The following is a 144,179-nucleotide window of genomic DNA, read 5'->3' on the forward strand; positions in this document are numbered from 1 at the left end:
GACATCTATCCAAACATGGAAACAGACATTTCTACCTTGGCAAGAATTGCAGTGAAAGAAAGGCATTACTTTGTACACTGTGAGGACTTGAAAATGCCAAGTTTGTTTGGAAATCTGTGTTTTTTTGCATCGGCTGAAACACTTCAGTGCACTTGTTGTACGTTCTCTCACTATAACACATGTGCTTGCCTGAAGGTGGCTTGTAGCTAAGGATGCAACGATACCAATTTTTTCAAACCGATACAATACCGATACTTGGATCTGAGTACTTGCCGATACAGAGTTCAAAAACCGATACTTCTACCACACACACACAAATGCAATGAATTGGAAGACAGGTTTTATTTTATTCTCTGCCGATAATAAATATCTTAATAAAAATGACCAAAAAAAATTTTCAAGTGAAAAATAAGCACTTCTGTTAAATTATTGCAATTGGTAAATGGCCTGCATTTGTATAGCGCTTTTCTAGTCCATAGGACCCCAAAGCGCTTTACACTACATTCAGTCATTCACCCATTCACACACACATTCACACACTGGCGATAGCAAGCTACATTGTAGCCACAGCTGCCCTGGGGCGCACTGACAGAGGCGAGGCTGCCGGACACAGGACTAAAATGAGTCAGAGCCTCTGTTATTTTAACTGCGCGTGGATTTTCTCTTGACATTTTTCATCGCTTTTCCAAAACCTGAGTTAAAGTTGACTGTTCCGGTCCACTGCTGACATTTTGTTTAGCCTAGCTACAGCAGCCTCCAGTTTCTCTTTTTTTTTTATCTGGAGCTGCCAGTCTGACTCGTCTAACCCTGTACCTGTTTAGCGCGGGATGTCCCCTAGTGGCCAATCTAAAAAACTTCTACAAAAATGACAAGCCACCCTCTGATTAATGAAATAAGTTAGTATCGGTTCATAACTTTTACGAGTATGAGTACACACACATTTTACAGTATCGGCCCCGATACCAGTATCGGTATCGGTGCATCCCTACTTGTAGCCATTTTAAACAAATGAAAAACGTCCTTTATCAACTTTGAATGACACTCCTGTAGTTGAAAGCACAGACAAAAAATGCACAGAAGATGCGGTAGGAAAACTAAATGCTGTTTTAGACACAGTTAAACAGTGGGCATTCATTCCAGAGGGCATTACTGCAATGATAGATGAACTGCATACAAATGTCTTAAAAACAAAACAAGAAGTAGGCAAAGGTATATGTCAGTACGAAATAAAGACGACAGATAATGCACGCAAAATTAGGCCATTGCATTCTTGCAAGAAACGTTTGGCCAGCATCGATATTCCAACAGTCTGTGAAAATGAATGTGAACAGTCGATAACCACTGACAGAGAGACATCCTCTGGAGAAAATGAAAACATTTTGGAATACAAAACAAAAAAGAGAAGAGTTAAAGTTAAGTATATGCACAAGTAGACTTTTGTGTAAACATTTCAAAGGGACTGCATCCATTACTTCTGTTTATTGAAACCTAAAGCTGAATAGCTGTCTTAACTTTCTGCCAAGGAACAGATGAAAAGAAATTGTTTGGTCTCTCTCAAGCAGTTGTTTTTTATGTGTGTTATTCATTACTTTGGCTTGGTTGCTGTTTTTGATACAAATTCATCTGTGCCCATTGTAATATTTTCATATGTTACTATTTTTATATTGCTATGTATTATAAATAAAGGATTACTTATTACTATTAAAGGTCTGCATTTGTAATTGTTGGTATTATTTATAAAATATGCGCTCTTAAGTTTTTTGCTCCATAAAACGGTACCTGTCACTTTTTGGACATAGAGTATCAGCTTTTGAGGACCCCTGGCTCATACAAAATAGAAGTAAAAGGTTTCAACATCCAGCCTTTTTATGATTAAATACAAAGTGTAATAACAGAGTTATCAGGGTGTGATTTTGTTAATAGGTAATCATCCTTAATTGTAATTTAGAGTATGACTAAGTATAAGTTTAATAGTAATGATGAGTAAGAAAATATAGCCAGAGTAATGGAATGAGACTAATACCTGACCTCACACTGAGATTTGGTATGAAGTGGCATGTTTGTGCTAATGCTGACATTGGGGCTCAGAGTTCCTCTGTGTGTATATATTTGTGAACGTTAACTTGGCTAATGTCCAAGGGTCTAACTGCTTTCCTGTTGGATTGTATCACACAGCAAAAATGTAAACATTACTTATATAGGTTAAAGCTATAGTTTTCAGTACCATTATGACATGCACTCCACATGAGTTCCCATCCTGTTGATGTGGGTGGCTCACATGTGACAAAGTCCACTCTCCAGTGCAGCCTCTTGCTGAAGCAAATGAGCTGAGAGATCGCAGTTATTACAAATAAAAAGCATATAGAGAAATCAATAACCACGTTTGGTAATGATTTCAATTAAATTAAATATGTTAAATATGTTTAATTGCCTCCAGTTTTTCAACACCGCACTTTTTCTGACCTCCGACTCTCCAAATGAATTCATATAGACTATGGTCCTCTTGGGTATGTCACAAAACTGTTTTGTAAAAAGATGGATATGGTAGGCTTGTGCCTTGAGCTTTCCTAATGAGGGACACTGAAAAGTATCATGCACTAGAGAGAGTGCAAAATCTGTGCAACTTACAAACAAGGTCCAGTGGCTGTCGTTTTCCAGACAGGCTCCAATCAATTTCTCATACATCTGAAAGATGTTTTTCTGGAAATAAAAAGAATGTGACAAGTATGTTTTTCTGTCAAGAATGACACTGCAAAATTGCGAAAGCTTGTCAGGTGAGACTTGTAATTAATTCCGCAGATACACAAACATATAGAAAGTGTCATTTTTTTGTTTACATTAATTAAGGTCTATAGTGTGCATGAAACAAATCAAGACCACAGACTCAAAACGCACCACTCAATTTTTGGTGTTCTTTATCAGATGGCCAAGACAGAAATGTTTTAATCTGTGTGCATTGCTTTTGAGTAAATCTTTACACAGAAAAGGTTTCAGAAAGGTATTTTTCAGATTCTTCTGACAAGGCTTCAATTTTGGAAAATGCTGTTTGTTTATAGTGACAACTTATAAACCCTTTGTGATAAGAACATAGTTACCACAGTCCAAGTCATACCTTCAAAAAGTATGCACTTTGTGCTCTTGTGGACCCATCCAGCACACAACCATTAGCCTAGGACTTTTAGTTCAAATTCTCTTCACTTATGTTTGTAAAATGATCAGGGAAGCTACTGCAATTTGGCCTGACCCAACCCCCGGGCCACGAAACACCAAAAAAGTTGGGGAACGCTGGTCTAGAGAACACTGGTTAGCTAATGCTGTCGTCAAGTAGCCTATCACTAGCAAACAAACAGCAAGCCAAGTGAGGAACATATGTATAATGCTTACCGTTTATTAAAGAAAAGTATCCTAAAAGGACTTCAAATTCGGCGGACAGTTTCTCGCAAGTGAAGAAAATTTGTTTTGAGGCGGGTATTTCGAAGTCGCAGAAGTATGACGTCACAAGAAGGTGATTGGTCACTTGCAATGTTGAACCTGGAACAACATTAATTATGATGATGTGGGAACAACGCCAACACGAGGATATCAGATCGTCCCTCCTAGGAGACACATTAATAACTAAATATTTAATATTTCCAGATTGTAGTGGGGTAGAAGAAGAATTATGGAAGGAGCAATTAATTGGAAGAACTGTAAATTTTGAACAGTTAATTGAATAATCTGAAACCTCTTGAAAACGAGTTTATCAGTGTAATTACATTGTTGTAGCCTGTCTAATTGCTGCTGCTAGTGGTTCGTTAAGAAATTGCAAACAGTGAAGGGAAGAGAGGGGGCGTCCCTGCCATGGTGCCCCTCAGGAGACAGAAGCTGGAGGATGTCTGGTTATTTTTTCTGACACAAGCTGTTGGGGAATTATATAATATTTTTAGCCAGTTTATGAAAGAGGATCCAAAAACAAATTTGTGTAAAGTTGCAAATAAAAAATTCCAATTAACTCTGTCAAACGCTTCTTCTGCATCTAGAGACAATATTGTGGTTTCAATGTTTTTACTGTATGAGTAGTCTATTAAATTAGGTAATCTACTTGTATTTGTTGATGAGTGCCTACCTTTTATGAAACCAGTTTGGTCAGGATGAATTAGATGGGGGGGGGGTATCTTCTCTAATCTTTTTGAGAGAGCTTTGCAGATTAATTATTTTGCGGTCTACATTTATAAGGGATATTAGACGATAGCTTGAGGGAAATACAGGGTCTTCCTGGTTTTAGCAGGAGACTAATGTTGGCATTATCGCCAGCATTCATAATCTGCCATTTTCCTTGATGTCCTTAAACATTCTGTGGAATACTGGTGCCAAAAATGTCCATATTTCTTTGTAGAATTCTGCAGGAAAGCCACCTGGACCTGGAGCCTTATTATTGGGCTACTTATCAGGGTTTCCTGTAGTTTACCTGGCGTCAGTGGCGAATCCAGTAACATTGCCTGACTGTCTAGTAATTTTGGAAGAGTTACGTTGTCAAGAAACTGATCAATTTCATTTTTAGACGGGTTTATTTGTGGTGAATATAAAGTTTCATAGTAATCCTTAAAAATGTTAATTCTTTCAGGGTCATATATTGTGTTCCCAGACAGCACATATAGTTGTTTTTTCTTCACTTATTTTTAACTGTTTAGCTAGAAATCGACTGGATTTGTTACTGTGTTCAAAATTCTGCAAGTGAAGTCTTTGTACAAGGAATTGAGGTTTTTTTTATTAATAAATTCATTTCATTCTAATTTTGTTTTGCATATTTTGACTTGGTCCATAAGGATTTTATGTTTTTTTCTAGTTCCTGAATATTTTTGTTTTCTTCTATCTTTTTATTTGATGAGAAAGAAATTATTTTGCCTCTCATCACAGCTTTCCCTGCTTCCCAGAGAACAGATGCTGATGTTCCAGGAGTGTCATTATAGTCTAAACATAAAGTCCACTCTTTTTTACAGGAAAACGCTGGCAGCTGGGGTTACCAGGGACTTCCTGTAAAAAATATAGTAGATAAGATAAGATAAGATAAGATAACCTTTATTAGTCCCACACGTGGGAAATTTGTTTTGTCACAGCAGGAAGTGGACAGTGCAAAAGTTATGACGCAAAAATTAGAATACGATAAGAATAAATACAGTACACAACTGTACAGAATAGAATAAAATAATATACTATATACAGTAGAATAAAATAGAATAAAAATATACAATAAGATAAAAATAGAATACAAATGCTATATACAACTGAGTAAAAATACAACGATGCCAGAAAAGATTATTGCACTTAGTATTATTGCATATGTATGGATGTGTGTGTTTGCTCAGTTAAAGTCTTTGTTGTGGAGTCTGACAGCAGTGGGGAGGAAAGACCTGCGAAATCTCTCCGTCCCACACCGTGGGTGCCGCAGTCTACCACTGAAGGAGCTGCTCAGTGCTGTCACAGTCTGCTGCATGGGGTGGGAGATGTTGTCCATCAGGGATGACAGCTTAGCCGCCATTCTCCTGTCACTCACCACCTCCACTGGGTCCAGAGGGCATCCTAGAACAGAGCTGGCCCTTCGGATCACCCTGTTCAGTCTCTTCCTGTCCCCAGCAGAGATGCTGCCGCCCCAGCAGACCACACCATAAAAGATAGCAGAAGCCACCACAGAGTCATAGAAGGTCTTCAGGAGTGGGCCCTCCACTCCAAATGACCTGAGTCTCCGCAGCAGGTACAGCCTGCTCTGCCCTTTCCTGTAGAGGGCGTCTGAGTTATGAGTCCAGTCCAGTCTATTGTTCAGATGAACACCAAGGTACCTGTAGCTGTCCACAGCCTCAATGTCCATACCTTGGATGTTCAGTGGTTGCAGTGGAGGATGCTTGTGCCTGCGGAAGTCTACCACCAGCTCCTTGGTTTTACTGGCATTGATCTGGAGGTAGTTCAGCTGGCACCAGTCCACAAAGTCTTGAGTCAGTCCTCTGTACTCTTTGTCGTCCCCATCAGTGATGAGGCCGACTATTGCAGAGTCATCAGAGAACTTCTGCAGGAAGCACTGGGTGGAGTTGTGGGAGAAGTCTGCAGTGTAGATGGTGAAGAGGAACGGAGCCAGAACCGTTCCCTGTGGGGCCCCCGTACTGCAGACGACCCTGTCCGACACACAGCCCTGAGTCCTCACATACTGTGGTCGGTCGGTGAGGTAGTCCAGGATCCAGGTAGTGAGGTGATGGTCCACTCCAGAGTTCTCCAGCTTGTCCTTCAGAACCGAGGGAAGAATGGTGTTGAAGGCACTGGAGAAATCAAAGAACATGATTCTCACAGTGCTTCCAGCGGTCTCCAGGTGAGCGAGGGAACGATGTAGGAGGTGAATGATGGCATCATCCGCTCCAATGCCAGGCCGGTAGGCAAACTGAAGTGGGTCTAGTGATGAGCTTGTTAGGCGCCGAAGCTGAGCCAGGATAGCTTTACATACAAAATATGTAAACTGGTTTACAGTGAATGAAACTCACAACTGTTAAATCTACAAAAAAGAAGTTAATTTCACACAACAATTGTTGTATATTCATAGAATATTTCCTGTATTTTTTTTTACATGTAATAATTGCTTATTGTGGATCCATAAATTGTAAAATTAACAGGGAAATATCAACCAAAAAACAAATTTGAACTGATAAAACAACTGTGAAACTGTGCATTTTAAGTGGAGCTGCTCTGTATATTATACATAAAATCTATTACTATGCTGTATTTTTATGTTTTAATGTAAAAGTTTAAATCATAAACCTGCAAACTTCTTACTGCTATGCCTACACCTAAACATGCAAAAATACATCTTCAGAAAAGACAAGTGAGGAAAATATCACTTTTGGGAAATTTATTTTGCAGCCATCATCAATAAAACAATTGACAACAATTGGATGCATTTTTTTCAACTTGCACAACAGTCACACAATTCAATCAAAATGCTATAAAACTGTGGAACATTCCCGCAAAGCAACAACCATCTTCATTAAACAAGCATGTGGCAGACCCTCTACCAGAAAAAGTTACATAGCAACCTGTTAAAACAAAAATGACATATTGTGCGAAAATTACTGTAATCACCATCCCGCGCAACACGCACTCTGCTGTCACCACAACCATGGCCCTGGTCATAGAAAACACATGTGTAGTTACCGTACCAAAACATCAGGAAACCACCTGTGGGGAAACAAACCTATGAACACTGCAGTAACAGAACTATAGAAAAACAAACAAACAAACAAACAAAAAACTGTGGAACATTCCTTCAAAGCAAGGACATCTTCATGAAAAAAGCAGGTGGCGGACTCTTGACCAGAAAAAGTTTCAAAGTACACATTGTGGACAGTACAAAGTACAGATTGTAACAATGTAAAAGCTACCAGTCCATGAAGTGAGTCAATATTCAGGCTTAACGCCACTCGTGGTCGGAGAGATCCTGAATCAGGGTGAGGACTCGAGGGTTCTTGTTGGAAAGATGCTTCAAGTTTTTGTTCTCTTTTTTGGTTCCTTTTTCTGGGTTTATGGAGAAGAAACAACTGTAGAATAAAATCATATAGGAGCATATTAAGCATTTTAATTGGTCAGTTAAAAAATAGTTACAACCATATAAGTACACATACACAGTCATGGCCAAACTGCAACAACAGTTGGTTTCCCCAAATTCAAGACAAAATATAACCAAAATGCTTTGGGAAGTGAACACTGCATGGTCAAAAGTATTGGCACCCTTCACAACATGTGTCTTTTGCAGTGATAAATCACACTTTAGCATTTTAAAAATCCAGCCCAAAGGTTATAGGTAGTCAGAAGTCAGCTGAGTCTTGGTCTGGCCCCGAGTCTTAGCCAGGCTTGTACCCAGATTCAGATCCCAGACTCTCAACCACAATTGTTGTAACGCAAGAGTCTCAGGTCTGAGAAATAAGAAAGACATATTTGCTCACCTTTGAAGAACTTCCAGAGTGGAAGCCAACTCAGATAATGGATGTTAAAATTGTAGTAGCTCCCGAACATGATGCACAATGCAGAAATAAATGAGGATATGTTTGTGCTGATGAGGTTCCGATCAAGACTCAGCATGTATCTTCTTAAGGAATAGCAGGACTGTCCTGTGAACAAATTATTTAACAAGTTATATTAATAAGCACTGCAGTACATGACATTCTATAAACAGTGCAATAAAAAGAGAGAGAGAGAGCTATAAAACAGACTTACCAAAGACAATAATAGTGGGTGTCAGAGACACTTGCTCCAGTTGCACCTCATCTGCCAGACATGTATCTTCTACATGGAAAAGCATGAACTCCTCCTCCTCTTCAAAGTAGCTGAACAGAAGCAGGACCACCTCTTTCACATCATCTGAGCAGCCACTCTGCGGTCCCCGTATCCTCTTAAGCCTTGCATCAGTCTGAAGGAACGTCTTGCTTTTGCTGACACCAACTGTGGTCATGCAGTCCAGAAGACCTTTTCCCCTTCAAATCCAAGTAGTCTGTATAAGCAGTTAGCAGCTGTCCTTGCAGTTTAAGGTAAAAGAGACACATGTTTCTGAGATAAGGCTGACTATCACTGGCTGAACTAGCAGATGACCCGCGCGGGAGCTTGGGATTGTTTACCTAAACGGCCCTAAACCGTTTCCCATTCATTCTCTATAGTAGTGCTAAACAACTACGGATGTAATCTATTTTTGGCCACTACGGTCTTCCGGCGCTGTTGCGAGTTTGAGATGCTGCAATTTTTAAAAATCTCCACTTTTAAATTCCGGGAGACAAAACAAGTAACGCACCGCTTGCAACACATCTCAACGATCCTCGTTCATTGATCAAAGGTAAGAAACGTCGTTTGCAATAAGAGTAAACCAACAGAATACATTTACAGGTGTATATTACAGGTAATAGACGTGTTGCGATTGCATTTACGAAGCATCCATCGCTCGGTTAAAGACAGTGGGAGTTTATCCGGTGTTGTAAAGTGGCACGGTAAAAAATGAATGAACCTGCTCCTTAAATAAATCGCGTGTTCCATTCACGTGTTTTACTGTTGAATAAACTTGGTAGGTTTCTGACTGCTGTGACACTGACATTACAATAATGTGGTATAATTAATGCTAAATGACTTAACCTGCATTTTTTTTAATTGGTATTGCATTCATGTTGTAATGGTCAGTAATGTTATCTATACGATAGTCTTGATATCTCACTAACATGAGCAATGCCCTCTAGTGTACGAATAAACACGATAGCTTAAATAGGTATGTCAATAATCTGCCTGCAGTTCTTATGTGCCATGACTACTAAGCAGTTGGCACAAATTTTGCATTAAACCATGAAAGGTTTTTATTTACAGACAGAACAGTTTGTAATGCCTGGAGAAAAAACACTTATATCGCAAATGTTTATTCAGATTTTGTCTCTTTATTGTTCTCCTGCATCCTGCTTGTCTAAACCCAGCCACAATGTGCAGCAAGATTATAACCTGAAATGTCTTTGTTTCTGTTTGGAATCAATTTTGTTTAATATAATTGTTTATTTTTTCACTGCATGTTAAGATGCACAAGAAAGTTGCGCCATATCCAGGGAAAATCTCTGTGGTGTTCCGCAAGGGGCCACTTGGATACCTTCTCCAGGACCTGTCAAAAGAAGCTCGACGGATTAAAAATGACCCCAAACGTCAGCACAAGTCTGCACCTGTGAGGGAGGACGTTGTACGTCAGAATGCTCTGACTGTCGTCTATCAGAGAGGAGGGGATGCGTCTGACATGAAGGAAGTGCAGGGACAGTACATCCTGCAGTTTGGAAAGTATAAAGGGAAATCTTTCTGGTGGCTTCTGGGGAATGATGTCGGATACACCATGTGCCTGATCAAAGATCTCCAGAAGCAAGAGGCTGCAGGGACCTCTGTGGAAGAAGGGCATAGCAAGGAGAGCTTGCATTCATTTGTACAGTATGCCCTCAGCTTTGCAGAGATAAAGACTCTTCTGAACTACGAGGCCAGCAGAGTGAGTGTTGCTGCAGAAGCCTCTGAGGATGATCAGCTGGTTGGCGTTGGCTCACGAGCCAAGAGCACCTGGAAGGAGATTTGGGACGGCAGAGGTGACAGCTATGCAGACTTTATCATGAGGAAGAGCTGCAGTCAAGGCACAGATGCATAAGCTGCAGCAGTACCTGCGGAAGAAGCAGCTTATGCATCTGCTTCCACAAATGCTCCAACTAAACCCCTGGGTAAGTTGTTTTAAGAATATTTTAATAATGTTGTTGATGTGACATAAGTTCAGTATATATTTATCTAATTGTTGCCTGCATCATAAGGATGGATGAGGATAAAGACCTGGAGGACGCAATGCTGAGCATCTCACCTGTAAAACTACAAATGCAGAGCTGTAAGTACTGCGTTATTACTAAATGTCAGAAGTCTGTTTCTGTCTCATATGCCTCTGTCCTCTGTCTCTGCATAACTAGTCACTGTGCCAGCAGCAGCAGGGTCCACACCCAGAGGATCTTCAGGAGCAAACACAGGTTTTCAAATGAAAGGTTTCAGAACTGGAGTACAATAGTTTTCCATGAATTGCTCTGCAAACTGAGCCTGAACTTGAACTTTTATATATTGTCTTGTTCTTGTTTTGTGTGTTCTGGCCAGAGGTGTGGACTCGAGTCACATGACTTGGACTCGAGTCAGACTCGAGTCATTAATTTTATGACTTTAGACTTGACTTGAAAAAATGTTCTAAGACTTGTGACTTGACTTGGACTTTTACACCAATGACTTGGGACTTGAATTGGACTTGAACCGGTTTACTTGAAAAGACTTGATATTTTACCCCAAATATAAAATTTAACATGCATATTATATAGAGATTGAAAATGTGACGTCATTCACGGGTAGAACCGCAAAGGATTCTGGGAACTCGTGGCAAGCGGTACTAGCGCACGCAGGCTTTCAATTAAAATCAGTTATACAGCGATAAAAAGAAACACAAAAATGTCAAGAAGCTGTTGTATTATTAACTGCAATAGCCGGTCGCATGACAGCCACGGGAAGCCGACGGGTAAAGAGATCGGTTGTTATCGGATTACGTCGTTGAAGAGAAATTGTTCAAGCCATGTTTCCGAAGTGACAAAGACGTGACGGATGGCCTGGATTGCTGCCATTCAAAGATCAAATATAACGTCCCAGAACACTCCAGCTCACAGGTTAGTCTGCTCCAAGCATTTACACGAAGGTCAGTGTTTTTTAGTAGTTAATACGTCATTTTCATAACATAATTAGTGATATAGGTTACAAGCAAGTCTGGCGCTGAACAGAAATTGTCGCGCTATGCTCCTTTATTTATTGTAAATAGTGAATTGTCCTGACACAATATTGCGTTTCGCTTCTGTTATTATGGTACATTGACAAAAACATATACTTTTATTCACAGGATAAAACAGGTTTTTTGTATCACTAATTGCCCAGTGCGATTACAGCATACAGTATTATTGTCACTGCTACATTTCTGTGATGCGTACCAGAAATTATTTCCACTACTAATTAATTACCGTTGAGCTCAAAGGTCCTATTAATAAACGGTTAACGAATGTGTATTTATGACGACGATTTGTGAGACTGGTAAACTTATGATACGTACTTTCGTTCTACACGGTGCATTTCAAGGTCCTGCACCCATCCGTCGGTAAACTGTACCTGGGCTTGTTGCAGTGACCTGAAGTTACTAAACTTCATGAGTGTGTGCACTCACTCCAAGAACCGTATGATTATAAATATGCATATAAATATGCTAAGATGAGATAGCTGACTTCATCTAACTAGCAAATGTTGTCCAGGCTACGTTGGTGATACAGTTTTTTTTTATGTGTATGATATTTTTGTCATGCGATTTTAAAGCTGGTCCTACAACCGCATCCAAGATTAACATGCAGCGTATCTCAGAACTGTCGGTGAAAATTATTCTTGGAGCTAAGTTTAATTGAGCTGCATTTTAAAGAGGTGCAATTTCACAATTTGTGTATATTTTCTAAGTTCACTATTTTGTCATGTGTTGAGAAAAACACAGATTTTAAAATTACATGGTCTAATATTTACATTTAGCATATAACTGCAACATGCCTTTTTTCGTTTTTTTTTTTTTTTTTAAAGACTCGAAAGGACTTGAAATTCAAAGTTTCAGACTTGTGACTTGACTCGGACTTTTACACCAGTGACTTGAGACTCGACTCTGACTTGCCTGACATTACTTGAGACTTGACTTGAGACTTGAGGATAAAGACTTGAGACTTACTTGAGACTTGCAAAACAATGACTTGGTCCCATCTCTGGTTCTGGCCATGTTCCTCTAATAGTATGGTTGTATGCTGGCATTATGCTAACTGTCCAAAGGACTATGAATTGATACCAACCACAAAGAGTATGTGTTCTTGTTCTCTATGAATGTGTTAAAAACAAATTAAGTAGCAGTAGTTACTAACACCTGAATGCATGTTGTTCACTGACTTATACCGCTCCTCCTGCTTTGATGTGAAGAGGTTAAAATGATTTGGTTTGGCATTTCTGTTGCATATAAATATATTACATTTGTTTTTCAATGAGAAACAGGAGTATGGATGTGTGAGTTCCTACTAACAGCAACACTCATATACAGTGTAAATTATGAAGTTGCTGACAAGTTTTCTTGTTGTAGTTCCATCTGCGGCGCTGTCCATACCACCGTCCAGTACAACTGCTGAACTTTAGGCCTCATCAGCCGATGGTACAAAACAACTATAATGTTTTTCACATAATTAAATGTTCTTTTTATTGTGTCTAGAGTAAAAAAAAAGTTTTTTCTATTACTATACCTGTAGGTGCAGCCTCAGGTGTGAAGAGGAAGTCACCTGTGCCCCTCCCACAGGAGCTGGCATTTCTACTAAAGGAGACCACAGGTCAGTCAAACAGAAAGGCCTGAGTCAAATCCTGGTCCCTCTCTATTTTCATTTATAGTTGATGTTCAGTTAAACATCTGCTTAAAGCATAGATCATTAATGATAGCATATTATTCACGCTCACGTTACATTTTGTCATCTTGCTCATAATTTGCACAAATGAATTACAGAATGACTGCATTAATTTGTTTCAGGACCGAGTACAGATGCTGCTTCCACATCTGTGCGCAAAGTGCTGACTTTTGAAGACAGCAGCGAAGATGGTGAGCGTATACAGCATGTCTTTTTTTTTCTGTGTATTCCAACAGCAACAATATAAGAGTAACACTGTTTTGTCAAATATTTATGTTTCAATCCCAGCTCCTTCAGCTCAGCCAGCTGTTCCAGTTCCAGTAAAGTAAAAGTAAAGTGTGCGTGTTAGTCCCCATAGGGAAATAGTTCCTCTGCATTTAACCCATTCACCCAGTGAAGCAGTGGGCAGCCACCAGTGCAGCGCCCGGGGAGCAGTGTGTAGGGACGGTACCTTGCTCAGGGGTACCTCAGGGTAGCCGTTCAGTGGAGTCGAACCCCCGACCTTCCGATCATGGGGACATCACTCTACCTACTGAGCTATCCCTGCCCAGTGGCTGGTTATGAGTATGACCTCAGGAGCTGGAATTGTTCTCCGCACCAGAAGCTGTGGATGAAGACTGAGCTTCAGGACGTTGGACTGTGGCCTGGGTCTCGACCAGTGCGTCACACAGGGAACGCGATTTCACTCTGGCGTCTCCCTCCACAGCCTGAGATCATAGATACAGTGGCTGACCTACCATTGCCAAATTTCTTCCAGCTCCACCCCTTCTTTATTTGGAAACCTGAGAGTGCTATCATGGTCAGGTTAAGAAACAATTATATCTTGCCATGTCTCCATGGTTGCTTTCGTTCACAAGTGGTCTCTGCTGGTGTGGGCAGGCCACGAGTAATTGTTTGCACCAGTGGTGAGTATTACATCCTGTCCTCACGACTCTGCTGCAGGGCTTGTCAGAGGAACTGGTTTGCTGACAATCCACGATGGCTGGAGAAACTGCCCAAAAGGTTTACCAATATTCTCCCTGCTTTACTTACATACAAAAAGGCCATCTGCAAGACTGTTAGGAATGAGCTCAGGAAGACTGGCAAATCTCCAGCAGACATGGCAAACCAAATAAATGAACTCATGCACCTCAAGTACGAGCAAGCTCACCTGGCGTACCTCCATGCCACAGATTCGGTCTGAGATTCTGAGGCAGGAGCACGTGGACAGAGGACCATTGGGCAGTTCCTGAGGAAGGAAAATAAGCCACAGGAGTTCAGGTCTTATGAAGACCCACATGCCTGGTGTGGCGTCTCTGTGTCCAGCCATTACCTGACTGACTGCCTGCTCAATGAATTCCGATGTCAACATCCAGCCATATCTAAGGAGCTCGGAAAGAAAAGCGTCTGGACTTCTTTGAGTTGCTTGAAGATGTTTCACCTCTCATCCGAGAAGCTTCTTCAGTTCTAAGGTCAAATGGTGGAGAGTCCCAGATTTAAACCCAGTGGGAGTTTCCCCCCAAAGAGGGACAAAGGACCCCCTGATGATCCTCTACCTAATCACATGAGCCCAGGTGTGAAAGCGGGTGTGGGTCACAATCAGCCAGGGTTTCGGGGGAGCTCATTGTGAAACCTGGCCCCACCCTATCATGTGATTTCCTGAGGTCAGATGGCCCAGGAAGCCATTTACGTCCACTGTGAGTGACCATCTTTGAACAGAGGCGGTGGTTTACGGCACCAACTGTATGCCATCTATAATCCAGTTTTGAGATCCCTTCCCAGACGCCTTAACACCCACTCACATCCTGGGCCATCTGACCTCAGGAAATCACATGATAGGGTGGAAAATCTATCGTGGGATGCCTGGAAAACTACTTCTGCTGTTGTTGCTGCGGCCACATCTGGACCAGTGGCAAACAGCTGTGCCTCTCAAACCCACTAAAATGAGAACGTTATTGTAAAACTGGACCTGTTCCACTGCCTGAGGTGATTTTCGCGGGAGTGCACCTCTGAGCATCATCCTCTGTTCAGCACTTTCTGCCAGCTTCTCTCTGCTGCATTCTCAGTGGTTGATCAGGCGGACCGGAAGAGGCTCCAGGAAGCTTATAAGTTCTGTGGCATCCATCCTGCTAATCCCACAAAGCAACACATACGGGAGCACTGCAGGATCCAAATACCACAACCCACTGAGCTGCTGAACAGAGTGGAAAAGGTCCTGAACCATTTTCACCTGGCCACACACCCCAACAACGTCCCACTCTTCAAGCCATCCATGCTGAAGGTGTGGCACATTCAAAGAGTGCACATTCTGCGTGGCTGCCTCAGTGACCCTGGATTCCTGTCCGAGGCACTTCACAGCAGGAGGGTTATCATTTCCACCAGGCCCAGTGGATTACCAGGACTCATGTATCCACTGAACTATTCCAGGCCCAGGGCATGACAGGGGTGGCACAATGGAACTACCAAAGACTGGTGGACCTTGAGCAGCCAGGTGTCAGTCTCCCTTCTGTTTTTGAGTCAGCTCTAGTGGTGGAGTTGAATGCAGCCTCCAGAAGAGTGACTGGTCAGGAGAAGTGCCCTGCACTTCACCTCTGACAGAGACACTGGAGAGCGATTTGGGCTTGAACACAGAGAGCCAGGCTGCCGTCCAGTCCCTCTGAACTGGGACAAACACAAAACCCTGAGAAAAGATGAACCGGCTGCCCTTTAGCCCCCATCCTCTGTTCCAAAACCTGTGGCTGCCCAACTTCAGGTTCCAGCAGCGGGACCCTCCTCCAGCCTGGCACCGCTAGGTGTGGCATCCCCTGCACCAGCACCACCTGTCACCCACCCTTTCTCTGGTGCACTTTTAAAGCAGGAGTTAGCATCAGAAGACACCCAGCAACCTACAACAGTCATGGGTAAGTTAACATAATGGTATTGTCAAACTGTAATTACTAGTATTATTATTATTAATATATACGTTATTATTATTAGTTCATTGCATGATATATGAGTAACTATTACTATTGTTTCCCAGAAATCTCTGAAGCTCTACCTCTGCCGATGCGGGCCTCACCAAGGAGTGCTCGCACTGGACCTATAAAGACAGGTGGACAGGTTTTTGTGCTGGACCACACACGCTGGACACGACCCATGAAAGAGGCAATAGATGATCTGTTGGAAAAGTACCATGGGAAGAAGGACAACCTGAAGCTTGTGGATCAAGATTATGCAGACATGGTCCATCGCTCGGCTACAGATCCCAACAGCCTGCTGCATCCCACATCCAAGGTGCACATATCCCCTGTATGTGAAGCACTTGGCTAAACTTCTCAACTAGGGCTGGGCCATATTATACCGTACGGTAATACCGGTATAATGTTAGGCAACGATAGGAAAATGAAATATCGCGATAGAATATGAGTAAAACGCGTGCCTTTTTTTTCATACGCACATGGCCGATTGTTGAGTGAAACAGATAAACCAGAATTGGTTTGTAAAAATGGTGCAACTTCAGTGATGTGGTTTGGTGTTTGTCCGTCAGATACACAACAAAGCACATTTTTTTGCAGAACATGCAAGCGGCCGTTGTTATTGTCGTATTTGTCGGACTAAGATGCTCTTAAATCTGGGAGTAATCTGGGTCCTAAACTCCGTATACTTCAGGTCAAACAACACTGCAGCATCACTGAGAGTTAAAAACTGTCTAAATTCTTTCATCTTTAATAAAACGATCAGCATTGCTGCTTTACCAGGTGTAACTATGAAGTTTAACTTCCAGGCATCCATGAAAACAAAATTTATTATATTTAACGGAGTTAGAAGTTAGCAGGAAGCTAGCGGAAGTTAGCTCGCTAGTTTCGCTAGTTACCTAAGCATGATATTGCATGTTCTGACTGAGAGATTTCTGAAAAAAATCAAACGTACAGCTCTGCTATCACTTCCAACATAAATGAAGACAGGAAACTAAACAGCAGTGACGTTTGTAGGGTTACTGAAGTTGGGCTAGCTGGTATATAATGATGTGCTACGTGATCGCTAGCGACACAGCTATGTTAGCATAACATAAACAGTGAAGCTGGAGGACGAACACTAACACTTTTCTACTTATAAAAGTTAACGTGAAGGTTCCTCATGGTTAGAGACAAATGCAATCGCTTGGCAGGATGCTGTAAACGGACCACACTTCAGTCAGGAGAACAACTGAGATAATCCATCCACAATACGAGGTTAGTCATTAATATACTGCAACAACATGGGAATAGATCAGCTGCCAGAGAATTCAACATTAATGAATCAATGGTACAGAAGTGGAGGAAGCAAGAAGAATGAGTTTAATAAAGTTTGATTTATCTGACTGCTTTGTTTTGCTTAATGTGCCTTATAATCCTGTGCACCTTATGGTCCGAAAAATACGTACTGCACACTGCAGTTTAATGTTGCAAAGCACCTCTTTTTAACTTCAGTGGATATTATACATAGTTATGCTCAGGATATGTCAGCCCATTTCTACTGGAAATGCCTTTTGGTTAAACTCTCAGCAAGGAATTTGCATTTGCACTGTTACATTTTATAAAGCTTTAATGTACATAAAAACCAGCTTCTTGCTTAAGTGAAAATAAATAGAAGGTTGTCTTTTTGCGCTAGTAATGTTGTGGAGTTGTATTTTGTCTCGCATCAATTATATCGTCAGTTATATCGTTACCGCAAATTTTCAAATATATATCGTGATAAATATTTTTGGCCATAAATCCAGAGGAACTAAACTTTGTTGTTGTTTCTTTGGGCTCAATTTTGCCTGAGGCTGAAATTGATCTGATTTCTGACAAGGACACAAAATGTTTTCTTCTTTCAGAAGAAAACATTTTGCCAATAATCAGATAAAAAGATTGTTGAACCAGGTGGTATTCTCTGGAGTTTAAGACCAAAACTGAACTCAGTGAATTGACATTAGACTGGAATTCATAAGATGAATAGAAATACTGCTGAAGCTGAATGATATATATATGTGCGTGTGTGTGTGTGATCTTTGTTTTCTCCAATTCACCAGGTCTGTATAGTTCAGTATGACTGTGGTACATGATACAAAAGAATAAATACAGAAGAATAAAAACTTTATGTGAATAACTTTACTCTTCTTAAAAATAACTCATAAAACAAGTAAAAGTACAAATGTGTACAAGTTAGAGACTTCCTCAGTAAGTTTACACTCTTTTGGAGTGATTTTAATTGTGTGTTAAAGAAGAAAGAGATTAGAGGTAAAGTAGAGGATGAAAGAGTCCATCACTGAGGCCGTCTCTCCTGCATGAAGTCCAGGTGCTGGTTTTCCAGTGTGTGCGTCTGATGGCCCAAAGCTACCTCGGAGCTGTAACAACATCTTTCTCCAGTTTTACTTCTCATCGTGGTAACACAAGTGGTGTTCCTGTTTAAATTTAAAACATCTTTAAAAAGTAATCACATACTTTTTCGGTGGTTTGATTTTTTTTTTCTACTTATATTGTCTGCTAAAGATTGTTGTGACTGTTAGTTAGGATTAGGGTTTTTCTTTAAATAGCTTGGGGTCCCTCTAATCGGGAAGGACCCCCAGCTGTTGGGGGAGATCAAAAGATACTAGAAATGCACAGCATGGGTTATGGAACCAGTTTCCTGCAGTCATAACTGTATTTCAGTCAAAATGCTTTTCAAAAATGCATGTGGTTATTTTAATAAAATAAAATAAATGAGATTATTATATGAATAAAACAGTTAAAATAAGGCTGGCAGGACCATGTCCTTTTCTGCATCAGAAGGGAATTTAATTTATTCATTTAACTATTTATTTATTATTTATTTCTGTTATTCATTTGGCAGGGATAATGTCAAACACATTTATTGTATACAAAAAAACAAAACAAAAAAACCCACTGAAAATCAAACCAACCAGCTTCCAACCAGAATATAATAAACATTTAATTAATGCAGTAGAATTGCAACTGGAGGTGACACATTCATTATTGTGCTTAATAACTGCATACCTGAGAACCTTTCAGCCATGTTTTTAAACTATAATTAAAACTCTCCAAAAGTATTTGTGTAAAAAGTTCTAAATTTCCACTGACCGTGCTGAAACACAAATAATTAACTAAATTAATATAAAAAAAACGTTGAATGAAATTTAACACAACAGCCCTCTGCAAATGAAGCTCTTGTTAAGCCTAACCATTGAACCAGCACTACAAGTTGATAAATGTTATTCATAAAAAAAGGATCTACAGACAATAAACCAACTTTAGCCATAGTGGATTTAGCTTAGATTTGATTGGATTTCTATAAGCTGGATACCTATCCTCAGTAGAATAACTCTAAAAATGTAAAAACAAAACAAAAACACAAAAAAACAAACAACAATGGTTGCTCAATTTGCAAAATATGTACACATATCTTCGTGTTTCTTATGACATTTTTTCACAGACCCAATGCAGAGAAGCTCCACATGAACGATCATTCCACAAAGTGTTAGCAGGAGTTCTGATATGAGCACAGTCCTCTTCACCCCACCGTGTGTCTCCAGCACCATTATCAGGTTGATTACTTTCCCAATATCTGGAAGGTCCGTAAACAACACATTTAGTATTGCTGAGAAAAGAAATGAATTAGATTAGAAAAATGTATACAAGCACAAAAGCCCGGAAGAAAAACACCTTTTAGATCAGGGAAGTGCCAAAAGTAGTGTCTATTTTTGTTACTTGTTTAGTTTCTACTGGTGTTGAGTAAAATGTTTAGGTGATAATATGCCATACAAAAATGCCACAACTCAATCTTTAAAATTATTTTTATTATTATTATTCAGTGATATCTTAAGTCCGTTAATGAGGTCATTTCTACATGTGCAGAAAATATGCTGCATGAGTGAAGACTTACTTTAGAGTCAGAGGAGTTCCGTCTATCCATTTCCACTTTCCTTCTTCTTCTTTGTCATTTAAACCAATCCAGGCTGGGTTCTGAGTGAGTGTAATGAGGTAGTTCTATTCAACAATAAGAAATTCTATTTAAATGACAATATAGTTCAGTATGTGGGTGGGGTTTTTCAGTTTTATCTGAGCACATAGAAAATGATCAAAGATTTCACTTGATACAACTTAAGCTTTTAATATATCATTTACAATGGTGTTATTACAACTTATACATCATTGCTAGGCTGCATTTTTATTTGCTTTCCCCTCCCAAGGGCAGGCTGTTGCCATCATGAAATGTTCACAAATTCTAACTCTGTTGCTCCACATTACATTAAACTTATTTTAGCAGGAAGTAATCTTCAAAGCAGCAGTTTTCTACGTAGTTATTTTGAAATCTAAATAATCACACAGATAGTAGTCCATATAATTGTTATAATCTGCTGATATATCCACATGGACATATCATGGGATTCCAGCAAACAAAGATTCTAAATATTTCAGATTACTCGGTGTACACCTCTATGTTATGCGTGTGAGTTTTCTTGTTTGCCTTCAGCTTAGTTCTGTTGGTATTTTGACCTCATTAGTTGGTGTCCCTTGTGTCTTCTTATTACTTTTAATTCTTGTCTGGTGATTGTCTTGATGTTGTTCAGCTGTGTCTCATTCCCTTTTGATTTCAACTTCCTTAGTTTGCCCTGAAGAATATATGATCCTGTCTCGCTTTCTCCCCTGTGTGCTGTCTGTTTGTTTTGGTTTGGTTTTAAATTTGCTTCATATTTTACATTTTTGTATCTTGGACCTTTACATTCAGCGTAAAAAATGTATTTATTTATTTAATTTTAATTTGGGTCTACTTTCTGCATAGACTGACACACATTTATAAATATGAAAGAAAAAACACCCACATGCACACAGACATTTTACCTGTTCTTCAGGGCTCTCTATCACCACTAGATCTGCTCCTTTGTTTCTGCAGTCCTTTCTACCTTCATCCCAGGAACCAGACCTTTCAGAGAGGAGATAACAGCTGCAGCTGAACATGCTCCATCTTGAAGGACACGTTTTCTCTGAAAGAAAGATTGAGCACAAAATACAGCACCAATTTACTCATACTAATAATGAAAGTAACCAAAATTTGTGTCACTCAACACACAACAACACAACAAAATGTTGGTCATCGTTATAAACTGCTTGTTTTAGATACCTGGAACATCACTTCTCTGGTAGGGAAGGAGTCTGAGCATTTGCAGGAGGTTTACAAATACTTCCTGCAAATACACAGCACGGGTTATAATCAGTCTCTGGCAGAGACAGTCAGAACCTGTAGCTTGAGGTTTTCCCAAGCTTTAAAGTAGACTTTGACCTTAAGGCTGGGGAATGGATCCTTGCTACTGGTGAAGCTTATGAACCAAGCAGCAGCTCAGAGTCCTCAACTGTCTTGGAGTCCCTTGATGGGGTGCTCGAAGGACCATTTTCAGAAACTCCTTTGCAGGCAGCACCAACCTGCGACAGGAATGTGGTCATTTTCTTTTGTTGCGACAACCCCCAAACCAAAAGGTTTGCACATGAGGCCTGGGAAATTGTCACCCAAAGACTTGGGTGTGTGATGGCCTCATGGGAAAAAAAAATCTCTTTTTGGAAGTCTAAGAGAGAGGAAGCCATCTACCACTACCACGTGTGGGGGTGAGGGGAAGAGGAGAAGAGAAAGAGACTCAATAACTAAATATTAACAGCACATACAAAGACTTACTCTGTTTAGACATCATCTGAAGCCTTTCAAGTTCCTTGGTTTTCTCAGTGAGGTTTGCCTGGAGCAGGTCTCTCTCCTCAGTCACGAAGGAAAGGTTGTTACTGATGGCAGAGAACGCTGCTGCTGAATCACGTAAGGAGTTGCAGTCTGAAACAGATTGAGATGGATGCTTCTGAAACACAAAACATTGCTTCCTTCCATCATTCATTCATACTTACTGTGTCTGTAATTATGTGAATTAAAGTCAAAATATTTAAACTTTTTTAAAGTTGTTTCAGGATAGGCTGATAGAGTTTTGAGTCTCTTCAAATGAAGAACCAGACTCACAGCTGACACCAAGGATGATGAGTCCAATCAGCAGGAAAAAACTCAGCAGGCCCAGAGAAAGAATAATAACTAAATTGAAACCCCTCTTAGAGCTCCTTGGACCTGAAAAAAAGAAAAGATCAGTGAAGCAGTGCACTGTACAAAAGATTAAAGACCATCACAAATGATAAAATACATCCGTTTTGTTTTCTGCCACTTCTTTCTTACCTGTGTAATTTGTTGAATGTGTTGGGTAGGAAAGTTTGGCACAATCCACATTAGCGTAAATCTCCTCCATCGTTCCGAAGGCTGCAGACTGTTTCTGTCAGCTCTGCCGCACTGGTCATGTAAATTGTGAAAGTAATACTGATTTCAATCACTTGTTTTTCATCATTAGAGGAAGTGAAATGTTTCAGATGTTATTAATATCGTTACAAAACCATTGAAACTAGCTGTGATCCAGAGGTGTGGACTCGAGTCACATGACTTGGACTCGAGTCAGACTCGAGTCATTAATTTTATGACTTTAGACTTGACTTGAAAAAATGTTCTAAGACTTGTGACTTGACTTGGACTTTTACACCAATGACCTGGGACTTGAATTGGACTTGAACCGGTTTACTTGAAAAGACTTGATATTTCACCCCAAATATAAAATTTAACATGCATATTATATAGAGATTGAAAATGTGACGTCATTCAGGGGTAAACCGCAAAGGATTCTGGGAACTCATGGCAAGAGGTACTAGCGCACGCAGGCTTTCAATTGAAATCAGTCACACAGCGATAAAAAGAAACACAAAAATGTCAAGAAGCCGTTGTATTATTAACTGCAATAGCCGGTCGCATGACAGCCACGGGAAGCCGACGGGTAAAGAGATCGGTTGTTATCGGATTACGTCGTTGAAGAGAAATTGTTCGAGCCATGTTTCCGAAGTAACAAAGACGCGATGGATGGCCTGGATTGCAGCCATTCAAAGATCAAATATAACGTCCTAGAACACTCCAGCTCACAGGTTAGTCTGCTCCAAGCATTTACACGAAGGTCAGTGTTTTTTAGTAGTTAATACGTCATTTTCATAACATAATTGGTGATATAGGTTACAAGCAAGTCTGGCGCTGAACAGAAATTGTCGCGCTATGCTCCTTTATTTATTGTGCATAAATAGTGAATTGTCCTGACACAATATTGCGTTTCGCCTCTGTTATTATGGTACATTGACAAAAACATATACTTTTATTCACAGGATAAAACAGGTTTTATGTATCACTAATTGCCCAGTACGATTACAGCATACAATATTGTTGTCACTGCTACATTTCTGTAACGCGTACCAGAAATTATTTCCACTACTAATTAATTACCGTTGAGCTCAAAGGTCCTATTAATAAACTGTTAAGGAATGTGTATTTATGAAGACGATTTGTGAGACTGGTAAACTTATGATAGGTACGATGGTCTTTCGTTCTACACGGTGCATTTCAAGGTCCTGCACCCATCCGTCGGTAAACTGTACCTGGGCTTGTTGCAGTGACCTGAAGTTACTAAACTTCATGAGTGTATGCACTCACTCCAAGAACCGTATAATTATAAATATGCATATAAATATGCTACGATGAGATAGCTGACTTCATCTAACTAGCAAATGTTGTCCAGGCTACGTTGGTGATACAGTTTTTTTTAATGTGTATGATATTTTTGTCATGCGATTTTAAAGCTGGTCCTACAACCGCATCCAAGAATAACATGCAGCTTATCTCAGAACTGTCGGTGAAAACTATTCTTGGAGCTAGGTTTAATTGAGCTGCATTTTATAGAGGTGCAATTTCACAATTTGTGTATATTTTCTAAGTTCACTATTTTGTCATGTGTTGAGAAAAACACAGATTTTAAAATTACATGGTCTAATATTTACATTTAGCATAACTGCAACATTCTTTTTTCTTTTCTTTTTTTTTAAAGACTCGAAAGGACTTGAAATTCAAAGTTTCAGACTTGTGACTTGACTCGGACTTTTACACCAGTGACTTGAGACTCGACTCTGACTTGCCTGACATTACTTGAGACTTGACTTGAGACTTGAGGATAAAGACTTGAGACTTACTTGAGACTTGCAAAACAATGACTTGGTCCCACCTCTGCTGTGATCTTCAAAAGAAAAACAAAAGGAATTTAAACTTTCTTTCTGTTCATAGTTCTCTGAAAAACTTCCTTAATCAAAGAAATCACATAAAAGATCTGAACCTCAGTCAAAGACCTTTCACTTATCGAAAGTATCCATGCTAATAGAATTTGTCAGGATATTTTAGAGGTTACTGACTCAAAATGATTTATAGACATTCATTTTGTATACTGAAACTGTTCAACTGTTGTTTTTGCAACCGTAACTCGAACCTCTCTTTCTCTATAGATATAATGACAAGGCACGAACACATATACACAATAAAAAAACAAAACAAAACGACACCTCAACATTAAAAGTGCTCCTATAGGAAAAAGTCAGGACCACTAGATGGAGCCACTGGAACTTGTAATGCTGTAAACTGTGTGTCCATTGCAAAGAATAGGAAAGGTTTGTTTAATCAGCAGTGCCCTATGTCACCCTGTATCTTGCTTGTGTCACATTAGGTTTTTTGTGCTTTCTTGTTGTTTTAAATATCTCTGCTTAATTGTGTTCTTGTTGTCTGTTCAGATCAGATCAGGCTTTTTTTGTACCCTGTTTTATTTGTATTTGTGTTTTTCTACTTTCTTTTGTGTGTGTGGTGTTTGTGAGGCTGTGTGTGTGCAGACAGGTGTATTTCGTGGCCCTTGTGGACCCTTGACATGATTAGGTGTCCAGCAGGAGTCTTGGAGCAGGGAGCAGCAGCACAGAGGAGCTGATGGAGTCCTGAGCCCAGAGCTGGTTTCTATTGTCCCCAGTAATTGGATTTGGTCTGGGAGGAGAGATGGCAACCAGTGAGAGGCTGCGATCATTAGGTGTGAATGAGACATGTGGTTCGAGGGCTGAACACACAACCCCACGCAAATATGCGTACACACAGACACACATTGGTATTGTATGTGTGTGATACACGTGCCCGCTAATCCAGATTAGTCAGAAATCGTCAGCCCTCATGTGTTTTAAGATCATTTTGTAAAAGATCTCTACAGCAGTGAAATATAAAAAACAAATAGCAGAACAGCATTTCTATATTACATTGCTGCCATCTTCCATCATAATATTACTGTCAGTACACAGTGAAGAGGGATGTTTCATGGTCACCAGGTAGGACAGGCCTCACTCTAGAAAATCAGTGTTTGTGGCAGCAAACTCAGATAAATCCCTCCTGTGCTGCAAAGAAGGTATTCACATAAAACATCCTGGTTAGTTTTCAGGCTTAGCTTCACCAGGACAACCAATCGATATACAGAGATATACACTCACCTGTTGCTCACCCACTGTGACAGCTCTGTTTATGGGTGTCTTTGTCCTCTTATGGGGAAAATGTAATTAGTAAACTAAATTAGAATAAATGTATCTGAGAGGTTCCTCTGTAGTTAATCTCTGCTTCAGCCTAACAACTCAAAGCACTAGTATTATGCATAACTACATCTCTGACTAAACCGCCAGATACCCTGTTGCATTATGGTTAATGTGGTCGTTTGGCTTTGACAAGTGAATGGTAAATAGACTGGTACTTCTATAGCACTTTTCTGCTCTAAACAGAGCACTTATTAACCCAATTACACACACTTTCACAAACATTCACACAAACACACACACACACACACACACACACACACACACACACATGGATGCACATCAAGGACACCTGTTGTTCACTATCTTGCCCAAGGATACTTCAGCACACAGGCAGAGTAACCACTAACCTTCCAACAGATAACCCACTCTACCTCCTGAGCAACTAAGAGAACAAATTATTGTTACCTTAAAAAAGAAAAAAAGTTTTTGTTTTTTTTAAAAAACACTTGTAAGCTTCCCATTTGCTTAGTTTAATATAAAAATAATTATTCAGTTGGTTTCTGAAAAAATAGTGGTTGGCTCAAAATATAGGCAAGTAAAAATTAAACACAAGCAGACATTCTTCAGTTTGACAACAAGCATCAGTGTCAAAGTGTCCAGCTTCTCATGCAAAAAATACACATTTAATGAAGAGCTGATTTGAAAATATTTTACAGGTGTACGGGACTGCGTTAATGAGGGAGATGTCTTTTTGTGTTCCCACAGTGAGATGGAGCAGATGATGCTGGCAGAGAGACAGAGTGGCTGCGTCCGAGGCGGGTCCCAAAAAACCCCCGCAGATTATTGTCAAAATAAAAAGACACTAAGCATAACCCGTGTGTGTGAGGGTCCTGTGTCACAGCCATTTTTGGGGGCAGGGATAGCTCAGTAGGTAAAGTGGTCGCCCCATGATCGGAAGGTCGGCGGTTCGAATCCACTTAACGGCTACCCTGAGGTACCCCTGAGCAAGGTACCGTCCCTACACACTGCTCCCCGGGCGCCTGCTTAGTGGGCTGCCCACTGCTTCACTGAGTGAATGGGTCAAATGCAGAGAAAAACAAGTAATTTCCCCATGGGGATCAATAAAGTATCCATTATTATTTTTATTAGGATGCTGTTGAAGCTGTTTCCAGTGCAAAGACAGTGAGTGAGTTTTATTCGAAAACACAGGACACTTTGCACATTTGCTGCTTTGATGTCATTCTACTTTGCTACTTGAATTATTCTTGAGATCATGCGAATTTCAGGAATTCCTATATTCATATTCAGAATTCCTGAAATTCGCATGGTAAGGTGGGGCCAGGTTTCACAATGAGCTCACCCGAAACTCTGGCTGATTGGGACCCACACCCAGTTTCACACCTTGGCTCAGGCGATTAGAGGATCATCAGGGGGTCCTTTTGTCCCTCTGTGGGGGGAAACTCCCACTAGGTTTATATCTGGGACTCCCCACCATTTGACCTTAGAACTGAAGAAGCTTCTCGGATGAGAGGTGAAACGTCTTCAAGCAACTTAAAGAAGTCCAGACGCTTTTCTTTGCAAGCTCCTTTGACTACGATGACCTGGATGACTGAGAACCTTCACAGACATATTCTTGAGATTGAGCTTCCTTTTTTTTCACCACTGAAACATACACTTGTTGCTCTTTCTTACAGACCAGCACGTGTGCAGCATATTGCTCAACTCGCCTGAAGTCTTTCAGGTGATCTGACCAACAAACCTCTCACTAAAATGAGACCAGTGCAGTGTGCTGCTTATGGATTATTTGCATAGAAAATTTGTCCTATGTTTGTTGAGAGTGCATGTTCAGCTTACTCTCAACGAGGGAAAAACATTACCTCAAAACACATACGCACACAGTGTTTCCATGGGGACCAATCAGCCACTCTTCTTTTCAATAGCGCGCGAGTGAGTCGAGGTAGACGTCTATTGTGTTGTGTGTGTTTGGGGGGTCAGGGTGGTGGTTCGAGAGGGGTTAGGGGGAGCAGTATTAAACAACACACTAGACAGATGAAAGCGCTGCACATCCTTAAATCTAATCATAATTTAGTCATCAGTACAAGATGGTATGCTCGAAAGAAAGAAAATAGGCAAGACTGACAGGACGGCAAGAGACAAGAGTCCATAAGTCAAGGGAAGGGAGACGGGAGATTGCTCTCAGATGGAAAATGATGGACAGAGACGGTCTTATTCCTAAAGATGATGCTTAATTGTTGCTTCAGTCCACATATTCAGCAACAAACACTTAGCCTAAAAGGATTTCTGATGCTCAGATACACTGCAGCAAACACAGATGACTTAGGTGTGAATAACGATGCCTAATCATCCATTTAGGAAATGCAAAATTATTACTATTATCTTATTACTATAATTATATTACTATTATTGGTATTACAAATGGAATTACAGCTGCTCAGTTGAAATATAGCAAAAGCAGAAGTGTCATATTCACATCTGAATTATTAGTGTTGACATTTAAGGCAGAAAACGATCTGTCCATGAAGAGGCTTCTAAACCAGAATGTCAAAAACTTTAATTAAAACTTGAGATGAAGGTTTTTTGTTTGTTTGTTTGTTTGTTTTGTTTTTGCAATAATTTCTAGAATAGACCATTCCTAGTCCTGATCCCCTTCCTCACAACTTATACAGGAAGCATTTTGGAGCAAAAATGAAGAGAAGCAGTCTGACTGGGTTTTTTTCTCAAATGGGAAATTTGAAAGCTTGCCTTATGTCCATAATAGTGTTTAACACAACTGCAGCTGTATTAAATATTAACATCCTATTTTCATTATTTTACATTTTGCACAAGCTCAGTAGAGTGTCTAAGATAAAGTACTTGCATTAGGAGAACTTTACTAAACCTGCTGACCACTCAAAGAACTTTAGAGTGCAAGTCTCATTTCAGCAATAGTTGTTTATTCCATGCACATCAATCACTTTATCGACCTCACATCCACGGTCAGTATAGAATCACCATTTAACCCTGCATGTCTTTGGACTGTGTGAGGAAACCTGAGTACCCTGAGTAAACCTGCCCTCCCCCATCTAGAACCAAATAACTTCCTTTTATGAGTTTTTAATAGAAGTGTGTCTACTGACTATTTTGAAGGTGAAAAAAGATTTTAGAAAGATTGTGACTGTTTCTGCAAAATAATTATTTAAGTTCCAGAGTTACCTATAAACATTCATGATGAAATTCAAAACAATTTTGAACACTAGAACCTGTAGTTTATTTATCTGATGGGGCCATAATTTCAATAATATGTTCCAGAAGCAAATCAGAAATTCTGCAAAAAGTTTTGGTGTAAACTTGTTGAGATGTTGATGTTACACAAGCAGAAACATGACTGATAAAAGTAAATATTTGGTTGATAGAATCCTTTGATTACTGATGTAAATTTAAATAAATGTGTTATAGGTTTTAACTATTGGTGCTGCCCAAGTGTGACTGGGTTTTGCAATGTATTAGAAACAGCTTTCCATCTAACAGCTGAATATATGTTTGAAACATGCTTAAAAAACCCCAACACAATTTCTTTTTAGCATGTATGTTTTCCCCTTCCCTTCGGATGTTATCATCCAGTGGATGTTATTAGAGGTAATAAAGTCCATTGAGTGGACTGATAACATCTGAAGAGGGTGGTTCCTTCCACATTCTAAACAAACAGAAGTAGGAAAATGGCATAATAAAAACACGATATCAGTTTTTTATGCAGCTAAACTTATTATGCACCAGCATTAGGATACACTGTATGTAATATTCATTGGTGATAAAAAAAATTTTTCAACAGATATCAAAGTAACACTGTGAAGAAAGTAACCAATGAAAATGCAGAAACACACTCAGCTGAGTCAATTGCCCCAGAGCATGCTGGGTTCTTTCCTTATGACAACCAGTATTAAACCAGTCATACGGATACTAAACATGGTTTATTAACTCCACATATTTCATACTGTTCGCCTTTATTTCAAAATAAGAGCCCAAACTTATTCAAGGTAATTTAATTTAGGTTAACAAACAAATCATCAACCAGCACTGAAAAGGCAAAATTAACAAATTTTTTACCTGCATAACCCAAAGGTCCCTGAATCCTTGTACAGTTATGATTCTGTCTGTCGCTCTATAAGCATTTATTTGAACCTCTTACCTATCTTTGTGTTTTACACACCATTAGTCAAAGTATTCATATAGCCAGAGTGTCAGTTATTCCCCCAAACAATATACATGAAACTACATGTCAATGGTTTTGGAAAGGGACAATATTAATTCAATGTGTCTGTAATAAAGCATCTTGTGTTGGCCCCATACATCAATTCAGCCCCTGTGAAACATGGGTTGGAGGAGAATTACTGTGCTTCTCTCTGTTGGACTGACACTTTGGGTGCTGGGTCAGCTTCAAGCACCCCATTAGCTGGAAACCATTCTCCACCTCTTCTTTGTCCTGTTCTCTTTGGTCCTCTCCCCATCTTGGTCAGATTTGTGTGTGTAGACGCATGTCATGAACTTTTCTTTGTAAGACTAAGTAAATGCATTACCTTCTGCTACTAAGTGTGGTATTGATCACACCTATTATGGATTTTTATCCCATTTCATGATAATGAAAATAATGGAAGTGCCCTGTGTGCAACAGAATTGGTTTAATGCAGAACACGTCACTGAAAGATGGAGAATGGCTGCTGGGGAAATCTCAAAAACCTACAAATAGCAACGAAATGAGGAAAAGAGTTTTTTTTTTTTAAAGAAATGTTATGAAACTTTTATGTTAGAAAATGCAAAGTAATTCTAGTGTTTTAATCCGGTCGTTAAGCGATGACGTGACGAATCCTACTTCCGGGCCTAAAGTAGTAATAATAATAATAATAATAATACATTTTATTTAAAAATAGCGCCTTTCAAAGCACCCAAGGACACTGTACAACAGGTAGTCTGCGTTTAATATGGCTTTTGTGTTGTTAACATGTTTAATGTTTTGTATTTTCTTCTATTTAATCTCAAAAAGCTCCTAAAACAGTCAGTGATCACTGTTAACCTCCCTCGGCTTTTATTACCGCTAATCATTTATTTAAGCTCAGTTTTTAAAACCTTAGCATGTAACTACAGCCCAGCCCATGCAGCAGTATATGAATGACTAACCTCATATTGTGGATGGATTATCTCAGTTCTCCTGGCTGAAGTTTGGTCCTTTTACAGCATCCTGCCATGCATCCTGCCACCTGGTAGAGCAGAACGCTGATCATTTTATTAAAGATCAAAGAGTTTAGACAGTTTTTCAACTCTCAGTAATGCCATAGTGATCGTTTGATATATGGACCTGCAGCGGAGTTTAGGCCCAGGCACGGCTAGTGACGTCAGACTTAACGACCGGATGATGACGATGATCGTGATTATTATGGTTTTAATCTTCAGCATTGTCTTCTTCTTCTGGACGCTCCTTTTAGGGGTCACCATACAGGATCATCTGCCTCCGTCTGACCTTCTTCCAATCATCCTCCTCTGTCACACCAGCACTTTGCATGTCCTTCTTCGCTACATCTTCTCTGAGGTCTTCCTCTTTTCCACCATCCCTCCTCTACACATGGCCAAACCATCTCAGCCTTTCCTCTCAAACTTTGTCTCCAAACTGCTTAATCAGAGCTGTCCCTCTGATGAACTCCTTTCTGATCTTGTGCATCTTGGTCACTCCCAATGAAAAGCTTAACATCTTCAGCTCTGTTACCTCCAGCTCCACTTCCTGTCTTCTTGTCACCATCATCATACATCACAGCAGGTCTCACTACCATCTTGTAAACCTTCAATTTGATGTTATCTTTCATATGCTATCTTTCACCCCTGCCACTCATCTCCACCCACTCCATCCTGCCTCCGTTCTCTTTTTTACCTCTCTTGTGCACTGTCCAAATTTTGGAAGGTTGACCTCAGATACTTAAACTCATCTGTGTTCACTGTCACTGCTCCTTGCAGTGTTACACCTGTGTCCCTCTCATTCAAACACGTTTTGTTTTGCTTCTACTGACTTTCATTCCTCTTCTCTCCAGAGCATACCTCCACCTCTCTGGGCGCTCTTCTTCTCCTTTCCTCTTCCTTTGCCCTCAGCCAACAGTAGCGTAGATTCCACTTGCAACCCGTTAGCCAATGGCACTAACGTAGGCCCACATTTTTTTCCCCCTGTTTATTATCTGCATGTTCTGTTTAGCAAAGATTGTATACCTTTTGCTTTTCCTGACACAACCCTACTCATTTATCCGGGCTTGGGACGAACAGGAGTACACTGCCTTGTGGCTTCTTCTTCTTTCTTTTTTTTAGCACATCTTTGTAATATATTTCTGTGCTTTTTCTTCTTTCTTTGTTCTGTCGATGGTGTTATCTGGTTAAATAAATGTCAAAATAATGGGAAAAAGGAAAAATATGTCTGTGAAGGTTCTCATTCATCCAGGTCATAGTCTAAGGAGCTTGGAAAGAAAAGTGTCTGGACTTCTTTAAGGTGCTTGAAGACTTTTCACCTCTCGTCCGAGAAGTTTCTTCAGTTCTAAGCTCCACTCTAAGGTGGAGTGTCCCCCCAAGAGGGACATGGACCCCCTATTGATCCTCTACCCAATCACGCAAGCCAAGGTGTGAAAAAGTAAAAAGGAAAGCATTTGGAAATATTGTTCATATTGTTCGGTTTGAAATTGCTGCTCAGAGCCTTTTGCAATTCATAGCACTTATTGTTGTTGTTGCTGAAGTTGTTTTTGGTGTATGTGTATATTTTTTCAGGGAAATGTTTTTAAAATATGTATTTGCTTTTTTATTCTACTTACTATGAAGAAGTTTCTGTTTATTGGTTTGCTTGTTTTTCAGGGTTTAAATAAATGTTGATCAAAAGAGACACTTACCTGGTTTTGCATATAACTTATAACTTAATAGTAAGAGGTTGGATTTAAATTTGTTGCTGATTTCACTATGTAATAAATTCTTCAAATTCTTTCAATAATTTTTTTTTCATATTATATTTTCACTAATGTTTACATTGTGTATCTGTATGTGTGTATTTGTGGCGCATGCTGCGTACAATAGTCAAATATTACACGGAACCTTTATCCCGCTAACCCGAGTTGCACCCAGAGGAGTGTTTCGTTGACGGACTGTCAGATGACATAATGGTAAACACAGTAAGGTGAGTCAAGAATTATGTGATATAGCTTGTGCAGGGCACCAGTTCCTCCATCTGAAAACACCAGTAAAGCACTAGCGCCATGCGATGGTGCACATTTGAAAAAGTGAGCCGTTTTATCTCGTTTTTAAATGACATTGATCAAGGATGGAGAGAGGCTAGCGTTAGCTGGGAGCTAACTAGCCCCGGCTCACATCACTTTAGCTGGGGATGAGCACGGGCCTTTTTCAGTCAGCTTTAGGAGTGTTCCATCGACTTTCTGCATACATTTATTTCGAAAGAATTTAGACGATGAACTAGACGCGTTAGGGGAGCTGACATGGGCAGCAAATTCATGTAAGTGTCGGAATGTCTAACTGTGGCTTCACCTTTGTCAGTGTTTCCAGCTGAGTGATGCTGACTGTGTGTTTGTGAACTGAAGTGCACAGGGCTGAGGCTGATAGTTTTTCATCTGTACCTGCTATCCCAGTTAAATGTCAGCATAATTATTGTCGAAAGCTGCTTAAAACGAGGAGCTAATATCCTTATAGATGTGATGCATTCAAGCATCTATGAAATGCTTTGCGTTTTTTTTAAATTAAAAAGTTAAATATGCTGGTGTGTTCAAGTCCGTTGGTCTAAAATATGGATATGGGAGTTCTATATAAAATAATTTAGAACTCGTATATGAAATCTTGAGAGGAAGGATTGACACTCAGCAATAAAGCAGTCATTCACACAGTACTCATGTTTTTGTGTAATTGGATCCCTAGGTTGGTTCTACAGTTGTGAATGTTTAAATCTGCAGCCTCAATCGAAATAAAAGCTCAGTATAACATTAAAGATGTGACAAAAGTGAGCCCAGGGGAACCTGATGTGCACCTCATCTCTGGCAGATATGAAAATGTAACCGCTTGCCAGTTTAAAAAAGTACGATTTTCATTTTTGTTTCTGTGCAAACGGCTTTGCACACTCATGGCTGTTTCTCCGTCAGGTTCATGATGTTTTCATCTGGAAACGATCCAGCTGTCTTAAAGGAGGTGCCACAGAGAGTGCTTTTTCCACACTCTGCAGTGTAACATATCCCAAACCGCCTCAGCTGGGTTGAGGTCAGGTGATTGTTGATGTGAGGCCATGTGCTGCAGCACTCCATCAGTTTGTATCTCGGTGAGACAACTCTTACAGAGCCTGGAGGTGTGTTTTTAGATTTTTATCCTCCCGTAAAGCAGATGGTGTTCCCCCAACTGAACTCGAACCTGAAGGGATGTTGGGTCACTGAAGAATTATGTTACTCTGCTGATTCGAATTCATCATACATCTCCAACAGTGTCACTACCAAAGTCCGTCCACCATTAAAGAAAGGTTGGTTTTTACTTTTTGCTTTCTTGGCATTGTACTAAGCTGATTGTAGGGCTATGTCAGCATGTGTGAGTCAACAGGAGTTCAGTGGGAAGCTCGATGAGTAATCAACCTTGATGACGATGCAGTATTAGCTCACAGCTATATCTGCAAGCAGATGATGTCATGGTAAATATGTTCATAAGAGATGATACATAGTGTTGCCAATTAAATGGATTACAAGGTGGTCAGTGCTCGCTAGATGTACACAGCAGTGAATTCTTGGTGCAATCCAACTTCGATCATTAAATTCTATCTATCCATTTTTTGTTGTTGTTGTTTTTTTTTATAGCTTTTTTTCTTTCAAAAACACAACCTAAACAGATTGTCATAGCATTTGCTATGGGTAGTTCTTTATTTACTGTGCTTGGGTTTGCTTGAATCAACTGGGTGTTGTGTTTGTGGCGTTTCAAACGTTGCAGAGAGCCCTCTGATGGACAAAATAGGCAAAGCCAACACTTGTAGGATGGAGGAAGGATGTTTCTCCCATTTCTTTTTAAATTGTTACTTATTTGCAGTTATAAATGCCAACACTGATAAATCAGCAAATAGCTAATATTGCCCCACCAATAAATCAGTGAGACTCATATTTCGAGCTTCTCTGATTAGATTTTTGACCACCTTTTTCTTCCAGTGAAATTGTTCACTGAAAGTTGGTTAACTGTGTTCACTTTGCCACCCATAGTCTTAAAATTATGATGATTTCAAATGTGTTGGAGAATTGGTTTAGAGCGACTACACGTTTTATTACAAATATGAATGTTTGATCCCAGTGTGTTTATCACTGCATCGCAAGGAATATTAATGGTGATTTTGACATTACCTCACCTAAAGGCAAAATGTCATCAACTTATTAATGTAGTTTTTTAAAGCATTTTCTCTTTCTTGTGAGAAAACTTTTAAGTCAGATTAGATAGTTAATAATAATTTTTAAAAGTAATCAAGAAAATCCAGGGCTCAGCCATTTCTGTGCAATGTAGTGTTTACCAGCAGCAAATGTTCTAGGACTTTGTGATAGTCGACTGTATAGTCTCGCTTACATGTGCTACATATAATAAATCTTACGTAAAAATGCAAAGCTAAGAAAATCCCTGACATTTTCCCTCCCATGATAATGTTCTGGGTTTTTTTTATTTTCAACAAATTATCACCGGCAAATTGCTCCATGAAAATGAGTTTCAATGATGCAATGGCCATTAAATAATTCATAAGTGGACAAAAGTAAAAGAGGCTGAGCTGTGGAGGAGGGGAAAATCAATGAGAGTGAGAGAGCACAAACGAGAAAGAAAGAAGTGTGTATATATGGAGAGAGAGGGAGCGAGAGACAGAGGAGTGGAGACAATCAGAAGAGACAAGCAGTCAAGCAGATGGATGGGAACCCCACCCAGGTCTGTTTCCTCTCTGTCCGCTCAGTCCAGAGATAATCTGCTGAGGAGGAAGTCAAGTATTATTCCAGTACGAGGAATGATGATTGTTTCTGTTTGCCGAGACGGAATCTGAAGTTGGGTTTTTTTTTTGGCCTAAGTGTGATGAAGATCCTGTAGGTGGGTAGGTGGTTTGATGTTTAAACTGTAACTAGATGCTTTATTACCCTCTTTCATAATTTTAGTCTTGACAGAGACTCTATTTAAATTTCACAAAAGCACCTGGAATGAGCAGCAAGTTTTCTTACTGTCAGCTGTCTTTCCAGTCTTCGTGCTTATTTTGCATACTTCCTCTTTTACAAGTTCCTCTTTCTTTCTTCCCTTCTGTTACAGTCAAGCCACAAACACCATCCAGCTGATGCCCCAGCCGTCACCCGATTGGCCGGAAGAGTGTAAATCAGCTGATGTATGATTTTGACTCTAGTCCCTCAGCAATTGAGACAAAGGAGAAGGACTTTGCTGCTTTTTGCGCCCAAATGTGAGTGTATCTGGCTGCGTAAGGTAGTTTGCCACCCAGATTGGATTGGAAAGTCCCAGCTCCTGCCAGTCCTGGCATGAAACTGCAGTAGCTCCCCGGAGAATATACTGACTCACCTAGCAGAGCTAGTGGAGCATCATTAAAAAATAGAAGACTGTAGCCTGGATGAGGGTACTGTCTTCATGCAGAGGGCAGATCGCAGCTTAAGGCAGCAGTTTTTGAAGTTTGTGAACTGCGTGGGATTTGTTTTGTTACTAGCTTGTCAGCATACCTAAAACACCTGCGTTTGTCCAACTGACAGCTGATTTTTGTTTATTGGCCATGCAGATTCTGCTAACAGGGATTTTAAACCCTTTTTGGATAGCTGTCTAGTTGTAAGATTTCCAGCTCAGGGAAAGCCTGTCCTGGTACAGACATGGAGGGTCTTGAGCAGCTGGACATGGTGGGTGATATCAGCCCAGCTTTGGAGGCCACAGAGGATTTCATCCACTGCATGGATAGGATACAAGGCCAAGGTACAAGCCAGGCTCAAACAGGGAACCTTCAGCCTGCCAGACAGTCGAAGCAGCTGCAGGAGGTATCTAATGCAGCGCTGGGCAAGCTGAGCTCCAGTGGCGTGTGGAACCTGCTAGCTGGAGAGCAGCCGGAGGTGGGGCCTCTAGGCCTAGCTTGGGCCGATAACGTCAGTGTTTTGGGGCTAGGAGTGGGTTTGAGGCACGGCAAGAGAAGCCGAGCGCGTTCCACCAATGACTTGGCTGCCCATACCAACGAGTGTACCAACAACACCACCAACTCCTCATCTAACTCTGCGTTTAAGAAGGGACACAGCCGGTCCAGGTCAGATGTCCACTACCGTCCGTCTGCCTGCACCGACAATGGTCTGCCCACAGTGGACTGCAACACCCTGAAGAACATGATCCTCAACCACCAGCAGGAGGGTGAGTTCATGTTCACACTGTGGATAATATAATATATATGCTAATGTGAACAGCTTAGTCCAGCTCCATGGCAGAGCTGAAAAGGTGAGTCACTGCTCATAAGTTAATTGACAGAATGGATTTTGAACAGCAATTTAAAAAAATATTTGCTACATATTACATAAAATAATAATAATGGATTGGATTTTATATAGCGCTTTACAATGCCACTATTCATTCACTCTCACATTCACACACTGGTGGAGGCAGCTACAGTTGTAGCCACAGCTGCCCTGGGGCAGACTGACAGAAGCGAGGCTGCCATAACGCGCCATCGACCTCTCTGGCCATCACCAGTAGGGTAAAGTGTGTTGCCCAAGAACACAACGACCAGGACAGAGAGCCCGGGGAAAGAATCCAGGAAAAGGTCACCAACATGTAGCCACACATCTGAAAGCATATTGATTTGCTCTCCTGATATTTAGATTGTAGTATTGATATTTTAACCTTTGCCTTATGTAAAAATATGTAGCAAATATTTTTGTTAATATTTGCAAAAATATTTGCAAAGTTTACTTGTTAATATTATAACAAGTAAACTTTTTAAATGTGTCTTTCACGTGCAAATGAAGTTTATTCATAATCTGGTACATGTTGATATGCATGATCTGATATCATGATTGTTCAGGGGTTGGTGCTTTCTTTAACTATGTGGTGGATTAGTGGAAAAGTTCCAGGTGAACCCAAACTTTAAACTGTAGTTCTACAGTTCAGTGTGACGTACTTGTACATGAAGTGTTGGAGCCAACAGGTATATGCTTTCCTATTAAATCACCAGTAGTTTTTACATCACCAACCAATGTAAGATTTATGCCACAGCTGACCTAAAATAACTAAAATATAATATAAAATATAATTAGTGTTATCCATCCATGAATTTTTAAACGTACTGTTTAAAAAAAAAATTAGAAAAAAGTAGTAAAATACATTTTTATTTTTGGATTAAGATGCCAAATTACAGTTATTTACTAGCATTCCTAAACAGAAATTCCACTGTGATGGTTCAATAATTTTTAGTTTTAAACAACTTTTTTGACAGATTTCTAAATACATGTTTTCTTGTTTTTATGAAACCTAATAAATTTGATACGCAAAGTTATTTATTTCGCTTCATGTGTTACCAAGGTCACAGATTTTCAAAAGCATTTTTCCTATGGTGGATATAACTTAACCATGTCTTTAGAATCAAGAATACGTTTTGACACAGACTTGAGACTTGAGACTGTATTCATCAAGAGTAAACATGGACACAGGTTGGAAGAGCATTACGAGTTGTGCAGAATAACAAGGACATTCTTTCTGGAAAGACTATAGTTCAGATTTCTAAATGTACATTTTACTGATTTTCAGCAGCATAAATAAATAGATCCGCCTTTACTGTGTTGAGGAGATCATCTGAAAAGTCATACCATCACTTACATCCAGAAATTAACTTCATGCTATTGAGTCAAGCTGACGTAAGTGAGGAGATGTGTAGCTGCAAGTGAAAACGTTACAAACACTCTTGCCTAATACAGTGTTGACCCTTTGCATGCCTCGCCCTGCTGAGGAGTAGCTTCTAAACCACCTCGTGTCAGAGAGGTTAGCAGAAATGATAAAGTTGTGAGTTGAAACTGTCGCAGGTACCTGAAAACCCAGCTTTCGTTATTTATCTGTGCTCGTGCCACTCGCCATGAAACTCGAGCTGTCAGATTCTCTGACCCAGACGTCTGCCCATAATTGTTACGAGGTAATCAATATTATTCACTTCAGTCAGTGGTTACACCGTTTTTCTCATCTGTGTGTGTTTTCTAATTTGAGTTAACTGACCCTTTAATCAGATTGAATTTGCCTAATTGGGCGTTTGTGGCATGGAGAGTTGCTTTGACTCATTGAAGATGATGTCATGGCCTCTGGTGACCAACTCATTGAACCTGCCAGAAATATGCACACCTCCTCCTCCTCTGCTCCTATCGACCGTCCATTCACTGAAAAGCTTTCTCAGCCTTTGAGAGGCTTTGGGAGGACAGAAGTCCTGCACTATTTGTGCTGCGGATCGGGGCGTGTGCTGTACTTAGGCTGAAGCATCCTCAGAGAAAGCAATAATGACAGAAGATGATGATAACTTGAAATGACACAGCTGTGCTATGACAGTCCTTACTCAGGCAGAGAGCCCAACACACACACACACACACACACACACACACACACACACACACAGCATTTGTTTGTGTGTTTTGGCTATCTAAAGGACTAAGGAGATCCTAAGGGATCCTGAGGGATAATAGCCTGTAATCCTGTCAGCAAATGGACTCAAATGAGGCAAGAGAAGAGGCAACCCAATTACCCAGGCCCTGATACTGGCAGGATTATTTAGTATTAGCATATGTGTGAAAAGACATCAGGCTATTTAGTTTGGCTCGATGTGTATTGAAAAGAGAGGAGGAGGAAAAGGACGGTAATAAGCACAAGGCACAGTGATTTAGCTCGCCTTGCTATGTGTCTTCATTCACATTAAAAAAGAAAAGTAGCCTGTTGGCTTTTCCATTAGTGACAGCTGGGGATGTTTAGGTGCTAAATGGATATGATTATCGCCTTTTTATGTACACAATATACATGCATATGTAACCACATAGGCTTTGCTTCTATTTAAGTTCTATTGTGTTTAACTAGAAAAGCTGCATTGATTAAAAAAAACAAAAACAAACAAACATTGGCAACAGGTGTATTTTTTATGCTGTATGCTTTTTAAAATAATAAACACATTCATACTAAGTCACCAATATTTAACAGGAAATGCAGCAGTAATAGTAAAAAAAAACAACCACGCAAAAGAGCTTTAGAAATGGGTAAGACCTTGAGTTACCCCGGCCTGTACACCTAACATGTCAGGGGTACTTAAGGTTGCTTACGGTGCAGCACGCCTAGGCCGCTGGGAGTGTTTCTTCTTCACTCACCTCTTTTCACTAACTCTGTGTTAATACGTTGCTCTGCATTTAATCATTAGTTATTATTCATCCCTGGCTCTCTTGCACAGCATGTCTTTGTCCTGACTTTCTCCCCTCTTCCTATTAAAAGGGAGTTTTTCTTTCCCACTGTTGCCAATTGCTTGCTCATATGGGGTCTTCTAATTGTTGGGGTTTTCTCTCTAACAGGGTCTTAAACTTAGAATATAAGATACATATGTGAGGTGACTGTTGTTGTGATTTGGTGCTAAATAAATAAAACTGAACTTTCCCTGTTTATGGCAGCTTACTATGAGTGCACTTCTATATACACACACAAACAGTGGAGCTGACAGGACTCAAGCACTGAAACAACAGAGACTGTATTGTCTTAGGAGCCCCTTTTGGTTGTGTTAGTTTCTTTGGAAACGGATTCCTCCATGCTATGTTGACTCTCCCCCCCCTAGCAGCCTGTGCAGTGCTTCTGACGTGTGGCATTGTAAAAACAGATCAACATAGAACTGAGTTAAATAGACTGGCTGATTGTTGCTGATACCTGATCCAGCTTTTAGAGTCAACCCTGGACTGTTGTCCGTTATCTATTATTATGGATTGGTGCATCTCTAGTGGTAACTCATTGGCACAAACAAATGATTCACACTCAAATGTCTGCACAAAGTCATGGCAGACTTGTGACATGCTAGGTTTACCCTGCAGAGTTTGCAGCAGACCTCATTTTTGTTTTTGTTTTTTTAATCCTTTCTACTTTAAGGACTATTAGAGTACTGAGAAATTATGACAATCCCTACAGATTACAAGATTGGCCATTTGAGCCACAGCCTTTGGATTCCTACTTGTGTTTACTTTTAGTTGGGCCTTCTGCTGACTGTGTACATTCATGCTTTCTGTGTTTCAGTTCCTGTTATAAATGTCAATTAGTTTTGACACACGAGTGAAATTCTGCCCTTTCTCAATCTAGGGAGTTTGAACTTGAACGTCCAAGAAAAGCGTTAAATCCAGGTTAAAGGAAGAGGCTAACGATAGCTGAAGTGCTCTCCAGGCTAGTACTGGCTCAATGAGGATAAGCTCTATGATCTAGAAAATAGGTCAAGGGTGTATACCTTTGTACATTTGTAGGATAGGTCTTCACTTATAGCCGGAAACTTGGAAACAGCACGTAGTTTTAAGCAGGAGTTTGTACCTCGATGAACATAAAGGCAGTAGTGTTACTTAACAACAGAGTGAAATGTTAATTATGGTTGAAGGCTTGAATGTGTACGCTAGACTATTATTGTGTGTGATGTCAAAACCCACCAGGTAGAGATGAAGGCTAATTGAACAGAGCAGCTTTCCTCACCACAATGCCTAATTCTCATCTCGAGCCTCCCAAGCGTGAAGACTGCCAATCAGCCAGACCTGATTTCATTTGCATATTCATTTGTTCCCTTAGCAAAAAAGGTTTGTTAACATGCAAAGTCAGAGACCTAGAGTGACACTGTCAGCTGCTGTTTTGATAAGATTGATGAGGCACTGGACTTGCCACCCTTAAGTTAACAGGGGCTCTAAGAGAATTGGCTTTTTTTCAACCAAAATGCAGTATGCACCAATTAGACTGCTTGTGGCGGGGGTTAGCAATTAAATCAATTTGTCAGATTTATTTAGAAAACTTGTCTTTCACACTTTACCGAGTTAAAGTGTGTCAGGTCAAAAAGCATGAGTACATCAATGTTTAAATTGAGTTTTCAGCATGTTCCACTTGGAAAATAGTCAGTTTTAACGTGTGTAAGTAACCATTGTTGCAAGAGTGTAATTAATTTTGATGTGAAGCAGGTCCCAACCACATCTTAATGGCTAAGGACAAGAAGTACTTTCTATGCAAATGTAACCAAGGTAAATGGACTGGTTTTCATATAGTACTTTTGTAATCCACTTGAGCACTCAAAATACTTTATACAACATGACTTATTCACACAAGCACTTTTTCTACATTTATACTGCAATGAACGCATTGGGAGCAACTTGGAGTTCAGTATCTTGCCCAATCACACTTTGACACGCAGACTGGAGCACCCAGGGATTAAACCACGAACCTTCTAATTAGTGGATAACCTGCTTCAGTTCCTGAGGCACAGCCAGTATGGATTTTGTAATAATATATCAAATAATCACAGGTGCAGTATAAAATCATTGTTTTTTCAGTCCTCAATCTTTTCTGCCTCATTGAAAGTTCACCTCTTTGTCACCAGTTTCGGTATAGCAAGTGGTTCTTTCTGTTCCTCTTTTAGTGGAGGACAAGTGGGTGTAGGTTTAAAAAAACTAAATATATATGCTTTTTTTTCCACCTTGATGTTGGCTTCTTTTAATGATGTGAAAGGATTGGAGTTTGTTTTTATAGTGTAGATGCCAGTTTGCAGCACTTTGCTTAAAGTCTAGTTTAGTTTTAACACTGGGTTATAAACAGTTAGAGAAATGAAATTGGATATAAGGGCAAAGTCTGGACAAGAACATTATTGTCACTACAGCGCTCCATATATCTGCTGTAAGTCCCTACAATTGTGGTCAAGTGCATTTTCCAAGCAGATGTTGTGGTCCCTGAAATCTGCCTTAATCTGAACCCTCCTTAATCAATGAGAAAGTTAACGATAATCACAGGGCAAGACTGAAAGAGAAAAAAGAGAAAAGGAAAACGAGTGTGAAACCAACTTTCTGAGGAACAGACAGTGGATTATCTGAGAGAAAATGTGGGCTCCAGCCTTCAGATTAGGAAAGTGGGGCAGACTGCCCACTGGCCTCTTTAACAATACTGTTTCTTCCTGCCTTCGTTACAAGAAACGTTTCCAGAGGAGCACCCGTGGATAGCTATCTCTGACCAAAATACAAAAGCTCAGGTCTGAGCAGTCAGGCTATGATAAGCGACCTCCTTCAGGAAACTGACCGGCCCTGATTATATGTCCAGTGGTCAATTAGACTTGTAACAAATGTGGCAGGAAAAAGCTGCATAAGCAAGTCAAGGTAGGAGGTAGGTCATTGGCTTGGAATTAGGCTTGGAGTTTTCACGTCTCTTTAAGTGCTTTGAAGACTCCCGGGTCTTTTATCAGTATGAGTTCACACTATAGATGCTGTCCATAAAAGGAAAACACCACAAAGAATTGTCTTGATGCATTCTCAATCATCCAGGAAAGTAAATCTCCAAAAAGTTGATTCTGTTCATCTGGACGTAGCGTTTCACCATCCCCACTGACACAGCGGCAAGGGAGGCAGAAGAACGGCACATCAAGAAGGCCCTGAGTAAATGTGGTTATCCCAGCTGGACTTTTGACAAAGTTGGAAAGGCACCTAAAGAAAGCTCCAGCCGATCCAGGAGAGAAGGACAACCACTGCCCAAGCGAAAACCTGTAGTGATCCCATATGTGTCAGGAGTATCGGAGCAGCTGAGACACATTTTTTCTAAACACCGGGTCTCTGTGGCTTTTAAACCCCAAAACACGCTGCGCCAAAAACTGGTCCACCCCAAGGATCGGGTCCCCCGACACAAACAGAGTAATGTTGTGTGCGCTGTTAAGTGGCAGGAGGATTGCCAGGATTTATACATCGGGGAAACCAAACAACCTCTGGCAAAGCGGATGGCACAACACAGAAGAGCTACCTCGTCAGGCCAGGACTCTGCAGTCTATTTACACCTACAGGCCAGTGGACACTCTTTCAATGTGGAGGATGTAACATCCTGGACAGGGAGGAACGCTGGTTTGAGCGCGAAGTCAAGGAGGCCATTTACGTAAAAAGGGAAAGACCATCTCTGAATCGAGGAGGGGGCCTAAGGGGGTACATCTGTCACCATCTTACAATGCTGTGATTGCAGCCATTCCCCAACTCTCTGTGAATGGTACTCATGACCATTGATCAGTGGTCTTTGATCAGTGGGTTTTGATCAGTGGTTGTTGATCAATGGTCATGAGAATTTGCATAATTAAGATTAAGGAACTGACCTCCCAGTCCATTGTTCCTTTAGTGGGCTGGTTTCAGTCATTGCAAATGTACTGTTTATAAGATTGAAACCTGCAGTCAGCTGAGACTGAAGAAGTCACTTGGATGAGTGATGAAATGTTTCTCCCACAAAACGCTACGTCCAGATGAACAGAATCAACTTTTTGGAGAACCACAAAGAATCCACTTTCAGTATCTCTCCCAACCTTTAGTCTTTAAAGTGTGCATGTAGCTGACTTCATAGCAGTTACAGTGGACTCAATTGCCTCCTCTGGCGTCGATCCATATGTTCCCGCCACTCACTTTCTCAACAGCACGCCTCAACACACTATTTCTGTGATCACCTTGTCATGCTGTGTTAGAGATAGCATTGTTGAGCTCTGTTTTATTAATTAGTCCTAAACATGATCAAATGTCAGTGGATTATCAAAAGATTATCAAATGGTATTGAAACACACATTACAGAATTTTTTTTGCAAAACTTTATTGTAGTTTAAGTAGCTTATTGCATGAGATGTTTCCCATGTAAATAATTTTCACTTGACTGGTTTTAACCAGTGTCGAATTGGGTAGTTAAAAAGTAACTAAGGAACATAACGTGAACATAAAAGAAAATATTAGAAACTAAATTACTAATCTTGAAGTAGGGCATGAAAAATGTTAAGTTTTTATGTGCATGAAAAGCTAAACTTGAACCATGCAAACAATACTGCTGCCAACACCCACAAAAGGAACTCTTGACAGCCAGATGTTAAGTATCTATACTTAACATCTGGCTGTCAAGAGTTCCTTGACAGCCAGGAACCTCTAGGTTGATGTTTACTTCTTAAAGTCACATGCCTCAGATGGTGAGGGGATTGTTAAAAACATACATTTTTGATCCCCATTTAAAACTTGGATGGTTATGGTTGTAAATTGCCAACTGCTTGTTCTGAACATATATATTATTCATTTGTTTCATTTCTACCTTTTTCCCCTGCTCTTCTTCTGTGCCTGTCCAGCTGATAAAAGCAGCAGTAGCAGTGTGGTGAAGCAGTGTGAGATGGAGCAGCGTGAGGGGCCGCGAGGCCGCTGGACACCCTGCCATGTTGAGCTGACGCCTTGCGAGCTCCGCCTGTACGCTCTGGACAGCAGTGCCAACCGCCAGCTGGGCACTGCCTACTCACTGTCACACTGCCAGAGCGTCATCTCTCCAGCACCCTGCAGCCAGCCCGGCCAGATCACCCAGCCCGCAGACCAACGCACGATCCAGGCTGTCTTCTTCAACAGCACACGTCTTCAGCTGAGGACGGCCAGCCAATGGGAAGCCATGGAGTGGAGACGGCTGATTTGGGAGAAGGTGCAGGCAGCCAGACCCATGAGGCAGGAGAATCGTCAGCATAAAAGCGGAGTAGAAAATCATCATGTCGTGAAGTTTCCTGCACCCATGTCACCTTCGTCTTCGCCTTCTCCTTCTGGGCTCGACACCAGGCCTGATGGCGAAAGCGACACCCCGACTTCAGCAGAGGCATCGCTCTGTCTTCCACCTAATTCTGTTGTCCTGAGCAGACCCACCACCCTGCCTTTGTTCACGCAGTCGTGCCAGGACGTTCTCAGAGTCGGTCTACTGTACCAGCTGACGGATCAGAACAACTGGCGGGCTTTCACTTTTGTCCTCACCAGATCTGTTCTCCAGGCCTTCCCTACAGAAGGCCGTGGGTCTGTGTCCCAACCTGTTCTCCAGTACTCGCTGGCGTCCTGCATTGCTGTTCATCATGATCATGAGTTAGAGAATGGAGAGCCATGGACGGGGAAAGGGGAATTTTTTCAGGCTGTTTTCCCAACAGAGGTACTCAAACTTCGTGCTGATGGTCACCTCAAGGCCCAGGAGTGGGTGGAGACCTTGCGGGAGGCAGTTAGAACACAGAGGCCTGCACAAGAAGGGACAGAACCAGGAGTAGGACCTCCTGGTCTCCAAGGGGTGCTATTGAGATCAAATCCATCCAGGGACAGGAGGCACAGGGACGCACAGAGAGCAAAGCGACAGTCGGTCACCACCAGTTTCCTCAGTATTCTCACCTGTCTGGCTGTGGAGAAGGGGCTCACTGCTCAGAGCTTCAGGTGTGCAGGTGAGTGGTTTTTACAAACACAGACAAGTTGAAGAAAATTACCATCCTGAAGGCTGAGTTTTCTGTGTCTTAAAAGTGGCTCTTTATTTTACCTGGTTAAATCACTGTGGCATCTTAGGCTAAACACATAACCTGGTCTGGAGCAGGTTATGTGCAGAGTTTTGGTGTTAAGTCATTTGCAAGTGCCACATTTTGACCATTTTTGTATTTACGGCATGTGTTTTAAGTATAAATTATTTTCTGGGGAACATATGAGCTAGCTCTTAAGCTGGATCATTAAATTTTTATTTCCTGTATCGTAATTAGAGGTGAAATCACCAAATTAATATACACTTTCCTGTGATGATGCAAAGCACAGGAAAGTGTATATTAATTTGGTGATTAATATACACTGTTAGTTAATCACAACTGTTAGTTGTGATTTTGTGACTTTCTTTATTTTTCATTTCTTGTTTAATTAGGCTTTTTGCACATTTTCCTCTTCAGTCCCAACAACAATCTCTACAATTACAAGTAACTTTGCCTAATTGGCTCCCAAGACATTATTGTAGGTATACAGAAATATCTTCCCTTCACCCTTTCACCCCCATTGGCCTGCTTTCAGCCTTGTTCTTATTCACGGCCTGCTTGTTTAGTCTTCTCATCAACAAAGTGTGACTGATTATTGCAGTTCTCAGGAAACTCGACTGGACCCGGCTTTAATGTAAACAGAAGAGGCAAGAAAGGTACACGGTCAGCTGGGGCTCTTGAAGTTGAAAATGCATATGATGCCCACTGACCCAATATATGCTCATTAGAGAATAAAATGATATAATACAGAGACGTAAATCATTTTAAATGGCGCACTTATTACTGAATAAAATATGAACAGTGGGTCAGGTAGAAAAGGGCTTGTTGTTACGTTATTTGCAGGACAGTCATATAAAAAAGATCCATTAGGATGGCTCGAAAAACTTTTTGGTCTTGTTTTTGATTGTTTTGTATAAATAGTTTAACACTGTTGCAGATGTATGTTAGCACTATCTTCTAGGTATCTGTATGGATGCCTATAAATGCACCTTATTATGCCAGCTGGTATTAGCTGATGGTTTCAAAACTACAAAATGCGATTTTTTATTTTATTTTTATTATTATTTTTTTTTAAGTGGCTTAAAACTCCATGTTCATCATGTAGGCTGTGAGCTGCAGATGTCCGGCTCGGATTAACTGTTTGCTTGTAGCTATCTGCTGTGACCTTCATATAGCTACATGTTCATCATTCATTCTTATTTTTTCCCAAGCTGGTGTTCATAGTAGTTTATTTTCTTTAGCTGCACTGTAGATGATGTCTTCTGTGATGATTCTAACTCTTCTGTCAGGATCACCGGATGTTTTTCAGTATTTAGCAGGAATGATTTTTCATTTCCAGGTCTATCGCAGCCTTCTTCTCCTTTATTGTTATTTTTTTTATCACTCTTCATACCAATTCATATAAATTGCATTTACTCACCCTAGGTGTAAAACATGGGCTTTCGCTCTCTCTCTTTCTTTCTGTCTCTTAGCAGGGCTTTGAATAATCACCGCTCACCTCCCTTTTTATTTGTAACAACTGGCTTATTAATGCAGAGCTGTTTGAAAAGCCAGCTGAAACAGGAACAAGGACAGAGGCCGTCTGGGGGCAACTGATGATAATTGGTAGGCTTAAAGCACCGGAGGAGAGGAAAAATGGATGAATGAATGAATGAATGAGAGGGAATAAAAGCAGCCTGGGGATGCTACAGTGGTCAGCCCTGATTGTAGTTGTTTGTTTGAAGGGTTTTTGGGTAGGACGGGACAGCTGGATACGTCCATTTTTCTATACAGAGCACACCTCTGCTCTCTCGATCCATTCACTTCCCTCCTGTCCTCCCTTTCTTTACTTTTCCGCTCACCAGTTCTTTCACACTCGTAGCCTTTCCCTCTTTTTGTCTCCCTTTTCTCCTGCTGTCACCGCCTCATTTATTTGACTGTATCCCTTCTTGGTCTCCTACAGTGTTAGAAGCCCTGAAGTCTTTTACAACCATTGAATTCAAGGCCTTGTTATAGAGGTCTTATGTCTTCTCACAGGTTTTTAGCTTTCATTTTCAAGATTTTCTTTTGTGGAAATTGGTCTTAAAATTTCCCTCCCTTCCCTTAAAGTGGAAATCCTGATTTCTATGGATGTAAATGTTTTCAGTCTTCACTTCTTCTTCGTCTTCTTCGTCTTCTTCCCTATACAGTCAATTATCGAAGTAGGTTTTGGGATGTTATACAGGTTTCAGTTTGACATTTTCTCTGTTAATACCATACCACCTTTATTTATAAGGCACTTTAAAATAAACCAGGGTTCACGCTAGAGCAGGGCAATATGACCAAAAGTATTTATCACGATATACATTTGAAAATTTGCGATAACGATATAATTGACACTAGACAAAATACTTTACAACTCCACAACTTTATTAGTGCAAAAAAAAAAAAATCAATGTATTTTTACTTAAACAAGCGGCTGTTTTTTGCATTAAAGTTATATAAAAATTTAACAGTGCAAATGCAAATTCCTTGCTGACAGTTTAACCAAAAGGCATTTCCAGTGGAAATTGGCCGACATATCCTCAGCATGACCATGTAGAATATCCACAAAACTTAAAAAGAGGTTAAGCACACACAATACGGTAATATTATGTTGAAGCACAGTACGTATCACTCCGCCTACGATAGCTGTAATGCTCCGACAATCCATCAAGCGGTGCGGCTTCGTAGCTTAGCAAAGTCATACTGAAACATTTGACAGATTTTCGAGTGCCGTGTACATAAAATCGTTTCGAGGTCAGTAAACACAACCAGAGTTCATACATAAGGCACACGGGATTATAAGGGGCACTGTTGATTTTCAGAAAAATCAAAGGATTGATTTTAAGTGTGCCGTATTTTCCAAACAACACGGTAATAACGACGGCCCGCTAGCATGCTCTACCAAAAATGTGCTTTGTTGTGTATCTGAGGGACGAAAGCTAAACCAGTTCCACACCACTGAAGTTGCAGCAAACCAGTTCTGGTTCATCCGTTTCATTCAACGATCCACTTTCGCCCTTCTTATTCTCCGTCGCCGCCATGCTTTTTCCGCCATGTGCGTATGTAAACAAAGGCACTGCGCGTGCGCGTTTTACCCATATTCTATCGCAATATTTCATTTTCTTATCGTTGCCCAACATTATACCGGTATTACTGTGAATGGTGTGATATGGCCCAGCCCTAGTTCACACAGTGCTGTACATATACAAATACCATAAACAGAAAATAAAATCAAACATGTTAAAAATAGAGAATTAGGAAAAAGTAGAGTCATTAAGAGATTTAAAAACAAATAAAATAACTTCAAAATTATCCTAAAATGTACAGGTAGCCGGTGGAGTGAAATAAAATGGGGATAATGTGCTCAGACTTTTTTGTGCCAGTTAAAAGACGCTCTGCAGCATTTTGCACAACCTGCAGATGCCTAATGGACACATCACTAACACCCCAATAAAGTGCGTTACAGTAATCCAGCCTAGATGTAACAAAGGCATGGATTACCGTGTCAAAAAGCAGCCTTGATAAAATAGGTTTTATTTTGGCTAACTGCCTCAAATGAAAAAGGCTACATCTTACAACAGCCCTGACCTGGCTTTCAAGTTTAAGATCCGCATCAATTTTAACTCCCAGATTAGTAATGTTCAGTTGAACGTACTGCGCCAAAGAACCAAGATCCATAGTAGTGTCTCAGAAGTGTCACCGAAAATCCTCACTTCTATTTTTTGCTCATCAAAGCCACCCAGACCTTTATTTCACCAAGACATCTGAACAGGGAGTCTGCTGTTAAACCATTTATCTTTTTAAGAGGAAAATAAATCTGGGACTCATTGGCATAACAATGGAAAGAAATCCCATGTTTCCTGAAGATAGATCCAAGGGGGGCGTAAAACTGAACCCTGTGGACGCCACATTGAAGAGAAGCAGCAGAGGATAGAAAGTTACAAATCAACAAACGTTGGCGTGAGCTGGATAGATTTCCAACACTCTCCATCACCATCAAACTCCAAATAGTGGTATAGCTTTGAGAAGAAAGCTGCTCACTGCTCCAGCAGACATCCAGCGAAGTTGTTCCCCTGGCACATGATCAGACGTCACCAAAGATCTTATACTCTGGGCCTCTTTTGTTTACATTTTAAGTTTGACTTGTTTTATTAGATATGACGCTGTCAAGGGAAAACAAGGAAAGCGATAAGACAATAACAAGGAACACAGTTCATCAGCTGGTGGTTTCAAGTGTGGGTCCTCATTATCAAGCTTCTTCCTGGCAGCGTCACTCTTTCACTCAAAACAGTATTTGTCCATTCATTCGTCCATCCATCTTCTGTCAAACACCCTGTTAGCAAGTTCTTCCTTTTCACTGTGGCTAAGCACTTGCTCATAGTATCTTCAGATGATACTTGTATATATGGATCAAAAGCAGACAACAATTGGATGCATGCATTTGCACTTTAGGTGCAAATAGAACATTTATTTATTAATGAATCCAGCCATCCGCTGTGCAAATGTGCATCAAACCTCCATCTTTTCAAAAGACATTGACCTTTACATTTTTAGCTGAAAGTAGGTTTGGAGAATCGTTTAGCGTGCGACTACAAGACTGTAATAAGTACCTCATGTTCGGTATGCTACCTCAGCTTTCACCGTTTTCCCTTTGAACTTGTTTCAAGTCTTCTCTTTGCATATGCAGGCTGCTTCCTTATAAACATATCGAGTGAATCGTTGTTTAAAATGTAAAATATATTCAGCTAATTACATATGGGAACTGCTGCATTTTAGATTCCTTTTGAAGGAAATGGTTAGTGTTCGTTTGAAGGCTGTGACTCTCCATCACCCCATAACCCCTCGCCGCACACGCATGAGTGTGCAGACGCACACACACATTGTGCAGAGTGTGCTCTCAGGTTAGATGACCCCTGTTTTTGCGCTGGAGCACATTCTCAGGCCCCCACAGACCATGTGAATCTGTGGGACAGGGGGGCTTTGGGTGAAGTGGGAATCAGTAGATATGAGAGAAGTGAGGAAGTAGGAGGTGGGTTCACATCAAAAGACAAACAGTTTCTCTCTCTTGCGCTCTCTCTCTCTCTCATACACGCACACACACACGCCATCTTACTCATAGTACTCTCCATTTGTCCACATTTTCATTGGAGTGTTTGGTTGGTGTGAATGGGACACATCAAAGCTCAGGCTTCTCTCGTCTTTTGAGTTTTAATTCACACATGTACATAACACACACACACACACACACACACACACACACACACACACACACACACACACACACACACACACACACACACGGGTGTCCTGTCAGAGGTGTGGTTGTTTGAACCACTGGCGGGCAGATGAAAGCATGAGCCCCCTTTTTTCCCTGATGTCATCGCTCTCTCTCTCGCTCTCTCTGTAGCTCTGTGTCTCTTCCTCTCTCTCTCTCTCACTGCTAGCAGGTCAAAGTGACCCTCTCTCACTACAGAGAGCCGCAGTACAATCGGTAGACCTTTGAGCTATGTTTGAATTCCCATTCATCTTTCCCTCTGTCTCTCATTCTCTGCATCCCAAAAAGACGCATAAAAGATCAGAGACGCGAATAAAACGAGGTTGTTGCTCTGCTGATAATGAAGGAAGTAGTTAGCAGCTGAAACTATTAATAGTTACTCTGGACATTTTTTTAAAAGTAGCCTTTGAGAGGATTACAGTATTTCTGCTATTGTGGAAAAGAAATAGGCTAAACAGCTGAGAAATGTAACGTCTAGCATAATATGCTTAATAGTTTTTTGTATGATCTTATCAGTCTCTCACATTATTGTGGAGGGACTTTTGAATTGCTTTTAGATTTGGTAATGCGCATGGGATCATTGGCCTCTTTGATGACCCAGTTTGGGCCAGGCTGTAGCTGTCAGGCAGATTACCTCACATCTGTCCAATGAGGTTTTTGTGATGCTATGCTTTGTTTGGTTTTTACCAGATATTGTGCTGTGCATTATGGTCAAACTTTGGTCTCATCTTTCCAAAGGGCATTGTTCCAGAAGTGGTTTGTTCAGATGTAACTTTGCAAGCCTAAGCGGTGCTGCCATGCTCTTCCTTTCTTTTTTTTCTTTTTTTTTTTTTTTTTTAGAGAGAAGAGGCTTCCTCCTGGCAACTCTTCCAAACAAGCCATACTTGTTTGGTCTTTTGGTCTTATTATGCTGTCATGAACTTTAACATACATCTTAGACTCTACAGGCCTCAGTTAGTATCTGTTGGGGTTTTTTTCCAGTTTCTCTGAGCATTGCACAGTCTGAACATGGGGTGAATTTGCTTCTACTCCTGGGAAAATTGTGGGTTAACACACACTTGTATGCCTGAATGCCAAATCAGCAAACTAATAAAACCTCTGCTTTTATTAGAGGTGTGCACAATTTCTACTTCCATAGGAATTAAGTTGGTAAGTAAATGTAAATCATCAGCAACAGCCTTTTTCACATGATTTCACTTTCTTTTTCACATGATTATGATTTTTTTCTTGTACCTTCAAATAATAAAATATAGAATATTTGCCAATGTCATTTTTTTTGTTTATTTTTAATAGACCTATAAGATAAATTCAGTATAAATGGGTGGTTGTGATGTTAAATGCATCTGAAACAACGGTATTTGTTGAACTTATAAAAGTTAGTGGATGCAACTCTGTTTCTGTGAGTATAGGTTGTGCGGGGTGGGTCGGAGGGGACCACTAATTGGCTACACCCCTGCTATGAGCCCAGACTGTTGTTTCGCCTATTGCCTATTTTGTTCAACAGCACCTATAAATGGATTAAATTTGTAATAATACAAGAGAGGAAAGATGCAAATCCCCATGCTAGAGAGGCTAATTAAAACCTCAAATCAATATGAATTTTATTTTTTACTAAGTAATCAGTTATTCCACTAGAGATTTTGTTTTTTAATACTTCAGTTAAAATAAGCATAATTAGTGTCTTTTCATCTGCCACCTGCTAGCTACACCACCTGGTTCTCAAACTGTGAGCCGGACCCGGCTGGTGGGCATAGAGCCACTGCCAGAGGAAAAATATAGAGTGAAACTAAGCTGGATGAACGCTATTAATGTAGAGAAAGTAAACAAACAAGTTTGCAGATGGAGTCATGCGGACCTTTATTTCACTAAATGCTTTTTTCCATTAAGGATGGATAAAAGTTGCAGGTTTTTAACACATACACTCGCTGCAGGTATTTTAACAAATTTCTATTTCTAAGTGAAATAGAAACACACTTACCTACACCGGTTGGATGATTGTAAAGTCTTTCAAACTGTTATCGCTCTGGTCTACATGAAACTCTTCCACATAACCATCCTAGGTGGACAGTTTGTTTGGGATCACCCTTCTTTCTTCTTCATAATAACCAAAAAGTACAAATGTACTTTGTAGTTTGGGTGGAAATTAGCTGAGATTTTGCAGCTTTGTAATGTACAAACACTTCAAACACACACAAACAGTAGCTATAAAAAGAAGCTGCAGTTGTGCCGCTGGGTGGTATTCGTTCGGCCTGGATTTAGATGCTTCACAGTGATGAAAATATGCATCCTTGTTAAAGATATTGACCACAATCATGCTCCAATCTGCCCACTGAAACTGCTGACAAAAGTGCCTAATGGGAGAATGAGTTGACTGTCAAGGATGAAATAGTGCTGCTATTTCTATGTATTGAAATTGTAATTTATATAATTACTTTTATAAAGTCCTTACATATTTATGTATAGTCACTAGTGTGTTATTACAGTTTATTTACATGATATATACTTCTAAACCCACAGTGTCTATACTTTACATTCACTAAGTGTCCACTTTGTATTGGCTTGGATAAGAATCGCAGGTATATCTATATATAAATACTTGCTTAGACTTGATTTACTTTTTATGACAGTAAATATTCTTAAAAACACAACTTCCTAAAAGTCCAACCTTAGTTTGAGTGAGTAATGTGACGTAAAGCATACATATTTCTCATTGCTCCCAGAACACAGAAGTGCCACCTGTCCTTACTTTGATCTCTCTGCTCTTTGGTAAGAATTCCTGCAGTGTGTATGTTTTGCAGTTGTCTTGCTGCAGTTTCGAGGTTTGGAAGAGGCACAGATCAGCATCAGATTTATACGGATGGTGTTATTTGATATTTGTCATCTTCTGTAGTCCACATTGCCTTTGCTGTTGACTTTGCTTTTTGTTTAATTGAGCAAAGGACACTACAGAGTGCCCCCGCTGCTGTAGAGGTCCTTTCGCCACCGTGTGACCAGTCAGCGTGGGTGTGTTCTCTTCTTTTACTCATGATATAGAATTTGAGGTTAGGTTAAAGGTTGTTATTCGGTTTGCAAATGTTTTCAGGCTACATACATATCTGTCTTTGTTCCTCTGGTCCCAACAGCAGCACACCAAATTTGAGACCACAGTTGGCCAGAAAGCTGATCTGGTGGTCAGCCGTTTCCTCGAAGTGACATAGTGTTTCTCTGATTGTTAACCATCCCCTCAGCCTGCTGGCTGCCAACCAGCGGATTGTGGTTTTTTGGAAAGAGCATTGACCAAAACAGCAGCATGAGCTCATTGCTGTAATAAGCCTAACTAGAAGTGAGTTACACATATGTATTCAATTGTTGGCCCTTCAGTAAGATAAGACTTTATCGTTGTCTTTTGTCGAGGATTGTATCCTTGCACAGTGGTTTTGATTAAAGAAAAACAAATGCACATTGTTTAAACTTTATAAATTCTTAAAAATGGATGCTGATTTAGAATTAGAGATATGAATTAGAGACACAGCGGACAGGAAGTAAGACAGGCAAATCACGTCTGACGGTGCTTTGACTCATGTTGAGGTCATACATGTGACAGATGGAAAATCACTTTGTAAGGTTTACTCACATTTTTAATTAAAGGCAAAAGGATTGACATCCAGGGACTGCACTGGCCACTCGCTTATAGGCTCACTTATAGGAAGCTTTTCTTCCGTAGTTCAGATCTTTGTGAGCTTTGGTACATCGTCCCACAGGATACAGCGTTGTACAGAGTTGTTCACGATTCTCTTTTATCCGTTACTAATCTCTTTGATTCACAGTGACAAAGTTTAGCATTTCATCACATTCAAAGCATAAAAAAATTAAGAATTTGAAAATGTTAGAACTTTCCACCTACCGTCAGGCCGCATTATTCTTCTTATCTGTCATATATACACTTACATATTACATATGGCAAGAATTTTTAAATATTGAGGTCGGCATATGTGTAATTAATCCCACTGAGCAATAACCCAGGTCTCAGACTTGCTCTAAACACTGGGTTTCAGACGGTTTTGTTTTTTTATGTTTGGCTATGTGTGATGTCAGAGAGAGTGGATATCCTCTTCTCTGACTTGCTCTTTAAATAATAGCCAATCAGAAGAAAGCTGGCTTAAAGGTAGGGAGAAGAAAACTTAAGCAATAAATGAACTGAATAGTAAAATATATTTTAAAAAAAAGATTATTTTGATCTCAGAATCAAAGCTTCTAGTGGAGTACTAGCTGGGCCTGGTTTTCCATTCTTTTTGTGAGTGAAGCTCCCAAATTAATGTTTTTTATTTTGGTTAGATAAAGAAGGAGCTCAGCTCTGAATGCTGATTGAACCATTGTCTGCCTTTTTTCAGATTATTGTCTGTGATAGTTGTCTTTATTGTCTGCCATCATCTGCGCTTGTTTGATCTTACTCTTCTCTTTCACGCAGTCCCTTCTTTCCTCTCATCTCTCAATAGCTTTTTACTTATTATGTCTTTGTTTTCCTGTTTTCCTCTCATTCAGCCTGCGCTTCTTGTGTTAAAGCAGAGCTGACAAACACGCTGACACATGTCCCTCTTCCACTGTTTTTCCTTTTCTTTTTTCCGTAGCTTCCTAAGCCTGTGTTTTCCTAGATAACAATCTTCAGGATCTTTTCTTCTGTGCCTCTCCTCATTTGCTGTTTTCCTCCAGGCTCTGTGTCCGCTAAGATGGTGCGATAAGAGACACCTGTTGAACTGCTTCAGCGCTCAACTGTTTGGGTGCGCGTGATCAGAGAGCAGGGCCGGGTGTTTGGGTGAAGAATGAACTTTAAAGAGCCTGGAAGACAAAGCAGAGTGTGGAAGCTATCAGGCTGAATAGAGCAGAGAATCTGTTGGTCTTTTAGGTCTGCAGAGCTCCTTGTAAATGGAGTCTGCTGTGTTGTGGCTACTGGGAGAACCAGGATTCTGTTATCTAGGGATTACCTCAAATCAGTGAGGTGAAGATTTTGGATAGAAGATGCACTAAATGGGAACTATCAGGATCATCTTTCTGAAGAATGCATGTGTGGTTTCAGGAGTTTCTGTGTTGCAGTGGAGATCAGCACAGGCTCCCTCAGCCAAAAACAAGAGGGATATTGTTGCTGTAGTGCATACTACATTAGGCTCTGTGGATACGCTTAAAGATATTTCACTACAACGTAAATATAGTTTAAAATACCAAATGTATTAAACGTTTCAAGATGAAATTCTTCTATTAAAAGCAGTAAAAGGCACAGGAACCAAACTAGTGTGTATGAAGTTTTTACAAAGCTGAGCAAACATACAGAGAAGAAGTTTTCATCATCATTCCACACACATTTGTGAACACCATCAGTGGCTTTATACTTGTTTTGAAAAGTCACTGGAAAGCATGATAAAAAGCACCCATTATACCCACTGTGGCATAAATATGGAGGCAGTCTCTCTGGAAGCTGCTCGCAGTGTTTATTCAAAATGTGACAAACGGTTGTGTAATGAGTGAAAGAGTGAAAGTCTGGCTCAAGAGCTTGTTTATTTGCGTACCTCCAAACACAGGCACTGCATGAACTTTGCATGAACAACTATTTCAGTTTTGCTAGCCCCACCCTACAATGTCTGTCCACACACACAGCTACACACACACACCCACTTTGTTATGCCCTAGTCACACTAAAGAAAACGGTGGTTGTGGACCACAGCACGACCCAAGTTATAATGACGGTGTGCAATCAGCTTCTGATCTGGATGCCTTTTGAACGATTGGTTTGAAGCCGAGGGCCAGGTCTGCGATCACTCGCAGGCAGCTGTTGTCTTCAGAGTGGCTTTGGTTTGTCAAGATAACACAACCTCAAAACATCACAACATCAAAATGTCAGAATAAAAAACATAAAAAAGGAACGACAAGTTCATGAACTGTGTCTAAGGTCCACTTCACTGTGACATCATATTATTTATTATTTTGCAAGAAAAACATTTGACCATTATGTAACCATAATTCAGGGATGGATAAGAGATTGTGACCATATTTCACATTTGGTTAAACCGAGTGACACTGATCTTTGGTCCTCACCCATTAATTGCTTTCAAGGTATTCACTACATATACTATGAGTGAACAGGCATGGATATAAGCCTGCCTGGTTGTCAGAGGTATAAAACCTGCAAGGTGATAATTTAAGTTTGATTATCTGTGTTTCCTGATCCAATGGATTACCTTATCGGGGTCAGAGCATCTTGTCAAATAGAGGCTATCTTGTTTATTATCTACAGGTTTACTTGGCTGGATTAGCATGGCATTTAGTGTGGGGCAATAAACCGATACATATTAACACCAACCAATTTGCATTACAGCCTTTGTGCTCTCTCTCAGGGCTCGTCTTTGTCTGCTTCAGTGCACTTTTAACACCAAGTGTGTGCAATACTAATTAGCCCATGATAACAAATACAGCTACAGATATGGATCTCTTTAGTGAAGCTGCAATTTGATGATATGTGAGTCAGAGACAATAAAAAAACACTTTTGGATTAAAATGTTTTGGGACTGAAAAGCAAATTGTGTGACTTTGAGTTGTCCTGATAGCATTCAGACACACTAAAGTACCAAATTTGAAGGCACACATATACTCATCAATGACTTCCTCCTCAGGTTGTCAGCGTCCCATTGGTCTGTCCAGAGGAAAGGCGAAGGTTTGTTACTATAGTGGCTGGTACTACTGCCAAAGCTGCCATCAGGACAACTCTTTCCTCATCCCAGCACGCCTGCTGCACAACTGGGACACCAGCAAGCACAAGGTATGAAAGCATACACACAGAAATATGAAAGAAAAAACAAATTTTTAATGCAGAATCATTAGAGGAGGGGCTTTGGGGCTTAAAAAGCCTTGTCATGTTTTAGCTTATAGTATACTGTAAGACTACTGTTAAAGATCTGCAGGTTTCCAGTAAGTACTGGAGAAAAATTGATCCTATCACATCTGTACGCTAAATATTAAGCTACTGCCAGAAAGCGTGGTCTTAGATTTGTGTTCAATATGGGATTATTTTTCAACTAGCCAACCATACTTCTTTTACTGACTCCAGCCCCCCACATTATTAGCAATTAATAGAAAAAGCAGAAAATGGCTACTGTAGCTCTGGGCGGGGGGTAAATAAAATTAGCCACCCAGGTTTTATCTTGTTCTATCTTGTCAAGCATTAAAGTCTGAGCTCAGGATTATCCCTCATATGTCAGTGGTCTTTGATGCAGTCATTTTAATGTAAACTTTTCCAGGTGTCCAAACAGGCCAAGGAGTTCCTGGAGTTTGTGTATGAAGAGCCACTGCTGGACATCCAGCAGCTTAACCCCTGTCTGTATGAACACTGTGAGCCTCTGAGCACAGTCCTGCGTCTCCGTCAGCAGCTCCAGTCACTGCGGGCCTACCTGTTCAGCTGCCGAGCAACCGTTGCTGAGGACCTCAGACGAAGGTATGAACACTGTGGGACTGAGATGCATTTCTGTAGCCCAGCAGTTATTTACTTTATGTGAGCAGTAATGAGGAGGTACGCAAATATTTTACAAATTGAAATGTCTCGTGCTGATTGACCTGAAGAATTTTGCAAGAAAATTAAATTCATGTAATGTCTCTTAAATGCAAGTACAAGCCGATACCCCGACCCAGCCTTAACTCTTCACCCCTTGAAAGCCGACTAAGAGAAAGCCTTGAAGCCTTTTTCTGAACTGAGTGGTTTCTGTCATTTTTAAGGCCAGCTTATAGAAAAAAATGACTGGCTGTGAATCAGAAGTTAGTGAGGGTGGTCTCTCCCCGGAAAAGCCTGGAAACTACTCTAATGTAATATATCCTGAGTTGTCAAAACTCATCATTATGAGAACTGGGGAGGTGGTCAAATGTCATGTTTATGGAGGAAAGAGCTAAGTTGTTTGAACTAACCGAGAAGCTTATCAAGTTATATGGCTAAATGTAAAGGAAGGAGGAAAACATGAGACAAAACACGATCCTTTAAGGAAGCTCTGCTCAGATGAATATGCAGAGATTATTTAAAAATAAATGTTCCACATCAGAAACCTTAATAATGCTTTATGACTGACTGTTATTTTCTCCTTGCGTGACGTGCACATGCTCATATGTGTGTGTCTGAGTCCATATGTATATATTATCATAACTTTTATCTGCATGCATTCCTTTGTGTGTGTATAGACTGTTTATACATTAAAGACATGTGTCTGTGTGTGTATATGTCGATGTGTGTGATGGTCAGGGGGGACGACTGTTTATGTGAGTGGGATCACACACTGAAAGCCTTGTCTGTGCAGTGATGGATGCTCCTTGCCCCGGTCTGGTTCACTAACAGAGCATTCCTAATGGAGAAGCAGCACATAGATTTGTCATACTTTAATGTTGGCAACAAATAAGATGAAAGTCTATAAAAATATTTACATGTGGAGATGAAATGCATGATTCATCAGTTGGTTAGTGGGCAGAAAAACACTGAAATATGCATTCGGATCATTGATTAAGTGAGCTATAAATAGTTTTGCATTTAAAATCAAGAGGAAATTGTAATATGACTTATATTTTAATAGGGCAATTTAAATAGTGATCAACCCAAGTCTGCGTTTTCTTATAGTTTCCTAGCTGATTATTTAGAGCAGAAACTAGATTTGATGGATGCTACAGTCACCATAATGCAATGTAAGCCTAACATTCATATAAATCTGTTTCTAACATTTTAAAATAGGAAATCGGGATCACAAACTCAACTTCCAAAAAAAAAAAAAAAAAAAAAAGCATTTCAGTCATGCCGTAGTAGTCAAGCCGAGCAGCATCGTGGCGCTCTGTGTTTACTTCTGTCCCATTAGCTTGTGCCGGCCAGTGCCCCGTCACTTCCAAACACTGCAGGATTGATGAGGGCCATGGCGCTAAAACCTTTCCGTAGTCATTAGTTTATTTCAGGGGATCTGAAGAGATATGCTATGGAAACACAATCACACAAGGAACCACACGGGGCCCTCAAAGCTGTGTTTGTGGCCCTGTGCAGTGGTTCTCGGACACTATGAGAGGTTTGCACAGGAATCTTTGGCCCATGTCTGTTAAGGTTCTCAGTCATCCAGGTCATTGTAGTCAAAGGAGCTTGGAAAGAAAAGCCATCTATGTCCACTGTGAGCGACCATCTTTGAACAAAGGCGATGGTTTACGACCCCAACTCTCTGCCATCTATAATCCAGTTTTGAGTTCCCTCCCCAGACGCCTTAACGCCCACTCACATCCTGGGCCATCTGACCTCAGGAATTCGCATGATAAGGTGGGGCCAGGTTTCACAATGAACACACCCGAAACTCTGGCTGATTGGGACCCACACCCAGTTTCACACCTTGGCTCAGGCAATTAGAGGATCACCAGGGGGTCCTTTTGTCCCTCTGTGGGGGGTTACTCCCACTAGGTTTATATCTGGGACTCTCCACCATTTGACCTTAGAACTGAAGAAGCTTCTCGGATGAGAGGTGAAACGTCTTCAAGCAACTTAAAGAAGTCCAGAATCTTTGGCCCACTTAATTTCCTCTTTATAGCGTTGCCTTGAGTATATTGAGTTGCCGGTTCATTTGTTTATGCACAATCCTCTTAAGAGCCCAACACAGCATTTAAGTCAGGTAAAGATCTAACTAAGGACTTTGACTGGACCACTGGGACTCTTCAATTTGTATTTTTTTTTAATTTTTTTATTTCTGAGATTCTGTTGAAGATTTGCGTCTGTGCTTTGGATTATTGTCTTGTTGTAGGACCCAGTTTGGCCAAGCTTTAACTGTCAGACAGATGGCCTCACATTTGACTCTAGACCAGCGGTCCCCAACCTTTTTTGTGCCACCGACCGGTTTATGCCCGACAATAATTTTACGGACTGGCCTTTAATTAAGGTGTCGCGGATAAATACAACAAAATACAACTAGTACCGGTACCGAAAAAAGAAGATTTATTAATAACACACGTGAAAAGACCCAGGAAAACAGAGTTAACGATAAAAACGATAACAAAATAACGCTGAAAACCGATAAAAACCCTGAAAACCATACATTTCACACCTGAGCCTCAACTACTTACCAAACGACTCACGGACCGGTACCGGTCTGAGGCCCGGGGGTTGGGGACCGCTGCTCTAGACTACGTTGGTATACAGAGGTATTCATGGTGGAATCCATGACTGCAAGGTGCCCAGGTCCTGTGGCTTCAAAACAAGCCCAAATCATCACCCCTTCACCACAGTACTTGACAGTTGGTATGAGTTGTTTGTGCTCATATGCTGTGTTTGATTTTCACTAAATGTGGTGCTGTGCATTATGAGCAAACATCTCCACTTTGCTTTCATCTCTTCAGATGCAAGTTTGCGATCCAAAGCAAAGCTTTCCGAGAGCAGCTCTCTTCTGGCAACCCTTCCAAACAGTCTTTTTTTTAAATTGTTGGTCATGTCTGCCCCTCCCTTCTTGCTCTGCCAGAAGTTTCTTCCTATTAAAAGGGTTTTTTTTTCCTTACCACTGTCACCATGTACTTGCTCATGGGGGGGATCTGATTGTTGGGTTTTGCTGTATTGTTATAGGGTCTGTGGTTTACTAACATAAAGTGACTTCCGACTGCTGTTATGATTTGGCACAGTATATTAATAAAACTGAATAGAATTAATTTTATTAATTCTGAGATGTAGCTTGCTTTTGTATTTTCTCTGAGCGTTGCCTGATCTTACCCTGGGGTGAATTTGTTAGGACGTCCACTCCTGAGAAGATTGTGGGATTGAACACACTTGAATGCTCCAGACCGGCAAACTGCCAAAACTACTTTTATAGAGATCATCACACTTTCTGATGATCAGTTAATGAAATGCATTTGATTAGCACCACTTGGCTGCTACGTATTCTTTTGATAATAATACATTTTATTTATAGGCGCCTTTCAGACCCTCAAGGTCACCTTACAGTAACACGTAAACAATACCATAAAAAACATAAGAAAAATGTATATATAACAAACATGGTAGATAAAATTTAGACATAAACAGTCATAAAAGTATAAAGTATGCAAGCAGTAAGGGTGTGCTTACTTTTTCCACAGGACTGCATGTGGACATGACAGTGTGTTCTTTTTCCAATGTCTGTACACGATTAGGAAAACTAATGGTATTGTTTGCTCTTAAAATATGTTAATCATTGAAATAAACTCAAAATGGCAGAACACGTATAGATTTGATGTTCCAGTCACTATTTCATGATTCCTTGTGCTGCCACTTATCAGTGAAGAGTGATGTAAAGTTAAACAAGTTGTGGTGAAGAAGAAGAAACTCACAGGGGTAAAATGCAGACCACAGGTGAAAGCTTATGCTTATCTTTGGTTACACAGATAATTTTCCTTCATTGTATCAAGTAACATAGAATCTCTGTATCCTAATGCCTGGCATTATCGTATCAACATATCGATAGTACGCTTGTCTGAGAAGTGCTTTAATTCCCGTCTGTACATACAACATTGTGATGTCCTTCCTGACTTCAGTGGGGATGTCATGGAGTTACGTGCAGGTTGCTGTTCTTGCGTTAGTAACTCAGGAGGCTGTGTGATGGACAAAAATGTAAAGCTTCACGTAAGTTGTATCAGCACTTCCCTGACACTTTGTCAACATAAAAAGACATCCAGAGGTTTAAAAGATAAGCTTGTTTTTGCCTCGAGATGCTGCTTTGTTTGCTCCATGTTGTAATTTGTTGGTTTGTCCACTACTTACACATAGGAACATACTCGTTTGCACAACTTCTTCCTACATCTGTACACAGACCTACTCAGGTCAGACCCACCTTCAGTACACAATAATAATCACTGAGGGATAACAGAATTTAATAAAAGGTGTGTCAGTCGGAGTGGAAATAGCCCAGAGGATATCGAAATAAAATATAGAATTAGATCCTATCAGGTCTTGCACAAATACTGTCAGTTGTTGGCATGTGTGTACATATGTGTACATGAATTGGTGTGTGCTCTTGCTAATCTAAAACATATTAGTTCTCAAGTCTTTTTATCAAGATCAGCACACACTTTGAGGGTGTGTTCATCCGCACATGGACGACACAATCTGTGTGTGTGTGTGTGTGTGTGTGTGTGTGTGTGTGTGTGTGTGAGAGAGAGAGAGAGAGAGTTTCTATGAATGCTGATGTGGTAACCATTGGTAATGTTCCAAACAGAGCAGTTTATCAGTGGTGCCTATCACCATGAGGCGTCTACTTCACCCATGCACTCAACCTTATGTTTTAATGACACTCAGCACAGCTTTAGACATGATTTAAGGTGGTGCCATCCTTCTTAGAGGTCTGAGAGGAGGCCTCATAGCACACTCGTGTGTTTTTCCTGATTCGTGAGGACATTTGTTGGCATAATCCCTCTGTAGCCCCCCACAGTAACCTTGAACATTGCAGCTAAATGTCTTATGTTCTCACTAAACACAACCTAATTCTAATCTTAAAGATTTCACATTTCCTCATCCAGCAACTTTAAACTAAAACAAACCAAAATAAATTGTTGGACCAAAAACACACACACACACACACACACACACACACACACCACACCTCTGCCGTCTGTTTCGTCAAACACTACTGAAGGAAATGAGAAAGCTTTTGCCTCTAGATTAATATTATTACTTTGTTTAGCAATCACTGCACTGAATGGCTGGTGGTTAAACATTAAATGTGCTCATAATGGGCCCACAGAGCTTGATCATTCTGTTCTTATTTATACACTTAGATGACTGAGTGTATTGCAGTAAAACTCCCTCGCATGGTTTTATTAGAAGCCAGTTTAAGATTTAACTTGAATTCAGTTTGTGTGCAGTAATGCTAGTAATTGTTGCCATGACATAAACAATAGTTGGTTAATGTCATGGCAGTGGCTTTTTTATGATGCTGCAGGATTCTAAGTGTCTCCAGTGCAAAGCATACTGTGTGTTTTATTCATGCATCTTATAATTCATCAAAATGCTACATGACTAATATTAAATACTTTGAAGGGTCAGCAGTATAATCGCCGGTACCCCGTCTCAGTTTTGTATATTGTAGCATGTAAGTATCATAAATCTCTCATGCACGGTGTAAACAACATCAGGCTCTACCTTGCTGTGGGATGATCTTTGTGAGATTCATCACAAAGCAAACATTTTTTTAAATCCAGATTTTCTCTTTTTTCCGTGGTCAAAAGAGAAGAGTTGGAGTATCAGCATCACTGTTTAAACCTGATAAACTGTTTGTATAGAAAGTGACGGACAAATGGTTTTTTGTTGTTGTTCTTTCAACAGGATTTTCCCCCGGGAATACCTCCTACAGCACATCCACCTGTACTCCCTGGCTGACCTGCAGCAGGTACATGCACACATCCAGAGCTACATGCACACAGAATAGGATGCATAAACTGTGACTCTGTGTGACAGCATTGCTCTTTGACTTGGATCAGTCCTGTTTCTGTGTCAAGTATCTCTAATAATAATCAAAAAAAGCTACCACTCATGTGCCATCTGTGGAAATGCACGCAGCTCTCCTGCTTGCCGATAGATTCTGCTGCTGCAGATATATGATAAACTCAGAATGTGTTCTTGAAGCTGGAAGCTACAAAATCATTTCAGCACCCATTAATATTTTGTTAAAACTCTGGATTGTGTTCAATAGTGGTATATTTGACTAAACCACAATGTTTGTAATAGACTTAAAATTGAGTAGAAGAAAGCATACAGTCCATCAACAGGCCACCTAAAATGTCAGCGCTGAACTGAGCTGCTTGCCACATTTTTAAATTATGTATTTTCGTGTTTGAATACAAATTGAAGGTTTAACGTAGAATAAGGCATAAAGCATAGATTATAGGCTTGAATAAACTTAAATAAACAAGTAAAGCAGCATTTGGTTTATCAGTGTCTGTTAGAGAAACAGATTATGATGCTAAAAATGACATTTTCAGTCTGTGTCAATCGTAATATGGTGACCAGTGTTTGAAAAAACTATTTTTTTATGCTTCATTCATTGTTTCATTAGTCATTGGAAGGTATGTTCCTTTATTATCAAGAGCACACAAACATTTGCAAATTTTAATGTCATAGCAGATAGAAGCTGTGAAAAGGAGCTCATTTAGCGATCAAGTCTGCACATGTTCACCGCTCATACGACTCGGCTCAGAGATGGGTTTCATTCATTACCAAAGTCATACACTGAATTCCCAACGCAGGAGCTATTTACTAAAGCAGCAAATATGTATTAATCCACTACTAAAAATAGACCTCAGCAAGAGTCGATGAACTGCAGCTGAGAGCAGCAAACAGGGACGTGACTAACACATTGGTGTTTTCCTCTTTTCGTCTGATTTGCCAAAAGGTTGTGTTGCGTTTAAGTAAACACAACCTTTCCTTTGTTTCTTTGGCGAGTGTCCGTGTCATAACAGTGATAAGAAAGGGTGATATCCTCCAGCAGCCTCATTTGGAGACTTTAAGTATCCAGATTGAGAAAACAATGGTCTGGCATCTTATCCTCATGACTCTGCATTATTACTCTGCAGTAACAAAGAGACTTTGGCATTTTAGTGAATCACCAGATTTTCTCATTAAATTACAAACGCTTATATCTGTGAATGAGTTTAAAAGTCGTCATGTCTTTTTGAAATTATCAATGAGGAGATTTTAAAGAGATTTGCATAGATTCTTATTTTTTTCTTTATTGCGGCCTTTTTTAGCACAGAGTTGCCGGACTGAGTTGGGGGGGGGGTCAGAGGAAAGCGACCACAAATGACTGAAAAGTTCTTTTGTTTGTCATTATGTTCATTATGTTGTACCCTGCCCCATTTTTTTTCTTTCATCCTGCTCTACTCAGAGCTTGGCCACAGACTCTCACGGTGAAAGAGATTGGAGCCCCCCCTCCGCCTCCACCTCCATCTCCACCACCTCCTCCTCCACTCCCACACTCTGTGTCTCTCTGCTTCACTAATTGGTCACATTCAGAATCAACAGGCAGAAAAACAAAGCGTGACATCCTTCCATTCTTCTAAACATCGCCTTGGCCTCACACACGCTCAGCACACATGTGTTGAGTGTGTGTGTGTCTGTGTGTCTTTTTCCTGCTTAAACTCTGATTTTCTGTCATAAACTCTAAACTGGGGATTTTGAATTAATTTCAACAATGTGTGTCTTTGGGAGAGAGTGCACTGCTCCCTCTCCCCCTCTCTCACCCTTCCTCCCACAGATTCTTGAGCACTCTGCCTCTTAATTGGTTTTCCATATTAACAAGCTTGTTTCTTTTGATTCGCCTCCTGAATAAAATGACACTCTTAATCAACGTGGCTTTTTTTGTTCCACCCCAGAGGTCAGTGAAGGCTCAACTCCCCTGGCTAAAGCCCGGGACACACCAGTCTTTTTTTTTTTTTTAAACCTCCCAACAAATAGCCTCCACCCATATCCCCTATTAGAGGCCCATTGGTTTTGTAGAAGCCATATGTGTTTGTCTAAGGATGCTCTGCACCATCCCTCTGCTTGCTTTAAGGATGGTTTCTAGGAAAGAAAAATGCTTGTGTGTACGCAGACAGCAGGCTTCCCACAGTGACACCCTGGCATTCCCTGTATGCCAGGCATGCCTCTCCACTCACACTTGTCCAGGCACACAGAGGCCTCTTGAGGAAGTGCTATATGTTCTCCGGAAGATTTCTCCTCATGCCTTTAATTGTAAGGGGAGCTTTAACCTCAAATATTCAAGCAATCCACATAATAAGAGCTATTTTTGTTAAGAGATTGCACAATGCTAATACTGGTCGCTATACAGTTTCTTAGACTATATGTGACGATTTATGATGTCTGTGGAGGTTTTTGAGTGGCAATGCCATGGGGCAGGTTGATAAAATGTATGTAATTAAAACACAGCTGCTATCTAGCTGTTCCTTGTGAGATTAAAATGTCAATCAAAGCCTATTTCATAGAGACCTGCAGTTGTATTAATCCCTTGTCATGGTAAATCTGGCTTTTGTTGTCCCAAACACTCCTAATAAAAAAGGTTAGCGGTAATTTAGAAACTGTGATCCATTACAATTTCTACAAATGTAGATTTTTAAAGGCTTCTGTTGTCTCTGTTGCGATTTCCCTTTAACAATCATCACTTATGGTGTGCATACGTTTGAAGATGCAGTATGTAAAACTGTTGGTTTTTAAGCCATGATTGATTGCCATGATGTTTGTTACTTCATTAGACGTCTGTGTGTTGTGTAGCAGAAATATAACCTGTAGCTAATGCTGGCCTGCACATCAACATTGGGGAAGTCTTTGTATTTATTTTTTTCGTATAGTCCATGGTTACTGTCAGTCATGTCAAGTAAGGGGGTGTCTGTCTCGGTGCGAGTGGCACTCTAGAGCCACACTAGAGTAAAATTAGGACAGCAACCTCCTTGCAACTAGAATTGGTAGCTGCCACATGATCACAACTATCAATGCAATCACGGGGGGGACAGACCGACAGCAAGTAGCTGAGGGTGCTGCCTGCTCAACCAACTGGTTGCCCAGATTGCAAGGCAGTTCACAGTTAGGAGGCAACCTGTCACAAACAATAATGGTCTTGCTTGGCTGACTGCAGTCACGCTTAGTTTTAGATTTGTGAGTAATTGTCATCTAGCTTATAAACGCAGACAGATTGAATGCAACATGTTGGCAATCTGTGTGAGTCTGCACTCATGAGGTCTCTTTGGAGCAATGAGGTCCAATCTCACTTGGTTGTCCACTGTTTGTATTGTGGTCATATTCCTATTTAAAAGCAAAGTTGTGAAGCACCTGTGCCATTTTGCAGTTAAATGGCTGTCCCGCACCAACTACCTGACTATTGCTGGAGGAATTTCTGAATTTCTGTTTCAGTTCTATGAATTTGTAGCTGGATTCTTAATCTAAGTAATTCATATGAATCACAAACAGATTGAGACATTCAGTCACAAACTGGTTGCAGACTCATTCTGTCTTATTGTCGCCTTGATGCACCAAAGTTGCTTTCAAGACAGCAGATGATTGTGAGGGATCACAGATCTTGTTTTTGTCTTCGAAGCTGTCAAAGGCAGCAAGATCAGTCTAGTGCCTCTCATGACGTCAAGGGCTCGAGGCTTTGTCCCCGCGGCAAGCCAAGGTGTGTTTCCTACGAGCAAATCAAGTAGCTTGGTTAATTTTTAATCCTTTAAGAGGCTAAATCATCTTTTTTCTACTATCGCTGTGTGCCTTAGTAGAAAATAAATAGAATGATGTCACTAAAGAGTAAAGTATTCTATTGTGCCATTAAGGTTGGATTTTTAAACTAAAAAGAAATAAAAGCATCAGAGAAACACGTTTCTTACATCTGCTCAGCCAGAAGATTACTTGGAAGTCTGGGGATTTTAGGGGAATCTCCTGAGAAGACAGACTCTACCATCCATACACTGACATCCAACATACGTCAGGTTTTCTGTGTGTGTGACACAGAGAGAGGAGAGAGGGTGCTATCCAAACAGATCTCACTCTGGTCTTTCCAGCCATGTAATCCCAGCTGGCTTTCTAGTGTCTCAATGGAGCTGCGGTAGTGTGTGTGTGTGTGTGTGTGTGTGTGTGTGTGTGTGTGTGTGTGTGTGTGTGTGTGTGAGGGCGAGTGAGAGAGGAGGGCAGGCGAACGGCTGTTTAACAGCAGTTTTAGGGGATTAGGAGGTTTTGGAGCACAAAGACTCTGCATGGAGCAGAGAAAGAGGTTCAACTGGAGGGGGAGGAGTTTAAGAGGAGGGATGGAGGGAGAGGAGGTGAAAAGTGTGTGTGTTTTCTGGGAGGGTTTTTTGGAGGGAATGAGGGTTAAATAGGTGAATACTTCTACAGCATTGCTCTGTATGCTGAAATGAATTCTGATAGTGCTTCATGTTGTTTTTTTTGTTAACTATAATCATGAGGACCTTTGCACATTCACTGGTGTAGACGTTCATGGTGACTGGCTTGCTGGGGGATGGACTAGCAGCTTGTGAGCTGCCATTCAGTCTCATTGTTCTAGTTGGCAGTTCAAGCTATTAATGTCACTTACCTTAAGTATGAATTATGCTCAAATTCCAATTTTTAGACAGCACTTTTAACTGAATGGTTCCAGGTTTATTTATTGAAACTAAACTCAGGAACTAGTTTCTTTTGTAAGGAGGTGAAAAGGGAAACTAGAGAATTTTGATTTGAAGATAACTGAATGTACTGTACTTTATGTTCTTTTTAATAATCCCAATAATTTCCCAGTTTGTTTTGCTCTGCAGTATATTTTTTGTATATTGAGACAGAAGTTGGTCGGTCCCTAAGCGACCATTAAAGACAGCTCTACTGGTTCACCCACACACTCTGGACGGTCGTCAATATTTGGCTTCATTGTTGTTCTGCCCAAGTTGGAAGTTCTAGTCTAAATAATTACCCCACAGTGACCTTGCTGGTCTCAGGGCTTCCGGTATAACTAATAGAAGTGTCGCTGTATATTTCTGGAAGGCTTTGACAGCAGGGACCTAAATGTGATTAAAGTCACTGAGAAACCAGTTTGCTGTAATTCATTTGAAACAGTAATCGTTTTAAATGAAGAAACTATGGGCAAGAAATAGAAATGGATTTCCTTGTTTTCTTTACGTTGCCTTTATATTCTTCTTCTTGCATATTTATTTCTCACTCTACATCCATCCATCCATCTTTCTGTGCCTTCCTCTTTTCCCATCATCCCCCAAGAGAACCAGCCAGTCACCAGAGCTGTGCTGCCAGTCGTTTGATTCTGCCCAGTGCAATTATAGTGGGCCTTAATTACTGAGCTTGTCAGCCTCCATCAGGAGAGCCATTTGTCATGTGGACTGGGCTGGACCGGACTGAGCAGGCCTACTTAGGTTTGGTGTGGGGGGAGAGGGACACACAAATCTGTGTGCCACTCTCGGTACCTGTCCGCTCGTCTGTCCGTCTGGAAACATTTTTATTTTCTGACTGTTGTTACGTTCTCCCTAACATTAACTTAGGCTGCATTTTGGTTCCACCGTTTTGGTACTCTTAACATTTTTTAAAAATCATGTCGATATCGTCATAATGTAAAGTGTATTTAAATTAGTTATTAATTTTCCTAATGTTTACATTTTTTTTTTTTTTACTTGGATGTAATATTCTTTGACTCCTCTCATGCTGCTTAGCTTAAATTCTTTCTTTCCCTTTTCCACATCTAAAGTTCTCCCCGTTGAGTCTACTGGTCACAAAAAATTATATCACCAGTCTCGTACTTGTTTTTCTAAGATGGCTTCAAAAAGCCGAGCACCTGCATATAACCCACATTTTGTTCTCTTTCCCATGGACTGTATTTAAACGATGGACAAAGCCACAGTGAACTCACCCACAGGTTTTGTAAGCTACAATTTTCAAGCCTCACAATTAGCATTTCTGTGTTTTTTAAAACCAGATGTGAACATATTTGGATGGTAGAGCTTGGTGGTTATCAGCTGGTGGAAACAAAATGGAGACTTCTTGCACTACTTCAGCTACTTCTGGTGTGGCAGAGATGAACAAGGGTCTAAATAGGCTGAAGCTCCACAAATAATAGTGTATTATTTGATCAACATGATTTTTGGTGGGTTTTTTGTTTTGTCTTGTTTTTTTTTAAGTACCATGTTGATCAAGTAAAACTGTTTTTCATACCAGAAGTGTTGCTGGAGCTTCAAACCCTTTAGAGCTTTGTAATCATATATTGTTCTTTAATACAGTCAAACATTCAACAAGAGAAAAAGGCATGCATAAAGATGTTTATTTCTGCTCTAAAGTTTTGAAGTTTTCTTCAACTGGTCATAACTTGAAGTGGCCAGTAAAGTTTTTGGTGGCATTTTTCAGGCCTGGAGGTTACCTCTCGACCTTTTTTTAAGATGGTAAAATTACTAGAATGAATCCTGTTGTTAGTTAAATATTGGTCCAAGGCATCAGGCTCGATTTCATCCAAAGACTAATCATTTTGTATTTTCTTTATGTTTGTAAAGGTACCCTATAGGTTTTTAAATCCATTCAACTTAATGAATGTCTTTGCTTTGGTCCTGTGACTCAGTGCAGAGGGAATCACTGTACCTCAGTGTGCTGGGTTTCCTCTGTGTAAGTGTGGTTTCTTCCTCCTCTCTACGTCTCTCATCCTCTCGTCCTCATCGTCTAACAAACAGCATGAAGGAGGTTATAATTGGCAGGTCCAGAGCTCTGCCAGGTGGAACCACTTGTATCTGAATACAGGCTCTCGCCCTCTCTCAAGATCTCTCTTGTATATTGAATCTGCTACTCTTTCTCTTACTTTCTACTCTGTTTTTTTCGATTAAATTTCTCCCTCTGTCTTACATATCCTGGGTTATTAAGCTTATAGCACTGTCTGCACTGTTAACAAGGTACAGCAAAGCTTGAAGCCATGTTGAGTTGTTATATCTGTTAAGAGTCTGTACACCCTTTCTGTGCAGTCTCTCATCGTCTATTCACGACTCCACAACTCGAGCCCCCCACTGCTAAGCCCCCCATCCCTCAGTTCTTTAAGGAACTTGCCAAGCGTTGCCATCAAAAGTTGTTCACCTCATACACTGTTTGCCTTACTTCCTTTAGTTTCCTGTCTTGTTTTGCTGCCTTTTCACCAAGCATTCAACTTTGTTTTGGTCCTTTTTGAATGTGGCGTCGCATTAGTTTCCTCATTTGTCATTTCCCTCCATTCCCCCATATTACTTTCAGACATGTCTTTGCCCCAGATCAACTGCACTTTCTAAAACTCAGCTGAATTTGCTAAACAATCTTGGGGGAAGCCAACACATCCTTGCCCCAAGATGATCTTGAAACATTTGAAGGGACCATTTTAAGAAAGTACTGCTAGGTACATACGCACATGGCGGCGACGCAGAATGAGAAGAGCAAAAGCGGATCGTTGAATGAAACAGATGAACCAGAACTGGTTTGTAAAAATGCTGCAACTTCAGTGGTGTGGAACTGGTTTAGCTTTTGTCCCTCAGATACACAACAAAGCACTATTTTTGGTAGCGCATGCTAGCGGGCCGTCGTTATTACCGTGTTGTTTGGAAAATACGGCGCACTTAAAATCAATCCTTTGATTTTTCTGAAAGTCGACAGAGCCCCTTATAATCCCGTGTGCCTTATGTATGAATTCTGGTTGTGTTTACTGACCTTGAAACGATTTTATGTGCACGGCGCTCGAAAATCTGTCAAATGTTTCAGTACGACTTTGCTAAGCTACGAACCCGCCCCGCTTGATGGAGCATTAGGGCTATTGTAGGCAGGAGCCTCGCGGAGTGATACGTACTGTGCTTCAACATAATATTACCGTATTGTGTGTGTATAACCTCTTTTTAAGTTTTGTGGATATTATACATGGTTATGCTGAGGATATGTCGGCCAGTTTCCACTGGAAATGCCTTTTGGTTAAACTGTCAGCGAGGAATTTGCATTTGCACTGTTAAATTTTTATATAACTTTAATGCACATAAAAAACAGCTGCTTGTTTAAGTGAAAATACATTGATGTTTTGGTTTTTTGCACTAATAAAGTTGAGGAGTTGTAAAGTGTTTTGTCTTACGATTATATTGTCAGTTATATCGTTATCGCAAATTTTCAAATGTATATCGTGATAAATATTTTTGGTCATATCGCCCTGCTCTACTATTGTCTCTACTGCATGTGATTAGGAGACTGAAACAGTGTCTGGTCAACATAGCTGATCCTTTGCCTCTGGTTTAATAACTAAAGAGTTCACTAGTATAAAACTGGTGTATTATACTGAAATCTGTGATTATTCATCTGCACGCATGATATTATGATGGGGGCCTGAGCCCCCTAAAGGTTAGATCATAGAAATGCCCCTGCCTTTCAGCAACCAAATCTGCATGAGCTACAGTGCTAGCTCCTGGCACATTAGCAGAGAAGTACAGCTGTTTGTCATCTGCATAGCAAGGATATGAAATGTCTTTGTCAGTCAGACATGTAAAGACACATATATTGGCAACCTTACAACATTCCAGTAAAGAGGATGATGCTTCTCTGTTGGTAGACTGACTTAATAAAACTGCTATAATAATAATAATAATAATAATAATAATAAAGCCTTCAATGTCATGTTTTATTTCATAGGTGTCAAACTCTGGCCCGCGGGCCAAATTTGGCCCGCAGCCTAATTACATTTGGCTCGCGAAGCCATACCAAATTATTATTAGAGCTGGCCTACTGGTATTATACAGCTAATATATATATTGTTTAGTATTAAGCTTTGCTTGTTCCATATTCAGTTTTTCAGCAAAACGTGTTTGAGTCCATAAGAAAAGATTCATTCTTATATCTGGAGGAATAAATATTTTTCAATAAATATTAATGTTAGTCCGCGACTTTGTTCCAGTTTTGAATTTTGGCCCACTGTGTATTTGAGTTTGACACCCCTGTTTTATTTGATTACATTGTCCCTCTGTTCAGCACTTTGGCTGACACTTGATGTCTCTTAAATGTGCTATACAAATAAAGCTGACTTGACTTGATTGTCAAAATATTATAGTTTAAGCTGCTTATTATAAAATTGCTTTCTGAATTAGTTATATTAAGTTAAATGTTATCAAACACACTCATTAGGAATTTTGTTTAAACATTAAATGTATATGTTGAGCTATGATGCATGCTTTAGTACTTTTAATTTAGTTTTTACCTCGGTGCGTGTGACTAATACTTTATTGGCCACCCTAAAGATTTTCAACTTGTAAGAAAAAACTTAAAAAAGAAAAGATAAAAACAGACAAAGGAGGAGTTAGTGGGATTAAAAAAGATAATGAAAGAAATCAGAAGAAGAAACATAGCAACTGTCACACTTATTGTTTCATTTCATGTATTTCTTATGTCTCCTGCTGCTCATCTTTTTTATCCCTCACACCCGTCCATGCTTTCTTATCATTCTCTAGGTGATTGATGGAAAACTCGCTCCTTTCCTGTCCAAGGTGATCAAGTTTGCCAGCTCACATGTTTTCAGCTGCAGCTTGTGTCGAGAGAAAGGCTTCATCTGTGAACTCTGCCAAAACGGGCAGGTCATCTATCCCTTCCAGGAGAACGCCACCCGGAGGTACACATCCTTCGATAACCTTTCTACAAGTTAAACATGACTGGTTTTACATTTGGAAGATCAGATGGAAGATCAGCGCACATAACTGATAGTTTCCAGATAAATGTATTTAAAGTTGACTCAGTGGAGTCAGGAGACTTTATTGACTCAGTAATTGTTTTGAATCCAGAAATTGATTAAAAACAGTTTGCATGGGAGAAAGCCGGGTGAGCTGACACTTTGCTATCTGGAAATGAGGTGCTAACGTGTACGTGAGTTTTTGAGCACCAAGACTGAGTCTGCTGTTTGTTACTAACACTGGTTGGCATGAGAGCTGTGTGTGTGTGTGTCTGTGTGTGTGTGTCTGTGTGTGTGTGTCTGTGTGTGTGTGTGTCTGTGTCTGTCTTGGGTGCAGGGATTGTCACGACAGTGTCCAGAACCTCGTCCCCATCACTGAAATTCAGAGTGACAGATATCACAGAGATAAGAGCTGATCAGGACCAATAGTTGAAAGACTGTGAGCTCTGGACGTACACACACCCTACTTGTTGAGCTGTGTTTTATGACTTGAGAAGTGTTAACTGATAACAGTCATATCTGCTGTCCTTACTGGAACAGAGCTGTAAAGATTTACTGAGCTGTTGACTTAGTTACACATACTCAGAAGATGCAGGAAATGAGCAATAACTGGGCGTTAATTGCCTATCCTACTTCATGGACAGTTCCAATCTATTGCTATCAGATTACAATGTAGTCTTTGTGGTTTTAACAGTGAATCATATTATGGAATATTGCAATATGCATTTCACTTAACAGTTTGGAAACTACATTTTATCAGTTTATAGTTATCGATTTATTTGGAGCTTAAAGTCATTGGGAAATCATCTAAAATGCCAAAGGAAACAGGAAAGAGCTTGTTGGCCTGGACACTTTGGTTAACCAGACACTCGTATTTCTTGACTCACCAGATCAGTGTAATCAGCAGGTAACTTAAGACCCATTATCAAATCTATATGCGCTTCTCAGTATCACTTATTAATCACTAGTAGTAAAAGTGTTAGACTTCTTTGGAAGTTTGGTTGTTTCCTTTCTAACCAAAATTTAGGTGGGAGCCCTGATGCCACTTTCACTGGTATAACAAACACTTGCGGCTGATTTGCTTAATTTTAAAAAGATTATTTTTAATTACAAAAATTCTGTTATAGTTTTGGACACTTAGTAAACTTGGTTAAAGTTTCAAATTCAGACTACCTTAAACACTCAATTTAAAAAAAATTTCAACTCCTAGCTCTGCATGATGTCATTGAGCACAAAAGCCACACCCACCTGCAGTTCAAACCTTCTGTTTTCAAGGGTTAGCAAATCAGAAGAAAGCTGGTTTCAAGGTAGGAGGAGCAGCTCAGGTGGCTTATTTAAGAAAGGGAATGAAATTGGATTGCACCAGTAATCTGAGTACAATAAATATATTTAGAAGTCAGATTCATGCAATGCTTTAGTAGATATAAATGATACATTCTCAAATATGTTTACTTAGCCTTACCCTGAACTGCCAAAGCATAAGGTCATGCCACATATATGCACCATAAAGACCTAATCTCATAATCTCACCACACAGTCACCATCCACTCCTTCCTCACATAATTCGCCACTCAGTCCTGCAGGGCCAAATGACGCCTGATGCATGGCAGTTGGTATGGAGTCTGAATCTGACTCTCTGATAGTGTCCTTGTACAGCTGGTGAAACTTGACCGATGTGTGTGTTTGTAGGTGTGACAGCTGCGGCGCCGTTTTCCACGCCGAGTGTCGACAGAAAGCACAGCCGTGTCCTCGCTGCGTTCGCCGGGAACTCCACCACAAGAGGCCATCGTCCTTCTGGTCACCTGATGACGACAGCCCAGGCTGTTTCCACGTGCCCTACCAAGACACCTGAGACAAATACCTGCAGGAGCCATAACAAACAGGGCACCGCCGCCCAGCCATCACCCTGGACAACAAGGGCCTGTTTCTCTGATTTGTGTGTGTCTGCAGGATGGACCTTGTGGGAGCAGTGACCAGGGAGTGGACTTGGAGCACTTTGTTGCAGCGTCAGGTTTGTGTTTTTGTGTGTGGACTTGCCAACGCACACGCCTGAGCCGAGCACCCTTTGGTTTGCTGTAAAGAGCAAGAAGAAAACCAACTGAAGAACTGCTGAGTCAGGCTCTACAGATCAAACTACTTGCATTTTGTAGTCCAGCACAAACCGATTATCCTCTGATTATCCTCTATCCCATCTCCTCCTCACTCCTCATTCCTACCTTTTACATTTTTCCAACTGCAGGAGTTAGACCTGCATAATCGAAGCTGATCAACTGGAGGAATTCAAGCTTAAAAACAATGTTGTGGATTGTAGCCACCTGCTCTCAAAGTCCAGCTTAAGTTTAACAATAAAATGAGTAGTCAGTAGGCAGAAAACTAGTATACAATCTCGGCAATGGATGTGTAAAAAAACATTAAATTTGCTGCTCTCTTTTGGGTGAAATAAGCAAATTTTGAAATCCCCCTCCTCCGAGACCATGCAATGTTTTTGTCTTTGTTTACAGACTAAAATAGAGAATAACTGAAAACAGATCTGTGTGTAATGGAAATGCGTCAACTCATGTTAAAGTGATAGAGCTCTCAAAACTTCAAACCCTTTTTTCACCATTTTTCCTTTCAGAGAGAAAGAGACATGTATTTATGTCAGCAGTCAAATATTAAAGGGTAAGGTATCAGTTTATTAATTTTATAATGGTAGTCAAAAGTGAAACACATTTTATAAGCTGTATTTTTTTTCCATGTTCTTATTGACCACTGATAAGAAAAAAAAAACATTTTAACAGAAGCTATTTGGTCTAAAACTCCACAGTCCTCAGTCTGCAATCAAGACTGAACCTGAGATCACTTTCAGAACATGCTAGAGTGAATGAAGTATACAAACGGTGTCCTTTGTAATAGGATTTAGAAAAGTGTGTTTTAATGACGAGTGCAGGACAGGAAGGAGTGATTCAAATAAGCTGTTTTTACATGAAAATAGTGCCAGGAGGAAAACTTCTCAAAACAGTCCTGCAGCACAATCAGCTGCTTTACCCACATAAGAGCAGATTTCCTATAATATTACTAAAATCACATCTTCTCTGAAAGCACAGGTGCGCTGACGCAGAGTGGCTCATAAAAATCATAAGACCAGATTTCACAATAGTGCCACAAATTGTTGTCGAGATGCTCAAAGTCCCTGAACAGAGTTACTGTAAGTGACAGATTATTTTTTCAGCGGGACTCAAATGTTCTCAGCTTGTCTCGTAATGACAGTATTAATTTACTAAATCAGCTAATATTTGTATTATTTATAATATTTTTACTGTAGTGTGTGATAACTCTGACAGCATTTGGAGCACGTGGATAAACCCAGCAGAGTGGATTCTGCTGCAGGGCTGTTTTAATGAGCAGTGATTTAGTTTGTTTTTTTTAAACTGTGGCAACGTGTCTGCAGTGACATTTACAGTCTGACTAAATCCAAACTGACCACAGCTGCTGCTGTTCTGAAGAAACAAAAAAAATAATGTGTATGAAAGTATAAAAATCCTTCCCCTCTCTTCTACTTATAAGTTATTTAACGTGTGGATTTTCACTCACTCACTTGATCGCTGTTTCTTTAGTGCAGACTCTGTCAGTGTGTTTGGGCACGTTTTCTTCCCTCCATCTCTCTGACTGTAAAATAACAAAAGGGGCAATAATATAAACTGTAACTTAATTGTTTATTGTTGCCTTTTCCCCCTCCTGTGTCATTCTACTTCCTGTTGTGCTTTATTCATGCAGAATCTATCAAGCATGATAGCAGCTTTAGCGTTTTAGTATCTCTATGCAACCTAGATGGCCTTTATAATCCACAGCTCTGATGTGTAAAGGTCTGGGAACATGTTCTTTACAGCGCTGAACGAGCTGTGTTTACATCAAGTTTTAAGAATATAATAATGAAAGGAAATTAATCTAATTAATTTTCTGTCTTCTTTGCTGGTTTAAGAGTAAATAATTAAATCCTGCTATTTTTTTCTGGTTTGGTGTAGAGTGAAATGTTAGATACAGTAAGCTTTTATTTTTTCTACATAAAATATGAAACTGCTCCAATCAGTAAAAGATAGTAAAGTCTGCCTGTAGTGATCGATGAAAGCTGCACTCTCTTTGTTTTTAGGCACTGCTATAAAATCAGATTTCAAATATATTGCAAACCAGAAAATATTGGATTTCTCAACGTCTTAAGACTCAAGGACTGCAGCTTTAAAGTTCAATATGCCAAAATGTGTAATATGTTTTGTTTTTTGTCTTTTGTTTTTCTTCCTAACAAGCTGAAATCTCAGTGCAGACTTTTTCCCATCTGTCCTTTCTTAACCTCCTCTTCATCAGCTTGTTTGAGCCATAAAATTACATCAATGTTGAAATGTGACAAACTTCAGCTCTGGTTTGATTCAGGAATATGTGTTTTTGTGAGATCAGTGACAGTTCTACGTGTTTGTGAAGCACTCAGGATGCTGCGCGTTGAAACTAAATAGGTGTTTGAGCTGAAATTAAATCATTTTTATTTATTTTACTTATTTATTTTTGTTTGTTTTAATGGTCATAACTGAAGTCATGTCGGGTGAGATTAAAAACAGTGTTTAAGTTGTCAATTGATCGTGCCTGCTGCATAAAAACCTTTTGTTTTTGTTTTGTTTAATGAAGTTTTTTATTATTATTATTACACTTTTTGACTGTGAACTCATGCTGTTTTTGTACTTTGGAGCCCAGCAGAGGTCAAAGATTATTTAACTGTTTATCACACAGATCAGAGTTTTGCAGGGAGAATAAATCACATGTAATCAAGTCCAAATCCAGCCCACCACACAAAGTTAGCTCATCTGTTTCCAGTTGCATAACGAGCATAATCAAACCTCATCCTCATCCTGGCCCCAACAAAGAGCTTCAACTCAGAGGATCAAAATATGTCGATTTAGGGATTATATTCCTGTTACAGATTGCCAGATTGTAGAGTTTGTTTGTTTGTTTTCAGACTATGGCTATTTTTACAAGTCTACACATCACCCACAAAATCTGATTTCATGCCACTAAAACATTTCACACTGCAAAAGGCAAAAGATTGAAAGCCTTTTTTTCTTTTAAATTCCATAAACTATCAACTGAATAAGCACACAAAGCACCAGTGATGCATAAATTATAGAAGTGAAAGGCGTTACAGGTTTTCTGTGTGTGGAAACAGGCAGCTTAGACAAAGTTATACACACAAAGTACAGACTCGATATTATGATTTTTGCACAATATGCAAAAAAAAATGTGGGGCGTTATCCCCAAAATATTAATTTCACAAGCAAAAGTGCAACAGTAGAAAAAGGACTCAAAGAAGAAAATGACTGAAGAAATGAGGCTACATCTAACTAACCAGTGTTTGTGTGTCTGTGTCAGCCACAATTTCATACAAGTATAATCGACTGAGCTGTGTGTGGGTAAAGTGGGTTGAAAAATTAGAACCTGTGTGAAGCAAGAGACATGCATTTACTTTTGGCCGACTTACTAAGTGAATTGGCTACAATTGTTTCAAAGACAATAAATATATTAGTAAAAGTTGAATTCAAACAATTACCTGTAAAAACTGGATACTAATTACCGTAGTACTTTATATTACCGTTGGTAACAATGTAGTAATAGTGGGGCAGTAAGAAACAAAAGCTAATAATGGCACAATTACAAGTTATTACCACTTAATTACAAAGTAATTATCTTGTATCAACGCTGATATTTATGATGTTACCGGTACTGTAATGCTATCATTAGCCTATATCTGTGAATCTGAGTGAAATATGGGTGGAATATGCATTTGTGTAGTTACTTGTTTAGACCTAATTATCAAACATTTCTATACTATGCACGCTATGAACTAAGATTGCAAACATAGTAAACATTATGCATGCTAAACATCAGTTATTGTCATCTTAAATAGCTCAGAGCACAAGTATAGCCTCGGGGTGATGCACGCTTCTCTATTTGTACAAGTGAAGTCATCTGAATAAATACATAAAACACAGCAAGAGGTGTGCAAACATCCTGAAGACATAAGCCAATATGCAAATTGACGCAAATGCAGACGAGGTCTTAAAAGACATGTTTGCATAAACAGTAACATTAGAATCTGTCCAGAAGTCATGCCTGTCCTCATCTGCCCCAAACAAAATGATAAAAGTGACATTAAAATCAATTAAGACCCAGATGTTTTTCTGTTTGTTGTTTCTGACATAATGCAGAATTAATTCTAGTATTGTAATATGATAATAGTATTCTAAAATATAAAACATCAACCAACATTACCTTATTTTGAGGTTACTACCAGTTTCTGCAAGTCAGTGTATAAAAATTTGAATACAGATATTCCTGTTTTGTTGCTAGCAGGTTATTATTTTTTTATCAACATATTACTATGATTAGCTTTTGGTTTTGCTCCATAGGCATATGGCCTGTTATTACCCATCTGCATAAATGTCAGTGTAATATTACTCAGCTCTTTATAGTTGTTGATACAAGATAATTATGTGTTATAATTATAATATAATTAATAAATAATTTTTATCTCCTCATTTCCAACTTGTTACCTCACTTTTACCATATTTTTACTGATCTATAATAGAAAGTACAACCATAACTATTTTTTAAAAGGTAAAAGGGACATTTAGTTCTGTTGCTCCAGTCTAATGATGCATTTTTAAAGAGCAGAAACCTAATTTATGGAAAGAAAACCCATATAGGACAAATACCTGCTGGGCCCAACAATTTGCCGCTATGTAGCTAAAGTTACTTGATTGTGTACTTTGAGAAATGTATTAAATTACTTGCTAATTTTATGCTGTTGTTTCACTGCAACCTGGAAGTGCAGGTCTATGTTTATTTGATTTTTAAATAATACTGCAATATTGCAACATCTGCAAATCTCTTATGTCTTTTGTCCCAGCTGCTTTTTTATTTCTTTACATGACTGCAGTGTTATCCTAGTAACCTCCAGCTCAAGCCTAAGTTGAAATTTTAAGGAAGTTTTGTTTTGTTTTTTTGGTACTTGACTTGAAATGTTGCTTATGTTTCAGGCACATGGGGATCATTGCAGTATGGTCTTAGAGAATAATATATTGTACAGTATTTAAGCACAGTAGCTGGACTGAAAATCTTTTGCACTTTTAAGTTTTTTTATTGTCCTTGTTTATCCTTGTTTTCACATCCAAATTCTGATGCAAATACAGGGAGTTGAACTTTTTTTTCTGTCTTATTTAATCAGCCCTTCCTGCTGTTGGATTTTGTTCAGATTTGTCTGCTAGTCACTGATGCCAATAAAGACAAACTTCTCAACAGTGAAAGTGTTTTGAGTGCATGTTGAGAAATTGTTTGGGTTTCACTGCATTAAGGATTGCTAATATTTTGTGTACAGTACAGTGTAAAAATGTAAGAATGTACTACATCTCAGGCCCTCCAAGGTTTGGAGGCCTATCTCCCCCCACCACCACTTCCCCTGCCAGTGGCGGACCCCCTCAGACATCGGTGCGTTGGTGGTTCTTTGTGTCCGGGGATGGGCGTCCAGGTACACACCGGCTCACTCCTTGGCGGCCGCTTATCGGGGCCTGGAGCCTGGGGCTCGCTCGGGCCACTTCGGAGGTGGGGTGCCCCCGGCCTCTCGGCCTGGGGCTCGGTCACTCAGGCGCAGCTGGCTGCCGGCGGAGCTCACGGGCGCGTCACTGCAACTCCCACTGGCTTCTGCTCCGCGGCTGCTGAGTGAGCCCTCATCTGGGACTCTCCTCAGCTCTTTCCGGGACAGTGGCGCGGCTGCCCCTCTGTTGGTCTTCCTTGGTCTCTTGTGTTCTGGGGGCCTCTGGAGTTTTGATCTCCTCCATACCTGCTTCACGCCCTGGAGGACGGGGCTGTGGCCCCCCCACACCCTCTAGCAGATTATTACATGAAGGAACCTTTTAAAAAACAAAAAACAAGCGCGTCCATGCTCACAGGTGTACACACGGGTGATCACACCCACAAACTACACCCTTTTTGGCTCCTACCTCAAAGCACACTGTGTTCTGTTGATCTTAGGTGCTGCACAATAATGTTTAACATTTAGTATTTACTGTCATATTCCCATATATCATTGTGATGTTGTTTATTCTATTACTCTTGTTCTCTTCTGCTTGCTTTCTTTTTTCTTTCTCAGCAGGTGATCCAGGTGATTGATATATGCATTTTTTTTCTCTGCCCGTTCTGTTGGTTTTTGTCTTTTGCCCTTCTCCCCCGTCCCTCTTCTCAGCTGTTTCTCTTTCCCTCTTTCTTTCTCCCCTTCTTTCCCCCAGGGAAAAAAAAAAAAAAATGTACTAAGATGCATCCAAGAATAAGAGGTGTATTTTCTAATTGTAAACCTGGATAATTATGAGTCTGAGCTGAGGGTGGAAGAAGTACTCTAAGCTTAAATTGAACTTATTGGTATTACCATGTAGTAGAAATACTCTTGCTACAGATGTGTAGTTTAATTTTGCATTAAAATATAGTCATGATACAAAAAGTAAAAATTGTGGGGAACTTTGGGGTTCTTCAGAGAACTAGAGTTACAGAGAGTGATTCAAAACAGAGGAAATAATCAGTGATCAGCAGTTCTCTGGGTGAAAAATGCCTTGTGGATACCTGAGGTCAGAGGGGTAACAGCCCTGCTGCTGATAGGAAGACAAAAATAACTCCGGAAATCAGAACACTGGAAAAAAACTGTTGTCTGACAAGTCTTGATTTCTGTTGAAGCATTCAGACGGTAAAGTCAGAATTTAGCATAAACAGCATGATCGCGTGGATCAATCCTGCTTTGTATCAACAGTTCAGACTGATGCTGCTGACACTGTTGGTGTAGGGGATATTTTCTTGAGGCACTTTGGCCACCTCATTATCAACTGAGAACAATTTAAATGTCACAGCCTGCATGATGTTGCTCATGTCCATCTCTTTATGACCACATTGTACCCTCATATGATAACATGCCACATCAGAAAGCTCAGATCATATAAACTGGATTCTTGAACACGACAATGAGTTCACTGCACTCAAATGGCCTCCACACTCTCCAGATTTCAATCCAATAAGAGAACCTTCTGGAACAGGTGATTCGCATCATGAATGTGCAGCTGACAAATCTGCAGCAGCTGTGTGATGCTGTCATGTCAACATATCTGCCCTGTCAGATGCATGCGTACTGCAACTGATTCAAGTGAAAGATATGTGTATATGCAGCATTAGACTTGATTTTTTACTTGGTAATTTATTAATCAGTCATCTCATTGCAAGAAGGCAAAGTTTTGATTTACTGACATCAATCTGATTTCTTTTTTCTTTAGAAAGGAGAAAGACAAGTCTGAGAAGATGTTAATATTGGAAACTGACAAAAAGTGGAACTTGAAACAATTCGAGGGCAAACACTTTTTGTTAAAACAAAGAGAGGTATCCTACTAGTCATCTGAATAAATATACAGTGTGCAAACATGCTGAACACATTTGCTAATATGTAAATTACATGAAATGCAAATATGCCTTAAGTATTTATGCAGCAAGATTGAAATCATGTGTTCATAAGTCATGCCTGTCATCACCTGCCTCCAGTAGACATTAATATGGCTTTAATATCAATGTGTGGCTTCAAGGGTCATACTTGAAGATAACTGCTAACAGTATTTTTTACAAAGATATGGTTGTTCTCAGAATGTGTTAAGATACATCCATGGATAATGAAGCTGTGCATTAGTATATCTTCAGTGAAAATGAACTTTGGAGTAAATACATGACATGACTATGTCACAGTTTGAGAATGACAGTGACTTCACTGTGGTCGAACAGGAGATTTACATCATAGATCTGCAGCAACTGTGTGATATCATCATGTCAACATAGACAGAAATTCTCAGAGGAACCTTCCCAGCATTTTGAATTTATGCAACAAAGAATTAAGACTGCTTTGAAAGTAAAACTGGTCCTACCCAGTACTAGTAGGGTCTAACTGATGAAGTGACCTGTGAATGTCTATAGCATAACTTCTATATCATAACCATCTCACGACCCTTCAAATTAACCTTGTGACTATCCTATGTCTTTTGCACCAACGTAGTCCTTGACTACGTTCTGTCTTCTCAGAAATACCCCACAACAAAATGTTACACAGGAGATGTTAGGATAACTTCTACCGGAATGAAAATCATGAAATAATTGCACATTTTTCCCTGTGAAATTGCAAATTTCATGCAGTAGACCCTGTCGACGAATGATTCCAAATTTGGGCCAGGAATTTTTTCTGGTGCCATGATACTGAAAGCTTTTGCGAACCTGCAATAATCTGTTTTTGTGTGGGGTGTGTGAGGGGTAACATGATGGGATAGAGATTGGAAACCAGTACTTTGTGGAAAAGAGATCTTGTGGGGCAGAACATTTAAACTGGAAATTCAATTCAATTTATTTCAATTTTATTTATATAGCGCCAAATCACAACAAAAGTCGCCCCAAGGCGCTTCATAGATACAGAGGAAAAACCCAACAATCATATGACCCCCTATGAGCAAGCACTTCGGCGACAGTGGGAAGGAAAAACTCCCTTTTAACAGGAAGAAACCTCCGGCAGAACCAGGCTCAGGGAGGGGCGGGGCCATCTGCTGCGACCGATTGGGGTGAGAGAAGGAAGACAGGATAAAAGACGTGCTGTGGAAGAGAGACAGGGGTTAATAACAGATATGATTCAATGCAGAGAGGTCTGTTAATACATAGTGAGTGAGAAAGGTGACTGGAAAGGAAAAACTCAATGCATCATGGGAATCCCCGGCAGCCTACGTCTATTGCAGCATAACTAATGGAGGATTCACTGAGCTGACTTATTGTACTCCATATAAGGTAGAAAACAATGCAACCTAAAACTGGGATTATTTAATTTGTTGAACTTTAACTTAAACCAGATGTTAGATGCCTGTATTCTCACACTGCGCACTGCATTGGCAGCTGAGTTTAGTACCACATTTGAGTATTTCATCCAAAGTCTCAGGAGATAAAACTCTTTTTACAGAGCAATAGTTTAATGAGAGCACAAGATTCACAGATTGTGACACGTGGATCATCTCCATGTGCCGAAAAGCGCCGTGTGACGTGAACAATTTCCAAATTAATTCACAGTTTGCTGAGGTGAAAAACGATAACGTGTCAGTTTGCAGCCGATGATCAGATTATGAGCTCAGCCTCAAGCTGAGCTGAGAGAAAACAAGATCCATGTGAATAAAGGTGCATGTAAACCTGCTAGAGTGAACATGGATATTGTGTGAGAGAGCTGGGAGCTCAGAGGCTGACTCATTTGCCTCTGATGTATGTCGAGCAGTGGGCAAATTGAAGCTGAGTGTCGACCGTGCTTAATTGTCATCGCCAATTAGTGCATTGTAGGACGCCCACAATGGATCAACTGTAGCGAGTAGAACGAAGTCCTTTGTGCTTCTCCAGTGGCCTGCGAGCCAGTCAAGACTCATTTAGTGGACTGAACAACGACGGAGCAGAAATGCCAACGAAAATGAAAACAAAAGACAGTTTAAGGAGGAAAAGAGGACGAGGAAAGAAAAAGAGAGGAGGAGGAGGGGGAATGTGGACAACGGTCACAGAGGAGGAAGGACCGGGCCTCTGCTCTCCCAACATGAGTGGAGAGTGCATGGCTTTGACACGCACACATACACAGTACCCCCCCTCGACATTTATCGAGCCGCTACACAAAAGCTGGCAGGGCCCCAGTGTTCCCAGTGACCTGGTTGTTCAGACGCTCGTTTGGCCACATCGACGCTTTCAGCAGGCCTCTGATTGTCAGTGTGCTTTTACCAAGGTTAAAGGGTAGATCCACTGTTTTCTACTTAAATCCTTAATGAGATGTTTTTTTGTTGTTGTTTTTTTTATTGAACGCCTTCAACAAACCAGTGACAAGCCAGGCAGAAGAGGTTTCATGAGCTGCCAAACTGTTGGGGAATTGGTTTTGAAAGACAATTCCAGCTGATTGCAACTTATTCTATAAGGTCTGTTATGTGGATTATTCGCTAGCTTTGCAATTTCCAACTAATTCTAAAGATTTGGGGAAACAACGAGTTGGATAAAATAGCTTAAAAATTGTGTCTATGAGGTATGAAGTGCAAGCTCCTTGCAGATTTTACAGAACAATAGACTGTCTTTCTTTAAAGATAATAAACCAAATATAAACCAAATTAACGGTCGACATATTAAAGATTATGTCAAAAATGCATCTGCGTCTTGTGTAACAGAGACATAACAGCAGTTTGCTTGCTGGCTCGCCATGAATCTGGTGATTGTGTTATTTTGTTCTTGTTGCTGTTCATACAAAAACATTGGACTGATTGTTGGTTATATTCATGGACAGGCAGACAGACAATTAATCATTAAATGCACAATGGCTACAGTCCTTGGCAAGTGACATTTGTAGACAAGAATTAGCAAAAAAAACAAAACAGATTAGCTATCATAGGTTTTTAGCTTAAAGGCCTTTACAAAAAAAATGTCACGAAATTCCATATTTTTCTGATGGAAACTTGTCATATATCTATATCTACACACACACACACACACACACACACACATATCAAAAGCATTGCATTTATGCAACAAAAAACGATAGTTTTCAGAAAAATCACATTGAGAAAAAAAGTTGACATCAAGCGATGATCAGCTGATCCAGTTGTTGTTAAACAAAAGAAGACGAAGAAAGTGAGAACATGTGTAAAGGCTTTAACACCTTTTATACTTCCTTGAACACACCTCGCATCCACTAACCCACCCACTGTCATTACACATTTCCTGGGACCTGAGGCTCGGTCCCTGCACCAAGTATAGATCATACAGTTGGGAAAATCATCATTTGATCCCCTGCTGAAGTTTGTACACTTAGAAAGAAATGAACCCCCTGTTTTTATGCTTGTTTCATTTTAATGGAGAACATCAACCAAACATCCATAAAGAACTCATTACATAAAAAATATAAATTGATTTACATGTTTGCTTGATTCCCAAGCAAAACATGACTTAGTAGTTGATGGTGCCATTAATGAGAGTGTTACCGGTGGTGTTCTTGGTGACTGTGGTACCACCACCTTTCTCATGATCATCCTCACCCCATGGGCCAAGATCTTGCATTGATGGTCATTTTACATTTCTTCCATTTCCGATAATCCCACTGACAGTTGTCACTTTCTCATCAAGCTTCTTGCTGATGGTCTCGTAGCTCATGCCAGCCTTGTACAGGTCTACGATCTTGTCCCCGACATCCTTTGACAGCTCTCTGATCTTGCCAATGGTGGTGGAGAGATTCTTCAGTGGAAGAAGTTGGCTCTGTGGACAGGTGTGTTTTATACACAAAAGAATTTTGATCTGGAGTATGTGCAATTGATCAACTGACTGACTGATTGTAATCTGTGTGCCACATGTGCACATAGCCAATCAAATACTTATTATTAGAGGATTGTTAGAGAATTTCTTTATAAGGGAGCAAACTTTAAGCAGATGATCAAAGAATTGTTTCCCTCACTTTAGCTGTTCATCATACAGATATGTTTTTGGAAAACACTGGTTACTTTGAAAACTGTGGTTAAGGAATACAAAGCCAAGCTAAGCAACATATGAAGTACTGCTTTGGATGCATGGCATCGAACAGCAACCTTAGAGATCCTCATTGCAGTCACTTAAATAGACATTAATTTTGTCTTGTGGACAGAAATTCTTCAGCAGGCTGTGGGAAGCACTGAGAGTCCTCGCGGGTGAAACAAGTACAGATGTGTGTGTGTTGTGGTTACCTGAACATCTAGTGATGCAGGTCACGTCTCCGTGTGTTCTCCCTTAAATCTTAGGCAAACACAACTGGCACAAGTAATCACACGCATATGTTTGTGTGTCTGTGTGTGTGCTTTGGTATACGTGACAGATTGATGCCTTGCCAGCTTTACATATGAACTCCTCATTGTTTGCTTTAATCTATCAGTGTGAGCCGAGGAGGGGTAAATCAGAAAGACTCGTCTCAGCTGATATGCTGAACACACACACACACACACACACACACACACAAAAACACACAAACGCACCTTTGGAAACCTTTGTCCCCCAGCCAGAGCTGTGACCTTTGTACAGTGTGGCTACAGAGAGAGAGCAGCGTTAGGAGATCTGCTATCGAGCACAACTGATTTTTTTTACCACTTCATTTAGATATCAGTGCGTTCATTGCGAGCATTTCTCAGACCTTAGCTGGCAACCTACACTCCCTTACACACCCACGTGCATGCTGCTCTGATAACCAAGGAAACCTGTCCATAACTCCAGGTTTCAAAAAAACTGTCCAGTACTCCACGATCCCAGTTTAGAATTACTATCTTGCTTAAGCAGGCGCACAGAGTTTTCCCCTTTTAAAGTAGAACTTACATTGTTGCTATCAGCTTCAGTAAAACTGCTCTGCTTTGTTTTAACTTTCAAATATGAGGAACTGATTTTACTTCGTGGCAGAATGAACAAAAATTCTTTCAATAGGTTCACTAAAAAATTATTATTATTTTTTATGTTACTATTGTGACCTTGAGGCGATGATGTGGATACACTGCATCATGTGTGAAACTGATGGCAATTTAAAAAAGGATATTTAATTTAATAAAGCAAATATAGATTAAATTGTTATTTATATTAAAAGACTGAAAAAGATCCAAACATACTGTAACAACTCTGTAACAATATAACAGCTTAAAAAAAAACTTTAATAGTGTTTATTTTTTCTTCCTTCCAAACAGTGTCCTTTATACTTGCACCATTTACATCATTCTTCATGTGTCTGCTCTGATCAGTGCATCGTGGATGCAAGGTTCATGCAAATCTCCGTCAACATGATTTCTGAGATCTAATCAAGGCCCAGTGCTGCCATGTGAGGAGACCTGAACATCAGTCGGCGTTGGAGTTTAAACAGGTCAGTGATTCAATTTGGTCTATTTGACAAGAAAAGGCTTCTAATTTCATTAACTCCAAATAAAGCAGACTTTGTTTAACTCACACGGCAGAGGACACCTCCACTCTCCTAACCTTCTTTAGCTTTGTATGGAGGCAATTAAAGCATCCATCCCTAGATACACCTTGAAAACTGTCTCATACACTGATTTTTGTTCTTTGATTAATGGAAAGAAATGAAGAAATACTGAAACACACTGCTACACTAAACACTGTTGCCGGGTATTGTAAGCTGTGCAGACTGAAAAGTCCTTTTAGGGTAAATTTCACCTTAGTATGGCGGCAGGGAGGAAGGTAAATATGGGTCCATTGTAACATGGTAAAATAAATGAATAATAATAATGATCAGTAAATTCTTGTTGTTCTTGTTTCGGTGCATCATTTACAGTTAATGGCATGTTCAGCATAAGTAGACCAAGCAAGGAGTGAACAACAGGCCGTAAACAAAAGACCTGTTATTACACCTGAACAACAAAAAATAATTATATGTAACAAAGGACAAGACAAAAAATGAAAATAAAAAAATGACATGCTCAACTCCAAACAATAACAGTTAAATGTGTAAACAGTTTAATGGATGCTAAACCATCAAAAAGCCAAACTATTAATGAGAATTTCATCATTTATTGACTATAACCTGGTGTCTGTTTTGTTTTTCTTATTGCCATATGATATTAAATACATTATATGTGTAACTGTGAGTTCTGATAAATGGAAACAGAATGACTAAACAGAAGTGACTGACAGCAACAATAAATATAAAGTTTACTTATATTTATTAAAAACATATCAAGAATTACAGTTTTGTCAGGAAAAAACAAGCAATGAATGACAACAAAGTCAACAAAACGGAGGAGCATTCAATAATAATAATAATAATAATAATAATAATAATAATAATAATAATAATAATAATAATAATAATAAAGCATGAACCTCGTGGATTATAATGCATGTGTCTGCTTCACTGAAAATGAATGGAGAAGTCCGTTTAGTGCGTGTGTGTGTGTGGTCCTGTGGTGGAGGTGTGAGTGGGTGGAGAGACCTTATCCATCATCTGATACCTTCAAGCTCTCCCGGTAAACTCCAGCCCCTAATGCAGGAAGTCATAAATATGACTCACTGATGCGTTCATGTGCTGCTCGATACTGGGGACAATCCCAAACATGCGCTCTAACCGCACAGGCGCTTTGTTGAGCTGCGCTACAAAAGGAAACACAAATAAAGGAGTTCACATTTTACTAATAAATAAATACGTAAATAAAGCCAACGTGTGCGTTTTCTTTATATAAAGAACGTTTTCATTTGTAAAAGAAAAACTGAGTGCTTTTAGGGTTTTACTAGAGACCAAACAAAGCACTGAAATACAGGTTTTTGCCTCATTAGAAAAACCTGGCCAAGAAGAACGTTTTTTAACTGCATAATAATAGACAGGCGACAAAAATACCCTTAAAAATAGTCCATTCAATATCGAGAATCAGTGTGTAGCAGCTACTTCACAAAAATTGTAACCTTGTAACCTAATTTTATTTTTCTTCTTTCATTTTGTATTTGTTTTTATTAAATGGAGTACTTTATACACATAAAAATGTCTAAAAATTGAAAACACATTTCTGTAATAAAAATCGGACACCGTACTGACTTTGCTTGGCAGAAATACCCGATTTTGTTTCATTTCAAGTAAGAAGAAACTCGAAAGGTGTGTTCAAGGAGAAATTGTGACATTTCCGACAGCCTTGAATGCAGCAGACCCTCGGCGCGGTGAGGAGGTGCTGCAGTTTCAAACGGACTTTATTCCGTCCTCGGGCTCAGTGCGCGAGGCTGACACGCGCTGCTGCACTAATAAGTTTTTACCCTGAAGAACATTTGCGGATTATTCTCGTGTTTTATTTCGTTTTCCCTCCTAGAGAAGTGCAACAGGTGCGGCAGAGGGGACACTTTTAAAAGTTTGAAAATAATGCTGCTGACGGAATAAACCAGCCCGAGAGGACACGACAAGTGGATTTTACGCACCGAGCTTCGTGCGCTGGAGACAGCCACACGTTTGTCGTACACCGGAGAACCGCTCTTTGCTCTGTGTTTGTTCACGTTGTCACGGACATTTTCTACTTCATGATGCCACTTTTTCTGGCGTCTGTGAATTATCGGAAGGAAACGGTGTAAAAACAAAAACAAAAAAACAACAACGACAACAACAACAAAATGTTAAATTTAGTGGAACGTGACAGCCGGAGATGAACTTTCTCCGTAATGATTGCAGGAGCTCTGGTGAATGATTGACAGCTGCTCGCAGGATCAACTGGATTTACCGTCAGACTTCAGCTTATGCTTTAACCATTAAGAGGCTGTTTATGTCCAGATTTATTCACCAGAAGAAGAAAGTTCTCAGTCAGGTTTCTGAGATGACCATGCAGTAAAAGGACTCTTGTATTAGATTTCTTCGTTAAATGACTCCAAATGAATCGTTGTGAATTTTAATATTTATTTATGGCATCTACAGTGAGACACATGCCGTGGCCCCTCATAATGCTGCTGCTGCTGCTCCTCCACTCCCCTGGCTTCACATTAGGTGCTTCTAAGGATCTGGTGTGTGAGCCCATAACTGTGCCCATGTGTCGGGGCATTGGTTACAACCTGACCCACATGCCCAATCAGTTTAACCACGACACCCAGGAAGAGGTGGGCCTGGAGGTCCACCAGTTCTGGCCCCTGGTCCGGATCCGCTGCTCCCCGGACTTACTCTTCTTCCTGTGCAGCATGTACACACCAATCTGCCTGCCAGACTACCGCAAGCCGCTCCCACCCTGCCGCTCGGTGTGTGAACGAGCCAAACGGGGCTGCTCGCCTCTCATGAGTCAGTATGGCTTTGAGTGGCCCGAGAGGATGAGCTGTGAGCAGCTGCCACAGCTAGGGGACGAGACCCTGTGCATGGACCAGAACAGCAGCGAGACCACCACCCTGGCTCCCCCGTTCCCCAAGCCCACCCCTAAGGGCAGGACTAGACCGCCGAGCCCCCCGCAGTGCGACAGGGAGTGCCGCTGCAGAGAGCCGCTGATCCCCATCATGAGGGAGTCTCACAGCCTGTATGGCCGGGTCCAGACTGGCCCACAGCTCAACTGCGCCCAGCCCTGCCACCTGCCTTTCTTCTCGCCAGATGAGCACGCCTTTACTAGCTTCTGGGTGGGACTGTGGTCGGTGCTGTGCTTCATCTCCACCTTGACAACCGTTGCCACCTTTCTCATTGACATGGAACGCTTCAAGTACCCAGAGAGGCCCATCATCTTCCTGGCTGCCTGCTACCTCTTTGTCTCCTTGGGTTACATCATCCGGCTGGTGGCAGGTCACGAGCGAGTGGCGTGTGGTGCCAGCGGCGACCACCTGCACATCCTCTATGACACCAACGGCCCCGCTCTCTGCACCCTCGTCTTCTTGCTGGTGTACTTCTTCGGCATGGCCAGCTCCATCTGGTGGGTGGTGCTGTCCTTCACCTGGTTTCTGGCCGCAGGGATGAAGTGGGGCAGCGAGGCCATCGCGGGATACTCACAGTATTTCCACCTCGCCGCTTGGCTCATCCCCAGCGTCAAGACCATCGTGGTGCTGGCTCTCAGCTCTGTGGACGGGGACCCTGTGGCTGGAATCTGCTATGTGGGGAACCAGAGTCTGGAGAATCTGAGGGGATTTGTGCTCGCACCTCTTGTGGTTTACCTCTTCACCGGATCGCTTTTCTTACTCGCCGGCTTTGTTTCTCTGTTCCGCATCAGGAGCATCATCAAGCAAGGTGGCACCAAGACGGACAAACTGGAGCGGCTGATGATTCGCATCGGGCTCTTTACGGTGCTGTACACTGTCCCCGCCACTATTGTGGTGGCCTGCCTGGTGTATGAGCAGCACTACCGGCCTGGCTGGGAGCGAGCTTTGGCCTGCCTCTGCCCGTCCGAACGCCAGCGCTTGGGACTAGGCCCGGACTACGCCGTCTTCATGCTCAAATATTTCATGTGCTTAGTGGTGGGCATCACCTCAGGAGTCTGGATTTGGTCGGGAAAAACTTTAGAGTCCTGGAGGAGGTTTGTGGCTCGATGCTGTCCCTGTTGGCCACAGAAAGCCACCGCTCCACCCTCCATGTACAGTGAGGCCAGTACTGCTTTAACTGGACATACTGGAACTGGGCTGACATCAGGGATCTACCATAAAGCTGTTCCGCCTCATATATGAGCTTTTAAGAGGACTCGTGTACAGCCACATCTCCCAGTATCCAAACACAGACTGGGATTGTGGACATATATCAGAACTGTGAGCTAGAACTGCTTTCCTTGGATGTAGAGCTCAAACCTTTGACTGAACTTGACTGTCACTGAGGAACTAACCTTTGAGTTAAATGGATCCATAATGGAGTCTCACATGCTTCTCCTCATCCTGAGCACTGACAGAGAGAGAGAAAAAAACACATATTTATTTATGTATATATTGTACAAATATTTGGTGTTTAAAAAAAAAAGATAACATGCCATATATTTAGTTTCTAACCAGCTGATGCCACTGCCACAATCGTAAGTGTAAGACGCCAGAAAAACAAATCAGATTTGAGCTGTATACACTCGTGTATAAATGTGCTGTAGTATGTCAGTGTCTGAGTGAATTGTTTTGTATGGTTACAAACTGAAGGTGGGAAAAGGTCCTTATTATGTTGCTTTTTCCCAAAACCAGAGATGAAATTCTTTGAAAGTCTTTTTCTCATTTTAACTGTCTCGTTAAATCACTAAAGTTTCTGTGGGGGGGAATCTAGTTTTGTTCATGTATTGTGAACCAATGCACAATGTTTATGTTAAAGATACAGGATGAAACTTCAGCCCCATCTGCTGGTTCAAAGGGGACCTGCTCACCCCCCACATCACCCCCAACAGATGAACATTAGACCACAGACCCATCTGAATTTTGTTCGTAGCTGTTGAAAAACATTAATAGCATAAATGACCAATTAATGATTATTCTGTGGTGCCCTGACCTCAGCTCAGTGACCTCTAGAGGTCCTTGGACCTCACTTTGAGAACCACAAAGTGATTTTTATAGCAGTATTTTGCCAGAACAAACAGATGTTAGGGTTAGACTCTGTACAGTAAAGGTCACCTTAGACTCTGGAAAACTGAACTAGCCACGTTTAACAAATAACCAAGACATAGTTTAATCCATAGTTTAAATCTATAGAAGTAAAAAGTAACAATTTAAATTTTCCCAGGTTGTTATTTATCTTGTTCTGTTTGGGATTTGGACTGCTGGATGAAGAAAACAAGCACTTTGAAAAATCTTCTTTTTGAACAATGTCACAATTTAAAAGCTCTTTTGCTTAATAGTTAATTAACTGAGGAACTTAGAATGTGCCTGTATTTTGAGTTTTTCTCATGTAAGTAAGAACCAAACCCTCCTATGTTGAATGGATCTGTGGTCTAATGTAAGTTATCTGTTTGACAACTTGATAAAAACTGACTTTCAGAAGTCACACTCACTGCACGGTGTACAGTTTACCCAGAAAAGTGTGCGTGTGTGGAGGGTGGGGATGGGAAAGAGAGACAGAGAGTGCTAAAGACAACAAAATGAATGACGGTGGACGAGTACAACATGAAATCCGTCTCAGTGCAGAGTGCTGCAGCGCTAATGCAGAACTGACTGGACCTGTGACGTTCTGTAATATTTCCATTCATTGTTGATGGTCATTTGTGTTGTTTAGATTACCGTGTGTCCCACATGCTAGATAGCTCTAATTTATTAGTCTGATGTGTGTGAAGGAAATGATTGTATGAGTGATGATGAATGCCAAAAAAAAGAAATGCTCCTAAAACTGATGTGTAGATTAAAGAGTACATGTTGGGGTTTTTTCAGTTTTTACATTGACAGACCTCCTCAAAGGACGTTGATAAAATACTGTAGATTTTGATTCATGTTGTGGAATTAAAAGTGTTGGATCTTGAACGTTGTGCACTGCTTTTTGACTGTGTATGAAGCCCTAAAACATTAACTGACTGCTGAAGAGTGCGCACGAGAGCGCAAAGTTCAACTAGGAAGAAATTAGTTGTTCAGTAACCTGATTTGGAAGTTCTTGCATTCACTAATAATGGCAGTATAGTGGATGTGTAACCATTTGCTGCCCTGTTTATGACAAATTTGTGGAAATACACAACTATTCTACGAAGTCTCACCTACTTCTTGCAAGAGGGTTTCCTTGAATAGATTGCTGATCTCTTGGAATGTGTTGTCACATTGTAGCACCACCCTACATCGTTAAACGTCACAACAAGACACCTATTCATTCTTCATTCATTCCTTCAGCCAGACATATGTAAATATCAGATGTATGTGAGTAATTGTTACTGATAGCAAGCTGAAAATGCAGCACTTGACCTGAGGGACATTAGAATTTAACAGAAAAATAATGAAGTCCAATGTGTTGGAAGTAAACCATGTGTGGTTTGATGTGGCTTAGATACAGTGTTACAACAGTATTCAACGTATAATCAGGTACTTTTTGGGGGGTGAAAATAACTTTAGAGACAATACAGTTGACGGGAATGTCTGTCTTTAAATAATCCAGGAAGCTGTCAGCTGACTAAAAGCAAGATACTTGCTATTGTATAAATAAATCTACTATTGTATGAATTCTATCTGTTCACTTTCAATATGCACACAGTCCTGTTACACACACTGAAAGCATTTAGGCATGTAGACATGGTCAAGACCACCTACAGTTTAAAGCAACAGTAACTTCCATAACTGCTCATTACAGCCAAGGTGTGCAGAAGAGCAGCTTTCAACAGAAGACCACACCAGGTATCACTGCTGTCAGCTAAGAACAGGAAACTGAGGTTATGATTTATATGGATTACCAAAATTGGACAATTGCAAAATTAGGATAGTAGGGTCAGAACATAAACATGAAAGCATGGATCAGTGCTGCCTTGTATAAGAGGTTCAGGCTGCTGGTGGTGTAATAGTGTGAGAAATGTATTTTCTTGGCACACTTTGGGTCCTTTACTGTCAACTGAGCATTGTTTAAATGCTGCAGCCTATCTGAGTATTGCTGATGAGCAAATCCATCTTATCCCACACCACATCACAAAAATCAAATCTCAGAACTGGTTTGTTGAACATCACATCACGGTAATCAAATGGCCTCCACAGTCACTGGATGTCAGTCCAACAGAGCACCTTTGGGATGCGGTGGTACAGGAGATTCACATCATGGATGTTCAGCTGACATCTACAGCAACCCTGTGATGCTGTCATGTCAACATGGACCAAAATTTCTGAAGAATGTTTCCAGCACCTTGTTGAATCTTTGCTATGTGGAATTCAGACAGTTCTAAAGACAAAAGGGTCCAACCTGGTAGTAGTACTTTAGTGTCAAGTGAGTGTATATTGTTATGCCACTGAAAGCAACAAAGGATAGATTCAAAAGATGCATTTAACAAACTTTTGCCTATACTTGCAGTACAGTTAACAGAAATTTGCAGAAAACAAGTGCTTTCATATGATCTTTAGATATTTATGCAATCAGAATGATTTATCTAACTCAACTAAGAAAAACTTGTTTCAATTTCACCACTGACAAAAAGAGCCTCATATACATGTTTACAATTTGAACTGCTTCCTTAAAAAAAAAAAGTAGATAAACTGCTTAAACTGGTTTACAATTCAACCATGTAGCCACACCTGTTTCTCAGTGTACTCCTAGTGCGAAGTATCAGCTCTACTTTGGACTGCTTGCGTTCTGTGTAACGGTTAGAATCAAATCAAAATGTATTTATATAGCACATATTAAAAACAACAAAGTTGACCATAGTGCTTCACAGTCAGTGAAAGCATGAGACAATTAAAACAAAACAATAAGAAAACAGGGCAGGAAACCATAGGTGACAGCAGAACAAGCCAGATAACAGCCAACTAGTTAGAATCAAAAACCAAAGTACAAAGATATGTTTTAAGACATGATTTAAAAGACTGGATAGACTCAGCAGTACGAATATGAACAGGGAGGTTATTCCAGAGTCTGGGTGCTACCGTTGCAAAGGCTCGGTCACACCTAGGTTGTGCTAGGAGCATCTGATTGGATGATCTTAAGTGCTCTATTGGGATTGTACAAATGGAGGAGTTCGGAAAGATAGCTGGGCACCAAATTATTTATAATTTTAAAAGTGAACAAAAGAATTTTAAAATCTACATATTTAACAGGGAGCCAATGTAAGTTGGCTAAAATTGGAGTGATGTGTTCATAGCTTCTAGTACCTGTTAAGAGACGTGCAGCTGCATGTCTGTAAAAACCAAGGAATTACAATAGGAGCGATTCTCTGATTCCCTCACAACTGTGGGCTGTTTTTGATTTAGATATCATAATGCCAGCTAAGGTTAATGAATGGCGCATGTTGTGTTTTTCTAATATTCAGCTATAACACAGTGTTTAAACTGAACTCTGGGAAGTCAGGCTCAATATTCTCAACAATGTTTAGAACTTAGCTGATCATAAAGACACAATATAAAAGACAATAAACCACATTTGTTACATGATTAGTGTTTATTTAAAATACTCCATCTGCAAATGTTTTTTTTTTTTCAATTAAAAACAAGACAAACTTCACAGCTAGAAGCCTACATAGTAAGCAAAAGAGAAGGGGAGCATCCATCAGTTTGTTTTCCCCCTCAGTATCTGTGTAGTGTGTTCCAAACCTTAGGCTGGATGGGTGCTTGGACAAGAACAACACTGGTGATCTGATGGGGGGCGGGGGGTGGGGCGGTGGGAATGAGGATCTAAGGAACTTAATACTGAGGCTGACCTGCATATACCCAACTTCCATATGGAGCCATTAATTTTCAAATACTGATCCAGAGTCAGTAAACAGCCTTGTTTGATCACCCGTGGTATACACAACTTAACACCAAATTGCTAATGGCACTCCTGATTTTCCTGTCACAAAACAGCTGACTGAGAAGACGTCAGCCAGCTCCCACACAGTGATAACAGCTCAGTGTCTTGTAATATGAGACATGGTGGATGTTCAATCCTGATGGACAGAAAAATGTACTCGAAACATATCGACAGTAAACATGTCTGAGTTACAGTCGCCACAGTAACTTCTGGTATTAAATCTAATTTACAACAAAGATCATTTTGCATTTTTTTTGTGGCTAAAGGAAAAAAAAGATACATTTGGTGAAAGTTTATATTTATATACTGTTAAGGAATCCCAGGAAATGACCAACCAACATTAACTTGCTATAGCACTCAAGCATGATTTCAATCTTCATTAACAACAACAAAAAAAACCAAAAAAAACAATTCGCCACATCTGAACAATTAACATTTGCTGGTTTTGGTCTTTCGTGGAATACGGTGACAGTAACAACAAATATAACTCACCACTCTCTTCATCCTTTAAGGCTGCATGAAGTAATTCAAACACTTTTGTAGAAAAGAAAAAAATAGAAACTAAAGTGTATTTCAGACAGATGATGAACTCAATCATTCATGTTCAATGTGTTCTCTCAGAAGTGATAGACATAACAAATAAATAAAGGACTTGTAAAAACAACAGTCAAATGATAATGCTTCAGATAAGGTAAACACCTTTAATTTAACAATCACGCACGTCTACAGCTGTAATGTAAATTACCGTGTGGACAGGTCATACAGTGGCATTTTGTCCTTGCCTGATAACTCTGTGGGTAATGCTTTCTGGGGCTGGCTGTGGGTTAGCTGAACTTTGGAGGTCAGAGGGCAGCAGTCTATGAGAGCACAGCATTGGAGCGTCGTATACCTATCAGGTTGTCTGCGCTGAGAGATCGCCTCATTGCGGATCGACTGAGGTCCTTGTACTTGTCTTCACATAGTCTTGAAATGGCCTGGAGGAGCATTATCAAAGCACAATTACTCAAAAGTCACACACAGATTGACTAGATCATTTTGATTTAACCAGGTGGTTTGAATTAAAGGTATCTAATGATTAGTAAATGATAAAACAGCCTTTGTTGCACTTTAAAAATCCAGGTCATGAGCAAAAAAGCTACATAAGAAATTTCTCAGACTGTTTTCAGAGGGTGGTTCTTCCTAGTGTACTAATCACTAACACTTTTATTAGTTCAATTAAATCCTGCTTGTAAATGCCATAGAAACAGTTGCCAAAATAAACAGCCTTTAACTTGAGAATACAGAGTATCTACCAGCAACTCCTAATCCGAGGCAGCGTTAGATGAGTATTACAGACGGATGTTCTGTAGTCTCTGGAAGGAAGCTTACCTCTAGTTTCTGGGCACGCTGGTTGTTGAGGGGTTCCAGAGGGAAACTGAGGTTGTTGTCATCGGCCAGCTGTCGCAGGTCAAAGTAGTACTTGGCGTAGACGCTGGCCGGCACATTGATGTTAAATTGCAGAAGTTCCAGGAAGTGGCGCTCCATCTCATTCCTAGAGATCAGGAAGACACCTTAGGGTTATTCCCAACAGTCAAAACCTGGGACGTAATTTGGACTGTAAGGTATGAGTGTGTGTAAAAAATAGAGCCCATTTTTTCCCTAGGAAAGAACAGCCTAGTCACCCAGTCTCAAAGTTAAAAAAAATAATTGCATTTTACATAATTTGTGACACAGTAGGAGACATTTGAAAAGATTTATCAGAATCACACTTGTTTTTGCAACCTGCTTTTTGAAACTTCAAGCGGCTGGTTATGGATAGAGGTGGGCGTACCGATTCAAATATTAATAGTACTGTTGCTATTGCTGGTGGTTTTGGTATTGAATAGATACTTTGTGTCGCTTAAGTTCAGTATGTATCAACTGAATTGAGTTTTTTTTAAAAAAAATTTTTTATTGTAATATAATAAAGAAAAACAAAATCACAACTTATTAACCATGACAAATGTCTATTTTTTGTGTGGACTATCATGTTTATGTTATTTGTAGACTATAGCACATCTAAACAGCAGAAGCTGACAGAGGTGCTTTAAAGACAGACACATTTAAAATTCATGAAAAACTTCAGTGTGTTGTTGTTTTGATTTTTTTAATTATTGTGAAAACTGAAAATCTGTTATTTAGTGATCATTACAATTATGTTGAGAATTCACAAAAATGATGATGATTCATCCCAGAACTCATGACACGGTCTCTTCATTACATAAGCTGCCTTTATTGTATTATTGCAGCATGGTAGCACGGTGGTTAGCACTGTTGCCGCACAGCATGAAGTGAGTTCAATTCCACCATCATGCCGGGGTCTTTCTGTGTGGAGTTTGCATGTTCTCCCCGGGTACTCCGGCTTCCTCCCACCATCCAAAGACATGCAGCTTATGGGGATGGGTTAATTGATTAATCCACATTGCCCATAGGTGTGAATGTGAGTGCGAATGGTTGTCTGTGTCTATATGTGTTAGCCCTGCGGCAGACTGGCAGCCTGTCCAGGGTGTACCCTGCCTCTCGCCCTATGACAGCTGGGATAGGCTCCAGCGCCCCCCGCGACCCTGAAAAGGATAAGTGGAAGCGGATGGATGGATGGTACTGGCCCTGTATTTAGATGGTATCGGATCAATATTAAAATTTGCAGTATCACACAGCACTAGTTGTTGCGACAGCCTTGATTAGTAGCAGGTGGATGAGTAATATTTTGAAGTAAATAGTCAACTATAGTTGTGCATTAAGGGAATATTTAGCTTAGACAATTTCTCCTGCAAGCACAACATATGAAAGTTCCTAGTATACAATATCTTTTTAGTGAAAAGCCACTGTAAACTAATCCCCCAAAACAACCACTGCAAAAGTTCCTTTTTGTACTTGTTCACAGAAAAGGGGACCAGGGTCCAACTGACAGGTAAGAAACAACTTCTCAACAAGACATTTTGATGAGTTCTGCTCGTTTAGCAAGCAGCAGTGAAGACGACACGATTTGAAGAAACAAAAGCAGACAGGACAAACCTCTCTCTACACAAACTTTTATATTCAGTCGCTTTCAGCTTTAAAACTCATCTCTCAGAAGATGGAATCTGATATATCTTTATAAAGGGCTCACACTCACACGTGGGTAATCAGACATCCAGGCACTTAGCTGGAGTATCGCAGCTCATCCTTTTCAAGACTACAACCTCCATCATCCTTCCTCATCATCACAGTCACGAGTAAAATCTAAGGGAGGTGGTCGCCAAGGAGACAGCATCCAGGATGCTTTGTTGGTCAGCAAAGGTGGTGAGAGCGAGTGTGTGAGTGTGTGTGTGATGTCTGGTCTCCCGGGGCAACTAATGGAGCGGGCGAGAGCCAGGACCATTATGTAGAAGCAGTGAGAGCACTTGAGACCCTCCTCTCCACTTCTCTCCGTCTCTGTTTCTCTCTCTCCCTCTACTCCTCTTCCCATCCCTCCATCCAGACCGGGCCGGGATCACAAAGACACTTCAGAGGAAGCAATGAAAACAGGGCACAGACAGGGTAGGTCAGACGTATGAGAGGGATGGGGGCTCGCAGAGAGAGCGCACACGCATCTTTCCAAATCACAAAAAAACAAGGAGGCACTTTCGACCTCTTTCACAAACACACGCATATGAGCGCGCACACACACGAAAAGCAATTGTAGGAAATAAAGCCTGGGTCTTCCAAGTGCAGCCTCTCGACTCTTATAGCCTGACAGACAGCACAGATTGCTGTGGCTTCTCTCCATCCCCGTATTTCATCTGTCTGCTTTAAGTGCATCCTTGTTGATGTATTCCTTTTATTTATTTATTTATTTATTGGTGATGATGGTAGTGGGGCGGATTGAGCATTATTAACAAACAATTTTCCTAGCTGGACAGCAAAAAACAAATAAATAAATTATTAAATCAACACATTTCTTCATTTTCTCATTGCATGTGCGTTTCCTGGAGCTTTCCCCACCTGAACATGCCAACAACCCACATTTTGGCACCCCAGAGTTCACCAAGAACAAACCCAAACAAGTACCCAATAAAGATTTTGGGTACTTGTATGTTCTCTCAACCTCTCAAACAGACCTGAGGATATCTGGAACAATGTTGATTCAGTGACAGCGGCATCTCTTTCCAAACCCAAAGGGGGAAATCAGCTTTGTACACAGGCTGAGTGCCACGGCCTTAGGAGGTGCTAAATGGGGACGGTGCTCTTCTTCCTAGCTGAATTTATCAAACACTTTCTTTCAAATTTAAGTGAAATGTCACAATTATGTTTCAGAAGCGATGTTCTGAAATTGTGCATCATATTCAAGCTTCTACCCACATCTTCTCTGGCTTTTCATTCCACTTACAAGTGCTTGAAACAGCTATTACCACATTTCATTTCTAGCATGTCTGCTAGCAAACTAGTTTTGACTGAATGCACTCTGATCGTGGTGCTTCACACGGGCCTGCAAGATACCAGTACAGCAGAATGAAAAGACTGTTTGGTTCCACAGTCGGTATGCTGTTTGATCAGTCAGCACCAGCAAAACAAGGATTTCCTTGATAAATTCACTCCTTCATTTGAATTGTTGTTATTCTAAACCCTTGAGTAAGATTTGCCTTGATATGTGTACTTAAAGCACTAAATCTGCTTTACATTCTTGGTAATATTTGACATTACTATTTTAACATGTATTTTCTGAACAAGTTGATTGATCTTCTCTACAGAAATTAGACTTCACCAAGGATGTGACTATATTAACAGGAAACAGGTTACTAAATCCAGTGGTTCTTTTACAGTCACCATGTTCTCATTTTTCAGATCACTTGTACAACTTACATGTCCTCCACAGTGATGTCTTTTAGGATCTGGCAGTAGTCGACATTCCACACAGCTTGGTCATCCCAGACTTTAGAAGCCAGTAAGATGGCTCCCAGGACAATACGCTTCCAGTTGGCGGGGCAGATATCAAGCTCAGCGTAGGTCAGCAGGCGCTCCAGGTACACCTTGAGGACGAAGAATGTTAAAAGCTTCAGAGGTTTTAATAATTCCTTTGCTAGTTCACTACAATTAGTCAGGAACAATAGTCTGGTTGTGTGTGTATCTGTACTGAGCAAAATCCCTATATGCACCTTCCAGACTACTTTTACAGTATGTAACCACACTGTATTTCTGTTCTAATAACAATGATTATGAGACAAGCCAACAGCCACAACAGCACCACTGCAAAACTACAAAGATGTGTTGTTGTTTTTTTGCCATTTTGAAAACAGAATACTGAGTTTTCATTTTTGCAACAGCTGAAAATAATAAATAAGCAAAACACTACTTTCCAAAATACCCAGCCTGTAGGATGATATAAACTGAAAGTAAATATAGGGATTGAGCTAGAAAAATTCGAGAATCCTACTCTGACAGCTCTGACTTAAGAGTGTCTTTTGTCTTCATACTGACGATCAACTGTCATTTCTGCTATTTGGGAAAACAGCATAAATGCAGGCGTTCACTGCCATCTGGTGGCCATTTAATACAACATCAAAGTACTCAACAACAAAAACCTCCACAGCTGTGTTCATGTCACTCAGGTTATCTTCAGTACAGACAAACACGATGCTGAGCACAACTTGAATTAATATCCACTTGGTGATCTTTGTGTGTTTGATTAAATTCTGATACTGTAGAAGTACACCATGGCATGAGCTCCATCCAAAAAAACAAAACAAAACAAAAAACAAACCCAGACAGAAATCAAAAACAATATAAAAAAAGGAAAAAGAATTAAAACATTATAAACACACTGGGTGAAATCAAATATGCAGTGTGCAATGCAATTACTGTTGTAAATGTGATAAATAAATCAAGACACCACTTACAAGAGTGACAATGGCACATTCTGCAGTCAGCTGTGCAGCACTGAACAGTGTCCTGACGAAGCGGTAGATCAGTTTGTGTTCTGGGTCTACATATGCGTAGTCATCAGGCACCGGCTCTCTCTGCATGAGGTGAAAAATACACACTTGTCTGACAGAAGCAACAAAGGTCTAACAACAATCAGGTCACATTTGTTTGTTTGGGGTTATTTTTTTGTAGCTCAGTAATTCATCTGAAAGTCTGGAGCCAAAAGCTGTGTGGAAACGCACCACAAAAAGCTGGATGTGTCAGGCATGATGCAATGATTACATTCTTAAGTATAGAAAATTGATTGGTGAAAAAGAAGCTGTACCATTTAGCTGCTGAAATCCATTATTAATGGAAACTGTAGAATAAGTTTAACAGTGAAATTTCTTTATTTTCCACTACGATAACTTCAGCTCTGCCAAAAGCACGCTGTAAGGCAGTGAAAAGAAACCACTTCTGCATCTTTATCGCAAATCTACAACTGAATGGAAGTCATTAATGCAGACCGCAAGAGAGGATGTTTTTCTTCCTCATTATGGGTTCTTTTTAAAACAGTGATTCACATCCCTTTTGTGATGCATCACAACTCTTAATAACTTGTGAAGTTTCTAGAAAAACGTGGCCCAAAGAAGACCAGTGGGCAGAGTGCCTACACATGTAAATGTGATGGGTCTTCATACTGACTCACATCAACATGAACAATGTGAGTCTACCACCATTATTGAGCTGGAGAGCTGGTTAATTTCATTAACATGCTCACCGACAAGGGGTGCAACTTCTCATCAAAGATGTCCAGTGACCTGTCCGAGTCCCTACAGCACAAGCAATACATCAGTCAATATACTTCACAGGCACACTAGTTTTAATAAAATAATCTGCCAAAAGTTACACGATAGTAATCAAATCCAACATTTACACATACCTGTTTTTGATGTGGTAGTATATTGCTAAAGTGACACTGAAAGAGAAAGAAACCCCCCCGATTAGTTTAATAGCTACAACCTCAGTGTGACACTAGCATCGTGTGTGCATGTGTATTAGAGCTTATAGTGTGACAAAATATCTGACACATTCAGCGAGAAGGCTTCATTTAATCACACTCAGATAATCCTGATATAATGATCCACATTCACTGGACTAATGTCACTACAGATTATTGTCCTAAACGAGGGGAAACAACATGAGCTTTAGTCACGCATCTGTTTTCTAACACTCCAGGATTACTATGCTCTGATGTAACAGGACTTTGTTTTGAGGGAGGGACCTTTGGACAACACAGCCCTGTGTGTTTGTGTTTCTGAGAGACATTCTCACCATTTGATTGTGCTTTTGAGGTTTGGCTGGCTGACGGTGCTGTCGTCTATGAAGATGGTTGAACAGGAGCTGTATTTCTTTGAGAGTGGACCAGGGGACACCTTCACACATTTAAAAAAACAAAAAAATACAACACACAATTAACTGGTGTTCAGGGGACAGACGGTCACGCATGCTTCCTACATTTCCAATTTTTTGAAAGTTCTGTGTTATAATTGTTTTGTTTTAACAATATTTGTGGATCATCTTTGTTTAAATGTTTTCCTCGCTGAAAGTGATTCATTCACTGGCAATAAACGCAAATGAAGCCCTCTACAATATGAAATGTACAAGCTAATAGCCCATAAATTAAGTTCATAAGTTCCATTTAATTAGTTATATTAAAGTCACCATTAGGATATTAAAAACCAAGCTTAGTGTGATTGATTTTTTTTTTAAAATATTAAAAGCAAAAATTTAATGTAAATTTTCAAAACACTTACATGACTGACATGGTTTATGTGGTTGCTTTTCCTCTTGTCTCGTACTGCAAAAGAATTAAAATGTTCAACAAAGACTAAAAGCAGCATCAATCACAGAAGACTAATTGTAATACCACAGCACTTAACAGCCTTTTCACACTCAAGAATCATGTAAAATAAATTATAGTTAGAAGAGTTTATTTACATTTGTTTAGATATTTTTCTGTAAATATAATACCATATATACTTATTCAACTATGTCTTGGACACATAACTCATAATGCATAGGTTAGCAAACCATTAAAAGTGATTTATTTTGTATTTTCCTTATAAAATTCTAAAAATCTTCTGAGACCCTTTCAAGTAATCGCCAACTTGGTTTTTTAAATGATACATCTTAGTCTTAAACTCTACAGTAAGAAAGTGATGAATTTTTAAAAGACACTTATGTATCTGCAGAGCAGCAGCTATAACAATAGGATCTATAACTAAGGTCTCAGCCAGGATAGAGTGTTGTAATTTCACCCAACAGTTACCGGTGCTGTTCTCTGAGGGTGTAGCCAATCATCTCACAACTAGGGGAGCTGGCAGGTTAAAGACCACTGAATTTCAAACATTTGCTCAAGTGAAAAGATGTGTGCATGTTTTCTGTTAACTGGGATTTAGATGAAGACAGTTTGTGTGAATCACTGCTGTGTGAGTGTCATGTTATGATTGCTCACCGTCTGTCTGGGACTTGCTAAGGAAGATGGTGCTTGCTCGGGCGTGGTCCGATGGATTAGACTCCAAGGCCAGCTCTGATACAACAAAAGGAAGAAAAGCATTTAAATGTTCATTATTAGTGGCTGGTGTGAAGCATTTAGCTCCTGTTTCTGCATTAATAAAGAAAGAAAAGAAAAACCATAAAGTTGTGAGCTAACAAAACCATCAAACACTTATAAGATCACACAGTGTATTTATGTAAATCATCATCATAAATAGTGGAGAATAATGTAATAAAGACAGTCTTTTAATTGTTTAAAGACAAACAAGACATGAAGCTCAGAACAGATTAGAGAGACTGGGAACCTGTTTGTGCTTATGTGTTGGAGGTTTAAAGCCTCCAACACATCTGACTTAGAAGAACTAAATGTAATCGTGTTGCCTGACAGGTGGATTGTGTGCAAAATTTCAATTAAAGCATTACAATTACAATGACCTTTACTCCTTAAATCCAATTTGCCCAAGTACTATTAGCAAATGCAACGGCATTACTGTCCAATTACTTTTTCAATTTACTGTGCAAATACAGAGACTATCAAGGACACAAGCACTATGTTAAAACTTTTCACTACATTTAAAACAAAACCTCTGGTTTTCAAAACAACTTAGACATTAAACAGAGCACAAGTGTCATTAGTTTGATTTGCTGGCACTGGTTCATAGACGTCCACAACTTAGAAATCCATTTTCTCCAAATTCATGCAGACGGCACATTACATAAAATACAAGGGATTAGGTGATAGAAGCATTTGTTAAGGGAGTACCATAAGGAATGCACGACAGATTGCTGGCCTGTTTCCCCCCTCCCACTTTCACCCTGCCAACAGCTGGTTTCACAAACTGCACTCACAACTGTCCATAACCTCATAAATGGAATAAACTGTGCAAGCTGGGGAATCAATAAAGAGTGGCGACATAAGGACTGAGCTTGGCTCTACATCACACAGAAATATCTGAGATACTTTCCTGATCGGGGTCTGTACCACAGCATGAAATTACAGTGTGGGCATCAAAACTAAGAGGGGTACAACACTTAATATGTACTTTTTATTCTGTAACATTGTGTTCAACCACTACCTGCTTAAAGACACATTAAGATGAAGTTATTTCCTAAGGAATATGTAAATTTTATGCGTGAACATAAAAATGTCATGCAAAAAAAGAAAATACTAAACACAGTTGCCATTTGGGTTTGTTTTTGTGTGTGTGTGTGTGTGTGTCTCAGTTTCTTTATTTTTACCTTTTCAAGTTTCCCCACACAGTAGATTGCAGAAATTGATTCTAAGTAGCCAAGATATCAAAAAGCTTGTTTTCACATTTGATGTCTAACTTTTGTATGTAATGCCAATTTGATCAATATAATGCAGTGGATAAATGGTGCCAAGAATGTCCTAATTAAAAAGGCCAGTTTTACCACTGGCATGGTAATAAATACAAAGAAGGTGTAACTAGGCAATAACCAAAGTGGGTGTGGTGTGTGCATGTTGTGAAACACTATTATTACTTAGTTCTTGGATGATCTTTCGCTTTCGATTCATCCCGTGGGTCAATATTAACAGAAGTTTGTGCATACATGATGTAGCCTGTATACAGTCATCAAAGTTTGCGTGTGTGCTTGGGAGTCACACAAAGATCATTCTGCTCTGTGCCAGTGGGTGGATTAGGATGAGCCTCCCTGTAAACAAACACATATGGGTGTAGTGTTTCACAGGCCCAGATACTGAAAAGTGAAACGGGGGTTAAAGCTATAAAGGAATCGTTAAGTGCTGGATGTCTGGCAGGCTCTTACCATCAGGGACCTCTCTGTCGCTTATGTGCTGCAGGTAGGGCACAGTGTCGTCGCTCACTTCGGTGCTGGTCTGGAACTCCTCCAGCCGCTCTGCCGGCAGTCTCGATGGCAGTTTGGGGCTCGACTCCGGAGACACGCAGCATGACACCGTATTCCCCATTCCAAACTGAGCGGAAGCTTCACACGATAGCAGCCAAATCCAAGTAGTGCAAATATATATAGCTAGCTGAGGTTAGCCTCCCTCGGCCTCATAAACATTACCAGGCTGCACTCAGTACAAGCACATTATCTTTGCTCTCCACCAATTCCCAGGAACTGCATTCCTGTCCATTTGTGGCTAAGTAGAGCAGCAGCCGGAGACCAAACAGCCAAAAGCTTTGCCTTTTAGTGGAAAGTCAGACTGGGCGTATGTAACAGTCGATATATTCTCGTCCTAACAAAAGCCGCTCTTAGTTTAAAGCAGCTGGTCCATTCATTCATTCAACATGCCAGAGTTTCGATGCTAAGTAGCCAACTAGCATTATAGCATGTTAGCTAACTAGTTAGCTCGGTTCGTTAACTTTTCTCTGCTCCTCATCAATTCAACTTTGTGGTACCAAGTAAATAAAACAGTCTCTTCAAAATGACCGTGTTACGTCTTCAAAATGTCACATTCCAGCAGACATATTTTACGAGACTTTCCGAGCAATCCCAGAGATGCCCTCTTGCAACTGAGCCCAGTGTGTCGACAAATCCAGTTCGAGGCTTTTGCGGCCTTCTTTGGAAAACAAAGAAAAAAAGGATAAAATTCTAAAAGACTAGCCAAGAAATTATCAATGGAGTTGCACTGACAAAGTCTTCTTCCGGTCCATCGTTAGACAACCAACTCTATTCACAATTCCGGACACCCCCATTTGAGTCTCCTCCCTGTCAGATTTGTGCCGTAGGTAGACGCCACTGCCACCATCTGTTGCCGGAGCTCCCAAACGGACAAGCCTTGGCACTGAACGTGGTAAGCCCGCCCACCTCGGAATTCCATGCATTACTATTGGCTAATAAATCAATGGGCGAGCATTTAAACCCTGCTAATTGGTTGTGAAGGCTGTCTATCAAAGAAGATTTAAACTCATGAAATGTAATTACAACGCTCCTATTTCACTGATCCACACCCTTTTTTGACAGTGAAAACCGAAGCCCATCCTCTATTGCACTACCTGTCACTCAGTGCATCTTTTGTTATTCAAACAACGCAATAAATTTGGATAGGCAAGCAGGGACTGTAAGTCAGGTGGTATATTTTTTTTAACATGCTACATTTGTTAAATCTTAATTCATTAAACAAATAAGAATGGCTGTTTAATTAAATGTGAAGCCTAAGAGTGAGAGGAAGATTTACTACTACTACTACTACTACTACTGTGTACAGCGACCTTGAGTGTTTTGAAAGGCGCTTTCAAATAAAATGTATTATTATTATTATTATTATTTAGGGATAAAAAAACCCCACAAAGCCCTGACAAATATTTAAAGATGAATCCGTGAGCTGATGATAGATTTCCTTACAGGCCACTGAAAACCAGTGTCAGACAGTTTTTATTAAAATGTGGCAGCTCAGACAGAACTTAAATTCACATTCTCTGGTTTCAGAAACAGGATTCCTGACTCCTCTTCCTTCTCACTCTTGGCTGTATGTGATGAAGCAGGGAAATCACAGATTCTATTAAAATTTTGCTCAATGATTAAATAAGCAAATGACATAAATCATACACTAGTGTCAATCTGCCAGCAGTATGTGTGTGTATGTTGAATATTTTAATGTGTAAACATGAAATTCTAAGTACAAACAAAGAAAGCCATGTCAGTCATCCAACCCTATTTTTGCAAGTTCATGCTGGAGACTAAAAAACATACTTCAGCAGACTTCAACTACTTTTTAAGTAAATACCCAATATACTTGAATTTACTTATAAATGGGAAATGGACTGGTACCTATAAGCATCTTTCTCCTCAGTTTTAAGTGCTCAAAACCCCTTCATTCTCATTCACCCAATTACACACAGTTATACAGTATTTCTTTTCCCAAATCTATACTTAAGCACTTATATCCAGAGATGGGCAGTAACGCGTTACTTGTAACTTTAAAGTAAAGTAAGGGATTACTATTGCAAAAACGGTAATTAGATTACCATTACTTTCCCGTAGGAACACTGCGTTACTAAAACCGTGATTTTTTGCGAGAATGTCTCACGACAGTGACGTAAGCGAGTGCACCGTTAGTGACAACAGCTGTGTGCGGATCAACAATGGATCATATATCGATTGTGGGAGAGAGTATGAGCGTGCAGCGTTTAAAGCGTGGAAGTACTGACCTTACTTTGAGTTTGATTCCATAAAAAGTGACAAAAACATTAGCGTCCATCGTGCGTGGGAAGAAAACTTCTTTTTACAGCGAAAAAAACCCCTAAACTTCCAAGCAAGTACCGAGTGCGCAACGACGTAATGGGAAACTCACAGAGAAAGTCGCGGATTCTTCAACTGACCGCTGTGGCACACCTGCACCAGGGTAAACCTTCGCCTACCGCGGTGCTGCTTAATAGGTGAAAATAGAGCAACAGGACCGCTGAGTCTTTGACTTTATTTATGTTCTGCTGTGTTTTACTTGCATCTATTTGAAAGACTGAGTGTAAACACAAAAAATATTTTATTTTATGTGCTGGAATGTGCAGAAAATAGGTTTAAATGTTAAACTAATTTCTTCCAGTCAGAGAATGTTGCATAGCCTATAATTACATTTTTGCTTGATGCATAAAGTTAAAAGATTAAAACTGATAAAACAAGTTAAAAAAAGAGATTTTTCCATTTGATTACATTTTGTATGATGGATTATGTAGAAAAAGTAGAATTGGGCTGACAGATCTATCACTTTATCACCTCTTCAGGTTGTAAATCGTGTTTTTAAAAAGTAACTAAGTAACTAAGTAATTAATTACTTTTGAAAATAAGTAATCAGTAAAGTAACGGGATTACTTTTTTAGGAAAGTAATCAGTAATTAGTTACTGATTACTTTTTTCAAGTAACTTGACCAACACTGCCTAACATTCACACACATACTCACACTCCCTAAAGATATGTCATAGGCAACTCGGGGTGGACACATGGACAGGAAGAGCCAGTACGGTGACCCAGAGAGGTCAAACACACTACACACTGTCTTCCTCCCCTCACCCGAACCTGAACCCAGCAGATGACTGCCCGTCCCTGAGCCTGGTTCTGCTAGAGGTTTCTTCCTGTTAAAAGGGTGTTACCTTACAAAATAAAGCGCCTTGAGGCGATTATATAAATAAAATCATAATGAACATCAAGAAAGCACATGCAAATAGAAAATACTGCAAAAGCACATGAAAAACAATGGAAGTGTTTCGCAGTGACAAAAACGTGATGGAACAGCTTCAGAAGTGACAGATACCAAAACATGCAAAGGACTGAGACATGCTGAAAAGAAGTGTGGGATCATTGGTGTTGTGAGGGAGAAAAATATGCAGGCAATGTGCGTTCTGATCACATGACTATAGATAATTAGCTACTATTAGTTGTTTACTGCAGCTGTTTCATCAAATGATTTTCTCCCCTAACCACTTCCATTGTTTAAGTTACAGTGTGTTTGATACGGTAAGCCAGGAGATCAAGCCACTGACATCCCAAAGACAACCTGCTCCACCACCTGAGCCACAGTTACCCCAAACCCATCAGCTTAAATTTATAGCAAACAACCTTCTTTTTTTTTTTTTTTTTGCTTAGTGTTTAAACTGGCTTACACATACCTAGTGTTCATGGTCACGTATTATGGGTTTAAATGCATGTTAGAATAGATTTGAGACTTCTACCCACCCCACCCCTACATTTTCTGTTGCTTTGAATACTTGATCCCAGGCATTTCAACTCATTCGTCTTTACTGCTTTTGCTTCTTACATTGCCATTTTCATCTCTTATTCACACACGTATTCCGGCTTGTTTGTACTGACGTTTGTTCCTCTTCTCTCCAGTGCATACCTCCACCTTCATCTCTCCAGGCTCTCTTTGAACTGCTCCTCACCCTCACTATAGATCACAGTATCGTCTGCAAACATCATATTCCTCCCTGACCTCATCTGTCAACCCGTCAAACACCACTGCAAACAAGGCTCAGAGCTGATCACTGATGTAACACCACTGCCACACTGAAACGCTCACACCTCACCCCTTTCTCGATGTCCTCGTACATGTTGAAACTTGGATAATCATGATTATTAAACTGACATGCTACCATTTTATTAGAAATAGAACACTAAACACAACGCAGTCAAGCAGATTGAAAATACACACAATACAATTAATACAATAGGATATATAATCTTCAGTATCAGTTTATTGTGACATAGCAAGTGTTTACAAAAGAGTGACATAATGCCAGAGTAACAGCACTTTGAAATAATGGGCTGGTATAGTTTTATAATTTGACAATGTTTAAACAAACAGTATTGAATTCTTCATCTGGCAACCCCGTCTATACAAGGTACCGTATGATACATGGCATTTTCAATTGATAACTTGCAAAAGTGGCAATATACAAACTCATCACATTAAAAGTTAGAAAAAATGTCATTATTACTGTTCTAGAAATCCTGTTTATATATACACACCTTTACACACATGGATATCGTTCTGTTACATGCACAAACGAGGCCCGTTGTTACAAATTATTCTGGCACACAAACAGAAATCAAAACAATTATCGTTTAAAAGATATTGTGTAATCACATCACAAAGTTGAGCTCACCATATCAAATCAACAGAAAAGAAAGTTATTACTAGATTTTTTTTTTTTTAATATAAGCACCACTGAAAGTTTGAATTACAAAGGGGTTGACTTTCTTGCATTTCCTCTCTGTTGCATCATAATGGCACTGGTATCTAAAAGTTGTCACTGCTACCAATCCCTGAACACACTGTTAGAGCCCTGGCACTCACCATGCATTTATTACTAAATACAGATTTTTAGCCCATTTATGGTTTTCTCGATCATCAGACTTTATCATCATCATCCCCTGGAGTGCAGTACAAGAACATTATTTATGACTTTACGAATTCTACAGATTGCTTTAAATCAAAGTCCGCACTCTGTTGTGCAAATGTGTAGATGAAGAGCGGGAAGCATTTGAAAGCTCTGAACAAAGCTTTCAAATTCTTCCCAAATGCTAATAAGTGGACCAAACGACTTGTTGATGAGTATAAAGATCACAACCGTGGGCTGAAGGACATTTTTTAAATTTCCCTTTCTAGCTTTTGAAGTTTTCATGTCAGCATCTTTCCTACTAAAAATGCCTCAAACTTTTCATTAGAGAGGATTGCAGTAATGTTCTGGTTGAAATGAATGAAAGATTGAATTGACATAAGAAAAAATAAAAACTGTGCTTTAATTTCTTAACTTAGACCTGCTGGAGGTTCTGCTCATTTAGAATGATTTTCATAACAAATTTATGTCACAACAATATAATATAACATTTGTTTGAACAGAAACAGTTGATATACATATCGTATCACTGCTAAAACTCCCCACTATGTTCTGTTAAAACAAATATTGCTTTCTTATGAAATACATTTTATTTTGAAAGTCACCCTAAACAATGGGAAAGATATTCTCAAATTCCATGAGCATAGACAAAAGATATGTTTAGGAAACCTAATAAAGTTTTCCAATGACAAAATTGTGAAGCTGATATATCTTGTGGACCCCAAATGCTTCTCAACAGACTTGTTTTTGTCTACAAACACTACTGATCCTAAAGAACACTCCAAAATATAACATCTCCATTGAAGGCCTTTTCTCATACACTAGCTGCCATGACGGTGGTAGGCCCGGTGGATAACATGAATACACACATACATTTCTTTCAATTATACACTGATATATGTTACAAATATGCAAAGTTGATTTTCATACAAGCCATAAGAACATTTTTTTCCATATCAAACAAACAGAAATACATGAGTTCTACACATGCTGTAGAGTCTATGTACAGTAATATAAAAAAATAAACACACAAATACATACACATATCTGTTCAAAAACCACACACAGTCCCACAAAGTGATCTCCTCTCAATGGAGTGTACATCTTCACGGGTTATTAGAGTTAAACTCATGTTACTGTAGCCGTTATCTTCTGTAGAGTTCACCAAGGATCCAATCTGCTACATATCCAGAAATGACCCGCAATCTTGTGGTGTCACAATTCAGATTTTACCATCATTTAACAGACACTGCAAAATGGAAATAAGATTAAAGAACAAAACAAAACAAAAGTTTGTCGCTTGTGTTACTTGGGTTTGCTTCCTTCTTCTTTTAATCCTCTAAAATTTTGTTGTGAGAGCATTTTACGCACCAAATTAAGAGCGTGCATTGGCAAATGCAACACTTTAATAATTTAAACCATGAATATACCTAATGTCTAAAATTGAAAATTTTCCTTAAGCTAATGAGTAAAATGTTCCCAGAATTACTAGGAATCTTTACTAAAACTATAAAAACTTAGTCTAGATTGTAACAAAAATAATCTGCCTTTAAAACAGTGCTAATGATCTTTCGGGAGTAGCGACAATCGTCATGAGAAAAAAAAGCATTGAATAGAAAATTGTAATATTACCATTTCATTATATAACACATACGACTGCGGCAATCAACTTTCTGCTTGCACCTACGTAGCTCCACTTTCTTCCTTTTTGGCAGTTGGTAGCATCATTACAAATATTTAGAAGACAAAAAAGGATTGTTTGTGCCTAATTAGCTGTAGAGTCCCCTTTACAACGTGGTTCACATAAACGAGTGGATCAAGTAGAAATTCATGTTTCATTCAAAGCCTTTAACTGCAACTGACTGGGTTTGCCTGGTACAGCAACATATTGGCTATTTTCCAGAAAGTAAAAAAAAAAAAAGTACAGCTGGAAAAATATCAATTGACAAGATAATTTTATATGTATATAAATAAAATAAAAAAACAAATCAACCAATGCCCCCCCCCCTTCTTTTTAAAACAAGCTTTGTGTTCTTGTCAAAGTTTTGGCGAGTAAACATTTTCAAAGCTGACTGCCTTCAATGTGATCTTGCGCCACTGCAACAAAACCTTTTTTGGCAAGTTTCTATTGACTCACATATTAGGACACAGTGAAAATAGTTCTTGCCTTACAGTTTGATATTAAACCAAAACCACTGGGCAAATTAAACAGCAAGCGACAGCTACAACAGTGACACTCCAAGGCCAACTTAAAGATGGCATTATTGCTTACATAGTAAATGCAGGACTCTACGGGAGTCCAGTGAGGCCAGAAAATAAACTGTTTTTCAACAACTGAACCTTGATTCAAGTAAAAAAAACAAAAAAACAAACTTGAACTTGGAAGAGAGATAGTAAAAGTTAGTACCTCAGTAAACCATTATGAATGATTTGCATCTTCAAGTTGGTCTGGAAGTTGAACCATTTACTCAAAGAAAAAACAAACAGAAAACAAAACAAGCAGATATCAGGATTTCTTCTTCTTCTGTGAAGCAACATTAGACTAAATGATCTGGGCATCAGCCAAAACTATGACAACTCAGGCTCGTACACAAAGCAGCATGTTAACCACTGTCATATGCTTGTCATTGCGATCTGTATTGTAATTGCCTATGAAGTATCAGTTAGCACTTTTGCAGTTTTTCTCATCAGACCTTGATAACAGTACACAACTTTTGTTTTTTAAATTTATTGTAATAACAGTCTTCTGGATTGAGCCATTTTGTGGGGGTGGGGATAAAGACCAGGCAAGGGCAAACCGGAAGGCCAGGTGGACAGAAACAGTCAAAGCATTTGAAAGGTATTGAAATGCTACTTGGCCCAGTGTGGTGTTCAGGAGTGCAACTACTCTGATTTATGGCAGTAAAGGTCTTTAAGGGCTTTAAGTTCTTCAATTAGTGTCTTGTTTTGGTTCTCCAGAACGGCCACTCGGTTCTCCAGACATTTAACATATTCCTTCTTCTTCCTGCGACATTCACGGGCTGCCTCTCTGTAGAAGGATAAGACACAATTTGGGTTTTTGTTTCCTTCTGCATGTTGGATTTGATGGGTACTCATTAGCCTCCTTTCTAATACCTGCAATGTGAACACTTCTCAAATGTACCAAACTCTGGGCTGAAACATACTCACTACTATGAATCACTATTAACTTGCTATGAATACCCTGCGATTCCTGGTGCTTGCAGCCGTAGAAATGTATTTGAAGAAACTGCAAAGACATTACAAAACAAACAAACACAAAAACACACAGTCCTCCTTTTTTATACCTGTTCTTCATGAGGCGGACCTCGCGTTTTCTGGTGACCTCCTCAGTGGCACCCTGGGTCGGAAGAGCAGGGGACGAGGCCATGACTACCCCGGGAGCAATGGTGCTGGCAGGGGCTGCTCGGATCTGATAGGCCTGAACGTCACCTGAGGCAGCTAACAGGAAAATTTGACAGAAAGCAGATGTTTAATTTGGCCTCTTAATGAACCGAGTTCATTGTTTAACTATCTTGTTTACTAACGATGAACATCCAAATGTTTTTGTCTTTGCTGCCAAAGACAAAAGAATGCTTTGAAGAATGGCTGTGCTCATGGATAATAGACTGCCACTCTTACCTTGGACCACCACCTGGTTGCTGGGAACCAGTATCTGCTGGCCGTCACTGGTCTGTGCATACTGCAGTATGGTGGCACCAGGCTGGGCTGCTGCTGCATTGGTCATAGTCAGAGTCTGAAGGCCCTGTACTCCATCTGTGCCATTATTGGCCAACTGAATGGCTCCACCCTGTGTGATTGCAACTATTTGAGGGACAAATGAAAGGGGAGAAAAATAAAAGGACAGAAAACACATTATAAATTTGTTTCATTCTTATCGTTCTTCGCTCCCCAGTCTTCCCATAAAGAAAACATTGTGATGAATGTGCTGTGAAGTTGTTATTGTTTCTTTTAGAGTCTTGCGCTTAATCAAACATGAAGCATCAAACTGTATTTCTGTGATGAACTTGCACAAACTGTTAAACATTTCTTGGACTGCCCCACAAACAAAACAATTAGCTAAACAGGTCAGACTCATTGTCTTCCTCGATGTGATGAATATGTGGAATATTAACTGCCCTTTACTTTCTTAACCCAGTTTAAGTCATTTAAAAATGCTTTAAACTGCACTGAAAACATAACATATTTTAATCCTAGTGTGATCTCCCTCAATATGTTTACATTTATATTAAGTAATCAAGGTTTTTGTATTACTGGGGAGATCATTTAAGACTTCACATGAAGTAGTGAGGTTGATGGTTAAATTGCTTTATTTATTATAAATATTTTATATTTTAATTCCTAATTATATTCTTTTAATTACTAAAATAACTTAACATAATTTAATTACTGAACCAAATGTCACTTACTGTATTGGCCGCTGCTGGTCTGGTAGATGGGTGTCGGGACAGTAACAGTGGTGATTGCAGGTGTGGCGGCAGCAGCAGATGAGTCTTCTTCGGCCTTTTCTTCCTCGATACGAGGGACAGCAGGTGCATCAGACGAAAGGTCGTTCAGAATTTTCCTGTTAGGACACGCAGAAGTGGATTTACTGTCAATCCTAGTTATCCATATAAAATAATGTATCAGCCTTAGCATGAGCGTTAAGTCAGGGCAAGCGAGACAGCCAGTGCCCTGTGAAATCTAAAAATAGACATCAGCTACCAAAGTGAAAGCAAACTCTCTCTTTAAACATCAAACAGTGTTCTGTTCCATAAAGCATCTTTCACTGCTTATTTGTATCCTTCCTGTAAATATTAATGCAGTAATATTACATTATTACAATTGCTCCCATGAAAACATAATTTGGTATACTACTACTACTTGTTACATTACATTTGGATTTAACTTATTTGTCTCATAATAAACCTTTAACAATATAAATCTGAGGCCACACACCAACACAAATCCTAATGTGGACACACATATGACCTTTTATTTAGAATTTAGGTATAAAAACAAAGCAATCAGCACAAAGCAAAGGTGAAAATCAGCACAAAGAGACTTTAAGGTATCACAGTGAGTCTACTTTAGAAACAAATAGAAAATGAGGCTGCAGCCTGACTGCTCATCACTGCCTTTGTTAGCTCTTCAAGTTCAGGATCTGGCTGCTGGACTGGGGTCTGCATTCATTCAGTTTTAACATCATTTTGGGTTCTAGGCTAGGTTAACGTTAGCACACTGACTCTGTAGATGCTTGCAAGGAGCTTGGTTTTATCACCGTAATGGAGTTGTTTCTGTCCGGGATGCAGTTTGCACTTTGCACTCGTTTTTGGGGGAATACAAATAAAAGAAATGCCCATATCCATGCTGTAGGCACACCAATATCCCCCCCCCCCCCCCCCCCCCCACACACACACACACACACAAACTAAAATTAGCAGATTGTATTGCAACCAATATGCACAATTTTATCAATTTTATCAAGCAAGAAGAAATGTAACTTTTGGGAACTACTTCTCGATTCCTGAAATTTACAGAGCCAAATGAAAATGGTTTAGTGGCCATCTGACAGTTTTCCCCCAAAGCTTTAGACTCGTCTGTGGCATAACACCACTGTCTTGAATGTCTTAATTACCTGTATGAGGGGCGCCGTGACAGAATCTCTCTGCGCTTCTGAGAGTCGGTCACACTGTCTACAGACTCCTGCGAATCCTCGCTTTCTGCTATGGTGGAGATCTGGAGCATCAATCAAAAGAACAAGACATTAATCAACACTTCATGGCTAATGATCTTGTGCTAAGGCTGAATAAAAAGACAGTACTGCTCAAGCTTCACCTGTACGGCTTGGACCTGTGGGGACTGGATTACAGATGGCTGCGCAGCCTGGATCACACCGTGGACCTGAACCGTCTGTCCGTTGGGCAGCTGTACCAGTGTTACTGTGGGACCTGTTGCTGAAGCATGTCCTGCTGCCATGGACACCTAAATTCAGAGGTGATATGACTGAGCTATCACATGCATTTTAACACACTTCAAGATGGGCACTGAACGCACTGAAAGTAGGGGAAATTGTGTCAACATCATCTTCATCACGTGATTGATACCTGCGCCAAAGTAGCAATCTGTGCCGGGGTGATCTGCTGGTTCTCCGTCTCAGTCACAGCAGTCTCTGCCCCCTGCTGAACCTCTGCTGCTGACTCCATCTTCATTGGCTAACCTGATGTTGTAACCTGGGTACAGATTTGAATGAACGTGTTAAAACGAAGCTTTTGGGGAGCTGCAGCAAACGACTCGCCAGGTGTCAGAAGCTGACTGAAGCTTAGAATATGTTTGAATTTAAACTTCCACTTAAATAAAAACACCAAACTAGATGACTCAGAATGAGTCACCAAGGAGTCAATAACAGTAAACATAACAACAGTTGTCAACCACTGGCCATCTGAGTAAAGAGGTTTAACATACTATCATTCTCTTAAAAAAATATGGCTTTTATGATGCTAATCATCAATAATAAAATCTCCTGGAGCTTCTTCTATACCTGTGCAATGTTCTGGTATTTAAAGCCCGCACTGCTTTACAATAAGCTGAAGGCATTTGTCGTCTTCATGTCTGAATGTAAACCCTGGTCACTTTTCTGTAAAGGCAGAACTGCAATTACTTACTAGGTCAGACCTTAAAATAATTCTGCATGAATTTAAACACAGCATACCTCTGAGAGAATGGCGTCACAAAGCTACTACTCTTCTGCTTCTCTACGAGTTTGTCAGCTCAGCAAAAGACGACTGCTTTGGGTAACAGCAGCAAGAACAGAAAAGGCCAACAGGGTTTTCAGCTCTCATGCTTTCAGTGTAGCGTCTGCTTTCAGTCGGTTTCACAGTCTCACATTTCCCGAGCTAATCTAAAAAAAAAAAAGACTTTTCTCCCTAAAATTTAAGCACAATACATTTTAAGTGGTTCCCCTGCAGGTTTCTGTCATTCAACTTATTCACATTACTACAAATGTAAATATTGTAAAATATAACTTTACAGTAAAATGTTAAAAAGGTTTTTGAGTTAGTTCAGCTGTTTATAACATACCAACAAACCCAGAGCAGTAACTTCACTGTTCATATATGAGAAATTCAGCCCCAAACAAAGACAGGATTGATCAGGATCTAACAGCAAAAAAATCCGACTGTGTCTTCACGTCCAGGAAGGTGAGTTTGGAGCTGAGCAGTTAGTTGAAGATGAATCAAAACTGACATTCAGAACCTCTGATCAGGGTTTTTATTATTTTAATTCCATTAATACTTTTATGTACTATCCCCTTTCAAACATACTACTGTGTTGTCACGTAACTTTGCCCACTCAGTCGGCTGAGTGTTTGACTGGAGGAAAAGTCAAACACTCAGCCGACTGCACAACTCAATCAGTTTGTGCCAAATAACAATGCTGTGTCTGTTATTTGCTCACATTTTTGGCTTTAGTAAAAACATCAGAATAAAACTGAAAACTGCAGGAAAAATAGTTTCAGTGACTAAAAGTAACACCGCATATCTGCTACAACACTTGGCACACATTCATATAACAAACATGACCTGGATGCATTGGGAAATAACTGAATATTCATTCCCCTGGAAAGGTTGTTTTTACCATGTCATTACTCTGAAAACACCCACAGACAACACTGCTTCACAACAAGGCCTTACTCTCCCGACGCAGGCACGACACTTTATCTCTGCTCTGTTCAGAGTGAGCAGAGGTTTCAGTGTGACAGAGAGCAGAGCACCCTGTCAGATGAAAACTTGTGATCACTTCACTTACTGTTATTATGTAAATGCAGCTGAAATCACAGCACAGCCAGGATTGTTGACATACGTCAAACGGTAAAGTATTCACAATAGCCTTACGAATCTCAATGAATAAAACCGTGAGGAGCAATAAGATAAAAGAGGCTGAAAATCATCTCTACACTCCTGTATTCTCTTTTATTCCACGTTATCTCATCTGCTCTTCTGTTTGGGAACAGTTTTTCGGTTTCAGTTTGAATGCATCCACAGACTGACATGCCCTATCCAATTATGACACGCGTATCGTTGCTTCACACCGTATTTTGCCTCTCTGTGAAATTGAAAAATAACTAGCAAAGAAAGACAAAAACTCTTTTTAAGGACATATTGCCGCTTGATTTTCTTCATGGTAGCTTCCATCATATTCAACAAAATCTGCAAAGAGTGTGACTTTTTGCTGACGTGTGACTTTCCCTGATGAGTATGACATCAGACAGGCCAACGTCCTCCTTCCAACTGTAATTTAAAAAAGCCATTCCTTCATATACACAGAGTAAAAATCAGCCTTTAGAAAATGTGGGACACTGTCTCAAGATGTGGGTCGAGGGATAAGGAATAAAAACAGAGAAACATCTGGTCACCCTAGTGACATACTCTGTGACAGAGGCTTAAAAAAATAACCAAATCACAGGTTAGGTTGTTCTTAGAGATTATCAACAATTTCATTTTGTTTGTGTAATTCAGACCACATTATCAGAGCTTGATCAACATCTTAATTTTGCTGCTGAAGCCATTTTCAGGGAGTTAACAATATTAACCAATTGCGCGGGGAAGACAAAAAAATGCAGTTAAACATAAACATAACTGCACATTTTATATATCAAATATAAGTGAAAGCAGTGCACTTTCAACAGTCTTTCTACAAGACGGAGAATTACTGCTGTAGTAACTGAAAGAAGTGCACAACTTTTTGGGCTTAAATTATTTCTGTAAAATTACAGAAAAAGTTCTGGGGGCTCACAAACAAGACTGTCCTGTAATAAAATAAAAAAAAGAAGGAATTTCCTGTTTTTTCACATTACTGTTATTTAAATGAGTAATTATTAAGTACTAAGACAGTTATTTCAGCTGTTTATAACATATGTGAAGCATCAGAATAATTCTGTTTTTAAAGTGAGACAACTGTGCGCATGTATAAAGGAGTCACGCCAAGAGCAGTAACTTCACTGTTCATATATGAGAAATTCAGCCCCAAATAAAGACAGGGTTGATCAGGATCTAACAGCAAAAAAATTCGACCTTGTCCTCACGTCCAGGAAGGTGAGTTTGGAGCCGAGCAGTTAGTTGAAGATGAATCAAAACTGACATATTTATGTTCAGGGTTTATGTTATTTTAATTCCATTAATACTTTTACATTTAAAATTAAATCATTGCTTTTCTTCACATTTTCCAAAGCTGTTAAGGGGGCTGGGTTGGAGTTTTTGCCGTGCTAATTCGAGCACCTGGGCCTTATGTTTGACATCCCTGCACTAGACACTATATTGTGCATCTGAATTGTGTTTTCACCATTGTCTGCATGGGCAGGTTTTGATAAAGTTACAAATGTTTATGAAAGAAAAAAATGTCCCAAACAATGGGATAGAAATTATTTTGTGAAGATGCAAATCTACTCATTAACACATACAAAGGTGATCCAGGGTAATTCCAAGGGGACACATGGGCGTGCCCCACGTCATCTTCAATAACAAACACACACAAAATGCTTTTATTTTGGAAAGGAAAATTATTGAACTTCTTTTTTCTTTAATAAAATAAAAATGGTTAATGATCATGAAGGGCATCTTGGGCTTCCCTAACAAATCCTGATCAATTATCAGGAGGTCACACTTCAAACTCAACTTAGCTGCTCCTAACCCAAAGCCCCCACATTAACTATGATTCTAATAAAGGAGCTTTGGAGAGGTGATCCCCGCCTGACTTCAGGCGATGCAGCGAGTGTTGATCTGGGACGTGTTGTTCTTTGAGCTCCGTGATCTCACACAGTGCGTAGCTTCTCCCCGCTGCATGATTGGCTTTACACATTTCTCCCTCTGCTTTTCAAAAATCACTCGGATGCTCCGTGTGTGACAGCAGCGCCACATGGCCGGGTAACGCCCCCTCAACGCACACCGATCACATCCCAGGAGATGTGCCGCAATTTTTAAAAAAATGTAATGAGACCGCAGACACACGATGTGCGTTAAATCCACAGGCCCGTGGGTTATGTTTTTAACTGGCGACCAAACGCTGAGGCCTACGATGTCACATTTCTGTGTGCACATCGACGCAAACTCGGAGCAAAATCACTAACCACGAAAGAGCGTCGATACAAATGGGTATGCAATCATACATGTAAATGTACATATTCATGTACATATAAAAGAATAACAATCAAGTCTCTCAAGTGACGGAGAAAAACGCAAATATCGTAGCTAGTGTTTTCAGTGCGCCTTTAACGGGAGGGAAACAGCGCAAATCTTTGCGCAGAAAGCTCAGTCAGCTACAGCATCATTTACATGTGAGCGTATTAACAAAGCTAAAGTCCGACCGCCGTTTGTTGTGTCTTAACACTCTGCCCATCCTGGTTCACTAGCAAAGCCACACATCTGCTCCGTTTCTCCCAAACAGCCGCAGACTCCCCTCCCTCCATCCTGCTACAAACACACCGCGGCGCCATGATCTCTTTGTTTGCTTCGGGCCGAACCCGACCAGACCGACACTTTCTACGGCAGTGTCCCGTCCCTGTGAGCCCCGGACACCGCTTCGTCCTTACCGATACAGTCTCCCTTCGTCACTCCCAGGCCTCCGGAGCTCCACTTTTATTCTGGCCGACACGTAAGAGCCCGCGTCAGGCTACACCTCCGCCGCGTCACCGGGAACAACAACACGGAGATTGGAGAAGGACGAGAAAGCAGATGGCGACGCTGACCGGAAATAAACGAAGTGCAGACGGAAAATGCCGGAAAATGCCGAGAATGAACGGATAGCAACGACACCCTCGTGCCCCATGAAACGTCTGGCAAAATAACTAAAAAAACAATACGCGGTTTATTTGCAATTCAATAATTACACAACAAAAGCAATAAAAATCTGTCAGCTAAAGCTGGTGGTCATAAAAGCGTGTTGTAAACGTGAGGGTCGCTGCGTTCATCTAAAGCCGTATTAGACATATGACAAAGCAGGAAACAGAAATTCTGTAAAATATTAGTGACAGACAAGCTACTTTCTATTTTTTTTCTATGTTTTTTTTTAAATATATATATTTTCAACGGTATTAATACAAACACAGTCCAGTTAACTAATTAATTTGGAAGCCCCGTGGTTTTATCTGAAACTTATACATCATTGGGCGCTCCTCAGCCTTGATTGCCTCTCCCAGTGGCCCCCAGTTAGTTGTATTGATTTGTTAGTTTAGTGGAGCTGCGGGGTTTTTAAAAAAATATTTATTAATTTTTATCAAGTACTGCGATTATAGATCACAACTTGTATTATTAGAAATGTATTATAACAAGGTTAAATATCTAACTTCACGGGGGATTTTTTTAAAAAGGATTTTAACTTGCTTTTCAAACTAATGAAACCTCTGCTTGACTGTAACAGGTCTGTGCTTTTACTACCACATGGTAATATAATTATGTGTTACTGAATATTTCCTGGGGCACATTAAGTCTTGTTTCTTCAAGTTATCTAGTTACTGCCTCCAGTTACAACTTTGTAACATCTCATTGTGATAGTCTGTTTGTCTTAAAGAGCCTGTCTGATGTACTGAACTACGCCTGTACACTCGTTCATTCGTTGGGGATCTACAAATTAGGAAAAACATTTAAAATGAAAATATGCAGTTTTAACTTAAGCCCTTAAAATTCTATCTATATATCTATCTTCCATTTTCTTCTACTTTTAGCATGAGGATTACACTTAGATCCATTAGTTGTTCTGGTGTTTCTTGCAGTAAGTTTCAGGCAGGTCCCAGAGGAAAACTCTTCATGAATAGATTTATTCAAAAGATGAATGCTGCTTCTTGCACACAGCTGGAATTAAAGTCAGTGTCAGTACAATTCTTGCAAAAACTTTACAGCAGAAACAGTATTAAGCTTATCCTTACTGACACCAAAGCACAGTCTGACTCACAGTGATGGTGAAGATGCCCTGCATTTTATCACCTTTCACTTTCTTTGTAACCACACTACAAGAGATACAGTGTACATCATTTTCACATTAATCAGAAATAAGTACATTGTAATGGTTTACTGAGAGCCTCTGATGAAATGAAGAAAAAGTTAAAGCTTTTAGCACACGTAATGATTTTCAAATTATGACAACCCAACTTTTTGCTGTGAAAAAGACCAACTTGCTGTAGCCATTCAGAATCTAACCACAAGAGGGCAGCATAAGACCAGCTGAGCATGTGCACGAATAGATTTCGCAGACATTCAATCTGCTAGAAAACGTAAGCCATCTCAAGTGAGAAGTTTTCAAGAGATCAGCCAAAGGCAAACAAGAGAGAGAGAGAGAGAGAACTTTGCAAACTTAATGTGAAGTACTTGCAGATTTTCTCTCAGGCGTTTATATGCTAATGAGGAGACTGAACTCCAGCCTGGGACTCAAGAGGACACAGATCCAGTTTTACTACCTAATCACTGGGTTAGAATTTTACATACATACATACATAATTAAATCCTGATAAAAAATATTCTGTATCACACATCCAAGAATGAGCAAAAATATATCAGCTAGATTTTTAAATCTTGCAACAAAAAACATTCTATATGTAGAAATGAACAAATATGGCTATATCAGACATTACATAATCAGATGTAACAGATTGTTGTGATGTTCAATGTAGAAGAAATAAAGTGGATATGATCAGTGTCCAAGGTGTCATCATTAAAAGGCTCATGACAGTCAGAAATAATCAAATTTTAAACGTACTTTGTGCAATATGCACAAAGTACGTTTAAAATTTGATTTGATTGTCAAAGAATTTGACAATATGTCAAATTCTTTGGTGATGTTGCGACATGAAAAATACTCTCATAAAGAGAGGTGTAGATTTGTGAACTGACACCAGGTGGCAGTGTGATGGACAGATGTACTGAGTTTTAATTATTATTTAATAATCCATCCATCTTCTTCTGTTTATTCAATTCAGAAGCTTATCCCAGCTGTCAGGTACACTTAGACAGGTCGCCAGTCTATCGCAGGGCCAACACAATCTGTCACGCTCACATTTAGAATCACCAATTAACCTAATATGGATGTCTTTGGCCAGGGTGTCCAGACCTGTGGAGAACTTGCACACTGCACACTGAAAGAAAGTGTAGTTTATTGATCCCCATGGGGAAATTCCTCTCTGCCCTTAACCCATTCACTCAGTGAAGCAGTGGGCAGCCATTGGGCACCCAGGGAGCAGTGTGAAGGGACGGTACCTTGCTCAGGGGTACCTCAGGGTAGCTGTTCAGGGGAATCTGAACCCCCAACCTTCCGATCATGGGGCCACCACGTTACCTACTGAGCTATCCCTGCCAGAAGGAGCTGAATTTGAACGCAGGATCTTCTTGACAGCGCTGTACCACCCTCAACCTTCCCCCATTTAACCATTGCTAGATTTTAGTTATCGATATATAGATATATATATAGTGTCTAATTTGAATCTGTACAGATGCATTCAGTGAGTTGTTGTCGTCGATTTTTGTTGAGACCTCATTTTGGGAGAAAACAGGGTGGAACCTAGAACTTTGTTTTACCAGCAATGTTCTAGGTTCAAACCTCCTCGTCAGCCTTTGTTATGGACTTTGCATTTTCTACCAGTGCCTGCTCCATTTTCTTCCCAGCACAGGAGACTGTTAGGGAAATGAATGAATTCAAGTTGGCTCGTGGTGTGGATGTGAGCAGCTGCCTCCCTGTATTAGCCTTGCAATGAACTGGTGATTTGTTCAAGGTGTAACCCCCCACTTTCCTAATAATAGCAGTGATAAGCTCCAGCTCTCTTTCCACCCCGATGTGGATATGAGGCTCAGAAATCTGATGGATGGATGTTTAGAGTAGACGATGAATGGTGCAAAGATTCAGAGGAAGCGAGGGATTAAAAATGCCACACAAATTATGACAATGCCAATCTTTGAGAAAAATGCAAAGAAAGAAGAAGTGGTAGAAGAAAAAGAATAATTTACACACTTCACTGCTCAAACCCTCTCCAACCACACCAATATAGATGGATATGAATAATAAGCTCTGTTCTCATGAGCTTTGTTCTCATGCACAGCTCTGCTGGGCAATGCCTGGAGAACTTCAGGGCTGCTGTGCATTTGTGAAAATGGTTATGCAGTCCAAGGTTCTTTCTTTTTACCTTCATTCTTTTTCCTCTTCCCCGGAACCAAAAATTGGTATTTCGACCTTACCACATGGTGGCGCTGTAAAGCTGCGAAAATTCTGAGACCATGTGCTCCTCGGTCTCTGGCTCGTCCTACCCAGGACTGGAGAGACGAGAGCTGCTGGTGTGTCGCCGCGCAGATATGCAGAGTTTATCAAGGCAATTCTTTTTATAATCCTCCTGATGCTCGTTGCCGGTGTTTTATCTGTTTAATAGCATTTTACTGCTACACGCCGTAAAAAACACCCTTTTTATTGTGGCACCAAACACATTGTTTGGGGATTTGACCCTGCCTGGGTAATGAACAGCAGTGAATTTGCAGCCAGTTATATATATTAAAATAAAGAGGTGGAAAAAAGAACAAGAGGTGAGGAGGTGCTGAGGTGGGGGTGGGGGTTAACCCAAAGAGGAGAGGAGGAATATTTTACAGCCTGTTCTCCATGTCTCATTAGAGGTTTCAGCTCTGCTGATTTTTAACCATTTTTGCTGGATCGTCGTGGCAAAAAAATCAACACTGACTTTGTCAAATAGACCTTGTAAAACAGAAAAAAATTAGGTACAAAACAGCCTTTTAATTAAAAGATAAATGTTGTTTTCGAGACTTGAAACATATATTTGTAAAATCCTGGCATTGAATGTTGGGACACTGCAGCTCTACAAAGGAGGAAAACCTGGAATCTAACAGGGATCAGATTTAAACGAGTGGAAACGTACAAGCAGTCCAACACCCTCCATCACCATCACAGCTTCTAATACAGAACTGCGTTTTGAAACATGCATCTAGAGTTGCATGTAGGTGATGTTATTATCCTAGATATTTAACATGCATAGAGAATGTCTCCTAAGTAGCAGTGAAGCAGTGTCTTACTCATATCTACATGTAGCCGTTATCCACTGGTTTCCATTTACCACTCGTTGACCACACCTATAGGGCTTTTCTGTGTGATATCTTGTCCCTATTGGTGCTCACTTCTTTACCTTCCTCGAGATTTCACTCTTGACTTCACACTTCTTCCTCCTTTACTCCAGAAGGTCAAGAGTCACCACTACAAGACTAAACATTTTCTTACATAACCAATGCTGAGAAAACGTAGTCCCACAATTAAAGGTTTGCATTTGTGTTGGAAAAACAGTTTCACTAAAATCTCTCTAGTCAGTAGCCAGAAGCTAAGAGGTGGCTCAGCAGAATTACCCCTCACCAATGAAGATGAGTCAGGGATGCAAAGCCAAGCCAAACACAGCAGAAAAAATATCAAACAGATGAAACAAGATTGTAGTAAAATGAGGACTGACAATGTGCACAGCAGAACACACACACACAAAATTACAAACTATATTTATGTTTCACTAACAGCTGTCAAGCTGCAAATACATCACAACAATGCTTTCAGGTAGCAGCAGGGAGCTAATACAAGAGCAATCATGTGAGCCTTCCATTACTGATCTAATACTGGTAAAACGTCCATGTCTGACATTTTCCTTCAGCACTCTGTGCTTTTAAGCAGGCACATTTAATCCTGTTTCATGTGAATTCAAACCCCATCTGGTTCACAGCAGCTGGAGTTTCAGCGACACTTCGTGCCTTCACTTTCACCTCTCGGGCAAGATCTTTTCTTTTCTTTGCATTCTTGGTTCGGAGGCATTTTATTTTTGGCCACGGCGTTTTAGATCCCTGCGAGTCAAAATGTAATGATCATGAGGAGCAGGTGATGTATTAATACGGAGAAGTCATATGTTTGTTTCTTCTTTTTTGTCTAAGTAGAGAGGAATAGATATTTTAAAGAAGGAGAATGGAGCGAGACATAAAACTGATTTTACATGCAACCACAGAGGGAGAGAGACAGACAGAGAAAGAATCAATAGAGGCATTTGGTCTATTATCATAAACACACAGTGTGCGTGTGCATTTGTGTCTCTGCGAGTGTGTGTGTGTGTGTATGGGAAGAATGTTTTTATCTCCAGATGGTTGACTGAGATTTGGCTGGTTGGTACACAGAGTCAGAGAGAAAAAAGCGGGCAGAAGGCGTCTTTTCTACTTGAGCTCGACTAAATGCATTTGTGTGTGTGTGTGTGTATTTTGGTGTGTACCGTGTCTGCCAACCGCCTGTCTGTGTGTGTGTGTATATGCGTCTGTTTTGTGTGTACATGAGTGTGTATGCATGCGTGTGGTTGACCTTGAAGAAGGAGGATCAGTTGGAGGAGAGAGGGATGAGGAGCCCCCCACCCCCCGCCGCGCCTCCCCCTGGGTAAAGAACGACTGGCTTCTCATCCTCCTCCTGTCCTCTCTTTTTCTTCTTCTTTCTTCTCGGAGTCGTTTCTTTTACACCTCCTTCACTTTCTCCTCCTTTTTTGCTTTCTCTTCTTTCTCCTTCTTGCCTCCCTTTTCCTCTCTTACATTTACCTCCCCCCTTTTTTTCCTTTTTACCCACTCACCTTGTTTTTTATGTTCTCCCTTTTTCATTTCCACACCATGTGTCCTCGTGTTTCCTCTTGTCTTTTATGCTGTCTCCTTCCCTATCCTTATTTCCTCTCCTCCCCTCGTTTAACCTTAGTTCCTTCTCTCTCTCCTTGTCTCTTCTACCACACTTTTTCTTCTTTTCTTTTACCCTCAATCGTCTCTTCTTCTTCTCTTTTATGTACACTCATCCCTTTGTCACCCTTCTTTGCTCATCCTCCCCTCTTCTGTCCTCTTTGAATTTCCTCTTCCCTCCTTTCCCCCCTCTCTTTTCATCTTCTTTCCTGTCCACTTTAATCTTCTCTCTGTTTCATTTCTCGGTCTCTCCTGTTCTCTCCTTGTCTCTTTACATCCTTGTTTCCTTTCCTTTTTTCCTTTAAATCTTCTCTCCTATCCTCTCACTTTATGTCATGTGCCTTCACATCGAATAACCGTGCAGCTCTCCAATGCTCCCTTTCAGCGGCCAAGGTGCTCTGCATGAAAGACATGAAGAAGAAGAAAGACGTGTCTAAAGTGAAGGAGAGCAGCGGATCGAATGCCAATCTAAAACCTATTTCAAAGGCTTTGGAGACAGCAGGATGCCCAGAGGGTAATTAAAAAAATGAGAGAGAAAAAAAGCTTGCCACAAGAAATGGTCAAAGAGTCACGATGTGTCTGCGACATGTTTCATATTCACAAAAGTCTCCACACATTTACCATGTACTGTTGTCGGTGTACTTTCTCTCACTTGATTTAGTTTTGTGCCATATGTTGATCGCTCACAGCTGCTTTTCTGCTTATTCACCAGTGGCGGAGATCTTAACTTGCATTCTTATCTTTCTTAAAAATTATACAACATATGATATGATACGAGTTTGAAAATCTTCTCTTGAAAATCTTCTTCTAGCCTTTTGCCTGCTACCATGTACTATGCTGTCAGCTAACTTTAGCGGGTTTGGCTAGCAAAGTGCATCTGTAATTACCTGCACGGCGGGACATTGTACTTACAAGACTGATGGGACAGGATTTAAAAAAAAAAAACCAAACGGCACTAACAGCACAACGTTTAAGAGGTGTATATCCCCGTAATACAGGCCTAGCAGACATACGCTGACTACAACCACATGTGGCAGCATTCGGTTGTCAGTCAAAGCGGCCAAGCCCTCAATAATGCAAACTGTAAGCCTTATTTAAATGAGCGACTTATGTAAAACCCCTGATGCAGTTCTCAGAAAGAGTTAAATTAGCTAAACATGGTGACGTCTGCTGCTTGTGAATGTCTCAACAATGGGATACTTACAGAAGTGCAGTTTATGCCATGTGATCCTCTACAACACATGCATACGGATATCTTTCTACACTGATATGAATCTCTTTGTATTGCCTTGTTAGACCTTGGAGCAAAAAGTGGGAATTTGTCTAACAGGTACATTTAGAAAACTCATATTCACGGGGATAACTACATCTGTATTTTCAGGGCTTTGAACTGCTGATTGAATTGAGGGGGTGGGGGTAAAAACAGAGAAACAGCAGCACAGATGGTGCACACACACATCAGTCTGCATTCATTTCATGTTCAGTGTAGAGCTATCTTATTTAAATTTCAGGTATACAGAGTTTATATCAACAACAAGCTCTCCTTATTAAAAATGTAACTGTATAAAAGCACAAAAGGCCGTGTCTTGTACTCTGGTTTTGTGACCTTGCTCTACTGCATGCCTTGTTGGTTTATATAAAAAAAACCCAATAACCCAAACATGCTGTTGATTGAAAATAGAGTAAAGCAGGGACTCATGCTGGACAGATAATTAGAAAGCAAATGGCCTGAGAAGTAATATGGAAGCAATTTTGCTGTTGGCAGCGTGATTAAGGTGCCTTTTTAAAATTCATCAGTCTCACACTCCCTCGGTGACAAAAAATGATATTTTTTTAAATCGACTGTCGCCAAATGAGGACGCCACTGTGGAAAACTCAGCACGCAGAGGCTGTGCAGACATGGCGCCATAAACACACTGAGCTACTTAGGATAATACTAAATGCGGAGCATTCAGATGACAATGTGAATACATCAGCTACGTGTTAGATTTTAATGGCTACAACTTTCATTTTTTGAAGTGACAGAAGTGAAAGCTAGCGTTGCAGAGTCTTTTTCCGGTAGACACAAATATGACAAGTGCTGTCTGTATCTGTGATATTCCCCAGTGGTGTCGTGCCTTATAATGAACATTATTAAAAATGGTGGAAAAATATACATATGGGGAAATTTAAAGAGTGATTCCTGGAAAACTGCATCAAACACAGATCAAGACAGTGACAAAAGCACTACTCAGCAATACCTCACACGCCACATGTAATCAAAAAGCATGACAGCATGTTTTCAAAACACTGTCACCTTGAGAGGTGAAATGTGGGACTGTGCCTCCTCCATGTCTAGCACACCTCTCTCTGCTCTTTGAACTGAATCACAGGTTCAGACAGTGGCAGACTGTCAGAGGTTTTACTGTTTGTGCTCCTCTGTCTGTGCGACGCACAAACAGGCTTATGTAGACTCGGTCCAACATCCCTGAATCACAGCCTGACATTCGCTCGTTTGAAATGCTCTGTGGTGAGTTTGTGTCGAGGGGAAACCTGTGTGGGACGAGCATCGGTGTAACAAACTCCTCTTTCTCATGTTCAAAACGTTCAAATGGGATTTTTTTTGTAGTCTACTGTGTGACCTTTTGAAGGCGTGGAGGAGAAGGAGAGAAAAGTAGCACAAAGAGACCTTAGTCAATGGAGGGTATCCATGCATTCAATTTCCACTTTGTCTCCTGTCAAATTTGCTGTTAATGTTTACTAACCGGACTGCTGTTCCCTTCTGCGTGGAAGCTTTTGTGCCCCTTTCACAGTATAAGTGTCTCATCATTTATTATATAAAAGCTTATTTAAGTCCAGTGATGTGTAAAAAAATAAGAAAAATCCATGGGAGAGAACAGAATGAATGAAAAGCATTCCCCATTGTCACCCTCAGTTACTGTTGCCATAACTTTCTCGCATTGTAGTACAGCATGTAAGCTTTCTACAGCAATCACAGGATTCAACATACATCCACAGTAACTCAGGAGGCTTCAAAAAGCAGCTTATTGTTCCTCTTCAGCATTGGGTTTGTTGAAATGACATCTAAGCTTTTCTAACTATCCATTTATTGGAACTTGATAACATCTTAGCTTACATAAATTATTCAGTACATAGGAATGTAAAAGAAAAGGGGGAAAATGCACACATTGGTTTTGTATTACAGGACATCCAGTTATTTCTGTGATAACAGTGTGACAAGACCACTCCGAATTCAAGTCAATTTTATTTATATAACGCCAACAACAACAGTAACTCGAGGTGCTTTACGCTGTAAGAGCCCTCAATAATAAATAGAACATCCCAACAATCAAATGACTGACCTCTGAGCAAGCACTTGGTGACAGTGGGAAGGAAAAACTCCCTTTTAACAGGACGAAACCACTGGCAGTGCCAGGCTCAGGGAGGGGCGGTCTTATTGTCAGGAACAGCTTATAGTAAATAAAAATAAAATAAAATAAAATAAATATAAATAAATTAAAAATAAATAAATAAATAAATAAATAATAAATAAAAATTTTGTTGGCTGCCACTGCTAACTCTCAGCCTCCTAGTAGACACATCTATGGTATTGATTTCAAAATCCTACATTGTCTTATTCTCGAGTTATTGCATTTACAAACTTGCATATCCGCAAGGCCTGAATGTGGTCAGGTGACATCAATACCCCAGCAGCCTTTTACGGCTGGGGTGGGGAATAACTTTTGAGGCTGTAGTCTTAGGCTACGTCCACACTAGTCATTTTCACAGAGTTGCACGTCCACATTGAAACGGCTGAAAACGCTTACGTTCCAGTCCTGCGCATGCGTGAAACGCAAGAAGATTCGGCCTGCCTCATTTCTGTCTGCTGCTTATTTACCTTCCGGCTTTTTGAAACGTTGCGGCAAAATGTCGAGGAAAAGCACTGAGTTTTTTAAATGGACTAACAATGAGGTGGAGTTGTTGCTGCGAGTAACACAAAAGTACAAAGTTGCAAAAGTGGGTGAGAATTAAAGAATTTAATCTTTAATAGGGCTGTCAAATTTCAGAGCAAACAAAACAACTGCTGTGTAATGCCCTCCACTATCTTAGCTTAATTGGTCACATGACTGCATCATATGACTAACATGTGTCATCATTTTAGAAATTCTCAGTTTTCGTGGTCCACACTGCGATGCAAAAGCACCGTTTTCAAATGTATGCGTTTTCGAGAGCGTTTTCAAAACGCTGCGTTTCCATGAGCGAAAAACGCCGTCTCAGTGTGGACGGGAGGCCAAAACGAAGAGAAAACAATGCAATTTCAAACAAAAACGCATTAGTGTGGATGTAGCCTTAAACTGCTTGGAAGAGAAAAAGGGAAAAATACATGAAAAATGTCAGGCTAGAACTCCTGTTAATAAGATTTAGTTAAAAACTACAATTAAAAAACAGAAAAAAACCCATGAAAAAACAAATTGCCAAAATGAAAGTGCCCAATTTTGTCAGCAAACCTAAAACAAGTTCAAAGATGGTTGTAATCTGAACGTTGTTCCTAAAACAGAGAGTTTCAGTTAGTGAGCACCAAAACAACAAATGACATAAACAAGCTACAGAGCCTTACAGCAGCTCTATTCAATATGATCAAACCAACAAAGGAAGTCATGTGACATCATAACAGAACGGCAACATCCCTATAGAAAGGAGCTCGGCGTCATTTATGGTCATTCATCCTTTTAAACAATAACCATGACTATTCCCTAACTTCAGTACAATGTTTATTAATTAATTAACCCAAACCTCTAAACATAAACTGACCATAATCATAGTTTTATCATATCATAAAACAGATATGACTTAGTGAGTTTACAAGGTGCTGACAAATAATATCTTGCTCATAAATCAGGAAGGATGTTTAAGTGTTGCTTAGAGCCCATTGGCTGATGATCAAATGATCAAATTTCTTGGATTGATGTGACATTAATGTGGGGGATTTTAATGTAACCCGTAACCCAATGATGATGCAGTTAGCTAATGAAAAGCTCTTTGCAATGGACATAATGAGCCTTATATTAGAGCAGAGAAGCACAAAGCTTATACTACACTCTTGTTATTTGGAGGGTTAATTAGGAAAAAGCTATATAAGAAAGACCCAGACCTCCAAACTCTTTGCACACTAAAGATTTCTATATAAGCCACACGTGCACTGCTTTAGGATATGAAGTCCACAACTTGGGTAAGTCTACTGTGCTTGTTAGAGTTTCTGACCTATAAGCAGACGGTACTGGGTTGGGGGGAGGGTTTAAGTTAAGTCTGTGCGTCAAGTTTCTTTTTTAACATCCTGTTTTCTTCAGTGGTAATTCACAGGTTATTTTTGTTAGCTACTCAGTGAAACAAGCTAGGTTTGCTCCAAACCTCTCTATGTTCATAGAGATCGCTTCAATCCACTAACAAGTCTAATATTATTTACCGTAAGGAAAAAGCAGACATACTTAATTTACCAAACAAAAATGTATAAAGTGAATTTACAGCAGTTTTTCGCATCTTACCTCCCCGACGACGCACTGACAAGTAAACTTATTACTGCTTTGCATCCACAGAGAAGGAGCGGACATCAAATTTTTTTTTTCCTTTCGGTGCATCCCACTTTGTACATTTAATGCCTGGTAGAGGAGCTCCTCATTTCCCCTGAGCTAAGAGTGAGTGCACACGGAGGAGGAAGGGGGAGACGTGGAACATAGGGCTATTTTTATGAGCAACATAATAAAGATATGGAGATTAAGCATCTACATGCTACCTGAGGACCTTCTCTCTGCTCGCAGTCTGGCCCAACAACCTCTTCTTTTGTTTCTGCTCTCTGGCTCCCGTGGAAGATGGAGAGAACAGGCTGAGATGAATGAGAGTAATAACCCTACTGTCAGGAGAGAGAGAGAGCAGTGGGGAGGGCCACGATGGTGTAAACACCAGAGCGAAAGCTTGCAGGTTTATGGATCTATTTTTACTATGGCACAGGGGAAGAGGAGGAGGAGAAAAAAGGGGATGAGGGGAGGGAAGAGGAAGTGGTATGAAAATGGGAGTTCTGCATTATTCATGGACCCAACGGAGGAGTGTGGATGGTGGCTAGTGATGGTGGTTGTTTCACAGTCTTCACGTGCATGTTTATACTTATGCACGTATGAGTACACTGATTAAATAATTATAATACCATCTATTTTCATTTCTTTGTTATATATTAAAGAGCCACTAACTGTACAGTAAGAATAAGCCAAGCCTTCTGCAAACCTACAGACCACACAAAACTTTTTTTTGTCCTGTGTAGTTGATCTGTTATAGCCCAGGATATAATCTCAACACAGCATAGTTAGCTGCAGAAGAAATCAGAGCTGGAGTCTAATAAGACAGAGCTAAAAGGATGGGATTAATAAATATAGATTCATCACGTGCACACACACACACGCGCACGCACGCACGCACGCACGCACGCACGCACGCACACACACACACACACACACACACACACACGACTTAACCAAGTTCTTGGTTATTGCAGTCAGTTAATGTTAACTGTTGGAATAAACATCTGAAAGCAGTCTGTGGAAAGTCCTGCTGTCCACCCCATACTGTAGCTTTACAGATAATTACTGTGTTCAGTGCACAGAAAGCCATGGTTCAAAACCATTGGCTTGTTATCGTCTCCAAAACACTTTCTTTCCTTTAGTTCTCCTACAAATCATCTGAAACAGTCAGTTTCCACACACACTCTAATATATTTAAAGCCAAAAAGTTTGTCCTGTTGTGTAGTTTCACTTGTCCACTTTGTGCAGAGAGAGACACAGTTGTGTCCTTCTTCTTTTGCACAAAAGTAGGAAATATTAATGGAGAGTGAATAGTACAAGTAATAAACAAGTATCAAATAATTAAAACAAAAGTAATATAAAAGTAAAAATATATATACAAGTAATCAAATAATAATCATATCAATATATTATAAAATATATTAAACAAATAGCATGTTTGCTTCGTTAACTAAAATACTAAGGTAACATTAAAAAAAGGTTGCACTGACTGACTCGCTCTTGTATCTCGTAGTAATAAGTAGCATAACAATAAAGTATAAATAAAGTAAACAGTAAAGTAACACACTGGCCTTAGTTCAGCTTTTGTTGACATCGTTGGCAGGAAATATAAATGTTTTGTTGCTTAACACGCTTTAGTCTTTTTTGGATATTTCTGAAAGGTTTTTAAGTTAAAAAAAAAAGACTGATAATAATAATAATAATAATAATAATAATAATAATAATAATAATAAGAATGATAATAATAGAAAATAAAAATGTAATTTATGATAAGTACCTTTAAAAAAAAATAATAAAAAAATAATTTCTCAGTATTGTCCACCTTCATTTATTCCTTATGTAAATATTACAATATATAAAAGAAATAGCACAAAGCCTTCACATCTAGACTGTTTCTTGCTGTTTTTATGTTTTGAATATTGCGATAAATTAATAAATTGTGCCCAGTGTGATAAAAACTCAGTCCTGTGTAGTAAGTTTGGCATAACCATAAAAGGAAAAGCAGGACATTTGTTGAAAATCTGGAGTAATCACTGATTTCACTCCAGTCTTTAGTATTAGTCATCCAGTGGGCTGCATTGGACCCTTCGGTGGGCTGTGTTCGGGCCCTGGTTTGACACCACTGAGTTCAAAGCCGTTTTAGTGTCTCACAACACGTGTTCACCTGAGACTTTGAGAAGAGTGAAAGCTAAACTTTCAGACCTCATTATCTTTATCACACAGACATTAGCTGTTTCCTGACAGTTTTCTCAGTCTTTAATGAGCAGCTGATGCCATTAATAAAAATCACAAAAATCCCAAAACCTGTCACAAAATCAATATTCTAGTTGCAAAAAAATGTAGAGTTTTTTTAAACGTTTAATCGATACTTCAAAATACCGAACACACTTTTCTTTACTACACCTGCTATTAGTTGTGTGGCACAAGTTTTATTAGCTCTTAAATTTGGTAATAGTATTATATAGCAGCAATAACAATAAAACTATGAAATATAGCTGTTAACCACATATTTCAGTGTAATATAGATTTTAATATAGTATAAAAGATTTGAGTGTAGCCACCAAAAAACCTTGTAACGGATGTGTGTGTGCATGCGTTCATGTGTGCTGCTCCTATCTCTTCCCTCCACAGTACATCAGTGGGCGCTGTCAGATCAGCATCAGGCCTTGCCAGTCAGATTAAGGATGTTACTGCCGCAGCACCCTGTCCGTCTGCAGATAGATTACACTCTCTCTCTCTGTTTATCTCCGCCCTGTCTCTTCCTCAGTCTCCGCCTCTCTGTCTTCCATGTCTCTGCAGGACGCTGCTGCTCCGTCAGCGCAGGTCCCAGGGTCAAAGGGAGGGGAGCTGAGGTGAGTGGCGGAGGTGAAGGGACAGGTGGCCCAGCATAGCGTCCCCCACAGCTGCAAATGAATCTACGTTAATGAAAAGTTCTATTATGATCTAAAATAAATTCATAACTCCGCTGCAGCTGCAGCTCGAGTGGAAGAATAGCAGAAATAGCTGGGGAGGAACTTGACAACAGGTAAACTTTCAGAAGCGTATTTTATTTGTTAATCATCAACCGTAAAAAAAAAGAGAGAGAAAAAAGCATTAAGTTAAGATTAATTACCATCTGCCAGATGCAGTAGTGACTCTATCAGTAATGCACAATCATTTAAAACCCACATGAGTTTCTAAATGTGCAAGATCTGCGGGGTGGAATAATGAGGAATTGTTTCCTGTTACTGATTTTACAGATGTGACACTGCAGATATTTACAAACACAGAAACTTGTTGTAAATTTTAGTAAATTTTACTGTGAGCTTAAATGTACTGTGTAGTAAACGTAGTAAAATGTACTCGAGCTTAGAGGTACTGTATATGATAGATTTCAGTTATTACTGAAATTATTAGTTATTACTTCCAGCTGTCACATACACTCTGGCTTTGGCAAAGGATATCACAGTGAGTGTAAGTTTATTAACAACGTAACTCTCTATGTGGGCTGGTGAGTGGGAGGTCACGTCTGGAGTACAATGATGTAAACACTGAAAATGTGAAAACTGCATGGTGATAGTCGCTGATGGCATTTGCAGTTCACACTGAAAAATCAAGGAAAAACTTATAGTGAATATCAATATGTTTAAATTCATGTATTATTCTAGGAAACTGTTTATGTTAATATTTATTGGTGTTGGTATTATGACTTGGACAAACAGAGTGATTCCCAAAGAGCTATTAGCTGAAAACTTGGGATATCTTAGCACAGTGTGCAGTGTGTCCTTAAAAGAAAAATAAGGAAACAGGACAAAAAGAGGGCAAAAGAAGTGGTAGGGCTAGAAACTATCTACAGCAGACCAACAGTAGTTGAAGGTCAAGTCAAATCCAGCAAAGACCTGACACACAACCTGAGAGATGCATCTACTGTTCACTGAAGCCTCATCAGAAATGGTCTTAATGGAAGGGAATGCTGGAAAGGAGACTGAGAGAACTGAAACCCTGAAAAATAGGTCCAATGATGTGATGATTCCAAATGTAAAATCTTTGCTTCAAATTTTTGTTTGCTAGTACGTGCAGAGAAGGTCAGAAAAGAGGTACAACAGGTATCTAAAGCAGCTGGTTTAGAACTGCATTTAAGCCAGTGGTGTTCAGGATCTTGTCAAGACCGGTTGAGCTCTGAATGCAGAAAACTAGCTCAGATTTTGATCTGCAAGGCAATACCATCTTCAAGAAGTTCTTCAAGAAGCCTGGAGAGCTATTCTGGAGGACTACTTAAATAAGTTAGTTGGCTAAGACAGTTCAGGTTGTGTTGAAGAATAAAGATGATGATACAAAATACTGAATTTCAGACTCGTTAGAATCATACAAACTGCACATGCTTCAATAAATTTCTGCAGCTATTTTCTAATTTCCTATCAAATATAAAGAAATCAGAGGCTGGCTCAAGACTTTTGTGCATTGCTGAACCGCTTGAGCAAAGAGACCCAAAACCCAAATTCCACAACTAACTGAAAACAGTTACTGCTTTCTCTTCTTTGATAAGTTTACATGTCAGTTTTATTCTGTCTTCTCACATTATAGTGGGATACTACCAACAGTTTCCAAACTGTTACCAAAGAAAGTCATTCACATGCTTAGCCATGGATGAAAAGTGAAAAAAGGAAGAAAGGCAACAAAATCACCATACTTGTGAATCCAAAGCTCACTGATTAACAATGCAGCTCTTCAGTTGTTATATAAAAGCATTTTGTAAAAGAAAACAGCCTCATTAATGGGTTTATTGGGTTTTACATGATAGTTTATCAGTCACTTAATTTCCTCAATAAATTTCCTATAAAACACACCGATTCTCTGCCTCTGTTTATTTTTTAAGACATCCTGGTGTAAATAGGATATCTTCACATAAAATAAACCAGCAGATCCTATTATAGCTCTACTGGCCCGTCGCTGAACCTCAGTGTCTTTGTAAGACTGGTGTGTAAGATAAAACTGCTGTTACGCTTGAAGCTCCATTGTCAGGAAACAGCCTTCATGCCAGTCTGAAAGAGGGAGAGGAGGGCTGAAAACTGTGCACAGCAACAGCACAGAGGGGTTTTACTGTGTGCGACATGACCCTGTGAAGGTCACTCATCCATTTTAATAATAGGCTTGTATGACCAAACACAGTGTCTGCAAGTCAGTGATGCAAAGACACGAGGATATGATGTGAGTGCAGATAAGAACAGAGATAAACCCATGTATATGAGATATATGAAGCATAAATAAGCAAAGAGAAACATCTAAAAATCAAATAAATATATAAATGGAGAGCTCTCTCTCTGTCTCTCTCTCTCACACACGCAATTTCCAGGAATCCTCCAATCTCTCCGGCTCTCCACAAATCAGATATGTTTGCTTTCCCCGGATCAAAGGGAGGTCATCTTAATGACTATTCCCAGTGTGCCCTTCTTGGTAAAGTACTGACAGGGGAAGAGGTTTTTTGGCAAATTTTATAGAAGCACTAAGAAAAATGCTTTACATCTGGAGTTCAAGCTTTCCTGTTTACTCCCACTTTGGGAATGCACTGCATTGCTCAAAGGCACTTTTACCTCTACAACCATTGAGGTACCACTGGGAGAAATACAGTGTGACATGTGACAACAGTTTGATGTCAAGGTGACACATGTAGTTGGGTATCAGGCACCTGTGCTGCACCTGCTCGGTGTCATTGTTACTGAGCTGGAAAAATGCAATGGAGCGATCATCAAAAAGGCATGCATCGAAGTATTCCTTCATTTTTTTTCCCCCATCATCTTTTGCCAGGCCACTTTTCCTCTGCCGCTAAAAGTGGATAAAATACACTTTCCTCATCTACATTATACTATTTATTTTCTGTAATGAATTACCAGCTGGTTCTGGTTGGTTGTCATAGTAACAAAAAATGCAACTTGAGAAACTATTTGTATCATTTTTCAACATTCTACATTCTCTGTGCACAAAATTCAGCCCACAAAGTATCTTTCCCAGTCTGGCGTAAAGACAACCAAACTGGCTTGCACAGGCTTGACCCCCAGTGCCTTTGGGATGAGCTTGAGCTTTGAGCCAAGCCTTATTGCCCAACATCGGTGTAGGAGCTCAGTAATTTTTTCGTAGCCAGTGAGAGCAAATCTGTACAACCAGTTTCACAAATCTGGTGGAAAGCTTGAAAAAAAAAAGGAGTGGAACCTATTAAAGCCCAAACCAATATATGTGTGTGTATATATATTTCAAACTGATCTGCTCATGATGGGAAGTTATGTCTTTTCAGTATTTTGCTAAACAAACAAATATGCAAACTTTGTTTTTGTGTATTTAAAGGTCAAATGAAAAAGTACTGGGCAGTTTTCTGTGGGCTAAACAGGTTAGTTTGCAGTACTGTGGCAAGTTTGCACTGATGCACTATGTTGTACTGGTGCAGAGTGGCTGTGGTGTTCATGGTCAATGTTAGCTTACATGAAGGGTATAAGACATCAGTCTGAATATAAAGTGATGATACTGATTAGACTTACTCAGTAAATTCCATGGTGATACTAGCATTACTGTTTAACACAGCGGTCCCCAACCCGTGGGTCACGGACTCGTTTGGTACCGGGCCACGAGAGTTGAGGCTTGGGTGTGAAATGTATGGTTTTCAGGGATTTTATCGTTAGCTCAGTTTCCCTGGGTCTTTTCCCGTGTTGTAGTTGTGTGTCTTATTTTGAAAGAAATATTTATGCGTTACCATAGCGACCAAGTTACACAATTACACAGTGGAATCGCGTTTATTATTACATTTACAAAATACCATAGTTTTTGTCTTGATCGTATCATTTTATTTTGTTGTATTTATCCGCAACACCTTAATGGCGGGGGGGGGGGGGGGGGGGGGGGGGGGGTGTTGCTCACTGCCGTTACACAAGGAAACACTAGGGCACGCAAGAGCAATAATTCTAAGGAATTCTTTTCCCAACACTGCACCAATAGGGTTTCCCCCACCTGCCATATTCCACTATAACCCCTATTATACTCAGTTTTCTGTTTAGGTGTGAAAGCGACGTTACCCATCTACAATGCAGGGAACAGAAATGTATTGTTTGTTTTATTTGCCTTTGTTTTTGTCTTGTGTTCTACATCATTTTGGATTTCTCCGTTTCAAAAATTAATAGTATATTTTCTTCATTTAAACGATTGGATTCTCTTTGTCATTCACATGTGTGTTTGTTGAAGGTATGTCCATAATAAAAACAGTCTTAAAGAGACAATCATCTCTGATCCTCCTTTTTATCCCCAGTATGTTCAACTTCACTCTAACCTGGTGCATATAAATTCACTGATTTACATAAACTTTATCAATCCCATTAAATTCCATCTGTATTCACACTTCCACAGTCTTTTAACCAAGTTTCATTATATTGTGCCAAAAACAGCATAAACAGCATTAATGGTTAATTAGTCCACTGCATAAATTAGAATAAGGCCACAGTCTGAGGATAACATGTAAGAAAATTTATTGCGTAGTGATAATGTTACGTAAAGCAAAGACACACACACACACACGATTATCCATAATCAGTACTGACAATTCCACAGCCCTCTGATTCTTGTTCAGTCCTGTGTGTGTGAGTCTGTGTATGTGTGACTGGAATAGCAGGTGACTTGTTTTGGTGCTGAGCCCCATATGTGCCATGTAGAAAGGACTACATATGCGTGTGTGTGTTTGTCTAGCTAATCATGTGTGGCTGAGTGCACTCAACAACAACAACACCCCATCACCAGACAGACAGGCTGGCCGGCAGGGACCCCTGTCCACCATCTGTGTGTGTATGTGTGTGTAAATGACACACACATACACACACACAATCACACACAGACTGGTGGTAGAGATGGTCTGGTCTCCACCTGTCCCCCCTGTCATTACCCAGGAGGTGATAGAGGGGAACAGAGTGAGAGAGAGAGATATGAGGAGGGAGGAGGAAGAAGGGCGAGGGAAGGTGGAATGGGGGAAAAATGGAGGAGGTGGAAGAAGGAAGAAAGAGGAGAGATAAACAGAAAAAGAAAAGAGACAGAAAGAGCAGAGAACTCAATGTGACAGAGTCGCAGGTGAAAAAAAGCAGATAGAGATGTTGAGAGACTGCAGAGCTGAGCTGATGTGGCAGAGACAGAGAGACGAGATGAGGATGGACAGACTGAGATGTGGATTGTGAGGGAAAGGATAGATCAGAAAGGAATGGTGAGGAGAGAAGGACTGAAATATATAAAGAGGCCCAACAGTCTGTTTAAGTGAAAAATATAAACCAGAGCAATAAAATCACCAGTGTTCAAACAGACTGAGAACAAAGGATGTGAAATTAAGATACGCTGCAAATGAGTATGATAGGAAGAAAATAAACAG

General features: G+C 40.0%; 5 protein-coding genes, 1 long non-coding RNA gene and 1 pseudogene across 10 annotated transcripts; 3 read left to right on the forward strand and 4 right to left on the reverse strand.

Moving 5' to 3' along the window:
• Nucleotides 1-6,856: 6,856 nt before the first annotated feature.
• Nucleotides 6,857-8,634, reverse strand: LOC146556166 (uncharacterized). Its single transcript, XR_014888924.1, has 3 exons — nucleotides 8,233-8,634; nucleotides 7,962-8,126; nucleotides 6,857-7,556 (listed from the first exon to the last, which is right to left on the reverse strand). It is a non-coding gene; the product is annotated as an uncharacterized LOC146556166 (long non-coding RNA).
• A 143-nt stretch (nucleotides 8,635-8,777) lies between these two features.
• On the forward strand, nucleotides 8,778-18,356 carry LOC146556167 (uncharacterized; annotated as a pseudogene). Its single transcript, XR_014888923.1, has 10 exons — nucleotides 8,778-8,842; nucleotides 9,563-10,239; nucleotides 10,323-10,393; nucleotides 10,473-10,529; nucleotides 12,689-12,757; nucleotides 12,852-12,929; nucleotides 13,124-13,192; nucleotides 13,290-13,337; nucleotides 13,553-15,880; nucleotides 16,000-18,356. The product of XR_014888923.1 is annotated as an uncharacterized LOC146556167 (transcript).
• A 114-nt stretch (nucleotides 18,357-18,470) lies between these two features.
• On the reverse strand, nucleotides 18,471-22,287 carry LOC146556168 (C-type lectin domain family 10 member A-like). 2 transcript variants are annotated; one of them, XM_085249128.1, is made up of 6 exons: nucleotides 22,182-22,287; nucleotides 21,975-22,076; nucleotides 21,648-21,794; nucleotides 20,822-20,964; nucleotides 19,863-19,966; nucleotides 18,471-19,544 (listed from the first exon to the last, which is right to left on the reverse strand). In XM_085249128.1, the coding sequence occupies exons 1-6, from the start codon at nucleotides 22,249-22,251 to the stop codon at nucleotides 19,394-19,396; spliced, it is 717 nt and encodes a 238-aa protein (XP_085105254.1). In that variant the 5' UTR covers nucleotides 22,252-22,287; the 3' UTR covers nucleotides 18,471-19,393. The 2 variants fall into 2 exon arrangements, with proteins under 2 accessions (XP_085105254.1, XP_085105253.1); XM_085249127.1 differs by having other exon boundaries at nucleotides 18,471-19,577.
• A 9,995-nt stretch (nucleotides 22,288-32,282) lies between these two features.
• plekhm3 (pleckstrin homology domain containing, family M, member 3) lies at nucleotides 32,283-81,709 on the forward strand. Of its 3 annotated transcripts, XM_085249584.1 has the most exons (9): nucleotides 32,283-32,609; nucleotides 33,580-33,947; nucleotides 35,741-36,823; nucleotides 44,772-45,878; nucleotides 57,867-58,012; nucleotides 58,491-58,684; nucleotides 64,538-64,601; nucleotides 74,173-74,330; nucleotides 76,077-81,709. In XM_085249584.1, exons 3-9 carry the CDS (start codon nucleotides 36,301-36,303, stop codon nucleotides 76,237-76,239), a joined length of 2,355 nt encoding a protein of 784 aa, XP_085105710.1. In that variant the 5' UTR covers nucleotides 32,283-32,609; nucleotides 33,580-33,947; nucleotides 35,741-36,300; the 3' UTR covers nucleotides 76,240-81,709. The 3 variants fall into 3 exon arrangements, with proteins under 3 accessions (XP_085105710.1, XP_085105711.1, XP_085105712.1); XM_085249585.1 differs by lacking the exon at nucleotides 33,580-33,947; XM_085249586.1 differs by lacking the exons at nucleotides 32,283-32,609; nucleotides 33,580-33,947 and adding an exon at nucleotides 35,261-35,527.
• Nucleotides 81,710-91,181: 9,472 nt separating this feature from the next.
• fzd5 (frizzled class receptor 5) lies at nucleotides 91,182-95,345 on the forward strand. The gene has a single exon (XM_085249438.1). The coding sequence runs from the start codon at nucleotides 91,869-91,871 to the stop codon at nucleotides 93,591-93,593; it is 1,725 nt and encodes a 574-aa protein (XP_085105564.1). The 5' UTR covers nucleotides 91,182-91,868; the 3' UTR covers nucleotides 93,594-95,345.
• A 2,577-nt stretch (nucleotides 95,346-97,922) lies between these two features.
• Nucleotides 97,923-109,488, reverse strand: ccnyl1 (cyclin Y-like 1). Its single transcript, XM_085249650.1, has 10 exons — nucleotides 108,517-109,488; nucleotides 106,688-106,762; nucleotides 105,987-106,030; nucleotides 105,505-105,605; nucleotides 105,113-105,148; nucleotides 104,951-105,002; nucleotides 104,166-104,285; nucleotides 103,132-103,298; nucleotides 99,661-99,823; nucleotides 97,923-99,266 (listed from the first exon to the last, which is right to left on the reverse strand). Exons 1-10 carry the CDS (start codon nucleotides 108,674-108,676, stop codon nucleotides 99,150-99,152), a joined length of 1,035 nt encoding a protein of 344 aa, XP_085105776.1. The 5' UTR covers nucleotides 108,677-109,488; the 3' UTR covers nucleotides 97,923-99,149.
• Nucleotides 109,489-112,882: 3,394 nt separating this feature from the next.
• On the reverse strand, nucleotides 112,883-119,771 carry creb1b (cAMP responsive element binding protein 1b). The gene is made up of 7 exons (XM_085249276.1): nucleotides 119,652-119,771; nucleotides 119,383-119,529; nucleotides 119,183-119,283; nucleotides 117,975-118,129; nucleotides 117,187-117,369; nucleotides 116,853-117,006; nucleotides 112,883-116,575 (listed from the first exon to the last, which is right to left on the reverse strand). The coding sequence occupies exons 1-7, from the start codon at nucleotides 119,754-119,756 to the stop codon at nucleotides 116,431-116,433; spliced, it is 990 nt and encodes a 329-aa protein (XP_085105402.1). The 5' UTR covers nucleotides 119,757-119,771; the 3' UTR covers nucleotides 112,883-116,430.
• Between the last annotated feature and the right edge of the window lie 24,408 nt (nucleotides 119,772-144,179).

Source organism: Mchenga conophoros, linkage group LG16 (assembly GCF_057382185.1).
Source record: "Mchenga conophoros isolate Kocher_MC1m ecotype Shallow Benthic linkage group LG16, M_conophoros_male_GT1.1, whole genome shotgun sequence".
In the NCBI taxonomy this organism is placed as follows: Eukaryota; Metazoa; Chordata; class Actinopteri; order Cichliformes; family Cichlidae; genus Mchenga; species Mchenga conophoros.

What these genes read in the sequence shown, in the direction of transcription:
- LOC146556168 (XM_085249127.1), bottom strand. Translation starts at nt 22,251, where the DNA reads ATGGAGGAGATTTACGCTAATGTGGATTGTGCCAAACTTTCCTACCCA. An exon ending in TCAGATGATGTCTAAACAGA is followed by an intron (nt 20,965 to 21,647) that starts GTAAGTCTTTGT and finishes TCTTTCTTTCAG; the next exon opens with AGAAAACGTGTCCTTCAAGA. An exon ending in TAGAGAGCCCTGAAGAACAG is followed by an intron (nt 19,967 to 20,821) that starts GTAAAATGTCTG and finishes ATTGTTGAATAG; the next exon opens with AACTACCTCATTACACTCAC.
- plekhm3 (XM_085249584.1), top strand. Translation starts at nt 36,301, where the DNA reads ATGGAGGGTCTTGAGCAGCTGGACATGGTGGGTGATATCAGCCCAGCT. An exon ending in TCAGAGCTTCAGGTGTGCAG is followed by an intron (nt 45,879 to 57,866) that starts GTGAGTGGTTTT and finishes CTTCCTCCTCAG; the next exon opens with GTTGTCAGCGTCCCATTGGT. An exon ending in CCCTGGCTGACCTGCAGCAG is followed by an intron (nt 64,602 to 74,172) that starts GTACATGCACAC and finishes ATCATTCTCTAG; the next exon opens with GTGATTGATGGAAAACTCGC.
- fzd5 (XM_085249438.1), top strand. Translation starts at nt 91,869, where the DNA reads ATGGCATCTACAGTGAGACACATGCCGTGGCCCCTCATAATGCTGCTG.
- ccnyl1 (XM_085249650.1), bottom strand. Translation starts at nt 108,676, where the DNA reads ATGGGGAATACGGTGTCATGCTGCGTGTCTCCGGAGTCGAGCCCCAAA. An exon ending in CTCAAAAGCACAATCAAATG is followed by an intron (nt 105,149 to 105,504) that starts GTGAGAATGTCT and finishes TTTCTCTTTCAG; the next exon opens with TGTCACTTTAGCAATATACT. An exon ending in TACTACCACATCAAAAACAG is followed by an intron (nt 105,003 to 105,112) that starts GTATGTGTAAAT and finishes CTTGTGCTGTAG; the next exon opens with GGACTCGGACAGGTCACTGG.
- creb1b (XM_085249276.1), bottom strand. Translation starts at nt 119,756, where the DNA reads ATGAAGATGGAGTCAGCAGCAGAGGTTCAGCAGGGGGCAGAGACTGCT. An exon ending in GACCAGCAGCGGCCAATACA is followed by an intron (nt 117,370 to 117,974) that starts GTAAGTGACATT and finishes TCCCTCAAATAG; the next exon opens with TTGCAATCACACAGGGTGGA. An exon ending in GTCCGCCTCATGAAGAACAG is followed by an intron (nt 116,576 to 116,852) that starts GTATAAAAAAGG and finishes ATCCTTCTACAG; the next exon opens with AGAGGCAGCCCGTGAATGTC.